General features: G+C 37.2%; 1 protein-coding gene across 2 annotated transcripts; it reads left to right on the top strand.

Annotated features, from left to right (window-relative positions):
- Positions 1-3,074: 3,074 nt before the first annotated feature.
- Positions 3,075-100,748, top strand: PSMD14 (proteasome 26S subunit, non-ATPase 14). Of its 2 annotated transcripts, XM_080667493.1 has the most exons (13): positions 3,307-3,472; positions 4,010-4,089; positions 12,249-12,375; positions 15,578-15,629; positions 56,475-56,546; positions 56,758-56,877; positions 59,564-59,634; positions 60,635-60,785; positions 73,732-73,839; positions 79,392-79,466; positions 85,136-85,261; positions 95,692-95,754; positions 98,415-100,121. In XM_080667493.1, exons 4-13 carry the CDS (start codon positions 15,582-15,584, stop codon positions 98,511-98,513), a joined length of 933 nt encoding a protein of 310 aa, XP_080523619.1. In that variant the 5' UTR covers positions 3,307-3,472; positions 4,010-4,089; positions 12,249-12,375; positions 15,578-15,581; the 3' UTR covers positions 98,514-100,121. The 2 variants fall into 2 exon arrangements, with proteins under 2 accessions (XP_080523618.1, XP_080523619.1); XM_080667492.1 differs by lacking the exon at positions 4,010-4,089 and having other exon boundaries at positions 3,075-3,472; positions 98,415-100,748.
- Positions 100,749-101,117: the final 369 nt, after the last annotated feature.

Here is a 101,117-nt window from a genome sequence, read left to right as displayed (position 1 = left end):
TGAGGGCATGTATGGGAGTGGGGTGGGGGGGCAATGGTAAGATATGTACAGATATAATACCTTAATAAAAAAAAGTAAATCACATAGGAGAAAAAATGAATTACAAACAAAAACATATTTGTACTGTCTTTTATATTTATTTATGTAGTTCCTTATACAAGTATCCTTTATTCCTTCGTGTGGATTTGAGTTACTGTGTAGTGTCTTTTCATTTCAGCTTGAAGGACGCCCTTTAGTATTTTTTGGAGGGCAAATTTCCTAGTGACAAATTCTCTCCAATTTTGTTTATACATACATTTTGGGAATGTGTTAATTTCTTCATTTTTGAAGGATAGTGTTTAGATATAGATTTTTTCATTGAAAGTCTTTTCCTTCAGTATTTGAATGTCATCTCACTGTTTTCTGCTTCCATAGCTTTGGCTGTAAATCTTACTGACAAATATGTGATAAGTGGCTTCTCTCTTGACTCTTTCAAGATTCTCTCCTTGTCTTTGGCTTTCAACAGGCTGATTATAATGGGTCTAAGTGTGGGTTTCTTTGAGTTTATCCCACTTGGAGTTATAAGCTTCTTGGATGTGCAGATTGTTTTTTATTAAATAAGGAAATTTTCTGACCATTATTTTTCAAATATTATTCCTGCTTTATCTCTTTCTCCTCTCCTTCTAAGACTCCCATCACGCATATGTTGGTATGCTTGATTGTGTCCCACAGGCTTCTGAGGCTCTGTTTATATTTCTTTATTATCTTTTCTACAGGCATACTTTGGAGTTTTGTGGGTTCAGTTCCAGATCAGCATAATAAAGTGAATATCATAATAAGTGAGTCACGTGAATTCTTTGGTTGGCACCAAACCAAAACTTATGTTTACACTGCTCTGTTGCTTATTAAAAATAATTTCTATCTCTTTATTAATATTATCTATTTGGTGAAATACAGTTCTCATATTTTCCTCTAGTTTTTTTAGACGTGGTTTCCTTTAGCATTGTGAACATATTTACAATATCTTATTTAAAGTCTTTATCTAGTAAGTCCAATGTACGCGCTTCCTCAAGGACAGTTCCTACTGATTGCTTTTACTCCTGCGTATGGGCATTATATTCTTGTGTTGCTGTTCTGTTTTGTTTTGTAAGTATCATACTTTTTCAATATTTTTATTTTGAAAACTGGACATTTAAAATAATAAAATATGGCAACTCAGGAAGTCAGGAAGTCAAATTCTTCTCTCTCCCCAGGATTTTGTTGTTTTTGTTTTGTTCTAATAGTTGTTGGTTTAGTGACTTTTCTGAATTCATTCCTTCAAGTCTGTGTTCTTTGTTGTGAGCACTGAAGTTTTTGCTTAGTTAGCTTAGTGGTCATCTGATGACTGGCCAGAGATCTCCTTAAATATCTTCAACTAATAAGTCTCCCCGTCTCTGCCAGGAATCTTAGTATGTGTGTTGGGGCTTGCCTCCCACACTCAGCCAAGGACTTTACAACTCGACCTTAGTCTTGTTTTTTTTTAAATAAATATTTCTTTATTGATTTCAGAGAGGAAGGAAGAGGGAGAGAGAGATAGAAACATCAATGATGAGAGAGAATCATTGATTGGCTGCCTCCTGCACACCCCCTACTGGGGATTGAGCCCACAACCCAGGCATGTGCCCTTGGTCAGAATCGAACCTGGGACCCTTCAGTCTTCAGGCCGATGCTCTATCCACTGGGCCAAACTGGCCAGGTCTCGACCTTAGTCTTTACTTCTTACTTATATAGAGCCTAAAGCACAGGCAGAAGTGAAAGCAAAGGCCTTCTCAGGTCTTTCCTGAGCAATCAAATGGCCCTAAGCTGTATAGTTCCTTCTAGATTTCCAGGAATATGCCAGAGTTTTAAAAAGTCCCTACCGATATCTCATCCCCGGCTAAATATCTTAGAATGGGTGGAGCAATGGTGCTCCAAAAAAAGTTGGAAGATTTTTAATCTTTTATTGGATGTTATGAGTTGGGGTTAGGGTTAGGGTTTTAGCAAAGAAGGGGCATGACTGTATTTGCACAGCAGAAAAAAACTTTGCCAACCAAGTGGAGAATGAATTGAAGGGGGACAGACTGGAGACAGGGAGATCAAGGAGATTATTACAGCATTATAGGAAAAGTGATGAAGGCCTGAGTGAAGGATGAAGTAGAGAGAATGAAAAAAGGGGAGTGGTGGATTGGGAAAGCTATTTTACAGATTAAACTCTTAATGACTTCCAGGGTGATAAATTGGAAAGCCAGTGGGAACAGGTAAATAAGAGGGAATTGTCTACTCTCAGATTAGGTTAGGAAAACTGGTTAAGGATGGGCGCATTCACCAAAAATGTAAACAGAGGAGGATTAAGTTTGGGAGAAAACATAAAGATGGGGATCCAAATATAATTAATACTACCTATGCTTAAATAATCTATGTATTTTTTAGATAGAGATGGAGCATCTTTGAGAGGGAAATTCTATGTAATTGTACCACTCAAATAGCTTTGAATTCAGATGCTATAACCCTGTCTTCCCCTCCACCCAGTAAATTCATCACCATTCTTGGTTTAGGAATGTTTTAAAGATGCTTATTATTTGCAATATATTTGACAAAGTGAGTGGGACTTGGTAAACATGCTACCTTAAACAGAGCCTCTAACTAAGTGTGATATAAATTTTCAATAGTCATTTCTTGGGCGTTTTTTGCTTTCTAAAACCTAGCACAGATCAGATAATGGATAAGACATTGTTGTTAATGCAAATTACATGGAGAAACACGAGTCAATGATTCCTTAAGCCCTGCCAATTAAATTTAGCCTAAAATAAGTGGTTTTAACATTTGGTAAACGTTGATTTTCCTTGAAATCCAATCCTTGCGAAGCGGTAAAGACAAGGGGGGTAGATGGCACTACGGAAATAAGCCTCCGGCCGATTCCTCTTCTTTTCACACCCCTCATTTTTCTCTTTTGCTTCTCAGAAGACCAAGTAGTTTTCGAGTAGGACCGTGGTGAACATCAAGCGAAAAGGGTTCTGATCTCTGCAATCCTGCAATTCTATTTCCCTGTCCGTCACCCCCGGGACTGGTAACCCCGCATCCCAGATCAGGGACGCTCGGAGGTCGGGGGAGAAAAGAGCGGCTGCCGGAGCCGCAGGAGTGGACCCCGCACTACCCGCCCCGCCCTCCCAGCCCGGACCAGAGAAGCTCCGCCGCCTAAGCATTCTGTCCGGGGCGGTCCTCCGGGGACGCCGCCGGCTCCCGAGTCGTCTCCCATTGGCCTTCGGGGGAACGGAAGCCGAAGCAGAGCAGTGAACCCGGAAGTACTTCGCGGCGGAGGCCTGGGCGACTCTTTTGAATGGAATCGGGCTGATTCATCGCCGGTTCGCGGAGCCAGATCCGGGCCCAGTGTGACCCCCTGCTGCCGCCCCGCCGCCTCCGCGTCACCGCAGCGGGAAGACCAGGGTCCAGGCCGCGGACCCTCGCTCGCCCTCAGGTAAGACGGGGAAGGCCGGCCCCGGAGGTCGCGGAGACAGCGCGCTAGGCCGCGGCCACCCCGCGCTTTCCTGAGTCACGTTGCCCAGCCGAGTCGCCAGTGGCGGCCCGGGCCCTGTCGAAGGGCTGCTCGGGTCTGGGGCCGAGTTAGGTCTGGGTGTTTCATCCTTCTGGTGCTTCTCCCGAATTCACATCCTAGGAACCTCTCCTTACTAGACAGGGAGAACCGGTGTTTAGGGCCTCAGTTTGCTCCATTGGTAGTTACTCCTGTTTTGAAAAGCAGACAGAGGAAACAAAGGAGAGAGAAGAATATTAATTTTTTAATTGAATGCATGTTGGCTTGATCACTTGTCCTTCCCATAGCTCTGGACTCTTAGTGTTAGGTTTTTAGCTCCCTTCAAAAAACCCCAGAGATTCACTGGTTTTTCATCTTGAAAATCTGCAAAACAATGTGTGGTTATTCCTGCTTTTTAAATTACTTTTAACTTACTTTCAATGAGTAGTTGTTGGGGAATTGATTACATTTTCTGTTTTTCAGTGAAGTAGAAATCAGCTTCTGTGTGTTACCTCTTAATTTTGCTGGGGACGTTGCTTCATTTCAGTCAAAAGAAGAAAAATGTAAGCTTTTTGTAAGAATCAATATGAATCTGGCGACCGGATGTAAAAGTTTTGAAATTAAAATGGTACCAAAAGTTGATAAAGGTTTCTTGGAAGAGGCAGGAAAGAAGCTTTAAAAATTAGCCTAGAAATATAATTCTAGGGTGAGAATAATTTTTTTTTTCGCTGCTCACAAAAGTGTGTTTTTAGGGCTGCTGACTTAAAATGTTTATGGGGAAAGCAACAAGACAATCATTGAAAATGTTGAAATAACAAAAAGGAACTGAATACATTTTTAGTGGAGATGATTAACATAATGGTGACCTTCATGTAAGCCTACCCACCTTCGAAGTTTTAAATTATATGGTTCAAACAAATTGTATGGTGTTTTGTGCTTTTGAAGAGATTAAGACATAGTCGCTCAGAATTAACTAGTTACAATATGTTTAGTGAAGTGCTATTTAATGAAAAGCCTGAATATTGTCTTAAACTTGTCCCAGAACAAAATTACATCTGGCCAATGGAAGAAAGATTTCATGATCTTTCAATGAAGCCTCACCTGTTGAATTTAGGAGACTTTTTTGCTTTGGGTGTTTAGAAAATACTATATTGCTGTTCTAATGGAAAAGCTGGATTTTAACTTCGCTGACATGGGTTCATTCTCTTTTTATTCTTGTCGTGTAAACTGCGTTTAGTTTCCAAGTTCAGAACCCGTGTTTGCAGATCAGTACCAAGAAGCAATGGTGTTTTGTGTTTTTGTTTTCCAATTTCAATAGAAAGCAATGTCCATTTCATAAATCAGTGTCCACCTGTGGAAGCCTTACTTGGATACTCATGTGGTTTCTTACTCATGAACTTGTCAAATACCCTGTTTCTTGCACTTATTTGACATTCATATTCTGTTTTGTGACACTTTCTTGTCCCCACTTGTACAATGAGAATTGGATTCAATAATATTTTCCAGCTCTAAGATAATAATATAGTAAAAACAACAAAAGTTATTGAGTACCTATAATGTTCCAGGTACTCTATTAGGTGCTCTGTATTTATTCTTGCAACAGATTTGCAAGGTAGTTGGTCCCATTTGGTTTATAGTCTAGAACAGGAGTGGGGAACCTTTATTCTGCCAAGGGCTATTTGGATATTTATAACATCATTCTCAGGCCATACAAAATTATCAACTTAAAAATTAGCCTGCTATATTTGGTCAAACATTTAATTAACTCAGCTCTAATGCCTTGGCAGGACCAGACCAAATTATTTCAAGGGCCTTATATGGTCCCCAGGCCCGGACGTTCCCCACCTCTGGTCTAGAAGAAGACACTGTATCTTCTTCCAGATCCTATAAGGAGTAGGTATTGAAACCGGGATTCAAATCTAGGTTTGATTGGCTGCAGAGCCTTTCAAGCTCTCTCTACTATGCTGTCCTTTCACTTTATGTATTTTTCATGGGTTAATATCATACCTTCCCAGGTAGATTGTAAATTTTTTTCAGTGCAAGTCACTAAGGTTCTTAGTGGCTCTATTTTTTGTATTACCTTATAAACATGGTAGTACTTAATAACTGTTTTACTTGAATGCTGTAATTAGGAGACACCACAGGAGATACTTAGGATAATTCTATCCACACTCTGTTCTGAAGGGGGAGAATCTTGCTTTCAAAATCCTGTTTATATAATTAACTTTAATGTTGACTCTTTGTAGTTCTTCCACTGAAGAAAGCCCTTAAGAATGTGAAAGAAGTTCCTAATTACTTTCCACAAATCGGAGTGGAGGAATTAGAAATACAGTGAATTCACAAATGTGGAGTAGTTTTAAAAGCATTTTGCATCAGTGTTCAAAATAATAGTATTTATCTTCATGGGTTGGCGAATAAAAAAGGAAAATGAGAAACTTAATAGTAAACCCAAACAGCTAAGGGCTTCATGATTTTGTTTGAATTTTATGAATTAACTAGAGGCCCAGTGCATGAAATTTGTCCACTCGGGGCAGGGGGGCGGTGGGAATCCCTCAGCCTGGCCTATGCCCTCTCACAGTCTGGGAGCCATCAGTCGGACATCCTTAACACTGCCACGGAGGCGGGAGAGGCTCCCGCCACCACTACTGCGTTCTCCAGCCATGAGCCCGGCTTCTGGCTGAGCAGTGCTTCCCCTATGGGAGTGCACTGACCACCAGGGGGCAGCTACTGCATTGAGCATCTGTCCCTGGTTGTCAGTGCGTGTCATAGCGACCAATCATTCTGCCATTCGGTCGATTTGCATATTAGCCTTTTATTAAGTAGGATTGGGATACTAGAGGCTCTTGTGAAAAGATTGAAAAGTAAACAAACAAAAAAAAAATCACATTCTGCCAGGCTGGCTTGGTTGAGCATCGATCTATGAACCAGGAGGTCACGTTTTGATTCTGATCAAGGTACATGCCTGGGTTGTAGGAATCGATCCCCAGTAGGGGGCATCATTGATGTTTCTCTCTCTCTCTTCCTCTCCTCTGAAATCAATCAAAATATATTTTTAAAAAATTATCACATGCTTAATCAAGATTAAGATAGTTTTGGAGCATCTGTTTTTTTAACTCCATTCATGGTTCCATAAACTTCCTATAAATATTTGGGAATGATGTATTTTTTTTTTTAATATATTTTATTGATATTTTACAGAGAGGAAGGGAGAGGGATAGAGAGCTAGAAACATCGATGAGAGAGAAACACCAATCAGCTGCCTCCTGCACACCCCCCACTGGGGATGTGCCCGCAACCAAGGTACATGCCCCTGACCGGAATCGAACCCTGGACCCTTCAGTCCGCAGGCCGACGCTCTACCCACTGAGCCAAACCGGTTTCGGCTGGGAATGATGTATTTTAATTACATCATGAACATTATCTAACTATATCAGGTTCTAATCAGATAGTAACTCAGGAGATGAAAAATGGAAAATTAATAACCTTTTGAAAATAATGATACTTTGTACTATTTTTACTAATTAAAATACACTACTATGTGTGTGGCATAATACATGTAGCTAAACACTTTATTCATATTATCTGACCATATTTTAAGTAAAGTTAATCATATCATGAATGAGCTTTTGAGTCCTCCACCTTTTGACAGGTGTAAAAACTTGGTTTAGATTAGACCTTTTATGTTGCTTTTATTTCTAAGAACTGGAAGAATTCTCTTTTATAGTGTAACACTTGAATTTTATGTTTTTATTGTGTAGCACTTTAATTTTATGAATCCCTTTGCTAAATTCTTCAAAATGCAGATCCCTTCTCTCCATTTTGATTCATTTAGTACTGTGAAATATATCCAATAATTTTGTTTGTTTCTTTGTTTTTTAAGTATATTTAAGTTATTTCAGAGAGGAAAGGAGAGAGAGACAGAAATACCAACAATGAGAGAGAACCATTGATTGGCTGCCTCTTGCACACCCCTACTGAGGATACAGCTTGCAACCCGGGCATGTGCCATGACCAGGAATCAAAACCGTAACCTCTTGGTTCATAGGTTGATGCTCAAGCACTGAGCCATGATGGCCAGGCTACCCAGTATTTTAAAAATCCCTATGTGGCACACTATGTGGGAAATAGAATCTGTGTTGGATGAATTGTAGCTATGCTCATATATAGTATAATAGTGCTGATGACAGCAGTTAGCATTCATGGTTTACTTACTATGTGCCAAATATTATGTTAAATGTTATGTCCATTGTCTTCTTTAATCTTCAAACAACTCTATGAGATGGATGCTATCATTATCTCCGTTTTGCAGATCAGGAAAACTGAGACTGAGAGAGGTTACTGACCCAAGGACACAGAGCTAATAAGTGTTAGACCTGGCACTTGGACTACAGAGTCATAGCCTTTAACCCTCATAAACCAATTTACCATCTGGGTCCAGTGTACCTTCTAACATTTTTTACACCTTTAAGTCATGAATAATGTACAGAAGTAAAAATAAAGAGATAGTTAAAAAACAACTATTAGAAATGTTAAGTTTAAACATAGAAAATACAAATTTTTATTCCATATTTTCTTGGTTTTGAAGGCACATGTATCTGAAATGGACAACATCGTTTGAATGTAATTAACTGCTCATCATCCACCTGGTCTATATCTTGTAAAGATCAGCTCCACATTTTAAATATCTCTCTAAATGGGCTCTAGCTTATGATTTCTTCAGTTTTTCTTGCACTTGCAGTACTTGGTATGTGTGTCAAATATACATAACCTAAAGTTTACCATTTTAACCGTGTTTAGGTGTACAGTTCAGTGGCATTAAGTACATTCACTTTGTTGTGCAACCCTCACTACCATCTATCTCCAAAAATTTTCATCTTCCTAATTGCAATACTTTTGAAAACAAACATTGAAAGTTCTTAATTTGGTGGAAGAGAGGATTCCTGGTCATCATCTTTGCTTGCAAAACATTTTTATTTTTAGATATATAAACACCAATTAGTGTTAGTCCAATCATTTATTTCCATTGGTACATTATCTATTTCCTTTTAATCACCTTTGTGTTACACTTCAGCATTTGTTCACATATGAACTGTATCAACATCATAAAAGGTAAAAGAGCTCAGGAGGTCACAGTTTGATTCCTGGTCAGGGCACATGCCTGGATTGCAGGCTCAATCCCCAATAAGGGGGGTGCAGGAGGGCTGATGAGTGATTCTCTCCATCATTGATGTTTCTAACTTCTTCCCTTTCTCCCTGAAAATCAATACAGAAATATATTTTTTAAAAAGGTAAAAGAATATACATTTCGTTAGCTAAATAGGTTCTTGTAAAATAGTATGTGATAAAGTTCTTGTTGAATACCTAACTGGATGAAAATGTCATATTTCTGTTTTGTTCTTAGAAATGTTGTTTGTTCACTTATCCTTTTAAGAAATAATTTATTGAGGTGAAATTTACATAACATAAAATTAACCATTTTAAAGTGAACAGTTAATTCAGTGTCATCTAGTACATTTACAATGCTGTGCAACTACAACCTACCTAGTTCCAAAACATTTCCATCATTTTTAAAAAAATATATATTTTATTGATTTTTTACAGAGAGGAAGGAAGAGGGATAGAGAGTTAGAAACATCGATGAGAGAGAAACATCGATCAGCTGCCTCCTGCACACCTCCCACTGGGGATGTGCCCGCAACCAAGTTACATGCCCTTGACCGGAATCGAACCTAGGACCCCCCAGTTCGCAGGCTGATGCTCTATCCACTGAGCCAAACCGGTTTGGGCACATTTCCATCATTTTAAAGTAAAATCTGTTACTTTAAACCTGTGCAGTAAGTAGTTTCTCCATTTTACTCCCTTCACCAAGCTCCTGGCAATCTTTCTATCTCCATATGTCTCTCTGGATTTATACATTTTGAATATTTCATATAAATGGAATCATATAATATGTGACCTTTTGTACATGGCTTCTTTCACATAGCACAGTGGTCGGCAAACTGTGGCTCGTGAGCCACATGCGGCGCGGTTTGCCGCTCTGTTGACTAATGAGTTGCCAACCACTGGCATAGCATAATGTTTTGAGCTTCATCAACATTGTAACATGTATCAGTACTTCATTTCTTTTTATAGCTGAATAATATTCCATACCATTGCTTGTATATACAGTGCTAGAATTTGTTTATTTTTTCTTTGATCGACACGAGTTCTTTCCACTATTTGGCTATTGTGAATAGTAATGTTATAAATATGCATGTACATGTACTTTTGAATACCTGTTTTCACGTCTTTGGATATATATCTAGGAGTGAAATTGCTGGGTCATATGGTAATTCTATGTTGAATTTTTTGAAGAGCTCCCAAACAGTTTTCAGCACTCATTGGTTCTTAGGTTTGAGAAAATGAATCTAGGCCAGTGGTCGGCAAACTCATTAGTCAACAGAGCCAAATATCAACAGTACAACGATTGAAATTTCTTTTGAGAGCCAAATTTTTTAAACTTAAACTATATAGATAGGTACATTGTTATTAACTTAATTAGGGTATGTGGTATTTTGTGGAAGAGCCACACTCAACAGGCCAAAGAGCTGCATGTGGCTCCGCAAGCCACAGTTTGCCGACCACTGATCTAGGGTATTGTCAACTGAAGATGCATGATCTGAGATTTTGTTTATATCAGTGGTTCTTAACTGGAAGTGATTTTGCGCTTTCAGAGTGCATATGGCAATGTCTGGAGACATTTTTTTTTATCACCACCGGATTGGTGCTACTGCATCTAGTCGGGTTGAGGCCAGGGGTACTACTAAACATCCTATAATACACAAGACATCCCCCTACAACAAAATTATTTTGTTCTCATTATCAATATCAATAGTGCGCCCCCCCCCCCCCCCCCCGCAACTCATGGCTTATACCATCAGTTTTATTGTCTTACTAGAGGCCCAGTGCATGAAAATTCATGCACTGGAGAGGGGGCGGGGGGTGGTCCCTCAGCATGGCCTGCCCCCTCTCACAGTCTGGGAGCCCTCAGGGGTGGGAGGCGACCCCCTCACACCTCTGCTGCTGCCACTGCCAAGTGCAAGCCTCCGCCGGCCCTGGTTACCTGAGCCTCAGGTGGCCCTGAGCAGCTGGGCAGCCGCTCTCCGAGGCTTGCCTGCGCCTCCAGCCGCACCGAGGGCCTGCTACCCCCCTCCCCACCCCCCTCTCCCTGGCGGGGCTGAAAGGACTAGGGGACTCCGGTGTGGCTGAGGGGACTGGGTGCCACCATCTTGTGGCTATGGGTGCCACCATCTTGTGGCTATGGGTGCCGCCATCTTTGTGACAGTCAATTTGTATATTCCCTCTTTATTAGATAGGATTAGAAAAGAGTGCTGTTACTTCTCTCTTTACATTTATCTTGTGATTCTCTAATAATAGTGAAGCTTTGTTTCGTAGTCAGTTCTCCTTTTGCCATTATGGGTGGGATATGGAAACTTCTAATTCTCAATTGTGTTCAATGAAAACTAAAAAAAAGACTATAAAGATAATGTCTCTAGACTTTTATATCTTTTTGAAAGGTGAAGCAAAGCTTTGGACAGCACAATAAAAACTAAAGAATGATGTAGTAACTGTAATGTGTTTCATGATTGCTTCATTTTGGATAATGGTTGTCATTCTTACATTTTCATGTTATTTTTGTCTTTTTGGCATAATTGGGAATAATGGATTAAGAAACGATGAACTTAATTTCTAGGGTAATGAACAGCAAATTTCAAGATATAGGACAAATAACATAATGATTCCATAATGGATCATAGATTTGTAATAATGTTGCAGTGGACCTATATGGTAATTACACAATCAAATGAATTTTGTTCTACTTAAAAATATAAGTAAATTTTCTCTTTGTTTGTTGAAATACTTCCCAAAAGACTAAAAGTCATAAAATGACAATTTTTACATATAATTAGAATTGTTAAGAAAAACACAAACAAACCCTAGGAGGTATAAAGGGGGGGGAGGGAGGGATGAGAGATACCTATAATACTATCAACAATTAAAAAATATAGTAAAAATATATTGGGGGGAAAAAGATGCATTGGGCCTGGGGTAAGGCCCTGGAATATGCATTTTGAAAAAAAGAAAGAAGGAACTCTTACCTTTTTCAACACTATGGATGGACTTGGAGATTATAATGCTAAGTGAAATAAGCTAGTCAGAGAAAGACAATTACAATATGATCTCACTTATATGTGGAATCTAATGAAAAAAATAAAACCAGAGGCGTGGATACATGGAATAGACTGACAGCTTTCAGAGGGGAGGGGAATAGGGGAACTGGATAAAAGAAGGTGAAGAGATTAGCCAAAGAACATATATGTATAATCCATGGACACAGACAACAGTGTGGTGATGGCCAGAGGAAAGGGGGAAAGGGGACTGGGTGAAGGTGGGCGGGAGTGGAGGGTGAATGGGGACATCTGTAATAATGTCAACAGTAAAGTTATAAAAAATACATATAATTAAAAAAAAGACACCCTTAGAAACAAAATTTTGATATAGGATTAATCACTATGCTCTCTAGCTCCCCAGGATGATATTTCTATACCTTTTGGAAATGGTAATTAAAAATGTAATTTCTATTTCATTTTTAGTAATTTTGCTTCTTGTAAAGTGCTTGTTATATTTTTCTCTTTCTCAAAATTGTATCATTTCATTTACTTTTTTTTTTTTTTTTTTTTAGGAGAGAGAAAAAAGTACTTCAAAAAAAATCATAACTGCCAGTATTAGCAATAGCTTGACTTAAGAAGAAACTTGTCAAAGTCAACAAATTGAAGCTTAACACCACAGGAGTTGTAGTTACTGACCAGGTGAGAATTAAGAGTGGATTTTACTCTTACATATTCTTTTAGGAAATGACATAAGGTTGTTATGAAAATATATCATTTTTAACACATACCAAATTATAAATCAGATAACCAAATTTAAGGGCTCATGAAAGCATTTTTGTTTTAGTTTGCTTTCTATAAACTTAAAAATAGTGGTGTGATTTAGGACATTTATCAATATTTTTCATTTCCAAATGTTGGTATATTTTTAGATCTGATTATCTTATCTTAAATGTTTTAGTTTGTTAAATATTATTTCCTGTTTGCTGAGACATCTAATTTTGCTCAAAACACAAATTTGACCTGCCAGATTTTCTTTCCCTCTGCTCCCCACATTGCTCATGTATATTCACAGCATCTGGAGTCTGTGTAAAGTCATCAGAAACAACATGGGGAATAGATAAACTGAACACAGCTGGGAATCGACTTTGGCCTGGAATATCTAGAGTATATTCTATGTTGTTAGTTTTTTTTTGTTTTGTTTTTTTTAAATCCTCACTCGAGGATATGTTTGAGAGAGGAAAAAGGGGGCGGGGGAGAGAAAGAAATAAATATCCATGTGCGAGAAACATTGCTTGGTTGCCTCCTGGGGATCAAGCCCAAAACCTAGTATGTGCCCTGACTGGTAATCAAACCCACAACCTTTGGGTGTATGGGATGACACTCCAACCAACTGAGCCACCCAGCCAAGGCGTGTTACTACTTTTTTTCCATTTGCATTTAAGTTTGTAAGCTTGAAATGGTCCAAAAAAAAAGTTTTTCCTTTGATAATATATTCTAGAGAAATGTCTTTTATATTTTAAAATATATAGGTGTTTTTTCCCCCCATCTATAGCCTTTTAAAAAATGCTATATATTGAATGCCAGATTTGAATTGAAGAATTTTAATGAGAATTTGATGGAGATTTTATTTGTAAATGTTGCCATTAGGAGTATGAGTTAAGGTTGTAAAGCAGAAATTTGTCTGGGCTATCAAGTTTTCATATATGCCTTTTCATTTTTTTAAAGGAGTTTATTTGTTGTGAATCTCACAAACTTGTGCAGTGAAATCTGGATACTAAAATACATGATTTAATTTCTATAGAATTCAAAAATAGCAGAACTAGACTATGCTTTTAGAAGTTGGAATTCTACTTTGTGGGGTGGTAGAGACTGGGAAGAGGGCATAAGAGGTGTTCTTAGGTGCTGATAATGATCTGTCCTTCATCTAGGTCAGGCAGGAGTGGGGAACCTTTTTTCTACCAGCAGCCATTTGGATATTTATAACATCATTCGAGGACCATACAAAATTATCAACTTAAAAATTAGCCTGCTTAACGTTTAATTAACTTATCCCTAATGCCTTGGGAGGGCCAGACCCAATGATTTCTCAGGCCTTATATGGCCCTCGGGCCAGATGTTCCCCACCCCTGATTAGGTGGTAGTTATGGGAGTGTGGTCACTTTGTGAAAATTCCATGGTTTACTCATTTGTGTGCTCTTCTATATGTGGACTTGAGTAAAGTTTGCATTGTAAATAAAGTTTGCAGTGCTAACATTATTAAATACTAGAGGCCCAGTGCACGAAATTGGTGCATGGGTAGGTCCCTAGGCCTGGTCGGTGATCAGGGCCAATTGGGGCCTTCCGGCTGCGGCCTCCCTTCCCTGGCTGTGTGCTGCTGGCCAGGGTCTCCCTTCTCCAGCTGTTGGCTGCCTTCATTCCGTGCCATCCCCTGGTGATCAGCGCACATCATAGCGAGTGATAGAACGCCTGGTCTCTCGGTCAAACTCCCGTGGGGACACTTTGCATATTAGCCTTTTATATATAGAGAGTCTTATGATTACATTGTTAGGATTCAACAAACATGATTAAGCAATAAAGTAATGATCATTAAGTACATTATTTTATTTTTAATATGTTTTTATTGATTTTAGAGAGAGAAGAAGGGAGAAGGAGAGAGAGAAACATGGATTGATTGCCTCCTGCAGGCCCCCTACTGGGGATCAAGCCCCAAACCTGGGCATGTGCCCTGACCTAGAATCAACCAACAACCTCTCAGTTCATGGAACCAACTGAGCCACAGGGTCATAAGTACATTACTGCATTTCAATTTGTATAGCACTTTTAACTAGTAAAATGATATGGACAAATGACTAAATGAATCTTTTAGCATTTAACTTATATTTGTAGTTAATTAACACCACATATTAATTCAAGAAGCTGTCTTCCATTTTCTAAAGCATAAGAAGAAGAGAAATTGTAAGGCATATTAGCAAATAGAAAAAAAATGCTTCATTCTCATCTTTAAGTACTTAGTGGTACTGGATATGAATTTGTATAACTTGATTACTCCTTTTTGTGTATTTGAGACCTTGCTTATTTTTTTCCTTTCAGTTTTTGTGTGAAATTTCTAGACTTATCAGAATGTCTTCTATAGTTATTCCAGACATAAAAAAACAAATCAGATTGATATTTCAAAGTTAATCCTCTCTATATTGATTAACTCTAAGATTATAATTGAGAACAGCAGCTGAATGTCCTTAGCAAAAAAGGATATATCTCCACAATATCTGAAATAACACAAAACATCTGTGTAGGTTGTAAAACACTATCTTAATGCATTTAATGTTTACTTTTAATATTCCTTTTAGTATAATGAGTTCATTTTTCAAAAGCCTTTGATGCTAATTCAGAGATCCATAATCTGCTCACAATGTCTTTCACATGTAGTTTTGATGATAACTGACAAGCTGTAAGTTAATTAGCACAGAACTTACTAATGAGGATGTTAAAATTTAATTTTAAAAGTGAGGATTTTTATTTGTACACTCTGGACAAATGGGAGGAAATTCAATCATACATATAAGCATTTCAGGCACTCTTTCCTTATTCAGGTACTTTATTAGATAACAATAAAAAATATAATTAACTTAATGATAGCAAAGTTTTGAAATTATGCTAGGATTGCTTGTCTTTAAAACTGGGGATAACCCAAAACCAAAGCAGTAAAATAAGGTCTGTTAATTAGCATGGAAGACAGCTTCTTGAATTAATATGTGGTGTTAATTAACAGGAAGTCTGATGTTGTGTTGTAATTACCACCAATATTTTTGACATACTGAGTGACTGAAGGTGAATTATATAGATAGCAATTGAGTAAACACTTTTGTGCTTAGAAACGTTTTCCTTTGTTTCTGTTTTCTAGAAATATGGACAGACTTCTTAGACTTGGAGGAGGTATGCCTGGACTTGGCCAGGTTAGTACACAGACTCTCAGTATTTCTTTGTCTGTAAACTGCAAGTTTTTTTCTAGTTATCCAGAGAAAGAAATCACTCCCAAGAAAATCACCTCATAGGTAACATTATGGTAAGAAGCTTACCTTACATGGTTGCTGTATTTCAACACTAAGTAACATGTGCAGAACATTTTCTATTATCTTAATTTAATTTTTGCCTAGTAATAAGAATGTTCTCTGTTTGCTTTGATTTAAAATTTGGGGATATGTGAGATTATCAAACTTGCCTTTTAGTAAAAAAGGAACTCAAAATACCTAGTTTGGGGGTTTACAATGTAAACTTTAGAAGTAACACATGAAAAAGTAAACATGGCATACTCTTGGTAAGATCCAGAAAACTGATCTCTAGAACATTGGTATGTATAATTTTAAGACTGATAAATTCTTGTTAGTAATTACGATACATGGATGAATTGATAAGTAATACCTCTTTTTTCTTTAAATCTGGTACATATTTTTTTTTTTACATTCTTATTAAAATTAAGTGCATTTTCGGTTGTTTTACATTATCATTTGTCTTGTTCCATGCTGTTGGACAAATGACCTCTTCATAGATTTCTATCTCAGGGTATTCTATCTACTTAAAGTTAAAGAAGAAATTTCTGCCTCTTTTGAGTTCTGCACTAATTATCTTTTCAGTCCTCTGTTAGCAAGAGAGATGACTATGTGTTGTTCCTTCCTTTTAAGTAATGGGTTGTTTTATTTTGGGGGAATATTTTTATAATCCACCTTTAGTATCCCTTTACCTCATTCCATATCATCATCGATGACTTTGTCTTCCTTCATACAAAGCAGTCTATTTTGTGTAAGAAATACTTGTGTTGAAATTTCATGAAATTTTCAGTGTTTTAGAGGCAATTTTTCAACAATGATTTTATTAGATCTATCATGGTTTATGACATTTTTTAGACAATTGAAATCATTTTGTGATTCTATATTGCACCCTTGCATAGCCTTCAGTTATTTTTTGTTTAGTTTTGTTAGTTTTAAATATTCTCATGTTTCTCTACTATCAGCCTGGTTCTCCAATTTTGTAAGACGAAATCCATTTTCTTAGCAGGCCTAAGCATCTCTGAAGTTAACCCTTCTAAAGCTGCTTCTGTACTTTTGTAAACATTCTAGATAGCTTCTAGAATTTCCCTAACTTATTCTGCTATTAACAATAACAATGTTGAAACATACAGTTGTCAGAAATGAGTGAGGTGGTGTGTAGGTACTACAGATTCACCTGCAAATTATAGGTAAGAATGTTGCCTTAGTGGAATTATTAAGGGAAGTTGTATCAAATTTAAATATCAAAATAACTTTCCTTGAGCATTAAATGCAATAAATTATGTATCTGTGCTGGGAAATTATTGGATGTGAAATAATGGTTTTACTGACCACAAACTGAGCTACAATCATATCTCAGTGACCACTGCAAACTTTTGCATTAAGTGGAAAACTGTGTTGTTCAATAACCTCTCTTTGCTTTGTGATAATTTAATCAGCCCTTGCGTCCTCAGTTTTTTCTTATTTGAACTTAAAAATACATTACTTAAGAATCTGTCATTTCATGTATGCTTTTCATCTGGCCAATTAGATGACAAACTATCAAGGGAATAATTTGTGGGGGTTCTTACTTTTGTGATATCTCTTTTATCAAATACTAGGTATTAAAGGATGAAAACTTTTCTCTAAAATTTTATTTTACTCTTGTTCTAGACCAAGCATGTCAAACTTGTGGCCCCTGAGCTGCATGCCTCATTTATTTGGCCCATATTAGCCTTTGAGTTTGACATGCTTGTTCTAGACTAACTTGTCGTATACTTACTATGTTACTTCTACAACATGAAATGTTAAGTGCATTGTCTTTTAATAAACAGGAACGAAACATTAAATGTATTTTTTTTTAAATAAGAAGTCAAAGATCTTTAGATTGATAATAGCCACTCTTGCCATTTGCTAATGCATAGCAGCCAATAAAAACAGAAAAGAAGACATAAGTTGTTTTATCCTTCAAAAATCAGTAGAGAATAGAATTTCCTCATAATAGTTTTCCAAAAACTTGCTGATAAGTTTGCAGATGGCTCCTTTAAAACATGGGAATGAGCAGAATAGGGTTCTTCATCTATTGTGGAATTCTTACCTATCTCTGAATAGAAGTATCCTTTCTCTTTTTCTGTGTCTGATCCTTCAGCTTATTCTCTGATCCTACACTTTCTTGAAACCTTGCTCCATTGACCATTCCCCCTTCTCTGCCTACAAAGATACTTAACTCCCCTGTATTCTATGAACAAAACTTTACAACCTCCTGGCAATGGGCAAGAGATACCTGATTGGTGGTCTTGCTCTTACATTAATCAGGGGCAAAGCCAGATGTACAGTCCTTAGTTCATCCTAGCTTGATGCCTGTGTCGGTGGCCAGAGCTGTTTCATGGCTGAGGCACATTAAAAAACAAAAAACAAAACTTCACTGCACCCTGCCATTAAACCTTTTCTTTCATTTATTTCTAGACTTTCTGAGATAATAGCTTATACTCACATATTTTACTTCCTTACCTCCATTGACTCTTCCTGAGATTATATTCTGGCCTCCTCCATTACGTACTGTAATTGTTTAAATTGCCAAGTCTATTTGCCTACTTTTAGTTCTCTTTTAACTAGACTTCAATATTCCACATTGTTCACAATGTCTTCCTTTTTTGTTTTTGTTTTTATTGATTTTTAAAGAGTGAAGAAAGGAGAAGGATAGAAAGATAGAAACATCAACGATGAGAGAGAATCATTGATTGGCTGCCTCCTGCATACCCCCAATCTAGGCATGTGCCCTGACTGGGAATCGAACTGTGACCTCTTGGGTCCTAGGTCGATGCTCAACTGCTGAGCCACACCAGCCAGGCCACAATGTCTTTCTTAAAACTTTCTCTTCGTTTGCTTTATTATGGTACTTTTTTCCTAGTTCTTCATTATGGTGCCCATACCTACAAAAGAAGTTAATTTGAAGTTTTATTTTTTTTAGTATTACATTTTGAATTGTTAATATTTGGACATTAGTAGGCTAAAATGATTAAATATGTCCACAGTCTCCTACTTCAGTATAACTTAGTTTGAAGCAGAAACAAACATGTTTTATTAGAACTACTAGAGGCCCGGTGCACGAAATTTGTGCACGGGGGGGGGTGGGGAGGTGTGTTCCTCAGCCCAGCCTGCACCCTCTCCAATCTGGGACCCCTCGAGGGATGTCTGACTGCCCGTTTAGGCCCGATCCCAGTAGGATCGGGCCTAAACGGACAAACGGACATCCCTCTTACAATCCAGGACTGCTGACTCCCAACTGCTCACCTGCCTGCCTTCCTGGTTGCTCCTAACTGCTTCTGCCTGCCAGCCTGATCACCCCCTAACCACTCCCCTGCCAGCCTGATTGATGCCTAACTGCTCTCCTGCCAGCCTGTTTGCCCCTAACTGCCCTCCCCTGCAGGCCTGGTCCCCCCCAACTGCTCTCCCCTGCAGGCCTGGGTCCCCCCCCCAACTGCCCTTCCCTGCAGGCCCGGTCACCCCCAACTTCCCTCCTCTGCCAGCCTGGTCACCCCTAACTGCCTTCCCCTGCAGGCTTGATCGCCCCCAACTGCCCTCCCTTGCAGGCCTGGTCCCTCCCAACTGCCCTCCCCTGCTGGCCTGATCGCCCACAACTGCCCTCCCTTGCAGGCATGGTCCCTCCCAACTGCCCTGCTGGCCATCTTGTGGTGGCCATCTTGTGTCCACATGGGGGCAGGATCTTTGACCACATGGGGGCAGCCATCTTGTGTGTTGGAGTGATGGTCAATTTGCATATTACTCTTTTATTAGATAGGATTAGAATTTGTAAACTATTCACTTTAAATTTCAAATGTGTTTTTTAAATTTACTTTGCTAAAGTGCTTACAAACTTGAAATTACTAAAATAAGTGAGGATTGTATTAAAAGCAGTTACTGCTCTAATTTGGCTACCTGATTGTTTTTGTAACTATCCCAACTTAGGTCTTGGTAACTAACCTATTTCCAATATCAGTGAAGACAAAACCCAAGAGCTGTGCATAACCAAAGCATAGTCTCCAGTCTCAAAAAGCGATAGTTTAGATCTGGGTCCCTTAGCTTTAGAAACAGTCAAAGTAAGCCTAAAAGTAAATGAAACGTAAGTAAAATGTCAGTAGCATTACATCTTGTCTTATTTGAATTTATTAGGCCAATATTTTGAGAATCTGTGTGTTGGGTGTTATGCTATAGGGAATTACCAGGGCAAGTAAGATCTTTACTTAATCTAAGCACCTTAAATTCTAGTAGATACATGCCAGTATGTTTTAAGTGCCTGGCACATATTAACTACTTTGAATGAGTGAGTCTACTGCTTGTTACAAATAATGTGGTTTATAAATACAGTGGATGTAGGGTTTAATTTTTTCCAGAATAAAGGGAAAAATGAGCCTGTGATGATGTTTGAGCTAAATTTTGGAATATATGCTAAAACGTATTCAGAAAGGCTGGAGAATAGGTAATGTGAGGGGAAATAATGGGAAAAGAAGGTATTTAAAAGACTTTGGAGAAGATTATGAAAGTTGAATTTTACTTTTTATCCCTTAAGCATTGTAGTTTCATGGTTTTTTAAGCAGTGTTGTGAAATAATTCAGTCTGTGCTTCTAGTGGTAGTTTGGAGAATAGGTAGAAGGGAAGAAACTGAAGTCAAAGTCATTAATTATAGGAAATATTTCTGACTTTTTACCTTCCAGGAACATTGTAGGTTTATACTTTTTTAATCATTTCTGAAGTTAGCCTGACCATGATTTTACTTTGACCAATGGAATATGAGTTAGAAATTAACAAGTCACTTTTAGGTGGAAGCTTTAAGAATCAGTGTGAGACTGGTAATCAAGGAAGCATGGAGATGGAACCTCTCATCGCTTGGTCCCTAAGGGAAAATGACATATAACCTGCAAGTCAGAAATCCTGTGATTTTTGTGTGAAATGCCCTAATTTTTTTTGGTCTTCAGTTTTTGTTTTGAGCAACCTTTTTGTTTTAGGTTAAACTAAGCACATATTCAGGCCCATGTTGCCTATAAGTGATTGGTTTGTAGCTCTCTGAAACTGACTTCAGTAATTTCCAGATGTAAAAATAAGGGGGAATACTGTAGGTAAGTGATCAGAGAAGGCTTTCTGAAAGTGGTGAGGTATAAGCTACATTTTGAAGGATTATTTCAGGTGGCTAGGTTTAAAAAAGTAACTTCATCAATTGGATATGATCTATTTTATTATAACTCACAAATCCATACAGTATATGGATTTTGTGTATATAATAACCATATTTATGATTTCCTATTATGGGTCTTGGATGAGAAATAGTCTTTCAGTTATTTGTCTTTTAGGATTTGATCTAGTGTTTTATAGGAAGGATTAATTTAGCATAGCAATGGGAAAATGGCTAGAATAAATAAAGAAATATCATTTTTATGTATTAGGAATCTTAATATCACATTCCAATTCCCTCCAATTAATCATAAATTCAATGGAGTTCCAATAAAAATGCCAAGTAGAATTTTCTTGGAATTATAAAACTGATTCTAAAATTCATATAGGATAAAACAATCCAAGAATAGTAAAGAAATTCTTAGAAATGAAAATGAAACTTGCTTTACCAAGTATCAAAAGATATGTTAATGCATTATGACTCAGGGAGTGTTATATTGATATAGTGATAGCCAAGTAGATCAGTATAATTAAATAGAAAGCCCAGACATAGGTGTATGCATATAGGGGAAATTAATTTGTGTTAGAAATGGTATTAAAAATTAGTGGGAAAGTAGAGGCCTGTTCATTAAATGATGCTGGAGCAAGGGGCTTTCTATGTGGGGGGTAAAGTAATAATTAGTTTCTTACCTTATTCTGTATACAAGAATGTATACCAAATGAATACGTAACTGTGAAAATCAAACTTTATAATTTTGGAAGACATACCCATTAGGATGGTTATTATCCACAAATAATCCAGAAACAATGGTTGGTGAGGATAGAATCTGTGTGTATTTCCTAGTAGGAATGTAAAATTGTGTGACCTCTGTAGAAAACATAGAATTACCATATGATCCAGCAATTCCATTACTGAATCTATGTCCCAGGGAATTGAAAACAGGGACTCTATTAGATGTGTGTACATCAGTGTTCATAGTAGCATTATTCACAGTAGCCAAAAGGTAGAAACAGCTTGTGTCTGATGATGGATGAATGAATAAAACAAAATGTGCTATATACATACTATAAAATATTATTCCTCCTTTAAAAGGCAGGAAATTCTGACATATGGTACAACGTGGATGGACCTTGAAGACATTATACTAAGTGGAATAAGCTCATTACAAAAGGACAAGATATTGTATGATTACACTTACACGAGTTACTAGAGTAGTCATATTTGTAGAGACAGAACGTAGAATGGTGGTTGCCAGGGGATGGAGCTCATAGTGTCGTGAAGAGTCAGTGTTTAATAGGTATAGAGTTTAAATTTGAGAATTGAAAAGTTTCTGGAGCTGGATAGTGGTTCTGGTTGCATGACAATTGTGGATGTACTTAATGCCACTGAACTGTACATAAAAATGGCTAAATGGTAACTCTTACATATATTCTACCACAATAAAAATTAAATTACCATATCCTTAAAATGAGATTAATAACATATACCTTAGCTGTTTTTATGAGGATAACATAAACTCAGAGTGAGTGAACATGTCAAACACACAGAGTAGATAGCCCCCTCCTAAAATTTTTGGAAGAAAATTTTATGTCCTTGTGACCTCAAATTAGGAAAGCATAACTTGAAAGAGAAGATTGGGAATTGACTACCTCAGTACATTACTAACTTTTGTCCCAACAAAGACAATAAAAACAAACTTTAAAGACAAGCCATAGAAGGAGAGAAGTTATTTGTAACACATTTATCTGCAACACATTTAGCAGAACCACAAATCAGGAAGACAATAAAGAAAACCTCATAGAAAAAAGAACATGAAATGGTAATTTGTAGAGCAAGAATTGCCAAGCATATGAAAAGATACTCAACCTCACTGTATATCAGGGAAACGAAAATTAAAACAAGTATTTGATTTTTTAAAAATAAAAGTCTGTTGTATTAAGTGTTAATGAAGACTTAGGGAAGCAAAAATTTTCATGTAAGCTTTTTTCCTGAGGGTGAGTTGGTGTGGGGTGTGAGAGTTGGTTGAAAATGGTATCTCACTTCCTAGAACATTACCTGGCAAATAGAAGATCATAAATATATGTTGTCCTAGCCGGTTGCTCAGTGGTTAGATTGTGGCCTGAGGACTGTAGAGTCACAGGTTCAATTCCAGTCAAGGGCGCATACCTCTGTTTCAGGTTCTATCCCTGGCCCAGGTTCGGGCTCATGTGGGAGGCAACCAGCCAATGTGTTTCTCTCACATCAATGTTTCTCTCTGTCTCTACTCCTACCTTCCTCTCTCTCTCTAAAAAATCAATGGAAAAAATGTCCTCAGGTGAGGATTTATATATATATATATGTGTGTGTGTGTGTGTGTGTGTGTATTTTTTTTAATGAACATAGTATATGTGGAGTATAAATGGTTAAAGTCACTTTGGAAAGCAATTTGTCAGTCTCTAGTAAACTTGAAAATGCCCTAATTTCTGTGGCTCAGTAATTCCATTTATTCACTTAAGAGAAACTTTTACACATGTGTAGAGACATGTTTAAGGATATTCAGTATGACATTGTTAGTATGCAAAAGTGTAAAATACTTAAATAGCTGTCTGTGGCAAAATATGTTATGATGGAATATTATGCAAGAGTTAAAATTAACTAGATTGTATATATCAATAAGTATAATAGATGTTATAAACATACTAGAGGCCTGGTGCATAAATTTTGTGCATGGGTAGGGTCCCTAGGCCTGGCCTGCAATGAGGGCCGATCAGGGCCTTCTGGCTGCTGGCCAGGCCATTCCTTCCCCAGCTGCCAGCTGCCAGCTAGGGTCTTCCTTCGTTCCGTGCCATCCCCTGGTGGTGAGCGCACGTCATAGCAAGTGGTCGAACTCCTGGCCAAACTCCCGAGGGAACAATTTGCATATTGGCCTTTTATTATATAGGATTAAGAGAAAAATTGATGTTTTAGAGCTATATAAACAATATGAAAGCAGTAACAATTAACACGTTACGCGCCAAGCCTGTTTTGTCTTCCTTTCCATTTAGCCCACGATATCTGATTTCACCAATATGCTGGCGGCCAGATACTGACGTGGTCTGGATGGAAACTGGCATGGCACTTAATGTATTAAAAAACATAAAATAACACCTTTTGTAAATGTACATAAGTCTTGAGTGAAAGGATTATAAAATTTATAGCAGCACTGTGCAGTAAAACTTTCTACAAGTATGGAAATATTCTGTATCTGCACTAATATTGTAGGCCAAGCATGTCAAACTCATGGCCCGCAGGCCATATGTCTCATTTATTTGGCCCCTGTTAGCCTTTGAGTTTGACATGCTTGCTATAGTCACTAGCCACATGTGGCTGTTAAGCCCTTGAAATGTGACTGGAGCACCTGGCTGGTTTTGCTCAGTGGTTGAGCATCGACCTATGAACCAGGAAGTCACGGTTCGTTTCCAAGTCAGGGCACATGCCCAGGTTGTGGGCTCCATCCCCAGTAGGGGGCATGCAGGAGGCAGCCAATCAATGATTCTCTCTCATTGATGTTTCTATCTCTCCCTCTCCCTTCCTTTCTGAAATCAATACAGTAAAAATATCTACACTAATAAAAGAAATTGACCATCACTCCGCTACACCCACCAGCCAATCAGGAGCGAGTATGCAAATTAGCCCAACAAAGATGGCAGTGGCCATGGAGCTGGAGCGAGCAGGAGGCTTGGGTTGCCCCCGGTGATGGAGGAAGCCAAGCTTCCTGCCCGCCCTGGCTGGCCCTGGCCTCTGCTCAAGGCTACAAAGTTTCAATTATAGAAGATAAATAAATCCCAGATACCTTCTTCCAGCCGGCCCTGGCCTCCGCTCAAGGAGGGGCTGAAAAAAAAAAAAAAAGAAAAAGAAAAAAAGGAGGGGCTAGGAACTTGGGTCGCCGGGGGTGTGGCCAGCCTGCAAACAACCATCAGCCCCTCACCCAGGCTGGCCAGGCACCCCCATGGGGTGAGGGTTCCCTCTGGGGGGCTTGGCCAGCCTGCAAACAGCCATCAGCCCCTCACCCAGGCTGGCCAGGCTTCCCAGTGGGGTGAGGGTCCCTGCTGGGGGTCTTGGCCAGCCTGCAAACAGCCATCAGCTCCTCACCCAGGCTGGCCAGGCACCCCAGTGGGGACCCCCACCCTGAAGGGGCTGTGGCCAGCCTGCAAGCAGCCATCAGCCCCTCACCCAGGCTGGCCACACCCCCATGGCCCCATCCCTGTAAACGGGCAGTCGAATATCCCTTGAGGGGTCCCAGATTGGAGAGGTTGCAGGCTGAGCTGAGGGACACTTCCCCCCTCTCCCCCCTCCCCCGAGGGGGAGAATTTCTTGCACCGGGCCTCTAGTATTTTAAATAAAAGAAAGAAATGTGACTGGAGCAATTGAAGAACTAACTAAGCTTTAAGTTTTATTCAATTTTAATTAATTTAAGTTTAATAGCCACAAGTAGCTATTGAGTCCATGTGATGTGCTCATTGTGACCAAACAACTGAATTTGTAGTTTTATGTAAATTTGTGTAGTCATATGTAGCTGTGCCTACCATATTGTACAGCACAGGCCTAGACAACCCACACCAAATTTATGAGAAGGGAGGGCGGCTAAAGGAACTTTTACTTCATATGTAACATTCTCTATTTTTAATAAACTAAAGCAAAAACATTACAAGTAACATTAAATGGTCTCAAATAAAATTTTCCTTAGAACTGTTTACAAAAGCCACCAAGTAAAACAAAATCAGAAATTCCTTTTATTGTTCATTACTTTTTCTCATACTTTACTTAGGCATTCCATATTCTCCCTCAGTCTTGGAGTTGAAGAGGATAACACTAAAGAGGTCGGCAGAGACTAGATCATGCAGGGCCTTGTAGAGGTTCTCTTCTGAGTGAGTTGAGGAGTCATTGGAGAGCTTTAAGCCAAGGAGTTATGCTTATCAGACTTGTATTTTTAAAGAACCTGGATACTCTGGATACTATGTAGGAAGGCAAGAATGGAAGCATATACAAGAAGCTACTACAATGCTGTTTTAAAATTACTGATTATGGTATCTGCTTTTATTGTATATTTACTTGATAGAGAGATTCTGGTGTGACTTAATGTGTACAATTAGTCTTTACACCTGTCACATTTGAAATAAAATTATTTACTATTGACACAGTAGCATGAAAATGAGCAGGCTTTTATAAAGGCTTTTTATGAGTTCTCAGCTCTTTAAGCCAATCTGTATTGACAATTTTATATGAATGCTTTGGTTACCATTTTCTCCTTTTGATTCTTTGAGTAGCTATTAAGATGTGATCCTCTGAACATTTACAAACATTGGTAGATTAATTTGGGCATTTTCTTTTTTTAAGGAGTAGAGAAGGGTCAATACATTTTAATTGTTTTATTTCTTTGCTTAACTACAAATAGTGATTTTGCTTCAGAAACAGCAAAAATACAAGACACTTAAGTTTTTTTCATTTGTTACTCTTGTAATGTGATAATTTTAAAAAGTATAGTTCTTAAAGTATAGTTCTTAATCATTCTATTAATGTAATTAAATTGATGTTTCTACTACAGAAAATTAAGAAAGAGGTCAGGTCAAAGCAAGCTAATTAGAGCATACTCTTTCTAGTTGTCATTGCAGCATTACTCTTTTTGATAGATATTAAACCCCATGAAATCAACTCTTGAGAGTTCTCAAATAAGTAAAAGGAGAACAAATTTATGGTGGGTGTATTCTAGTTAATCTTTGTCATTTTGTTTGAACATTCTAGTTGTGACTGGTCTTTCAAGGGGAAAGGTCTTTGACATTGTCAATACTAAATTTCTGTTTTGATATGAAATTATCCTAAATGATTTTGTTTAAGTTCTTTAGCATATAAGGAGAGCAGTGATGTATTTTCAATTACAGTGAAATTGTCTTCCAAAATTAATCCATCTGATGAAATAGAAAATCAAAATTATGAGGAAAAATGAAAAGTTTGAAGAATGTAAACATTTTAAATTTGAAATCAAGGATTTGATGGAGCTATGATATCTGATACCATTTTTTGATAGAAAGGGTATATGGGATGAGAAACGAGAAGATACCTCTAATATAGGATACAAAGATATTGCAATAGAATCTTCATATCCCAAATGAATGGGGATGTTATGATCATAAAAATTCAGTCTATATCTTTTCTTTCCCTGTCCTCAACATTGTTTTACATGTTTGATTTACTGGTTACATTGCTCATTTTGTACATTGATCTTTGGTTTCCTGTCTTAAACTTGTGTAATATAACTTGAATTTTTCAGTTCATATTGTCATTTGGACAGTTCTCTAGATATCATACTCATTTAAAATCTGGGCAGACATGGCCAGTGTTCTCTCCCACATTCAGAGTGGTCCTTTGTGGGATGGTATGTGGGTTGGGTGCCCTGGAAGTATGCCACCAGAGGGAGCAATGGTCTCCACTGGACAGGCTCCCAGTACTGCTTTTCAAATGTTTCCAGTGATTTCACAGGCTTTTCCCTCCAGGACACTAAATGCCACGTGTTGGGCACAGTGGGAAGGCTTAGGGACAATAAAGAGTCAATTAATAATTATGATAGCTATACTTTATCCTTATTCATTTTTTATGCATGTCCCTCTTTTTATTCAGTTACATTCTTAACCTACCTGTGGTAGCCTGTGTTAATTAGTTCTTTATTTCTTAGTGTTGTAAACACCAGAGCCTGAGTAATTGAAAGCAAGATGCTTATCAAAAGTAGATAAACCTAGTTTTAGAAAAGCACCCCTTTCTGTTTTATAAAAAAGGTGCTTTTTTTGTGGTTATTAATCCTCATCTGAGGATATTTTTTCATTGATTTTTAGGGAGAATGGAGGTAGGGAAAGACAGAGAGAAACATCACACATCGATTGGTTGCCTCCTGTACAAGCCCTGACCTAGGGCCCCGGGCCGGGGAGGAGCCCGCAATCAAGGTACGTGCCCTTGACCGAAATCGAACCCGGGACCCTTTGGTCAGCAGGCCAGCACTCTATCCACTGAGCCAAACAGGCTAGGGCGAAAAGGTGCTTTTTTGTTTGTTGGTTTTAATTTCACAGGAAAATACTTCATTACCTAATAGAATACATTTTTTGTTACCTTTATCTAGCTTTGTAACTGTGAGGAAATAATTTTGATTTTACGTTAGTTTGCACCTGGTTGCAGTTTCTGGCTATTATTTCCTTCCCATTTGTAGGTTCTGGCTCCTAATTTCTATTTTGTAACTAAACTAGAGGCCCAGTGCACGAAAGTCATGCACTGGGCAGGGGGGTGGGAGGAGTCCCTCAGCTCAGTCTGCGCCTCTTGCTGTCCGGGAGCCATCAGTCGGACATCCTTAGTGCTCCCGCCACCACTGCTGTGCTCGCCAGCCATGAGCCCAGCTCAGGGCTTTTGGCTGAGTGGCGCTCCCCCTGTGGGAGCGTATTGACCACCAGGGGGCATCTCCTGCATTGAGCACCTGCCCCTGATGGTCAGTGCACGTCATAGCAACCGGTTGTTCCACTGTTCGTTCGATTTGCATGTTAGCCTTTTATTATATAGGATGAGTTCTTCAAATATTTTATAGCTCAGTCTTTCTGTAAGGTTCTTCCTTGGTGGTTTCCTTGGGGGCTGTGGTAATTGTAGCAATATAGGGAGATAACCAGATAATCTGAATAGGGAGTGTAATTGTCAGTGGGATCGGGAGCGAATGTCTGGATCCATAAAGAGAACCCACATATTTTGTATCAGGATTCCCTTCTAGAATTTATAGAAATGGGGTGGGGAAGGGGATGGACTAATGCTGAGTGCCTCCCATGTTTTGATGTGAGGTGTTCTCTGTATTTAACCTTCTCATTTGGTCCTCACAACAATCCTATATGGGTAGGGATAATTATTTCCATACTAGTGGCCTGGTGCACAGATTTGTACACATTGAAAGGAAAATAATTAGAAGAAATGTTTTAATATTGCTATTTGCCCTTTCTCTGTAATGGAAGTGTCAGCGCTGCCCCCTCACCTCCACCATCCTGCCTACGGGGTGATCAATTGGGCCCGGGCCCCCCGCCTGGCTCCCTCAGCACCTGGGAGTTGGGCGGCAGCCCCACCTCCTGTCGCTGCTGTTGGTCGCAGACTGCGGGGCGATTGGGCCCCCACTTGCACCCACCTTGGCCTGGCACTGCCTGCTCACCTGCTCCACCATCCCACTGCGGTTCTGCTCTTGTCAGGGCCCATTGGGGCCGGCAAGGCCTCCACTACTGCCTGCTACTAGCGCTGCGTCACCGACGTCCGACATGTTCCACGCCACCCTCTGGTGGTCAGCACACGTCATAGCGAGGAGTCAAACTACTGGTTGAACTCCTGGTCAAGACAATTTGCATACTAGGCTTTTATTATATAGGATTATAGGGTCGAGTCATAGAACTAACAAGAAGTGGAGCTAGAGTTGGAATACAGTAGGTCCTCGGGTTACGTCGGAGATCCGTTCCTATGGCGCGACTTAACGCAATTTTTGCTGTAAGTCAGAACCCACCTACATAAGTACCTACGTCACTCACATGGAACACATACACAGCAGTAATGAAGTGAAACAGTAAAAAAAAATTTAAAAGAAAGATAACAATTCCTGACTTTTACTTGTGGTAAAGAAATAATAAAAAACATAAAGCATATATGTACATATGTCGAAATGACAACTTTTTTTTAATAAATATTATAAATGGGAGATGGCAACGTAACCACGAGACGACGGACATTGAGTCCGACATAACCCGAGGACTGCCTGTACAAGTCTTTTGGATGCCAAAGCCTATTCTACATCAACAGTATTTCCTTAGGTGGATAAATCTATAGTGTTGTCACTGGCTTCTTGCTTCATAAAGTAAAAAATCTTAAATAGTCCAGAAATTTTTATTGCATGTAGGTGAAGAGTAAGTAAGATACTTGCTTTTTAAATTTTAGGAAACCTATAATATTTGAGAGGGTTTTTCTTTATTCTGACATGTAATACTTGGTCATATTTTAAGAATATTTAAGGAATGAGTGAATATTTTATTCCCTATGATAATGTATATCTTGACATACTGATAAAGGTAGAGGATACAAATAGTACAGCTTTTTAATGAAGTGTTACGTTTCTTACTCTTTTTAATTTTTAAAACATTTTCCTTATTATTCAGAAGCTGATTAGTGCTCTAAACTAATTGTCAAATTATGGTGTTTTTTTTTTTTTATTAAAAATTATTTTGGGAAAGAGGCTTCTCATATTAAGCTAATTTGAATGACCAATCTTGTTCTACCTTGACTTGTTATAATGAAAGTAGAGGTACAGAGAGCTGTTTTATTTGAATAATAGACTTGCCAATTAGCCATCAAGTGCTTCCATCTGTGAAATTGTTGATCAGATGGGTTAGCTGGGATGTTTCCAGACTAGGGCATCATAAATGGCACTTGAAAACTGTCACTTTGATGATGAGGTTTCAAGTATTACACTGCTTGATACTGTGGAACCTTTATTTCCTTTTGCAGTACCATGTTTTTTAGAACATACTGATCCCACTTATGAATTCTGTGGCATCAAGAGAACTTGGGAGACCTGCCACTGATGTAAAGTTCTGCTTAGTCTGCTGCTCTGGCCTGTGTCGAATCAAAGCAGAGTGTTAACAGCTTCTTTCATGGCCTTCATGGTAATGTTGTTTGGTGATCTGACTGGCACAGGCAGGTGATGCTCATTGCTCATGGGTCATAGAGCTGGCACACATTGACAAGTTTCTTTGCACTTGCCCATTAATATCAACTCACTTTCAAATGTCTCACTCCTTTAAATAAATGTAGACTAAGGCCACATAAGTGTTGAGATTTCTGCATGTAACATTTTTATGAAATGAATTTAACATCTGTCCTTTAAATTTTTAAGGATTTAAGTTACTTATTGGTAAATGATTGTATTTTAAAATTTGTTAATAACTTGAAAATAAAAATTTCTGGAAATAATTGTCATCTGTTCTTACTCTCTGTGCAACATCTTCCTTGTTTGGTCTTATATTTTGTAGGGCATTTTCTTTAGTAAGTTGGCTTCTTTGAAGGAATGTGGATATGATTAGATATTGGAGTCCCTGAATGACATTCCTATCTGAAAGGACTATACCATGCTTTTGTTTTCCCATAAACCCAAATTCCTGGAATTTGGGTAGGCTTCCTGGTCACTAGTCTGTGTGGGACAAATTTGTGCCCTTATCACTTTGTGGACACCAGCTTGACCTTCTGGCTGCCTTGGCACAAATCTCTGACCTGCCCAAACTCTCTGTGAAAGGCAGTATGTATTGGGAAACAATGAAAGGCAAAACTCTGGAGCTAGACTAGATGCAAGCAATGGCTGAGATCCATGGTGCAAAAAGAGTGCATGAAAATGTGGTGTTAATGTACAAGAAAGAGAATGGTTTGGGATCCTGTTCCTATTTATTCTTCTTCCAGAATAGATTTCCATATATTCGCCTCATCCCCAGGCTCTTTTACCTCCTTGGGCTGACCATCTGCTAATGAGAGAACACTATCTATTTAAATATTTTGTTGTTTGTTATTTGTAGTACCTGACCACTGTGCCTTTTTTGTTCTCAAAGGTTTGGCTGTTCCCTCTCCTAAGGCAATAATGCCCAGTAGTTAGAAAATATTATTAGTTAAGTAACAAGTTTCTATTTTACAGGTGGGGAAATTGAGGCATATAGCAGTTAAGTAACTTGTTCAATGTATTATGACTTTAGAAGAAATACATTTGAAAAAAATGTGACTTCAGAGCAGAACTGAAAGATTTTTAAGTGCTCTTCTGTGGAGAATTAAATGGAAGTATAAGAAGAGAAATAGTATGACCTGTGCCTTCCTTCCCTAAAGAACATAACTTTCGCCCTAACCGGTTTGGCTCAGTGGATAGAGCGTCGGCCTGTGGACTGAAAGGTCCCAGGTTCGATTCCAGTCAAGGGCATGTACCTTGGTTGCGGGCACATCCCCAGTAGGAGGTGTGCAGGAGGCAGCTGATCGATGTTTCTCTCTCATCGATGTTTCTAGCTCTCTGTCCCTCTCCCTTCCTCTCTGTAAAATATCAATAAAATATATTTTAAAAAAACAAAACAAACATAATTTTCCCTTGTGCCTTTTGACCATATTTATTCTTTCAGTGCTTTATAAGGATTTTTCTTCTGTAATTTTCTGTTCTTGTTCTCTTAATTTCTCAGAAATAGCAATTCTGTAATATTTTGGGTGATGTCCCAAATACTATTGTGCATAGATGAATGCTTAATAAAGTTAGGGCAGTGGTCAGGAGTATTTCTAGGAAGTCGTGAAGAGATGATTTCTATCCTTTATCCTCAGTTATGCCTCAGAACTTCTAAGCCTTTTTTTTTTTTTTTTTGCTTCTAATTAGCACAAATCAAGGAGTTTTTGGAGAACTAAACAAGGTATTTTTAAATAGGTAAATAGTTATTAAAAATGAGTATTATATGACAAGTTACACAGTTCAAAAATTATAGCTGTGTGTGTTGAATAATTGTCCTGCCTGTCCCCTTCCTAGAAACACCATTATAAAATAAATACACTTGTGGAGCACTCAGATGTGCTAGGCACTGTTCTAAGTACTTTAAATATATTAACTCAGATCTGCAACAGCTGTATGAATTTGGGTTGGTGTTATAATCCTCATTTTTCAGATGCACCTGAGGCATGGAGAAATGTAGAAAAAAGTGGGCCACAGATGGGGAAAAATATATCTAATATATAATAGACAAAGCATTAGTGTTTTACATATCTTACATAATAATAGACAAACATGTAAATTGACCGTACCTCCCCTACGCCACCAGCCAATCAGGAGTGATATGCAAATTAACCCAACAAAGATAGTGGTTAATTTGCATACACAGGCGCCAAGTGACGGGCGATGACGTAGGCGTTCTGCCCCACCCCTGGTCTCTCAGGGCCTCTGGGCAGCGTGGGTATGTGGGGCCGGAGTGGAAAGAGGTGGCTCTGGGGCCTAAGTGGAAAGGGACTGGGCCGGAGTGGAAAGGCGGTGCCGGCAGCCAGGGAAAGGAAAGCCCATTCTAGCACGAATCTATGCATATGTATATATGCAGTTTTTAAAGGGGCAGCAGATATGAACATTGGAAGAAACACAAATGGTCTAAATGCATGTAAGCTAATGGTAGTATTACAACCATTTTGGAAAACATTTCAGTGAAATTTAGAAATGATAAAGATTTTCCTACCCTATAACCTACCAATTTTTTTCCCAATTATGTATCCCACATGGATACAAGGGCATTCATAATAGCATTGTTTATAACAAGAGTTGGTATTCTTTTCTTAAAGGGCCAGATAGTAAATCTGTAGTGTTGAAGCAGCCATATGTAATTCAAAAATGAATAGGCCTGGCTGTGTTCCAATAAAACTTTATTTGCAAAAAACAATAACTGGCTTGCCCACAGGTTATAGTTTGCTGATCTCTATATATAATATCAAAAATTAAAAAACTATCTAATTATCCATTAGTGGGAAAATGTGTACATAATAGTCCATTCGTGAGAAAATGTGTACATAATTACACTTAACAATGGACTTTTATAAAGTAAGTGATTTTTACATAGCAACTTGATTAATCCATCCTATCTAATAAAAGAGTAATATGCAAATTGACCATGCCTCTGCTATACTCATAATCCACGCCCACAAGCCAAGCCCACCAGCCAATCAGGAGCGAATATGCAAATAAACCCAACCAAGATGGCTACGGCCACAGAGAGCAGGAGGGAGGCTTGGGTTTCCCTGGCAATGGAGGAAGCCAAGCTTTCCGTCTGCCCTAGCCAGCCTAGGCCTCCATTCAAGGCTACAAAGTTTCAATGATAGAAGATACATAAATCCAAACAGCAATGGCGGCAGCCACAGAGCTAGAAAGAGCAGGAGGCTAGGGTTGCCCGCGGCGATGGAGGAAGCCAAGCTTCTGCAGCCCTGGCCAGCCCAGGCCTCTGCTTAAGGCTACAAAGTTTCAATTATAGAAGATACATAAATCCCAACAGAAATGGCTGCTGCTTTCGAGCAAGCAGAAGGCTTGGCTCCGCTCCAGGCTACAAAGTTTCAATTGTGGAAGATAAATAAACCCCAGATACCAGGGCCTCCGCTTGGGTCGCCAGGGGGCGTGGCCGGCCTGCAAACCACCACAGGCCCCTTGCCCAGGCCGCCCCACGCCCCAAGGGAACCCCCACTCTGATCCGGGACACCCTTCAGGGCAAACCAGCTGGCCCCCACCTGTGCACCAGGCCTCTATCCTATCTAATAAAAGAGTAATATGCAGATCTACCATCACTCCAACACACAAGATGGCTGCCCCCATGTGGACACAAGATGGCCACCACAAGATGGCTAGCAAGGGAGGGCAGTTGGGAGGGACCAGGCCTGCAAGGGAGGGAAGTTGGGGGCAACCAGGCCTGCAAGGAAAGGCAGTTGGGAGAGACCCAAGCCTGCAGGGGAGAGCAGTTGGGGGGGACCAGGCCTGCAGGGGAGGGCAGTTAGGGGTGACCAGGCCTGCAGGGGAGGGCAGTAGGGAGGGGACCAGGCCAGCAGGGAAGGGTAGTTGGGGGTGACCCAGGCCTGCAGGGGAGGGCAGTTAGGGGTGACCAGGCCTGCAGGGGAGGGCAGTTAGGGGAAAACAGGCTGGCAGGGGAGCAGTTAGGCATCAATCAGGCTGGCAGGGGAGTGGTTAGGGGGTGATCAGGGTGGCAGGCAGAAGCGGTTAGGGGCAATCAGGAAGGCAGGCAGGCGAGCATTTGGGATCCAGCAGTCCTGGATTGTGAGAGGGATGTCCGACTGCCCGTTCAGGCCCGATCCTACCGATCCTACCTGGATCGGGCCTCAACGGGCAGTCGGACATTTCTCGAGGGGTCCCAGATTGGAGAGGGTGCAGGCTAGGCTGAGGGACACCCCTCCCCTCGTGCACAAATTTCGTGCACCGGGCCTCTAGTAATAACATAATGAAGGGAAAAAGCAAGTGGAAGAATAATACGTTCTATATGAAGTTTTTATATGCAATTTAAAAACATGCAGTTACTATACAGTATATTACCTACGTGTACTTACTTAGTGAAAGTATAAAGAGATGCATGATAATCTCCAAAATTAGACCAGTGGCTACAACTGGGGGTGGGGAAAGATGCAGTCAATCAAAGAGGATGACAAATGAGCTTCAGCCCAACTGTTTAGTGACTTTTATAGCATAAGCTGGGTGGTATGTTTATTATTTATTAGATCTTTTTGTATCTTAAATATTTTACAAATTTTAAAGAAAAACTAACAGTGGTTAGTTAGAAAACTAACTTTGTGGGTAGTTGCCTCTTGGCTCTCTCTTCCTCTCATCTACTCACATACCTGCCTCAATGGCCTCTTCTCCTAGGAAGGCAACTTTCTACTCTTGGGCCTAAGACAGATTAGCTCCCTGTCTGGTGCCTGATTGATTTACTATCTCAGTTTCTTGTTCTTTTCTAAGTATACTTCTTTTTCCTTTCTAAGTATACTTTCTAAGTATATTAGTTTACTCTCTAACCTCTCATTTATTCTGCCTTTTGAATATTCTTATCCTTCTGAGAGAAGGTATCTAAAGTTCTTAATGAAGTCCACACAAGCAAAGGATTGACTTTGGCATTTTCATGTATGCTTGGCTCACAGAGGCATCAGAATGCCTGCTTGGCATATTTTAGTGTGAGATAGTGATAAAAAATAAAAGCTAAAATTGCATTTATTTATAAAGAGATTGAAAAGTTATTTATTTAGCATCTTTCTTACGTGTGTAATCCTTTCTATTATATCAGTAGCTTTCTCTTAACTTTTTGACTTTTCTATTAAGATAGTCTATCAGGGAGCGATAGTAGTATGCAGAGCACTGAGCCAGATGCCATGTGAAGTTACAAACCAGTAAATGCTGAGTGTTTTACTTAATGGGGACTTCAATGACATCATGAGTAGAAAAATGCATAGCAGAGAAAATCCAGTGCATTTCAAGAGCGCTACTCAAGGAATGCCTGGTGAGTCCACTGTTAGTTATGCTAGGGACAGAGATTGGAGAGACCAGCAGGTCTTATGCACAGTGTATTCTGAGCTGTGAATGGTGTCTTGTATAAAGTAAATGACATTTTTTGATTAATGAATGATTAGTTAAGCATTTGGAGAGAGAAACTATTTCAAAGTAGATTCTGATTTCCAACAAAAATGAAACTGTCTATATGTTATTAAGATGTAACTTTCATTTGTGCTCTTTTTATAAGAGGAAATTGAGAGACCATTTGGCAAGGGTGCTTTATTCTTTAAAATAATGAAAGAATCACTTATTACAAAGAATCACTTGGGGTACTAAAAAATAAAAAAGAGGTTTTTGGGCCTCACCCCAGAGCAGTTTAAAGTAGCATTTCTGAGGTGGGTCCAGAAATCAGAATTTTTTAGGTTCTCCAGGTGATTCTGAGGGATAAACAGGGTTAAGAACCACTGGCTTACATGTTCATTGTTTATTTGCTTTCTGGGGAGGCTTTTTGAAAGTAAAATTGTTTTTATTATGTTCCCAAGACTTATTTAATCTTTTGTTATTTTGGTTCCAAACCCAAGTTACAATTTTGTATTCATTTTTCTATTAACTTGTATTATCTGTCTCCTACATGCATTTTAAGGACTAGCGCCACATCTAATTAATTCATTATATACCTGATGCATGTCCTTGTGTGTGGCACACAGAGCTTTCAAGTATAAAGTAAGGTACACCCAACAGACAAGGTTATTAGTATTTGTTAACACCTCTAGGGCCTGGCTTTATGGCTGTTTAGTGGCTCTAACAGCCAATCACAGTAGCATCCACTTAACCTTCAGTTCCTTTGGTCAGTGATGTAGCTAATCCCAGCCTTGAACTGTCTTCTCTCCCAGTGGTACCCATTACTTGGATGTCAGAGAATCAGGTTTTTATAATATTACTAGAGGCCCGATGCATGAAATTCGTGCACTTGCGGGGGGGGGGGAGGGTAGGGGAGAATCCCTCAGCCTGGCCTGCACCCTCTCACAGTCCGGGATCCCTCTCACAGACCAGGGCCCATCACTCCTTACCGCCTGCCTGCAGCAGAGGTGGGAGAGGCTCCTGCCACCACTGCTGCACTCGCCAGCCATGAGCCCGGCTTTTGGCTGAGTGGCACTCCCCCTGTGGGAGCGCACTGACCATCAGGGGCAGCTTTTGCATTGTCTGCCCCCTGGTGGTCAGTGCATGTCATAGTGACTGGTCGTTCAGCCGGTCATTCTGCTGGTCGTTCCGCCCTTTGGTTGATTTGCATATTGGGGTTTTATTATATAGGATTTTTTAAAAGAATATTTTGTTCTGAGAACTATATGTTAAAGAGAAATAGCCCCTGGTCTCAAGACTGTGAGTCAGATATAATATTTGTACAAATTCTGTAAACCAAAGAGCCACTACATATTACTGTAAGTAATATGGAATAGTTGTGATACCTTATGGGCCTATTATGGAACACTTGTGATACCTGAATGTTCTGTTGTAGGGCATTCAAGGTTCTGCTTCATTTTGGGACCCTATTTCCAATTATAAAAGATAGTGTGTTTTAGCCACTCCAGAACATTTGTTGTTATCTTTTGGTTTCTGAAGTTTGATTGACTGATCCTTGTGAATGATTGTGCTTTATATAGCAAAGGTAACCAAACATTGTGCTTGCTCTTTCCTCATTGCTGTGGGGCAAAATGAAAATCACCCAGTGTGGGAGATAGTCGCTATTCTGGTGAGACAGATTTCAAAGATGTCTAAAGTGATTGGTGCTTAAGGCATATTTCACACACACATTTTTAAGTAGGTGAAAATTGTTTTAAAGTGAGTATCAAGGGTGGTCTTAAAGAGAAAGAAATGTCATAGTTGGTCATTGTGCACTAGGCCATCGGCCCCTATGTTACTTTGATCAGATGTCTTTATAACCAGATGATGGTGCCATATTCCTCTTTCCCCTATTACTATTATATTGCCTCACCCTAGTGCCTGTTTCCCACTGAAATTTTTATATTCTTTTTTTAAATGTGTTTTTATTGCTTTTTAGAGAGAGGAAGGGAGAGGGATAGAGAAATAGAAACATCGATGAGAGAGAAACATTGATTGGCTGCCTCCTGCACACTTTCTTCTGGGGATTGAGCCCACAACCCAGGCATGTGCCCTGACTGGGAATTAAACCAGTTACTTCTAATAAGTATATTATTGGTTATATTTACTCCAGAGCCCAGCTGTTTTATAACAGTGGGTGAAATTATGTCATGTTGGTAATTTTTAATTGATTTATCACAAGCTACATAGTGTTAGGTATTACAAGTTTTTAAATTTTTGGTTCTTAGTCTGATATTTTTATTAAATCCTTCCAGTATTACTCAGAGATGAAAGATGCATCATATATATGTTAATTTTTAATCACACTATTTATAATATTATTTATATAATTGAGTTTTATTTTAAATGCCTATAATGTTTAAAAATATATGGGAATATTAGCATTTATAAATATAGCATTTCAAAGCAATGTATCATTATTTTGACATTTTCCTTCTTATTTTTCTTTCCTTCTTTTTGTCTTTTTTTTTTTTTTTTAAAGAATTAATGTGCCATCTGGAAACCTCTAAGATCATGCCATAAAAGGAATTTTGGCTTTTTTGGCTACCAGTCATCAGGATATGTTGTGACTATGCACCTTACCAGAATAAAGAAACATAATTAGGAAAGTGTTTAACATATATGTTTCAAAACATTTTTATATTGGGAATTCTTTTACGAACATTATAGGAATTAAAAAAAATAGTACTGCTCTATCCCAACGTTAATGTGATTAAGTTTTCATCGTGGGATAGTTGTTGGATCCTGAAAAAGAAATGTAAATCAAAACTCTATGTGACTAAATGGTTTCAAGCTACTTCTAAACACTATATCCTGTATCTTCTTTTCAGTGTTAAAATAAGCAAATACAATTAGTTTATGTTTTTCAGAGGGGAGAGTTGCAATAATACATTGCAATTAACTTGTTCTGTTCTTTTCTGAATAATATAGTCATTGGAACTGTCAGCCAAAGGATTTTTTTTTTAACATTTTTTTTAACTCTAAAAAGTAACAAGTTTTAAAAATTAATTGAGAGGAAACAGCTGAAATCATGAATTGAAAGGGTTAAGTCGACATGAAAGAATCCATTTCCACTTTAATGACCTAGCCTTGCTGGGTTAGGACGATGGGGAACATGCTTCTGACTTGTACTCCTATTGCCAATTAACACCTCCTATAACAGGTTGCCTCAGCTAGTCATTGAAGCTCAGGCAGTAGAAATAGTTTACATGCAGCTTGTTTTTCACACTAGTTGTTTAATACTCACAAAATTAAAGTATTAAAAGGTTGCTTCTTACCTTTCTGGGTAAGAGATAAACAATACAGTAGTAGTTACTTGTATATGTTTGAATTTGCTTGTTTTGTGTGTGCTTTTCTTTTTTTTTCTCTTTTTGAGTTTTTTCATTGAGGAAACAGAAGGTGCTGGTTTCATCAAAATTTTAAATTTTTGACAGAATTTGTTGAGGGTTATATTGGATACCATAGATTAAAATTATTTTCTGCACAGACCACAGTGAGGTGGTACCCAGAGGGAAGGGAGTGGGGATAGGCAAAGGGGGGAAAAGGGGACATCTGTAATAGTGTCAACAATAAAAGTTTAAAAAAAAGGAATTATTTTTTGTTAACTATTCAGTATATTATATGTTTAGGTTTCATTTTGTTTTAAAGTAGTCACCTTTATTTTTTGATATAGTTTATTTTTCCTTTGTTGAAAAATACATATTTTAATAGATCTTTAAACAAAATTCTATAATGCAGGACCAAATATACCCCTTTAAATAGCCAGTATAAAAATAAGTCCTATGTAATATTTACTCCCACAGCAACATTTTTTATAAATTTTGAAATGTCATTTCCCAAGATAACTTTGTAATTTCAGTTATATTTGAAGTGTTGAAGTTCAGTGATACTCTTTATTTTACATTTCTTTCAGCTGACACTTTGGTTCATGTTTAATCAGCAGGTATTTTAATAACATAATAAAATTGGCTAAGTAATTGATACCAGTTCACACTAAGAGAAAGGTGGAGTAATATAACTAATAGTGTTAACAAATTTGTTAAAAGGCCTGAGTAGGTAACACTTTGAGTCGTTAGTTTTTATCCTGTTATAATGGCAAATACCTTTTTTTTTTTTTTTTTAACACTTAGTCAACAAGGGCTACCCAAGTAAAAGTCACACCTTTTAATGCTGGATCAAATTTTAACCTTCTAAATAGAAAAACTAAAAGACATAAAACTCAACTTATGTCTCATTTAATTTAACCACACTTAAAAATTTGTGGACTTGGATAATAATTTGTTTTACTAAATGTGACAGATTAAAACTTAATGTACAGAGGTAGGCTTGATGCCTCTGTGGCGTCCGTCATAGGTATTATATGTCACTGGTTGGGTAGATTTTCACATTTATATAAAGGTCGATCTCACTCCTTGTGCCTATGGCTCACTTATTTACCCCACAGTTCCATTAGATAGCTGACTTATAATTTTAGTCAGTTTAAAGGAATACGGTTCCCCCTGCTTTTAAAACAAACTTATTTTAAAGAGTCAAACTTCAGTAATTTCAAAGTTGCCTATAGGAATTAAGTACCAAGAATGAGATATATATAACAAAAGTAATTATTTCAATTACTTATTTATATGAGGGGGTATGTGCATTTAGTTTCATGTTTTTTACAGCAGTATAGAACTAAATCATATTCCAATTTTCAAATTGAAACATTCAGATGTTTCTTATTTATCTGTTGTCAGTGATGTATGTTTCTCTTTTATAGTGGCATTGTGTGAAATACAGATAAATTCTCTTTAGTTTTTTCTTTTGCTTAATACCGCTTTAGTTATACCAGTGCCTTCAGTTATTCTAACATTTGTTATTAAAGGACCTTGAAGTTTAAGTTATATCATGTTCAGTCTCCAAAAATGTGACTTTTTGTACTTGTTTATTATGATGGTAAAATAGTTGTTATAAGGTCAGCAGAGTTAAGTTGAATAGTTCACACACTCTATAAGCTGATAATTTTAGAGATATGCTATTGTTTAAACACCAGAAAAAAATTTTTTTCTCTATTATTTTTTTTATAATAGTAATCATCTAAGCTAATTTTTAAAATTAAAAAATATTTGGGCCCAGGTTTTCATTTCATTTATATCATACAATTTTCACCTTAGTTTACCCAGCATTTAGCTTAGTTTCTTGAGCATAAATTCTTAGTGAATGAAAGATGATTGAATGGTGGTAGGAGAGGATATAGGGGGCATAAATGGTGATAGAAAAATAATAGAATAAGGAGAAGTAAATAAAAGAAAGATGACTGCAGTAATTAAAATTCTCTACATTTATTCAGATTAAAAATTTTTTTATTGATTTCAAAGAGGAAGGGAGAGGGAGGGAGGGAGGAAGGGGGAGAGATAGAGAAAGAGAGAGAGAGAGAGAGAGAGAGAGAGAGAGAGAGAGAGAGAGAGAGAGAAACATCAATGATGAGAGTCATTAATCGGCTGCCTCCTGCACACCCACACTGGGGATAGAGCTTGCAACCCAGGCATGTGCCCTTGATCAGAATTGAACCTGGGATCCTTCAGTCCGTATTTCAACGCTCTATCCATTGAGCCAAACCGACGAGGGCCAGATTTTTTTTATCTTATGCATGGGATGTGTAGAATTTGTGATTACATGTGATTTTAAAAAACAGCCCCACATTTTGTGTGACTTAAACTTCCTACAGTGTGTTTTAATAAAGAGGCATTTTTTTGTTTTGTTTTCATAGTAGAGTATGAACTGTTTTATAAGTAAATATGGTTGTGTGTTTCACTCTGCAAAGCCCAATGTGCCCATCTAGATTTCAGAAAATATATGGAGGTTCCTTGTTCTCAGTGGGCATACTAACTGCTTTTGGGGAGGAACAGCATCCTATATCTTTAATAGGAAATGGTTCCAGGTAGCAGAGGATTCTAAAATTGTAAACAAAGGAAAGGAACTAAGCCTCCAGAATAAAAGTACATTTGGGCATCTGAAAATAGGATGGCATGCTATAGTGGAAAGAGCACACTGCTGGAAGTCAGAAATTGCATTTTAGTCCTGGTAACCTATGCCAATGTGTCTGCCTTTCTAACTACATCATAAGCTTCTTGAAGCCTTCATTTAACCATACAAGTGCTAGGCACAATGGTAAATACTTTCATATTATTTGGAGCCTGGGATTGATCTCTGCCTTGACATTTGAAAAAAATGGTAATTTTTTTCAGAGCCTGAGAAACAAACTCTGGATTTGTCCTGAGAGGACCCTGTGGCCCATGGAATGATTCAGAAAATGTTAGGTTAAATAAAGATAAACAGATTTTTTTCCACTCCAGAATTTTCCTTAGAGTCTTTAATATTCTAACATACAGCATAACTTTGGGGGGCAGGGTACATATGCAAAATATTCTAAACTTGACTAGGAATGAACTCTTTGGATAGTATTTTCTTAACTCTTTTCTAAAAATGAATATTTTTTGAAATCTCTATCATTCCAGAATAACAAAAGAATTGATAAAACTTTGTGATATATTCCATATGAGGACTGAAGGAGAGTCAACAAAATTTGTATAAATTTCTAGTTTGAGACTACTCAAGATAATTAATTAGAATTATAAGTTGGGAAAGTTAGCTTGTAGAGAAACTTGATAAGTTTAATTTTGAAGATGTTGGACTTGTTTGTCTCCCTTGGGAAACAATGTAATGATTGCTGAGTTGGAAGAGAACCCAAAAACATCATTTGACTTAAGCAGTATCAAATGTTTGAGACCCTTCTATAACATGTTCATAAATTTGAACACTTATGTTTTAATAACTCCTATTACAAGGAACTCATTAACTTCAACTCTTCTTTAGATAGCTTGGACAAATATAAGCTTTTTCCATTAGCCATAGTTCTAGAAACTATGTAGTCTAAAATCAGTGGTTCTCATAATTTAGTGAGCATTAGAATCACCTAGAGGGCTTTTTCAAAATCCATATTTCTGGGCTTTGCCCCCAGAATTTCTGTTTTAGCAAGAATGTGCATTTCTAACAAATTCCCAGATGATGCTGATGCTGGGTCTGCACTTTGAGAACTATTAGTCTGAACTTTGACAACTTTTCTTATATTTGAATATCACTGTTCTGTACTGTGAATCTTTTCCAAGCTAGATCAAGTTCTTTTGAACCTTTACTATATATCATGATTTTAAGCCATTTTCCCACACTGATAGCTCAGATTTTGAGACTGAAGAAATTTCTAAAATGGAATCTTTTGCATACAGTCCAGAACTGGCCAAAAAAGGCTGCATCCTTAAGTGCTATAAAATTTTTTCTCTGGCGAACATTGAAGTCTGTGTCTTATGGGTTAATTGCTAATTTATCTTTCTTGCTATCATAGCCTTCAAGAAGGGAGAGAAATCTGCCTCCATGTAAATGTATTTGGCAGCCATGTTCCACTGTCTTAGTTTTCTTTTTAAATTAGGAGAGAATTCCTTCAAGATTGTAAGTTCAAAATATTCAGTATAGCAGCAGCTGGCATACCTTTAACTTAAGGTAATATTGCTGATTAAGATGGCTACAGACAGCAGAGATTTTAGAGAAAGGAACTTTCAACAGTATTCTTCAGTTATTGGTTGTTATTTTGTTCTTAGGTTTATTTGCAGTATTTTAAGAAGAACTATCATGAATGTTCTGGTTATGCACATATTTCTGCTTATTTACTTAAACTAGAGGCCCAGTGCATGAAATTCATGCACTGGGGGTGGGGGTGGGGATTGGTGTCCTCAGCCCAGCCTGCACCCTCTCCAATCTGGGACCCCTCGGGGGATGTCTGACTGCCAATTTAGGCCCGATACCAGCAGTCGGACATCCCTCTCACAATCCGGGACTGCTGGCTCCCAACTGCTCACCTGCCTTCCAGCCTGATCACCCCCTAACCACTCCTCTGCCAGTCTGATCAGCACCTAACTGCTCCCCTGCTGGCCCGATCGCCCCCAACTGCCCTCCCCTGCCGGCCTGGTTGCCCCCAACTGCCCTCCACTGCAGGCCCAATTGCCCCCAACTGCCCTCCCCTGCAGGCCTGGTCATCCCCAACTGCCCTCCCCTGCCAGCCATCTTGTGGTGGCCATCTTTGACCACATGGGGGCAGCATCTTGTGCGAGGGCATGAGGGTCAATTGGCATATTACCTCTTTATTATATAGGATAATTTCTAGGAGTGCAAAAGTAGGTCAAAAGTGTGTGTAATTGTGAGGCTCTCAATATACATTCCATAATTGCTTTTGTGATAGACTCTATTAGCCCTGTGCACGAATCTTTGCACCAGGAGCTCTCTGCCACCCTCCTGTAGCTCTCCGCCCGCCTCCCACTTGCTTGCTGCCCTGCCCCCTCCTGTAGCTCTCCGCTGCCCACTTGTAGTTTGCTGCCCCACCCTCCTGCAGATCCATGATCCAGTCCTTACATGGTCGGTCATTACGCCTCAGGGTATAATGGGTAATTAGCATATTCCACTCTTATTATATAGGATTATACTAATTCACATTCCCACCACCAGTGCTGAGAGTGTCTCTTTTATTATACCCTCTCCAAAATTAGGCATTGTATGGCTTGTTTGATAGAAAAACAACAACATTGTGTTAATGTGTTACTTGGCATATCTTAAAGAAGGTCATCTAGTGAGGTTGGATATTTATCATATTTCATCATGTGTTTGTTATGTAATAAATTGTTTTATATTATTTGCACATGTTTTTCATTAAGATTTTAGTATTTTGTTAACTTTTATATTGACTTTTGTTGTAAATGGGACAACTCGCTTTTAGGGTTGTTTTTTTCCTTTTTAATTTTTTTAGTATTTTATAATTTTAGATTATGTTGTCAACTTTATATTGTTTTATTTGTTCAGTTAGGTTTATACCTAGAATATGTTTTCTGATCCAGATAATTCATATATATACACACACACACACACACACACACACACACACACACACACACACACACACACACACTAGAGGCCCGGCACACGAAATTTGTGTACAGGTAGGTCCCTAGGCCTGGCCTGCAATCAGGGCCATCTTCCCCGGCTGCCTGCAGCCAGCCCTGCCCCATGCTGCCACCCATCCCCAGTTACCGGTTCGCCATCAGGTGATCGGAGCCTGCTGGCCAGGGAAAGGAACCAAGAGGAGGTCAGTGCACCTCATAGTGACTAGTCGAGCGGTCGTTCTGGTCGTTCTGCCATTAGGGTCAATTTGCTTATTACCCTTTTATTATAAAGGATATATATATATGTCTGAAACTCTGCTTATCATAATTCTGCTTAGCATAATTTCTTCAAGGTTCATCCATGTTGTAGCATATTGCAGAATTTACTTTCTTTTCAAGGCTCAATATTCTTTTGTATGTATATATCACATTCTGCTTACCCATTCATTCATCAGTGGACTTGGATTGCCTCTATGTTTTTAACTGTTGTGAATATTGTTGCTGTAAACATTGCAGTACAAATATCCCTTTAAGATCCTGCTTTCAATACTTCTGGGTATATATTCAGAAGTAGAATTACTCAATGCTATGGTATTCTATTTTTAATTTTTTGAGGAGCCGCCATACTGTTTTCCACAGTGGTTGTACCATTTTATATTCCCCCATGGTGCACAGGGGTTCCATTTTCTTCACATCCTTGTTTTGTGTGTGTGTGTGTGTGTGTGTGTGTGTGTGTGTGTGTGTGTGTGTTTATAGTTGCCATTTTAATGAGTATAATTCATTGTAGTTTTGATTGACATTTCTCTAATGACTCATGATGTTGAGCATCTTTTTGTTTTCTAATTGGCTATTTGTGTATCTTTGGAGAAATGTCTATTCAAGTTCTTAGCCCATTTTTGAATCAAGATGTTTGATTTTGTTTTTTTGAGTATTAAGAGTTCTCTATGGTATATTCTAGATATTAATCCCTTGTCAGATATATAATTTACAGATTTTTCTCCTATTCTATGGGTTGCCTTTTTGCTCTGTTGATAGTGTCTTGATGCACAAAAAAATTTTTTTAATCCTGAACAAGAATCAAACCCACAACCTAGATATGTGCCCTAACTGGGAATCGAACCCATGACTGGTCAGTGCTCTTACCAACTGAGCCACATCGGCCATGGTGATGCACAAAATTTTTTAATTTTTATAAAGTCCAATGTATGTTTTTTCTTGTTACCTGTGCCTTTGATATCATATCCAAGAAATCATTGCTAAATCAATCTTATGAAACTTTTGTCCTGTATTTTCTTTTGTTATTGTTTTAGGTCTTGCTTACATTTTTATGTCCTTGGTCCATTTTGAGTTAATTTTTGTATGGTATTAGGTAAGGTTCTAGCTTTATTCTTTTGCATGTGGATACCCAGTTTTCCCAGCACTATTTGTTGAAAAGATTATCCTTTCTTTATTGAATGGTATTGGCACCCTTGTTAAAAATCACCTGTATATGTGAGGATTTATTTCTGGGTTCTCTATTCTATTCCATTGTTCTGTATGTGTGTTTGTATGCCATTATCACACTGTTTGGATTACTGTAGCTTTGTAGGATGACGTTTTGAAATCAGGAAGTTTGAGTACTCTTGTTTTTGTTTTTCTTTTCAGAATTGTTTTGTCTATTCAGGATCACTTGAGAGTCCATGTGAATTTTAAGATGAGGTGTTTTTTTTCTGCGAGAAATATCATTGGGATTTTGATAAGGATTGCATTGAAACTATAGATCACTTTGGATAAGGCTGACATTTTATTTTTATTTTAAATTTAATAAATCCTTATTGTTCATATTATTACAATTGTTCCTCTTTTTCCCCCACCCCATAGCTCCCCTCCACCCGGTTCCCACCCCACCCTCTGCCCTTACCCCCCCCCCCCCCCCCCACTGTCCTCATCCATAGGTGTACACTTTTTGTCCAGTCTCTTCCCACACCTTCCACACCCCTTTCCCCCGAGAATTGTCAGTCCACTCCCTTTCTATGCCCCTGATTCTATTATATTCACCAGTCCATTCTGTTCTTCAGATTTTTTATTCACTTGATTTTTAGATTCACTTGTTGGTAGACATGTATTTGTTGTTCATAATTTTAATCTTTACCTTTTTCTTCTTCTTCCTCTTCTTAAAGAATACCTTTCAGCATTTCATATAATATTGGTTTGGTGGTGATAAACTCCTTTAGCTTTTTCTTATCTGTGAAGCTCTTTATCTGACCTTCAATTCTGAATGATAGCTTTGCTGGGTAGAGTAATCTTGGTTGTACGTTCTTGCTATTCATCACTTTGAATATTTCTTGCCACTCCCTTCTGGCCTGCATAGTTTCTGTTGAGAAATCCTCTGACCGTTGTGTGGGTGCTCCCTTGTAGGTAATTAACTGTTTTTCTCTTGCTGCTTTTAATATTCTCTCTTTGTCTTTTGCTCTTGGCATTTTAATTATGATGTGTGTTGGTGTGGTCCTCTTTAGATTCCTTTTGTTTGGGGTTCTGTGCGATTCCTGGACTTGTAAGTCTATTTCTTTCACCAGGTGGGGGACGTTTTCTGTCATTATTTCTTCAGATAGGTTTTCAGTATTTTGCTCTCTCTCTTCTTCTGGCACCCCCATAATTTGGATGTTGGTACGCTCAAGGTTGTTGCAGAGGCTCCTTACACTATCTTAATATTTTGAATTCTTTTTGCTTTTTGCTTTTCCAGCTGAGTGTTTTTTGCTTCTTTGTATTTCAACTCTTTGACTTGATTCTTGCAATCCTCTAGTTTGCTGTTAGATCTCTGTATAATATTTTTTATTTCAGACAGTGTATGTTTAATTTCTAGTTGGTCCTTTTTCATATCCTCGAGGGTCTTGTTAAATTTATTGGCCTTTTCTAGGAAATTCTTGAAAAATCTTATAACCGTGGTTTTGAACTCTATATCCAGTCATTTGCTTTCCTCCATTTCTTTCATTTGTGATCTGTTTCTTTGTCTCCGCATTTTCGCTGCTTCCCTGAGTTGGCAGAGAAGCTTTGTGTGGTAGGTGTTCTATAGGGCCTAGTGGCTCAGCCTCCCCAGTTACCTGAGGTGGACACTCTTGGTGCACCCCTTTGTGGGCTGTGTGCACAGCCTTGTTGTAGTTAAGTCTTGATTGTTGTTGGTATCACTGGGAGGAATTGACCTCCAGGCCAATTGGCTATGAGGATCAGCTGTGTCAATGCTGGGAGAACTTCTGTGCTGGAGACACTTTTATGAGACAAGACTTGCAAAATTGCAAAAGCCTCTGTGCTCAGCTTGGATGGGGCAGAGTTTCAGGGCGGAGCTGACAGCCTTGGTTTCCCGTCAGCCCTTCCCTATTAGGCCCCTGGGTCTCAGTGTCCCGTGGCAATCGCTGTAAGCACCTCTGAGAGAAAGCCACCCTCGAGTTCCGCCCGCTGCCAGACAGTCCAGTTTCTCCCCGAATGAGTCTAGGTTCCCAGAGTCTCGCCCGGAACTGGAGTTCAGCGCAGTCGGGAGCTTCCGTCTCCCTCCCGCTTTAGAAAGCCAGCTTGCGCACTCAGCCTCCCGTCCATTCAGCAGTCAGTCCTCTCTGCGCGCATGTGTCTCCGGACCTCTGCCTTCCGCAGCTCCCGAGTCTCAGTGTGCTTTCTCTTTTCCTGACAGACCAGATTCCCCCCGAATGAAAATGGTTTCCCAGAGTCTCGCCTGGAACTGGAGTTCAGAGCAATTGGGAGCTTGTATCTCCCTCCTGATTGAAAAAGACAACAGCGAACTCAGTTGCCAGCCCCTTTCTGCGTGCATGCGTTTCCGTACCTCCGCACTTCACTTGCACCTCCTCTGAGTCTCAGTGTGCTTTTCTCTTTCCTTCTAGTTGTAGAATTTCCACTCAGCCAGCCTTCCTGTGGTTCTGGATGATGTCTGTTTTGTCTTCTAGTTGTAGTTTTGAAGTGGTTGTGCGAGGCAGCAAGTTCAGGTGTTTACCTATGCCGCCATCTTGGTTTCCTATTTATGTTATTTAGATATCTATTTTTAACTGCTTTTAATAGTTTTAATTTTCTAATTTTGATTTGTGGGGTCTCAGCTGGATCACTTATTAAGAAGTTTTCTGAGGGAGGATACATAAAATTGTATTTTCTGACCCCTTATAGTAATATGTTTGTGGGCTTGCAGACTTTTTTTTTTAATTTTTAAAATACATTTTTATTGATTTCAGAGAGGAAGGGAGAGGGACAGGGAGAGAGAGAAACATCAATGATGAGAGAATCATTGATTGGCTGCCTCCTGCACTCCCCCTACTGGGGACCAAGCCCATAACCCGGGCATGTGCCCTTGACTGGAATCAAATCCAGGACCCTTCAGTCTGCAGGCCCACGCTCTATCTACTGAGTCAAACTGGCTAGGGCCAGACATTTTTTTTTAACTTGACTATAAAAATTTCTTGAATATACAAGTTTTAATTTTATTATTTTTTAAAATGTATCTTTATTGTTGAAAGTATTTTTGGTTAAGGGTTCCTCTCTTAAAACTCTGAACATTTAATGTTGCAAAGAAATCCAGAATTGCATTTTTATATTTAGATTATTTAGTCTTCCTCCTTGTATGGTTTTAGAAATTGTGCTTTATCCATGTAATTAATATTTTTTTTAAAGATATAATACTTTTGTCCTAGCCAGTTTGGCTTTGTGGATAGAGTGTCGGCCTACAGACTGAAGCTTCCTGGTCAAGGGCATGTACCTTGATTGCAGGCCCATCACCAGCCCTGGTCGAGTTGTGGCCCTGGTCGGGTTGTGTACGGAATCGATGTGTCTCTCTCACATGGATGTTTCTCTTTCTGTTTCTCTCCCATACCTTCCACTCTTTCTAAAAATAAATGGAAAAATATCCTCGATTGAGGTTTAACAACAACCACAACAAAAGGTATAATACTTTTCTTCATTGATTATTGCATGACATTTAGTGATTCAAAAGTTGACTTTTCATTAAGATCATTGTCTTCAGCTTTGTCTTTACTTATTGATTCTATCCATTTCTTGTTTTATTATATTTCTAATAGTTTTCATTTCTCACTTTTACTCTACATTTTTGATATCTTCTAAAGTTTGTATTCTGCATTATTTTTATTTTTACCCTTGCTCCCTCTGGTGTGTTTTTAATTTTAATTATTTAAATTTTTTTTTCATTTTGATCTGTTCTCTAACTATTTCAACTATAGGAAACCTTTATGTATTCTACTAATGTCAAATAATTTTCTAAAATTTTGTTCGTGATTCCTATTTTTACATGACTTTACTCTCTGAAGCTCTGAATTGAGACAATGTATGTAAATTTTCCATGGCCCCACATTTTTCTCAGCTTAGTAATCTTTGTACAGGTTCTTACATATCTTTCTTAGCTCAGTTTTCAGGGTCTTTAATGGTGTTTCCTTCTCCTTCATTTCCTGGTTGTGTGCTATTTTGAACAGTTGATCATGTAAAAAAGTGATAGCCTTGGATTTAGATGCTCACTTCTAACAGAGATCCTTACCATCTGTCCCATAGACACTGTTTTACATGGGTTAACCTTTTTCTTTCTTTCTTTTTCTTTTCCCTCCCTCCTTTCTTGACTTCCCTCCCTTCCTTCTCTCTCTCCCTCTCCCTCTCCCTCCCCCCTCCTTCCCTCCCTCCTTCCCTCTCCCCCCTCCCTCTCCCTCCTCCCCCCTCCCTCTCTTTCTCTCCTTCCCATCCCTCCATCCTTCCATCCTTCCATCCTTCCCTTCCTTACTTCCTTGATACAGTTCACTGCTACTTCTTTCCAAGCTCTTTGGAAAATTTAGTCTCACTAGATCAAGAAACAAAGTAGTCGCCGTAACCGGTTTGGCTCAGTGGATAGAGCGTCGGCCTGCAGACTGAAAGGTCCCAAGTTCGATTCCGGTCAAGGGCATGTACCTTGGTTGCGGGCACATCCCCAGTAGGAGGTGTGCAGGAGGCAGCTGATTGATATTTCTCTCTCATCGATGTTTCTCACTCTCTATTCCTCTCCCTTCCTCTCTGTAAAAAATCAATAAAATATATTTTAAAAAAAGAAACAAAGTAGTCATGGAGTGATAGGGGCAACAGAAAATATCACTGACTGCTGTCTCTAAAAACAGCACCCATACAGTAGAAACACAGCTGCATGTTTTCTCGTAGTAGGTTTCTGAGTCAGAAGAAAAAGTGAGCCTGGCCGGTGTCGCTCAGTGGTTAACCATCGACCCATGGACCAGGAGGTCACAGTTCGATTCCTGGTCAGGCACATGCCTGGGTTTCGGGCATGATCCCTAGTAGGGGACATGCAGTAGGCAGCTAATCCGTTATTCTTTCTCATCATTGATGTTTGTATATCTCTCTTCCTCTCCCTTTCTCTGAAATGAATAAAAACATATAAAAGTATTTTTTAAAAAAGAAGAAGAAAATAGTGAGAGAGTAGCTAAGGATCTTTATATTTACTTGCGTATGACTTGTTCTCTCTCACAGGGAGTTCTGGTGGGTATTTTTTTTTTTTTTCTGTCCCATTGGCTTGCAATACCTCAATTTTTTTCAACCAATACTCTAGTTCTCTTATTATGTGCCAAGCACTTGCTAGGTACTGTTTACATATAATGTTGAACAGAACAGTGTTTGTTCTTTTATTGATGGCAGAAATAATTTCTGGACTTTGTCAATAATACATTTTAGAAATGGTGTGATGTTTTATTTCTCTGTTTTTCCATTTCTTGAAAGAGAAAGAGGTTCGTTGTTCAGTTTATGCATTCACTGATTGATTCTTACATATGTCCCTACAAGGTTTGAACCTACAGCCTTGGTGTATACGAATAATGTTTTAAGCAACTAAGCTGCCTGGCCAGGGCTATTCTTTGTTTTTCTTCTTAATATTTTCTGAAAAGTTGATCACCTTGTATTAATAACTGTAGTATAGACACCAGTTTAAAATTCTTTCTCCATATGCGTATTTTAAGTTGCTCTGGATCCTGGAAATACTTTTTATGAATATAGTGTTCACTGTCCTGACCTTAAAGTATTATTTTCTTAAACCTCTCATCACAATTTACTACTGTCCTTATCTTCTTAAATTTTCTTAACTTTCTTAGATGAATAAAATTATTTTATTAAAATTATCATGTTTTATATGATGATGATCTCAGCAAATGTTTTGGCATGGTAGCACTTCAACTTACCTTAAGATTTCATTCTGAGATTCATATGTATTTGAAATGCAAGTGATAAGACTGTATTGGGTGAGAATAGATGAAGAACTTAGTCAGTTTTTAAGTTATTATGTGGCATTTATTATTATTATTTTTAATAAATCTTTATTGTTCAGATTATTACAGGTGTTCCACTTTTTTTTCCCCCCATAGCTTCCCTCCACCTGATTCCCCACCCCACCCCATGCCCTTACCCCCGCCACTGTCTTCATCCATAGGTGTAAGATTTTTGTCCAATCTCTTCCCACACCCCTCACTCTCCTTTCCCCCTGAGAATTGTCAGTCCACTCCCTTCCTATGTCCCTGATTCTGTTATATTCACCAGTCCATTCTGTTCTTCAGATTTTTTATTCACTTGATTTTTAGATTCACTTGTTGGTAGGTATGTATTAGATGTCATTTTGTTGTTCATAATTTTTATCTTTACCTTTTTCTTCTTCCTCTTCTTAAAGATTACCCTTCAGCATTTCATGTAATCCTGGTTTGGTGGTGATGACCTCCTTTAGCTTTTTCTTGTCTGTGAAGCTCTTTATCTGACCTTCAACTCTGAATGATAGCTTTGCTGAGTAGAGTAATCTTGGTTGTAGGTTCTTGCTGTTCATCACTTTGAATATTTCTTGCCACTCCCTTCTGGCCTGCATAGTAGAGAAAGCAGCTGACAGTTGTATGGGTATTCCCTTGTAGGTAACTAACCATTTTTCTCTTGCTGCTTTCAAGATTCTCTCTTTGTCTTTTGCCCTTGGCATTTTAATTATGATGTGTCTTGGTGTGGTCCTCTTCGGATTCCTCTTGTATGGGGTTCTGTGCGCTTCCTGAACTTGTAAGTCTATTTCTTTCACCAGGTAGGGAAAGTTTTCTGTCATTATTTCTTCAAATAGGTTTTCAGTATCTTGCTCTCTCTCTTTTTCTGGCACCCCAAAAATTAGGATGTTGGTACGCTTAAAGTGGTCCTAGAGGCTCCTTACACTATCTTCATATTTTTGGATTCTTTTTTCTTTTTGTTTTTCTGGTTGGGTGTTTTTTGTTTCCTCATATTTCAGATCTTTGGTTTGATTCTTGGGGTACGTTGATCTACAGTTGAATTTCTGTATATTCTTTATTTTAGACAGTGTATGCTTAATTTCTGACTGGTCCTTTTCCATTTTTTTGGCATTCTCATTAAGATCCTTAAAGGTCTCACTAAGTTCCTCAGAGGTTTTTAGAAGATTCTTGAGTAACCTTATAAATGTGGTTCTGAACTCTGTGTCGTCCAGTAGTTTGCTTTCCTCCATTTCTTTCGTTCGTGACATGTTTCTTTGTCTCTGCATTTTGGCTGCTTCCCTGTGTTGATGGAGTGGCTTTGTGTGGTAGGTGACCTATAGGGGCCAGTAGCTCAGCCTCCCCCATCACCTGAGGTGGATACCTTTGGTACACCCCTTTGTGGGCTGAGTGCAAAGTCTTGGTGTAGTTAAGCCTTGATTGCTGTTGGTACACTGGGGGGAATTGACCTCCAGGCCAGTTGGCTGTGAGGACCCGCTGTGTCTATAATGGAAGAACTGCTGCGCTGGAGACACGCTTATGGTGCAGGACTTGTTTCAGTGGGGCTTTGGTGCTCACTGAGTCTGCCTCTTGAATGTGTCACTTATGGATGTGAGGAGTTGAAATCTGCTGTCTCACACTGACGACTAGGTACACTGTCTTCTGGATCTCCAATGGGGTGCAGGTCAGCTACTGTCTGAGGCCACCCAGCAGGAGCTACAGTGAGAACTACAGTTTTCTCCTCTTTGCTTGGGGTTTGGAGGTTTTGGAGCTGTCTGACCTGGGCTGCAAGTTTGCTAGGTTAAGCTGCGATAGGGCAGGCCATTCATATGCTAAAGCCGCTGCTTGGAGCTTGGGTGGGTTTGTAGGTTGTGTGGGGCGGGGTCTCAGGGCGTCACTAGGCTAGGGTGTGGCAAACAGCGATGGATGCCAGTTAGCCAGCTCTGTGTCTCCGACCGCGTCCCCACACCCCGCACCCAGAGCAGTAAACAATTATTCCTGCTCTCAGCTCTGCAAGCAAGCCACCCTCACTTTCCAACCCGATGGCAGACAGTCCAGCTTCTCCCCGTAGGAGTTTGGGTCCCCCGCGTCTCCCCAGAAACTGGAGTTCGGAGTAATCAGGAGCTTGTTTCCCTTTGGGATGAAAAAAGCAGTGCTCCCAGTCGCCCGGCGCCAGCCCGATTTACGCGCCTCCGTACCTCAGCTTTTTAGCGCTTGTGTATGTCTCAATGCTCTTTTCTCTTTCCTTCTAGTTGTAGAACTTCCACTCAGCCAGCTTTCCCGTGGTTCTGGGTGATAGACGTTTGGTCTTTTAGTTGTAGTTTTTTGAAATTGTTATGTGAGGCAGCAGTTTAGGTGTTTACCTACGCCGCCATCTTGGATTCTATCTGTGGCATTTATTATTAAAAATTTTAAGGGATTTGATTTTTCCTTCCACATTGTACATACGGAAACAGGTGATTTTTGTATGATTCTTGTATTTAGAGAAAACTTATTTTAGGGCCTTTTATTCTTAACTAGAGGCCCAGTGCACGAGATTCGTGCAATGGGTTGGGGGGGGTTTCCCTCAGCCTGGCATACGCCCTCTCACAGTCTGGGACCCCTCACTCCTTACTTATGTTCCCGTGACCGACTGCCGTTCGGTCAGTTTGCATATTACACTTTTATTATCTAGGATGCTTCCAGTAAATATTAATGAGCTTTTAAACAAAACAAATCACAGAATTTAGCATATAAATAGACAAGAAGAAGCACAAAGTATACATAGACCTATAAGTGTGAAATGTAATGAGTAAAGCAGTTGTTTAATTTTAGTGAGCAAACCTGTTAGAGCAAGATAGAGTGTTGACATAATTTGGAAAGCTAACATGTTTGTTATATAGTTTGTAGCAGTTAGATGTCAAGGAAAGGGAACTTTAAGCAAAACTGCACCTAACAATTATAAGTCACATATCATTTTAATTTCCTAGACTGCCCAGTATTAAGGAGAAAAAAGTTTTCTATTTGCGGAATTGCATTTATAAGATTGTAGTCATCTTGTAGGTACAATTTACAGAATGCAATACTATGCAGCTATAAAAAGGAGGATCTCTTACCCTTTGAGATAGCATGGAAGGACCGAGAGAGAGAGTATTATGCTAAGGGAAATAAGCCAGAGAAAGACAAGAATCACACGATCTCATTCATATGTGGAATCTAATGAACAAAATAAACTGATGAACAAAATAGATCCTAAGAAAGCATGGAACAGACTGAAGAATTTCACAGGGAAGGGGAGGGGGAGGGAAGAGATTAACCAAATAATTTATATGCATATATGGATAACTTGGACACACAATAGTTCTGTGGCGGAGGGGGGGGACAGTAGAGAGGGTCAGTGGGGGAAAAAGGGGAACATCTATAATACTTTCAACATTAAAAATAAATTTAAAAAAATTTCTATGTGCGGAATTACATTTATAAGATTGTAGTCATCTTGAGGGTAAGGACTATATATAAATTACTTTGTGCCACAGAATGTTACAGTAAAAGAGGTTTGTTGCTTTTGAGGAAGATAGAATCCTTAGGGAGAAACATAGTATCTTCCTTAGCCTGTAATAAGGTTAGTATTTGTTTTAAAGATAATGGTTAGGATTTGGAAGTATTTTCATGTTAGCTATACCAGGCTCAACCAGTTTGTTCACACCTGGGGTTTACTGTGTTAAATTTGTTGTTGTATAGGAGGAGGGGAACAACTTCATCAGGTGAAGTGTAGAGTATGTTGTTCACAGCTCTTTCACCTAGGGATTAGAAGTCTTTTGTCCCCCTCCTCCCCCCGCCCCAGTATATCTACTATTTTCAAAGAAATCCCATAGCCCTAATCTACATGCTGAAAATCAAGCTCAGAGAATTTGCTGTTTACATTGATCCTTCAGTTAATCATGCTAGTCTGACAGCATTTTGCCTTCACATTTTGGTGAGAAACATGACTAATTGGTGCATTACAGTTATTTTGGAGTGGAGATAGATTAGCATTGCTGAAAGATTTAAGCTTTATGTCCATTGGACATTTGCCTTAGTACTAAGTTTGATCTGTTTTCTACAGGTTTGATATCCCAAACTTGTTTTGATTACTTGTGTTCTACCTGAATAAAAGGATACTTAACAGATTTTCCCAAAACTCTTAAAACCAATCAAGTTGTAACTTTACTTTTAAACTCATAAACTCTGTGTGTTTATAATTGATATGCTTGTTTCTAGGGGCCACCTACAGATGCTCCTGCAGTGGACACAGCAGAACAAGTCTATATCTCTTCCCTGGCACTGTTAAAAGTAAGTGTTGAATGGAGTAATTTGCTTTAAGAGAGCTCTGTTTCTTTTACTTTGGAATATTTGTCATCTTAATCCTCTCAGACAAACTATTGTTTTAACTACATCAATAAAATAAGAGTATTTTATTTCCACTGAAACTAAATTAGGTTCTTTTTAAATTTAAAAGAATAAAGATCTCAAAGCTTTGTGTCCACATATCTTCCTCTTACAGATGTTAAAACATGGTCGTGCTGGAGTTCCAATGGAAGTTATGGGTCTGATGCTTGGAGAATTTGTTGACGATTACACCGTCAGAGTGATTGATGTGTTTGCTATGCCACAGTCAGGAACAGTGAGTACTTTTATGGTTGCCTGCTGCAAGTAAATGTGTTTCTTTTCTCTTTACTTTTCCTATGCAAAATAATATTCATCATATTTTCTCTTTCTGATAGGGAAAATTCATCATAAGATTTTCCTATGCCAAATAACATTCATCATATTCTATTTTCTCTTCCTGATGGGAAAAATTCATAAGATTAAAATTCATCATAAATTAATAATTTATTGAATTAAATTATTGTATGAATTAAATGATATATATTTTAAGTGCATCATTCCCTGTAGGTCCATAAACTGAATGATGCTAACATTAAATCCCTTTGCTCATACCTTTAGCTTAAACTAGCATAGCATACTGGGTTTATTATAAATTAGTCACCCTCAAATAGTAGGATATCAGTTTGATTAGTTTGAACACTTGGTTCAAAAGATTTCAGACTCTTAATTAGATTTTCATTTACATACATTATCTAGTCCTCATGTTTTGTTTCCATTGTTTTTGAAATATGACCCTTTTTTAAATGTTCCATATATGGTGATAAATGACTTTTAAACTTTTCCTATTAAAAATGTTAAGTTACAAAAAAATTTATGGTAAGCTTTGGTCCTTTTGCCTAGGCATGGTAATTTGTTTATAGAAGAAACAGAATTCATACAGATTTAAAAGCCATCTACTGTTTAGAATTTTTACTCTCTCTGGGACAATTATTTTTTTTTGTTTTATTTTTTTATTTTGTTTAGTGCATTGGACTTGTGTAGATAGGTGTGTATTTTGATATAAACAAATTGGCCAAAAGACAATAACTATTCTACCTATCTTCCAAAAAAACAACACACATATCCTTCTCATCTGTTTGCCTAGAAAAATATAATGTGTATATTTTTTATGATGGATGTTTTTCTTATTGAACCTTATAAAATACCTACGTTAAAGAAATTGTTTTCATAAAACTGTTTGCTCTGTTTGAAGTTCTTTTCTGTAAGTATGTTTTGATAAAATAGATGCTAGAGAAAAACAAATTGCATTTTTAAATATTGCAATATGTGTGTGTGTGTCTGTTTGTGTATAATAAGTATTTTAAATGGAGTAGTTGCTATAGAATGCAGTTTATTTGTAAACAATGCAAAATATAGAAAAACATGAAATGAGGTAAAGTAATTTGGATCTGCCGATTTTCCATTATATTTATTTTGTGCATTGGACATAGAGAAATACACTACATATTAACTAAAGATTTAGATTTGAATATTAGACTATCATTTGTATCTATCTTTTCATGTCAGAATATATAAAACACATAAAATTAACTGGTTTTAAAAAGGAGATATATGTACTACTATATGTAATACTTTAAACAATAAAAAAGGGAAAAATAAAATTAACTGGTTTTATCTGTTACATGTAATTCTTATATGCTTATTCATTATAATAAAGGGATCTTAAGCTTTAATATTCTGTGTAAGTGCTTGTTTGGTTTTGATCCCCATGTTTACTCTGTGCAGAATTTAAAAGTTTTTCTTCTGGCCCAAGAGTTAGCTATCTTCTGTAAAGACATGTGTCTCTCCTCATATTCGTGTGTGTGTGTGTATGTGTGTGTGTGTGTGTGTGTGTGTGTGTGTGTGTGTGTGTGTATTTCTTGTGTTTTGTTTTTTTAACAATCCTTTAAAAATGTAAAAAAACCTTTCTTAGCCTGTAGGTAGTAGCAGATTGCATACCCCTGTTCTTGAGTACGCACTCTCAATTAGATTCAAAATACTGTTTGCTTTGGTTGGAAGGAAGTGCTTATGTTAACTAGTTTGTTTAAGTAGATTAGACTTAAATTCCTTAAGTTAGAAGAAAGCCTTTTGCAAGCTATAATGGCAATGATCTATCACTGAAGAGATGATATGAATGCCTGTGATAGTTCAGGTTGTGAAATTTTCTTTTGGTTGAACTAGCAATATAATGCAGCTTTTAAAAGACTTGGTTATAGATTGTCTCTAGTGGGAAATTTTTGTGTGAATACTCTTATACTTTAGGTAATATTCAAAAGTATATTAATTCCCTCCAACTACCTATTCTACCAAGTTGTCCTAACTGAAGCACTAAGCTTCCTCTTTTTCTAACCCACCCACCCACCCACCCCAAAAACAACCCCGGAACTAATAAATTACTTTCTTTCTTCAAAGTGTTTACATTACTGGGAAAATACTTGAAACTTGATTATTATAATAGCTGAATAATTGTAGAACTTTTAATGTGATGCTTAAAAGTTATCAAAGGATGGCAGCATTAGGAAGTATGCTTTCTAATAGGTCTCACCAAAAAGTAGTTAATTCAATTATTTGGTGTTTTTCTCACACACACACACACACACACACACACACACACACACACACACACACAGAGCCATGGCCATAAACTCTTAAAGGAACCTGAAAAAGATGGTCTCTACTATAATTGAAAATTGTCTTAACTAAGTCTTAACTAAGAAGTTTGGTAGTTGGTGATTTTAGGAGCTTTATTGATGTAAGGTTTACAATTGAATGACAAGAGCAGGTATCAAATATGGGTATCAAACCTATAAAATTATTTTGATATCTCAAAGTAATATACCTAGGTTTTCTTGGGTAGCTTTTTGTTAATTTACATTGTAATATGTGGGGTTTCTCCCCCTGTAGTTATAAAAGCTATTTATTTTTCTTTCTTTTTAAACCAGGGTGTTAGTGTGGAGGCAGTTGATCCAGTATTCCAAGCCAAAATGCTGGATATGCTGAAGCAGACAGGAAGGTAAGTATTTTAAATGATCATATAAAGGAATAACGGCAAATATTTTCAGAAACGTATCTCAAAATTTTGGATGTTTATGAATATCATTCCTAGGGGGGAAAAAGCCATGTAGTTAATGTAAAAGTATCACTGTCAGTGCTAGACACCACCTATCTAGACTCTCATTCATCTAGAATCAAAGAAATTTGCCAATCAGAAAACGGCTTCATGTTAAATTTCTCAACCATCACAGCAAGCTTGTGCTGTAGCTTCCCTCTGGTTAGCATATGGAATTACTCTCTAGTCACTGATAATTTGAAAGAGAGTTTATGTTCCATGTATTTGAGAGTTGCAACCGAATAAGATTCTGAATATTTAATTATATTTGTAGGCATATGAGTTTTAAAGACAGGGCAAATAGAATCCAAATATTCTTCGAGTTATCCCCCACCCCCCCAGATTAAACCTCTCAATAGTTGTCATTCTCTTGCTCAAATTCTTCTACTGTGTGGAAAAAACTTCAAAATTAATGTTAGCAAAAGGCTCAGCAGCTGAGCAGATCAGTGCAAATTGGTTTTTGACTGAGTTCCTAGTTCTACTGCTGGTTTAATTGATATTTAATCCTTTCACAACAGTGGATCCTGGTGTCCATTGTTAAAAATATACTCTGCCTGAAAAATCCAACTCCCAGAGCTAAGGAGTTAAAGAGTAGATATTTACTTGAATGCTGAAAGGGTAAAAACTGGCTCTGAGAATGTGGTAACAAGGTGAAAAACTGAAAGCCTTATCTACCACTGCTAATGTGCATCTCTTAATGATAGCACTCCTTTATCACACTTACTCATTTCCATGTTTTCTGGAAAATGTGGTGTATGATATCAGTGTTTCTAATGGTGCTTTTTCACACCTGTGTGTTTATCATCTCTTCTTAATTTATACCCTGTTAGTGTGCTGTTTCTTTTCATATCATAAATGTATTCCTTGTTCTGTTCTGAACAGCTGAATGCCCTCTTTGTTTCAGACCGGAGATGGTTGTTGGTTGGTATCACAGTCACCCTGGCTTTGGTTGTTGGCTTTCTGGTGTGGATATCAACACGCAGCAGAGCTTTGAAGCCTTGTCGGAGAGAGCTGTGGCAGTGGTTGTGGATCCCATTCAGAGTGTAAAAGGAAAGGTAGAGTAGATTCTGTCTTTATTAGCATCTACTGCCACATTCTGTTTGCAGCCACATTAAATAAAAATCTGTACTTGTAAAGCAGAATTCTTAATTACACAAAACCCCCTGAGTGGTTACTTAAAAAAGAAAAAAAAAAAGCACAAGTTTATATGTGTGTCTTGGTATTATTTAGAGATTGTTTCTACTTTAATCAGCTATTGTCTAATCATAAATGTTTATCTTTAAATTTTTTTCTTTCATAGGTTTAGGAATGTTAAACCATACTAAAAGCCTGCTATACACACTTCATGAATATTTTAATAAACATTACTCTTCCTTTCTTTTTATTTAAAAATGGAGAATTTGGGATTAGCACATTAAAAAAATCTAAAGAGCTCTGTTTTACAGATATTGTAATGTACAGGACATACTCTGGAGTTGTATGTTCCAAATATTTTAGACAATGAAAAGTTGCCCCAAAGACTTGGTAACAATCATTCCCATTTTTGGAGTGAGGACCCAGATGAATGATTCAAAATGCTAAATGATTCTGAAAAGAGATTAGCAAAGCATATTGGGTTATAGTTGTTCTTTGTCGAAATCTTTTGTTCTTGTTTAGTTCTTTCTTTTTTTTCTTTTTTGTTCGTTTGTTCTTTCTTTTTTTTTTCTTTCTTTCTTTCTAGCCCCATATGCCATTTTCCTATTTCCTGCCTCATGACAGCAGGGAGTAGCTCTATTATCACCTTCACAGAGCTGTCTGCAAATGTGAGAGGCAATTCGATTTTGCTCAACCACAGGGAGAGTGGATTAGAAAAACTACAGAACATACAGAAATTGGCTAGGTGGTTACTGCTTTAAAATACTGCTGAGGTGTCTTGTTTGAGCATGTACTTCCATTGTAGTGTAGAATAATTGTTAAAATAAAATCACAATACATTTATGGAATTCTTTTTATGCAGCTTTTAAATTATTTTTAGAGCACTTAAAAGTAAATATTAGCTTGCTATCTATTAGACCTGGAGTTTGATAGTACTGTAGATTACATTAACATCTGCTCACCAGCTCAAACAAACTAAATCTGGCTGTTAAAATGGAGTTTTTATCTGTCATGAATTTGAAGTTAAACACTTGCTGACATCATATTATTTTGATGAATAAAATTGAGGTCTTCTCTAAATCATGATCCTATTGGATGTGATTTAACTTTTCAGAAGCAAAAACTAGCCATAAAACCAATAATGATAGCTAATATATGTACTAGGCAATTCAGAATAGATAACTGTAGATGCTTGCTGTGTACCAGTATTTCATTTTATTTACTTGGTTTTTTTAACTAATATATTGTTATTTAAATAATATATCTATATCTAAAAGGAATTGAAAATACTTGATTTTTGTTTTTAGTTTTTTAAATTAAAGTACAGTATAATACTTCTTAAGTTTAATTTTCTGATAATTAACATACCTTTTTGGCAACTCATTTAAATAATGATTCTTATTTTAGAAATGTAACAACAGAATTATCTGATTAAGTTTCTCTACCAAAATATTTACAAATAATAATTGAAGCTTAATTTTAAATATTATTAGAGTTATATTTTGTATTATTGTGACAGATTTTTTTTATGATACTTGTTTTATGTGATGGTGGCCACTTTGAAAAGGAAAATATAAGCTTAAATACAATAAAAGAAAGCATTCTCAAAATAGAATGTAAATAAATGAATATGTATTTAATTTTGGTTATCTTGCGTATAGTTTTTTAAATGGCAGTTTTAGGTTCTAATCCAGTTTTAAGTATCATACAATGTTGGAATTTGCATTGCTTGTTTATAATTAATCATAATTCATATTAGAAGAATGTGTTGCATTTAAAAATACTTGTATCACATGACTGCTGTCATGTGGTAAAATGTAGTAGTTAAAAATATCTAAAATTATGAAATAACAAGTATTACTAATTTTGTCATAAAATATTTTTGAAAAAATTTTGTATTAGTATAAGTATGTATCATTGATGCTTCACATCACTTGTTATACCTAACATAGATTTTCACAATTTCAGTACCTGAAATAAGAATTTAGTTCTTTGTTTATTAAGTAACTTCATCTATAAGGTTCTGAATATGGTTATAATTTATGATTCTCATTGTCAAGACCTCTTAAAACTATGAACCAAATTAAATGCTAGTACATCCATGGCCAGTGTTCCTAGTTGAAGCATTAAACTTAAGAATATAAACTTGTAAAAACTGAATAACATAGACTCTGCCTTCCTCTTCCTTGCACTTGCTTTCTTAAAGCTTTCAAAATATTTAATAAGGCAATGAGTAGATCAAGAGTTAAAAATGGCAGTCTATATGTAAATGATTTAAATTAGGTTTCTGTTCACTAAATACCTCTTTCCTATATGTTTTTATATTTCCATTTTTATAAATCGCAATATTATCTGTTTTTGAGTGATAAGCATGGATTCTTTCTTTGTAATCACAATTAATTCATAATTATTACTACTTTTGAGAACTCATTTTCTTATCAGGATTCCTGTCAGTGAAATGTTCATATGTTACCTGCTAACTCCTGTCTGTGTCTGTTCTCTATTTTAAAAACATTAAGAAAGGACACAAAACACTAATAACCTTTTAGTCCAAATACATCTCTATTTCCTTGAAAATATTTTATTTAATATAATCAGAAATACTCAATGGACTTTAAAAACGAAATGTTTCTGTTGACTTTCAGAGAGAGAGAGAGAGAGACTGGCTGCCTCCTGCCAGAGATAAAGCCCTCAAACTCAGACATGTGTCCTGACCAGGAATTGAACCAGCAACCTTTTGGTGCACAGGATGACGGTCAACCGACTGAGCCACACCAGCCATGTCTCAATAGACTTTTAAAAATGTAATATTTATCTAGTTGCAGATCAGCTTATCCATAGGTATTTCTTAAGTAAATCCAATATACCTGTATGCTAATGATTCTGGGATACCACATAAAGAAAAAATGGTCTTTGTCTCTTTGAGAAAATTAGTCATATACATTTGGTATTATTTGTGAGCCAGATAATATGCCATTTATATGCTGATAATCCTACATTGCATACTGATAGAATACAAATTACACTGATACTGCTTTGTTTCTGTAAATTAAGTGTTAAATTGGCTACTAGGGACAGATATAATTCAACAAATACTTATTTGGAACCTTGTCTTTGTATAGCAAGCATAGTAAATACAGTTTAAATTAAAAGAAGGAAGAAATGGGTATAGGATGCACAAAGTAGATGAAATTTGGACTGAGCTTTGAGGGATGGATAGGACATTACTCAGAAAAGAAGAGCTTGTACCTGTGGGAAAGAATGTAGGAACAATACCATTCCAGGTGGTACTTACCTTTGTTAATTCTGCTTTCACGGATGCATTAGAATATAAAATAAATAGTTTTTGTTGTACTTTTTTAAATTAACGTTTTACAAAAAAAAAATGGGGCTCTGAAAAGTAAATACAAATATAGGAGAAAAGAATTAGGGGATGATAAGACCTTACCTTTTATTTGCAGATATTTAGAAGTTTATGCCTTTTTCAGGACAAGAGGGCAAATATTTACCAAGACGTTTTGTATTGGAAAGTTTTAAGATGGTGGAGATTTTAAACTACTCAACTAATAGTTTTGTTTTAGCCTGTTGTTATTTTTTTTTAAATGTCATAGAGTCAGGGAGGACGTAGAATAATGAAGAGCACAGGCTCTGGGATCAGACCTACATTAGAATTCCATTTTTATATCTTCTTTACAGCATGACCTTGAGCAAGTTACCTGTTTTCTTGAGCTTCAGATTTTTTCATATATAAAATAGGGATGTTCGTAACTATCATAATATTGTGAATATTATGAAATGATATATGTATGATTAGTGTACACATGCCATACATAATAGGAGGTGTGCAATAAATAGTACTTTATTATTTTGAAGATTGAAGTAATTGTTACCTAAAAGAATTAACAACAAGCATATTTAAAAGTGTGAATATCTCTGAAAGTTTTGTTAAGAACAAGTCTATAAATTAATTACTAACTTGCTCACTTTAGGAAGATGAAGGTAATGAAAACTTTCCATTCTATAAAAGAAATGAAAACTTTTCCTTGTATTTTGTATATCCTGATGAATTTAGGAATGCTTTTCTAATTCAGCTACTTTTTATTAAGCAGTTACTGTTTTCCAGCATATTTCTCTGGGGCATGCTGATGAAGAGGAAAATGAATACATTACATTAAAATTCTGGCCTTTGAAGTAGTTAAATATATTATACGTAAAACCATTTTGTGTTTTGGAGCCTATTTTGGGGTAAAAACGTTTTCATGTCTTGGAATTTATATATTGTCTGGCAAAAGTAGTTTTTTAAATAAATTTTTATAAAATAAAATCAAGGAATGGATGTGTCAGTGGTCACTGTTATCAGTTTGGCTTTCAGCATATAAAAAACTCAGTTTTATGAGTTTTAGTAAGTAATTTTTATACATTAGAGGAGTTATAGAGTCATTTATTAAATGTGTGAATTGATAAGCTCACTGAGGCAACTTGTTCACAAACCTTAGCCTTGATGAATTTCTGTGTAATCAGAGCTGGAGTTCAAGTTTACCATGTCATTTGTCTTCTAAAGGTGTAGTGCAAGATATTTAGAATAGTTGTTACTCATAAGACTTTCTTTTACTCTCTTTTGATTATTATCGCTTAAGGGTCAGTGAGAGCTGGATAATCCTAATTTCAAATTGTACATACACACCTTTTCTTTATCTCATTTTCCAGATTGAAAGAGAAAAATAGAAAATAGAACACATAAAAATTCTATTTCCACTCTTAATATAGCTCTGAGCATATCCATCCAACTCTTGGGACAAGTTTATTATTGTATCTTTTGTTTGCTTTCTGTTTTGCACTTTTGTTATCAAATTGAAGTTTGTTAATAGTATTAGATTTAGTCTGAGACAATAGCTACGAAAATACTATCAGTACTAATGTACTTATACTACACCTGACAGACAAATTTAATGATTTATAACATTTAGCTAATATAATCAGAAATTGTCCGTTGGAATGTTAAAGCAATTTTTTGTTTACAATTCTAAGAAGCATAAATCTTGTATAAATCTAACAGTTCTTAGTGCCCCGTTATCTATAAGAATATTATCTACTCACTCTTTTGCTTCTGTAATGCTTTTTATTCTCCAGTCTAATCCCTGGTCATTAATTCAACAGATACTTACTGACTACTACTGTATGCCAGTTATACACTGGAGACAAGAGTAACATCTATTCCCTGTACCAGCCTGTATTGTACCAGCAAATGGAAACATGACTTTGTTTAAGAGGCCTTTTCATAACCTATATATATTATTTGTTTAAGATATTCAAACAATTTGACATTAACTCTTACTAAGTACGAGAGGCCCGGTGCATGGATTCGTGCACAGGTGGGGTCCAGTCAGCCCGCCAGATCAGGCCAGGCCGGCTGGGGGGGGGGTGTGGCCGCGGGTTGTGGGCTGTTGGCTGGCCGGCCGAGCCCCCTGGTCCAACTCCTGGTGGAGGGGACAATTTACATATTAGTCTTTTATTGTATAGGATGAGGATATTTCTGGACCTAGGACTTAGTTTTGGCAGTTTTTATGTTGTTATTGCAATTTCCTGAAGAGGGTAGAATTGATTGTAGTGGTAAATTTTCTTCTTAGTCATAGTTGATTCTTCAGTGATTATTCTTAGCTATTAGTAAGCTAATTAATAGATGCCTACTGCCACTTTTTTACATTTAAAATACCTTTATTCTCTGCAGTTTTTATTTCAAATTAAACACAGGTCAGTGCTTGAGTGATGTTTGAGTTTTTCAGTTCAGCATGCCATAAAACAGTTTTTATGATTCAAAACTGGTAAAGTGTGTTTTTTGTGAAGCTTGTGATCAGATTTTTTATAGATAATGAATGTTTCTTTTTTTGGAAGGAAAAATAAACCTGAATAGTATAAAATAATATCCAAAAATGCTTTCTTGGAGTGTTTCACATTTCAATAGATATTTATTCTGTACCATATTATGTGCCAGAGAATCGCTAGGAAATAGATATTCAATGGTGATTAAGACTCAAATCTTGCTGTCAAGTAACTGAATCTAATAGTAGTTTTTTTTGTTTTTTGTTTGTTTTGTTTTGCTTTGCTTTTGTGTTAGGATAACTGTTACATCAAATAGCTTGGTGATGAAGAGTACTGGCTTTGGCATGCTGTGTCTGTAACAAATCATAGTGGTATCATCAAGTCCCCTGATTTTTGTTTTTCTCCTCCATAAATTGAGAATATTAATAACTACCTCTTAGTTATTGAGAACATTAGACAAGATAATTTCTGTACAATCAATTAATAAGCCCAATAAAAATATGAAAAGTTATATAAGTCTTTTATTCCCCTCATTCACCCTCCATACCACCTTGCTAACGTAGTCAAGCCCAGCCTTTAGTCTCTAGAGCCTCTTATTCCTTTACTTTATGTGCAACTGTCGATAAGCATACCAGTTGTCTTGTTTTAGTTTGTCTACTAGAAAGAAATGTGAACTCCACTCATTTTATGTAGGCTGACAGAGTAGCCACCTGATAGAATTGGTACTCAGTTGGTATCAGACTAGTGACCAGAGATGATCAGGTCTCTTGTAGCTCATTAATAGTCTCCTGCGGAGTTCAGTTTTTAAGTTCACTGTGCATTTGTCATGTATAAGTCTAGAAATATCTATCTTGCAGGAACATTGAGATTCTAGGCATACTATTATTTTTTTTTAATATATATTTTATTGATATTTCACAGAGAGGAAGGGAGAGGGATAGATAGTCAGAAACATCGATGAGAGAGAAACATCGATCAGCTGCCTCCTGCACACCCCCCACTGGGGATGTGCCCACAACCAAGTTACATGCCCTTGACCGGAATCGAACCTGGGACCCCTCAGTCTGCAGGCCGACGCTCTATCCACTGAGCCAAACCGGTTTTGGCGGCATACTATTATTTTTGAAAAGAGATAATTTCAGTATAACTATGCTATTTTTATTTTAAATAGGAATTTTCGTAAGGAAATTTATGACCTTAAGTGTCTCTCCCTGATTTCCTTTTGATGTTTTCATATTCCAAGTGTTTGTGGATGCCAAATTCATAGTTCTGATTTGTTTGGAGAATAGCTTTTTTCTAACTTTTAACACTGTCCTTTGCTTTGTTTACTGTGTCAGTTTGGGTGCTGCAAGAAGCAGATGCCAAAATGGGATTAGATGTGCAAGAGATCACTAGGGGAAACACCTTCAGACAGCAGTACAGGTTTAATACTGAGGAGGACAAAGGGAAAGTAGGACTGGGTAGGAAGAGCATCAGATCGCAGCATATTTCTAAGAAAGTTTCAGCCAGACTACAGGGAGTCCTTGAGGCAAAGTTTCCCTTTAGAGGAATCCCTTATTTGGCAGGAATGGCTTGGGTCTAGTACCCCTGTTGCTCAGTCATTGGCTGGGAGCAGCCCAAGGGAAGCATGACCCGGGGTGAACCCCCAGAGGACCTAAAGGTGCAGCATCTGGAGGCTATGAGTCAGCCATGTTCTCCACAGCAGGTTCTCTTGAAAGGAAATCGGAGGTGGGCAACTACATGACTGCCACAGTTAGTAACTCTAGTAACTATGGGACAGGTACATATGTATTATTTTATTTAATCTTATCACCAACTCTGTGAGGTGTCATTCATGCACAAACGGAGACACTGAGAGCTTAAATAACTTACACTAGATCACTTACCTAATAAGTGATAGAGCCAGAATTCTAACTTGGGCAGGATGCTGACACCAAAGTATCTCAAGCATTTAAACACCTATACCAGACTGACTACATGTGTACACTCAAAAATCATGCCAAACTTTAAGACTTAGTTATATGTTTTTTAACAAAGTTTCATGACTAAAAATGGCTAATTACCTTTTGCCATGCTAGTTTCTAAAGATCAGTTTTTTTTTTTCATTAAGGCATATATGTTCAAAACTTGTGTTTTTTTCTCTTTAAATTTTGATACATGTCTTCACTTGTCAGAAAAAGTACATTATGCTCGTTACACCCCATCCCGCTTTCCTCCAAATATATTGAAGTTGTACTACAGATCTCTAGCCACAGTACGCAATTCTCCAAGGATGAAGAAAGAAAATGTACATACACATAGGAATTTCTTTTCCAAAGTTAAAATTGACATTTTATAAATAATTTTCATGTTGCAAACTTGAGACTAAGAAATCACAGCAATTCAGTGATATGCATTTGGCATGAGTCAGTTTTAGTTCTTAGTGCTTTTCATTGGAAATGACATAAAAAGTAAGATTTCTTTGAATTTTTTATGCTGTGGGCTTACAAGAGACATAGATGTTTTTCTCTTATACATGTCTGGCAGTGCATGGCAGCAGAAGTAACGAAATGGTCACAAACCCCAGCAGTACTTCCCAGGTCACATGCACCTTTAATTTTTAAAGAATCTGGAAACAGCCTAAGCAGTTGATAACAGGTCATTTCTAGGTGGTAAAGGATATTTGATATGGGGTGTTGCTTTTCTTTCCACACCTAGTGTTTTTATAGTCATTCAGAGACTTACTTTATATGGTGGTAGGCTTATATAAATTTAAATATGTAACTTAACTGTAACTGAATTGTAACTTTTTACTTTTTCTGATGTTTGACATTGATTTTGAAGTTTAAAACTTTTTTTCAAGCTTTAAAAAAATTATTCTAGTTCATTTTCTATATAAACACTTCCCATAGTCATTGACTTCAATGTAAGTACAATTGTAAATGCTAAAGGCAGCAGCTACTGTTAAAAAAGAGAAGGGGTATTATGAGTTATATAACTACTGGCAGAAATGCTGTGCATTTTTCTTTCAAACACCTATTCCTTTGTATTAATTAATTTTAAGAGAGTTACTTAAAAATATAAATTCCTTTGAATGTAAAAATTGGGAACTATAGATTGGTGTTTTAGAAGTTTAATTTAGTCTTTCAGCGACCTAGTAGTTGATATGAAAACACAAATTTAAAAATAATAGCATATTGGGTAAACTGTACGGTACTCATGAAAAAAGCCAAAAATATGAATTAAGCAGAATTAAAAAATAATTAGTTTTGAGTCCTAAACTATATTCGTTATTAAATTGAAATGATAGGTTCTTGACCCTTGAGTATACTTGGAATAAATATGGAACACAGTATTGTTTTTAAAACTATTTTGCTTTTATAAGCTAAGACAGATGTACAAAAAAGATGTAGTTTTTATTTTGTATTGGCAGCTTCCAAATATTTAGTGTCTATTTCCAAGAGTTGCAATTAGTAAAGCAACCATGATACTGAAATCTGCACATCCCACAAGCTAATTATATTTGCAAGGTCAGAATGAATACATATTTTCAGAAAAATAAAGGGTTATATAAATATGTGTCTTCTACTTGGCTGTTATATCACAGTTTGTTGATCTGGAATATAATGTGTACAATTCACAAATTTGTCTGATAACAGAAAGTGGTGTGTGATTGTGTTTATTTTACTAACCAGTATATTCACAGCAATCACTTCCAAATATCTCTCCAGTAAAGATGTGTTAATTACAAAACAGACAAGGTCTTCTATTATATTAAAGCTACTAACAAGAAGACAGCAGGAATCACACATGTAAATAGCATCATCAACCCCTATTTTAGTCCTCTGTTTTGATCTGTGAGTTGCGCATAGACCAAAGGTGCTATTAAAGACTGAGTGTATGAAATAGGCAGCATTATATGAACAAAATTTATTCAACAAGAAAACAGACCTTTAACATGAATTTAACAAGCCTGAGAAATTATAAACTATCATATGCTGCAGATTCATGCAGTGATAATAAACAAAAAAGGAAAGTAAGAGGTTTCCCTAAGCTAGCCAAACTGCTAATGGTTTTGTTATAAGCTGTCTACTGTTGCAGTGACCTCTGAAAAGTCTCAAGGCACTTGTACCAGAAAAAATTAAATGATCAGGCTGGTGAATAGAGATTCAGTATGGTGTGTAGGACTACAGCATGGAAGGGAATTATAAAAGTGTAGCATCATATTCCTGAAAATATTCTTCATACTTTAGCTTACAAGGTTTTATTACTTATTAAGTAGGTAGTTTTCGTGTTGTTGTTTTTTTTTTGTTTGTTTTTTGCTAAATTCCTATTTGGATTTATAAGACATAAACTGAACTGGTTTAATGTATATATACTTTAAAACAAACTCTTTAGAAAATTCATATAGCTCCAAAAAATGAATTATTTGCCCTGTTCCCCCCTCTCATGCCTTAATTAATCATTGGGGGTTCTTTGTTCAGTATGTTGTATCCAAGCTTTTAATTCTTACCCATGGAGTGACCACTTTGCTGTCATTCTAGTGCATCATGCTGTAAATACATAAACATGGAGAAACGCCTTCAGCTTGTACACACCTCCAAGTGCTCACTGGGGCTTTTTCTTGAATCTTACAGTGGCATAATTAACACCTTCTTTACCCGTTGCTCATTAGTGCACTGGACATTAATGAGTCTATTTTGATAGGTTGCTCTAAAGGAGAAACCCACTTATTCTCACAGCGCAAAAAGCAATTATAAAATTGTACAGAAATTAAAATGTAGACTTTATTGCCATATTTATGTTTTTATTTCATACTATGTCTAATTTTGGTTTGCAGGTTGTTGAACATGTTAGTTTCCTTAGGCAGTTGCTATAGTGATAGCAGCAAATTCCTTTAATCTTAGTGTAAAGTATTTATTTTCTATTGGCTATCATATTGCTACTCAGGAATTGTCTACCTAAGCATGGTGTTTCACATAGGCCATCATTTATTAGCTGAACAGTATATTAAATTGTTGAATTTTTCTCTTAATTTGTAATAGATTTTTAAAATTTTATTCACATTTGTTTTTAACTGATCATGATATTTACTTAGCTGGTATTTTAATGTCCTTTTTTATGAAATTTCACCCTGCTTATAATATTCCAGAGAAATATTACAGATATTTTTGCATGTCAAGTAGCTGTATTCTGTTTTCGATTGAAAGAGTTCAATATAAAAAAGTATAGGCATTTTATAAATATGGAATTGTCATGGTTTTGTAGAGTGTTTTTTCCTACAAATCATTTTACTGAAATCTTAAAATGGAAACCAAGTATTCTAAAAACAATTGGATCAAAATGATGCTTTGCTCTTACATATTTACCACTAATAGTAAGAGTGGCAATTCTTAATTCTGTATTTAAGTTGCACAGCTGTCAAAATGGTCACTTTTCTTTGGACTACATTTTAATTTTATCTCATTTTATGTGCTTTTTAGTAGAAAACGTTAGATAACTGTTTTAAAGTATTATAATGTCAGATATTAGTACCTGTTTTTATAATTGCTGTATGGAAAAACATGATTAGAAAAATTTTAAGTATACAGATGAGGGACATATATATTTATATATATATAAATGTGAAAGTTAAGTCTGGATTGTAGTTTTTGTATAAAAAATAGTTTCACAAACTATTAAATCATACATTTTGGGGATACTTGGTTTTATTTTGAGGCAAGAGGAACCTTTGGGGAATTTCAAACTGTTAGAAATAAAAGCAAAATTCGAAGTTGATTTTGTGGGTGTTTTGTGTTTTTTTTTTTGTTTTTTTTTTTTTGTTTTTTTTTTTTGCCTTAGAGTGGATAGAGGTCTTAGATTGACTCACTTTTCCTAATGCTGTGGTTTAAGTTTGTACTCTGATACTGTTGACCTTTTGTGGCAGCCTTTTAGAAAGGGAGATTTTTGTTTTCTCTCTTTCTTTAAACCTTGTTCTTTAGCAGACAACGTGTACAAATGAGAACCCACTAAATAGCAATAACTTTTAAAATGTTGATAAATCCCAGTTGTTTACACTATGTAAGACAAGTTTAGAAATGCTATATTATCCTGCTTTAAGATTGTTTCTATGTGATAAATAAATGTATTGAGTTTATTCTCTCGGTAATTGATTTCAATTCCCTGAAAGAGGCAAAGTCCCAGTGCTTTACTTAAAACTTTACAACATTTAAAAGCTTTAATGAATTCTTTCAAATCCATGGTAATGAACAGAGAAAAGCTGTAAGACAGTATATGATTCTTGTTAAATCTCTTAATATATAAGAGCTAACAAATGACATTGTATCATGTAAGAATTTGAAGTCTTTTTAGACAGAAATATTGAATACACTTAGCACAAAGAGGATTCCTATTGTTATTTCTTTACTGTGAACTGCGTGCCATGCCATTCTATACCATGTTCCTGGCTTAAAGCACAGGTGACCTTGGTTTTCTTGTGTTGTGCTGCCTATTCTTGATAGTGGCTTGGACACTTAAGGCCATCACACAAGATATAGAGTCTTTATAGTCACAAGAAGTAAAAGGTATCTGACTAGAAGAGAATACATGGAGCAAGTGCCTTGCTGGTTGTAATTTTGTTGTCATTTCAAGTACTGTGGTGGTATAATTGATGTGACAGGGCTGGGCTTTAGATGTGGTCCCTTAGCTTGTGCTCACTTTCAGTTTTAGTTTCTCTTTGTCATTCATTTTGATTAGGTAAACATTAGGTGACAAACATATGCACACCAGTGAAGGCTGTTTAGTGTAAGTTTAGTAATGAAGCACTTCAATAATAAAGATGCAAAGTTAATATTTTTCTTTACTGCCTTATGAAAATTGCAATAATTGGTGTCACCTTACATTACAAGATTGAGGGTGGTGTGCTGATGGCACAGTCAGCAGGAGGCTCTTTTTTATTAATATTATAATTAAATGATTTCCTGGAAATAGGCCAGAAACAGATGCAAGTTGATCATGCCTTGTCCACTGTTGCTTGGCATCATCACTTGCTTTTTAAAAGAGAATTGACCTGACACCTTGTTTTTACAGGTTGTTATTGATGCCTTCAGATTGATCAATGCTAATATGATGGTGCTAGGACATGAACCAAGACAAACAACCTCAAATCTGGGTCATTTAAACAAGCCATCTATCCAGGTAATGCCCCTACTTGATAATGTGTTAAAAACTATGTTTTACATTTTAAAAGCTGTTAAAAATGGCCATTCTGAGATCTAACACTTAGCATTTTAACTTGTATATGATTATTTTTTGTGTGCTTTAAAAGATTATAGAAATATTGTTGAAAAGTTAGATTTGCTTATATGTGAGTTCGTTTTTAGTATAGTCTTTAAACTTTCCTAATAGTTTGAGGACACCGTTTTGGGGAGTATAGTATAACTTTTATCTTGAAATAACCTTATGGCTTTGCATGGTTAACATTGGTAGGAAAGGATCAATAGGAGTCCCAGGTGGAGTGCATTAGGTGTCATTCAAAATTGACGTAAATTTTAAGAGGTGTACAGAAACAATTCCCAAATAGTACTTAAAATTTTTTCTACTTTTTCTGTTTAATCCTCACCTTTAAAACAAGTCCTACAAAACATATTTATATATTACCTTTGATTAGCATTTATATCTTGTTTGAAATTATGTCAGCCGTTACAGTTTTGAACACTTAATATCCTCCTGAGTGATTGTTTTCTTTGTATCATTCACATGCCTCATTGTTTTTACACAAGTCTTTATAATCTGCAAAAATTATTTTAAATGTGTTTTTAAATGCACCACAACCTGTGTCTATATAGTTAATTGCTTCTCTGAAGATTAATTAAAAGGACAGAAATACCATGTTTGGTTAAATAGAACACGTAGGACAGAGTCTTTATAGTAGCTATTGCTGTTCCACCTCTGAAACCTTACGCTGTGATACCATTGTCTTTGGGGAGTTGTGGCTTTAGTAGTTATCCATGGTTAAGCCTTTGTTATACTTTGATAACTGTACTTTTAGTAGTTATTCATGATTAAGCCTTTGTTATACTTTGATACTTTGATAACTGTACTTTTAGAAGTTTACTTCTGCAGCAGTCAAAAGTAATCTGAAATCTTCATCAGAGTGAAATGTTTTGTTTCAAAGGATTTGAGGTGTGTCACTTTGGGGGGAAAATTTTTTTATAAGACAGGGAAAACTGTAAAGTATAATGAGTATGAAATAAGCTACCAGTGTTTTTGATTGGGTACAGACAAGCCCATGCTTGCATGTTCCAAGAGAGTATATTATTGGACCTGTTTAGCCTGTGATAATGACCTTTCTTATAAACCCCCATAGCATCATACTACTTCATTATTTTTTTGCAAAAGGTTAAGTAGCATCTCACAATCCAAGATCATTGTGATTACTTCATGGTATGTTTCTGCCAGAAGTTTTCACTAATTGCAAGTCAACAGCCACCTGTTGCAGATTTCATCTTTTAAATTTAAACACCACTTTTTAACCTGAAAAATTGAGTATAATCAATATAAAAAAATCTTTCTATTCTACCCTGTCCACTTTGTATTTTTTGGTCCTAATTTATAGTCTGTAACTTGAAAAGGACTTTATAAAGCATCATTAGTTTTTCTTATTTTAGTTTGTTTTGCCTTCCAATTAAAATCTGTAAGTATATTTATTTCACAGTTTATATAGCGCCCATCAGAATGACATATATCTGGGTGTTTTACAATATTAAGACAGTTTCAGTACTAAAACACTCAAATGGAATCAAGCTAAAAAGTGGCAGAACAAAGCTACACCTTAAAAACAATTAGTTTTCTAAGACAAGCTACAAAGAAAGCAACCCAGAAGAATGTGGTGATATATTAACAGAATTTTTAACTCAGGCATCAGAAACTTCATAAAGGACATGCTTTTTATCTTGAAGGAAAACTAGTTTGTGTTGAGATGGATCTTGCTTCTAAACCAGGGGTGGGCAAACTTTTTGACTCGAGGGCCACAATGGGTTCTTAAACTGGACAGGAGGGCCGGAACAAAAGCATGGATGGAGTGTTTGTGTGAACTAATATAAATTCAAAGTAAAGGAGCGGAGGGGAGAGCAAGAGAACCGGATATAACAGCCGGATCCGGCCCGCGGGCCGTAGTTTGCCCAAGGCTGTTCTAAACCAACTGTCAGGTAGTGGGGAAAGAAACCTGACAGCAACCATCACTCATGCTGGTGGTCACCATGCTTTTCTAATGCTGATTTTTTTTTTCACTATTATTTTTATAGTAATGCTGAAAAATTCTGATTCTTTTGGACAGTGGTATTTAATAATCTGGGAAAGCTTCTAATATATTAAGTAGGAAAAATATTATAAAGTAAGATATACAAGTTGCAAATATATATTATAAACTGTACCTATATATTTATACCAGAATGTTAGTATTACTTACCTTTGGATGGAAGGATTTTTTTTTTCTTATTTTTCCTTCTCCAAATATTTCTTTAACTTTCTACAGTGAAACATACTGCTTTTAGAAAATGTTACTTTTAAAGCACTAACAATGTTTAAGTACCTACCACAAGACAAAGTAATAGACAAAGTTTATATGAACTTTAGTGCTTTAAATAAGGGAAGCCATTAATAATCCTGGTAGAGAAGGGAAAGTATAATGCCTACACTATAGACTTTTTTTGTTAATATATGAGACTGCATTATTTTGTGAATACAGAAATATAAATAATTTAGATGATTGATTTTGAAGTTTATTTCACTGTGATGATTATTTGTGTACTTGTTTTAAATTTGTCATACCAACAAAATTATAAGCTCTACTCTAAAGATTACTAGAGAAGCATAGACATAACCTGAAAGTTAATCAGCAGGAACTCCCCTTTGTCCAGTTTCTCCTCTAAACTATTCTTCCTCTAGAATAGATAGCATCTTAAATTGGTACTGAGTTCCAACCTAGGCAGAACTTTCTTCTTGAAAGGGTGGCAGGCTTCGAGCAAAGAAAAAAAGGGTCAAGATATCCAAGAGCCAAGTAAGTTAAGCTCTGTAAATAAATCAAAATATACTGTCCTACAAGTGGTGCAGTAAAAATTGGTCAGACACCAGACGCTTATTTAGCCACAGTATATATTATAGGATAGAAATGTGCTTTAGAGCGCTCTTCTGTGAGAAACTGTTGCAGATTTCACATAGCCAAGTAATGAATAAGCTTCTGAACATAACCCTGTTTTAATGAAGAACTGCCTAAATTTTCCTAACTCTGCCATATCTTTGTTAATTGTAACTTAAGTGTTGATATTTTAAGAAACTTTCTGGCTACATAACTTGCTCCTTTCTCTGCCTAATATACTATGGCATTTGCTAGTATATTGTCTTTAATTTATAATTTGACCCTTTCAAAAGGTTAGTCTCTTTCTTGATAAAACTAATCATATATTTGGCATATGCAACCACAACTTGTAATTCAATTCAAATAGATTGGTTAATTTGAGAGAACTTATTATCTACTGAGCTGAACAATAAGCTGTCCTTTTTGGGCTCGTGTGGAAGGAGGACTGCACATGGCTAATTCACTTAGGATTTGTGCTAAATTCACTGGGGGTACACAGCAGATGAGGAAAAATTAGAAGACTGCTTGAAGATATCATTTGATTTAAACTTATGTTTGCTTTGTCGTTATACCTGCTAATCTTTCACACTGCCTCTGTTAGTTTTAATACTTTTATCTAAATAATGTAATTGAAAATCAAGTAGGTAGTCCCTTCAAATACCAAACTATATATTTCAGCAGTACAATTAATCTCCAGAATGTGGACCTGTCTGTGGGCACATTGGCTGACTTCTAGAACTATTGACCATAGCTGTTATTAACTGCATGGCCAATATGTAGAATTATGTAGTTAGGATATTGCACAAAGGAACTTGGATGAGGGGGCAGTTGGCATCGGAAATCTAGTCTAAGCTCCACTCTCCAGCCAGGCTGTGTCTGCTTGGAGGACTGGGCCCCTTTTTCTAATTCTTCCACCCAGCAGATACTTTTCCTAATTTGCATAAAGATGAGTACTTAAGAAAGGCCCTCATTAATTCTACTTTTTTATCTCTATAGTACAGCATTTCTATACACTGAAATTTAAATGATGATTATTAAAATGGATAAGGATTTAATAGGTGCTCTTAGTACTTAAATTTTGTATATCAACCATTTTATTATAGCAAATGTTAAGAATATAAGTGGCTTATTACAATATGTATTAAAATATTTTAGTATTTATGGAGTGGTTTTTGCTAGCAAACTAAGCTATGCTTTGTTTTTATCCTGATAACTTAAAATTCAAAGACTTAATCCAAGAATTTCCTAAGACACATTATAGCATTGTAGGCAGAAAAAAAATGGATTTTAGAATCAGAAAGACTTGGATTCAAATCCCAGCTTTATCTTTTACTAGCTATAAACCAGGACAAATTAAGATTATTGTCTTATTTTCCTATCTGGTAAAATACAAATGGAACCATCCTACTGACTAGATTGTTGTGACGATTAGAAGACCTAATGTATAAAGCGGATGCTAGGTGCTTATTAAATAGTTTCTTTCCACCCATTCTACCTCAATACTGTAACACCTACACTCCAAAAATCTAATAATTAGAGAGCATGGCAATTGTTTGGGTTTGCTTTATCTTTCGTTTCCTGAGAGTTAACCCCAAAACCCTCTTTATTTTTACACTTGTTGAAAATATGTCCGAGGTATGTAGTAGGCTGATAATGGTCCCTCAGAATGCCATTCTGACCCTCCTTTGAACTTTTTTGGCTGGAGTTAGATATTTGAGCAGTTGTGAATGGATTCCAGCATATGAATGGATTCCAGCATATTTTATTGATCTTTTACAGAGAGGAAGGAAGAGGGATAGAGAGTTAGAAACATCGATGAGAGAGAAACATCGATCAGCTGCCTCTTGCACACCTCCTACTGGGGATGTGCCCCGCAACCAAGTTACGTGCCCTTGACCGGAATCAAACCTGGGACCTTTCAGTCCGCAGGCCGATGCTCTATCCACTGAGCCAAACCGGTTTTGGCGGGTTATTGTTTCTTAATAAAGCCATTCCATTAATTCAATTTTTATTATGATTTGCCTGTTTGTCTTGGAGATCAAGTGCAGTTAGGGGGTGGGAGGGATATCTGGTTAGTGAGATTGAGCATGAGCTAAATAGACCCAGTAGGACAAACTACTTTGTTCATTGGGAGACATGTGGGGACACAATTATTTGAATCTGTTAGAACTGAATTAAGAAGAAAGGATATCCCACATTAATGTTGTGTGTGAAGAAATAAGTGTCATTACTTTTTAGGCTTTAATTTTGAAATAACAAAGATCCCCAAAGCTATCATGAAGTTAGGCTTAATAAGTTATGAATAATTAATGTCTAATTTGGATTATGATGAGGTCAAATCCTGTCTCTGATTGAGCAAGGCTATTGAAACTGTTGAATTTGTGCTGCTCTAGATCATGCTTTGAAGAATGTGTGACCCACACCTATAAACCTCATTCTAAACTTGTAGCTCAGAGAAAAAATAATTTACTCTTCATTAGGATAAAATGCCTTTTTTAGAAGATAATGAAGGTATTGTCTACAGGATATGTTAACAGTTTCAGGCAGTTGTATTTATTTTAATAAGTGAAAAATATTAATTTGTCCTTTTTCAAATCATTTGTCTATATAGGCATTAATTCATGGACTAAACAGACATTATTACTCTATTACTATTAACTATCGGAAAAATGAACTAGAACAGAAGGTAAGTTTAAATTTTTATGTTATAGAGGAGAAGGAAATGTCTTTTTCATACCATTTAAGCTATGATCTGGTATATTTGAATTTGAATTGTTGACCTATTTCATGGAAGTATTCCAAATATTTTTTTATTCCTGATGAATTGCAGCATACTAGTAAAAGAAAGGAATGTTTTATTGGAAGATATTTTACCTTACTGTTAGGTGCTAAAGTGGGAGAGAAAGTGGGAAATAAAAGTTTCGGTTTGGTTTTATGATAAATTATAAAAACCCCTAGTTCTGTGATTTTTCTGATTAATTTGTCTTCTCCAATAAAATGACCTTTTATAACTAAATACTGAACAGTTTTCCACATTTGAAAGGAATAAATTAGATTGTAATTGTGTACTACTTTTTAAAAAGTACCATGTATACCTAGGGTAAATTAAAGGTGAGTCAAAAGGGAAGTGCTCTTTGAGGTTTTCAGATACTTAGAGCTAGATTTTAATTTAATTTTATATATTTTTTTTAATTTAGAAAGAGAGAAGGAAGAAGGGACGGGGGGTGAGTGGGGAGACATTGATGTATGAGGGAAAAATCGCTCAATTGCATCCAGTACATTACCTGACTGGGGATCGAACCCGCAACCTAGGTATGTGCCCTGATTGAGTAGTACTGGCAACCTTTTGGTGTACAGCACGACTCTAACCAACTGAGCCATACAAGCCAGGGCTGCTGTGGTAGATTTAGTTGATAGCTTGAAGTACATTTTCATCACTTTTTTTTTACATTTAAAAAGTTCATCATTCTTTAGAAAATAGAGAAATACAAAACATTTGCAATTTTAAAAGTTAAAGGGTTCTAAGATTAGTTACATTAGTTACATTAGTTAGATTTAACATTTTCCTTCATATATATTTCTCTAAGATTTAACAGACCAAAATCAGAGCTTATATTAAACTTTCTCAATATTGTAAACACAAAGGATTAATTCCATGAGAAAACAGTTGAACAGATCACATATTCACTGCTCCAAACATACACCCCAGTATGACAAGCCTTGGAGTCAGGCTGCATCCACAGGTTCATCAGTTATTTTTAATTTTACATAGAATAGCTACTGGCTGTGAAAAGGGGCACTAATTAGACACAAACTGGAAAATACATTCAGATATATAAGTAGTTTATCAGTCTGATGTCTTACATCCAACTTTTAGAAATATTCAGCTAATTACACTTAAAATTTATTTATTTATTTATTTATTTATTTATTTATTTATTTATTTATTTATTTATTTATTTTCCCTACCACATACACTTAGCCCCCATCCTTGGCTTAAAAACCATCCATACTTGGGAGTGGGGGGGGGGCAATGGTAAGATATGTACACATATAATACCTTAATAAAAATATATATAAAGGGAAAAAAATAAAAAATAAAAACCATCCATACAAATATATAAATTAATTAATGTTACAGTTACGCTCTAGGAGCTCAGATCAGGTGCTTTCTCATTACCAAAAGCTTTGCCTTTACTCTTATCCTACCAACCTGTATACTTAACCCCAAACCTTACCTGAAGGCCACAATGGAATCCCCGTGACAGGGATATCCTGCTCCTTTGCTTTTGAAGTGGTAGGAAAATCCAGTTCTCAGCACTTAGTTACAGGTAGCTTTATAGCACATGTAGCTGCAGCTGCATTGAAATTTCCCAAGGATATATTTTCTAGAAAATTATCAGTGCCAAAGATAGGAAGAAATCAAAGAAATTGGAGCTCCTTCTGCAGAAATTTTCCAGACACCTCCCCACCCCCACCCCCAAACTACTCTTCTTTGCTCCCTTGGATCCTAGGAGGTACATGGAGGAATTTGGAGATTTTATTTCTTTAAAAGTCTCAAAAGATTTTGACATGTGGTTTCTTCTCCAGCATAAAAAGAACTTTGTGCCGTGGGTAATTGCAAATCTCTAAATGGGTAGAGTAGTTTTTCTAACTATGTCTTCAAATCTTATGGCTCAGGGATCTCACTTAAATATACTGGTTCAACAACAATCATTCTGTAGTCACCATTTTTGTTTTCACATTGGATAATGGTATTAATCATTTAAAAAACTTTTATTCAATGGTAGTCTGCAACTGAAGAACAACTTTAGAGTAAGACTTTAAGAAAAACTATCCTAAGACTGTAAACTTGAAAACTTATGAACTTCCAAGAATATGTACTCAGAACTAGGAGTCCAGTTTGGAAAACAATGAACTATGGTGTTTAATTTCATGATCACTCATAGGGTCTGATCCCAATTTGCTAATGTGATTGCAAAGTGGATGAATTTGTCATTTCCTTCCCAGTGTCATGACTTTCCATTCTGACAATTAAGAACTTTTGTCAGAATTAAAAGTTTAATTTGTTTATTTTTTAAATTATAAATGGAATGTTAGAATTTGAAAGAAATTTAGAGATTATCTAATACAAGCCCTCAATTAATAGATTATATAAATTGAAACTCAGAAAGTTTGACACAAAGTCATTCAGTAAATGGGCATTCACTTGGCATTTGAAAGCTGAGCTATGCTGTTAAAGATCTAGTGTGCGACATAGTTCCCTTCATTCAGTGTCTGTTATGATTAGATACTATTCTAGAATCTAGACCCTGGTGATCTTGAGATAAACAGGGCAAAGTCCTTTCCCTATTGATTTTTCTTCAGTGAGAAGGAAGTGCATTAACAAGAAAAAAATTATATGGTGAACACAATATGGTTTGCACATAATCTATATCTATATATAGAGAGAGCCAGGGTTGTAACATCCAAAACGACTGAAGACTCGACCGAATGCCAGGCTGCGGGCGCAGCAGGCGAGCGGGCTGAACTGCTGACCTGACTTCTCGGGGAGGGAGAGAGAGAGAAAGAGAGAGAGAGGTGGGGCTGATCAGCAGTGGCAGCGGCTGCTCCCTCCGGGCCTTGCCAGCAGCCAAGCTTCTCTCTCTCTCTCTCTCTCTCTCTCTCTCTCTCTCTGTCTCTCTCTCTCTCTCTCTCTCCTAGAGGTCAGCAGTTCAGCCCGCTCGTGAACAGCCTGGGGGGCGGCTGCTGATCAGCCCCACCTCTATGAAGCCCAGAGATAGGCCCACAGATGCTGACTGGCATAGAAACTGACCAATCAGAACCTACTCTAGGTGAACTGTGGGGGCTGAGGAGGGGTTTTAAGGGCAACAGCTGTTTGGTGTAAGGTGTAAGAAAGGGATTCAATTTTTTAATGACCTTTTTGGCAGTATAGTGCATATGGCTGGCTATCAGTCCAGATATAGGGATTATGTCTTTTTATCTACCAAGAGCATCTCCTCCTGGTGAAAAATGCTTTCTCCCCCCCCTCCCCCCCCCCCATTTAAGCAATCCTATCCTATATAATCCATCTATACTAATAAAAGGGTAATATGCTAATTAGACTGGGTCAACTGGCCATCTTCCAGACATCCGACTTCCGGACAAAACCATGGTTGTGGGGGCCAAGGCAGAGGCATTTAGGGGCGATCAGACCAGCAGGGGAAGGCAGTTGGGGACGAGATCAGGCCCACAGGGGAGGGCAGTTGAGGGCGAGATCGGGCCTGCAGGGGAGGGCAGTTGGGGGCGAGATCAGGCCGGCAGGGGAGGGCAGTTGGGAGCGAGATCAGGCTGGCAGGGGAGGGCAGTTAGGGGCGATCAGGCAGGCAGGCAGAGAGGTTAGGGGCGATCGGGCAGGCAAGGGGGCAAAGTAGGAGCAGTCAGGGGGGGCAAGGTTGGGGCGATCAGGCTGGCAGGCAGAGGGGTTAGAGGCGATCAGGCAGGCAGGCAGGCAAGTGGTTAGGAGCCAGCCATCCCAGATTGCAAGAGGGATATCCCAGATTGGAGAGGGTGCAGGCTGGGCTGAGAAACCCCCCCATCCGTGCACGATTTTCATGCACTGGGCCTCTAGTATATATATAAAAGTCTAATATGCTAAGTTTCCGACCAGTCGCTATGAAGCACATTGACCACTGGGGGCAGATGCTCAATGCAGGAGCTGTTGTGACGTGCACTGGCCATTTACAGAGAAACAGCACCTTGGACTTGGGACAAAGCAACACTTGGCTTCCCCCAAGTGGGACAGAGGCCCTGCCAGCACCCCAGAGCAACAGCCCACCAAATCACAGCTCAAGCTGCCGAGACCCCATGGCACAAAATGTGGCCCACAGCCCAGCCCAGAAATGGTGGCTGTGGACGCCGGGTAATGATGTCACGTAGCAGCGCCCATCTTCCTTTCCCTAGCGATGACTAGCCTCCTTGCGGTTTCTTCAGCCCAGGAATACAACTTGCTTTATAGCCAGGTGCAAACATTTCCCACTTTAACCAAATGTCTGTGAAGCATTTTCCTGTGCCTCATCTCATTTGATCCTCACGGAAGTTTTGGAGTAGGTAGATAGACTCGGTGGAATCCTGTTTTCTTTTCATTAGCCAGAAAACGGAGATTTAGAAAGCTTAGAAACTTGACCCAACTGCAAAGAAGTAAGAAATGGTGGATCTTGAAAATGACTTCAGGTTTTCTCACTGCGCAGAATATAGTCAAACACTGCTGTAGTTAAATATTTTACCCTTTGTTTTCCCTGCGTGATCTACAATAATAATCTGCTTTGTGTTGATATTTACTACTGTGTTGCTGACAATTACCTGTAAGAGAAGTTGGGGTGCTTCACTGGGCTGGAAAAAGTTTAGCTAAATCAGAACCAGGTCTAATTAAGCAAGCTTGTTCTATATCTACTAGAGGCCCAGTGCACCAAATTTGTGCAGGGGAGGGGGGTCCCCTCAGCCCAGGCTGCACCCTCTCCAATCCAGGACCTATACCAGTAGTCAGATATCCCTCTCACAATCCAGGACCGCTGGCTCCTAAATGCTCACCTGCCTGCCTGCCTGCCTGATCACCCCTAACTGCCCTCCCCACCCCCCCCACCCCCCGCCACCCTGCTGGCCTGGTCGCCACACAGCCTGCTGTTCAGTCATTTGGTCGTCTCTCACTAACCCCCCTGCTGGCCTTGTTGCCCCATGCTGCATGCTGTTCGGTCATTACTGTGAGGGCGTCTTGGCCAATTTGCATATTACCCTTTTATTAGTGTAGATTAAAGGCTAAATTGGCTTGCGCATGCACAATACATATAAAGCTCACTGATGCCAATCGCACGCATGTGTTTTGATCTGTCATTGTCAATCATGAATTTGGTTTACTCTTCTATTTATAGAGAAAGGGCGAATAGCGATATTAAAATATGCTAATTAATTTCCTTTCAATGTGCATGAATTCGTGCACTGGGCCACCAGTGTATTATAAAATTGTTCTTGGGACCTGTACAATTGACCAATGTAACCCCAATAAATTCAACTAAAATAAATATAGAAAAAAAACGGAAAGAAAAAAATTTCAGATGTTGATGGTGTTATAAAAGTAATAAAGCAGGTTAAGGCAAGAAAGATATTTAAAATAGTGCGGGTGGGCATTTTTTATTGCATGGTTAGTGAAGGCACCTATTGCTAAGAAAGTGAGGCAGGTAAGCCATGTTAAGATAAAAACAGCAAATACAAAGGCAATGGGGCTGGAGTACTCCTTGAGTTATATAAATTTAGGAGAATTCTTGTGAAGGACATATTCTCCATATAAGAAAATTACTACTTTTTCTTTATATTTTTTAGATGTTGCTAAATTTGCACAAGAAGAGTTGGATGGAAGGTTTGACACTTCAGGACTACAGTGAACACTGTAAACACAATGAATCAGTGGTAAAAGAGATGTTGGAATTAGCCAAGAATTACAATAAGGTAAAAGTTACTGCCAACATTTCTTTCTTTTTTTTTTTTTTTAACTTTATTTTTTTTTATTAAGGTATTATATGTGTACATATCTTACCCTTTCCCCCCCCCACCCCACTCCCATACATGCCCTCACCCCCCCAACATTTATTTCTTACTAGAGGCCCAGTGCACGAAATTTGTGCACAGGGGTGTGTGTCCCTCAGCCCAGCCTGCACCCTCTCCAATCTGGGACATCCCTCTCACAATCCAGGACTGCTGACTCCCAATTGCTCGCCTGCCTGCCTTCCTGATTGCCCCTAACCACTTCTGCCTGCCAGCCTGATCACCCCCTAACCACTCCCCTGCCAGCCTGATTGATGTCTAACTGCTCCCCTGCCAGCCTGTTTGCCCCTAACTTCCCTCCCCTGCAGGCCTGGTCCCCCCCAACTGCTCTCCCCTGCAGGTCTGGGTCCCCCCCAACTGCCCTTCCCTGCAGGCCCAGTTGCCCCCAACTTCCCTCCTCTGCCAGCCTGGTCACCCCTAACTGCTCTCCCCTGCAGGCTTGATCGCCTCCAACTGCCCTCCCTTGCAGGTCTGGTCCCTCCCAACATCCCTCCCTTGCTGGCCTGATTGCCCACAACTGCCCTCCCTTGCAGACCTCGTCCCTCCCAACTGCCCTCCCCTGCTGGCCATCTTGTGGTGGCCATCTTGTGTCCACATGGGGGCAGAATCTTTGACCACATGGGGGCAGCCATCTTGTGTGTTGGAGTGATGGTAAATCTGCATATTACTCTTTTATTATTTAGGATAGAGGCCTGGTGCTCATATGGGGGCCAGCTAGTTTGCCCTGAAGGGTGTCCCAGATGGGGGTTCCCTTGGGGCATGGGGCGGCTTGGGTGAGGGGCCTGTGGTGGTTGGCAGGCCGGCCATGCCCCCCAGTGACCCAAGCGGAGGCCCTGGTATCTGGGACTTACTTATCTTCTATAATTGAAACTTTGTAGCCTTGAGCGGAGCCAAGCCTCCTGCTTGCTCTGTGGCCACAACCATTTTTGTTGGGATTATCTTCTATAATTGAAACTTTGTAGCCTTGAGTGGAGACCAAGGCAGGCCAGGGCTGCGGGAGCTTGGCTTCCTCCATCGCCAGGGGCAACTCAAGCCTCCTGCCCTCTCCAGCTCTGTGGCTGCTGCCATTTTTGTTGGGATTTATTTATATTCTATAATTGAAACTTTGTAGCCTTAAGTGGAGGCTTGGGCCGGCCAGGGTGTGCGGAAAGCTTGGCTTCCTCCATTGCCGGGGAAACCCAAGCCTCCTGCTTGCTCCGTGGCCGTAGCCATCTTGGTTGGATTAATTTCCATACTCACTCCTGATTGGCTGGTGGGCGTGGCTTGTGGGTGTAGCAGAGTGATGCTTAATTTGCATATTACTCTTTTATTAGGTAGGATAGTCTTTATGATTACATGTCAAGCATTGTATAAATATAATTAGTTAAAATAGAGTGGCCTCATTTGTAGATCAGATAGTAAATATTTTAAGCTTTGCAGCCATCTGATTTGTCACAACTACTCTACTCTGCTCTTACAGCGTAGGAGTTCATAGAGGAAGGAGTGAGGCTGTGTTCTAGTAAAACTTTACATACCAAACCAGGCAGCCGGCTAGATTTGGCCCGTGGGCTATAGTTTGCCATTGCTTCTGTGGACTTGTTAAAATAATTTTACATTTGAAGTCTCATCATTTTCAGAGGACTTTTTGCTGGAAGGAAAGGGGAACAATGAGATATTATATTTTAATACTTGCCATATAAAATTTATTTTATGAACGTCTCTGTTTTTATATTGTGTGCTAAGTATATGTGGCCATGATAATGATTTTGTTTATTGTTTTATGTTCTGTTATAATTTTGAAATTAAGAAAATACTTGAGCTATGACAAAAATGTATCTTCTGCATTGTATTAGTTTCCTATTGTTGTCCTAATGAACTACCATCTACTGGTGTCTTAAAACAACAAATTTATTCCCTCACAGTTCTGGAGGCTAGAAGTCCAAAATCAATGTCTTGGCTGGGCCATCCTCCCTCTGAAGTCTCCCTCTGCTTTCTTCTTCAGCTTCTGTTAGTCCCAGTCTTTGGTTTGGGGCAGCATAACTTTAATCTCTAGGGTTAGGATTTTCGCCTATCTTTTGGGGGATGTGATTCAATCTGTAACATGTATTTTCAGCTTTTTTACCAAAGCCACATAAAGAACAGGTTTTACATTTTGATCTAGTGCAATGCAAATGTGTGTGTCTGTGTGTGTATAAATTGCATTTATATAATTGCAAAAAAAGTTTTATGAAACAGTATTTACCCTTATTATGTGATATATTCTATTTTCTTTTTCATTTGACTAAATTTTATTCTGTTTCAATTATACACAGAAGTATTACACACAAATACATATAGCTTCAACCCATTAATGGGTTGAAAATCTAGAATTTGTAAAATATATAGTATATACACACACACATTATACAATGTTGTGTTTATAAATATTTATTGCATATCTCCTATATAAGTTGGAATGGAAAACAACTTCCTTCACTAATAGGAAAACAGGGGCAGCAAGAAAAGCTGATAGCCAGAATACCAGGTCAAAATTGGTGTATTCTGTAACACCTTAGTATTCAAATTGTCCACAGACCAGCTGCATCATTATCACCTGGGCTCTTCTTAGAAATGCAGACTCTCAGAGCTACTGAATCACAATCCACATTTTAACAAGATTTCTAGGAGATTTGTAGCCTCTCAAGTTGGAAGTTAGAGAGCACTGCCATAGAGAAGTCCATGTAAAGCACTGCAGAAGTTCAGAGGCTCTTGCTTTTAGCTATGGATGACCCAGGGGGCTGTCTTAGATGATAACCACATTTGAACTAGATGTTAAAGCATGAATAAGATTTAGACATACAGAGAAATGTTACCCCTAGGCAAAATGAACATCACAGGCAAAGTCTAGGAGAGACAGAAAAGGCAAGGACATGTTTTAGGACCTGTTTGGCTATAGTACGTAATGCATGAGGGTGATAATGCGGACTAAAGTGTTTCTAAAGTTATTGAAGTCAATTAGCAGGGTATCAGGATACAGTTTTTTTATATACTAGTATGTATATTTTTATTGATTTCAGAGAGGAAGGGTGAGGGAGAGAGAGATAGAAACATCAATGATGAGAGAGAATCATCGATTGGCTGCCTCCTGCATGCCCCCCACTGGGGATCCAGCCTGCAGACCTGGGCATGTGCCCAGACCGGGAATCAAACCATGACCTCCTGGTTCATAGGTCAATGCCCAACCACTGAGCCACTCCAGCTGGGCAGAATAAAGTTATTTTTTATCATGGGCATGATATATCCAGAACCTGACTTTAGAAACATAAGAACCAGACTTTAGAAGCACAATTTGAAAATGGATTAGAAAAAGGAGTGCTGTAAATGGTGATTCTATTTAGGAGGAGCTTGCTGTTACCCAGACAAAAGGGAATGAGTATCTGAATTATTGCAGTGGCAGTGGGAATGAAGGCATCAGTCGACAAGTAAAACATGGCACCCACTGGGTAGGTGAAAGAAAGGAGGAGGAGGAATCGAAGTTGAATACAAGGCTTCCTGCCTAGATGACTAGAAGTATGATGGTACTATTAACAGTCCCAATTTGGGTAGAAGTGGAAGGATTGTGAAAGGAGATAAAGAGTTGCATTTTAAATAAGCAGAAATGTAGGACTACAAATTAATGGTAGGGGCTAGAGCTTATGATTTGGAGACAGTTAAAATTGATAATTGGTTATCACATCAAAAAGTAGTATTTCTCTTTTTTAAATTAAACACGTCTTATCAAAATAAATATTAACCAGGAGACAGTATATAAAATTTGCCAAGGGTAGCAATGTCTTTTGAGAGATTTGATCTTTGAAAAAAAAGTTGCTGGGCCCATACAAATTAAATTTCAGCAGACTTAGGTTTGGCTTTGAAGAGCATGCCCTGATTTATATGTAGTGTTCAAGCTGGAAATCCCCTATGGTTCTAGATGACAAGGACAATATTTTTTTAAATATATTTTATTGATATTTTACAGAGAGGAAGGGAGAGGGATAGAGAGTTAGAAACATCGATGAGAGAGAAACATCGATCAGCTGCCTCCTGCACACCTCCCACTGGGGATGTGCCTGCAACCAAGGTACATGCCCTTGACCGGAATCGAACCCGGGACCCTTCAGTCCGCAGGCCGACGCTCTATCCACTGAGCCAAACCGGTTTCGGCGACAAGGAAAATATTTTTATCTTTCTAGTATATATTTTTATGCTGTGAAGAGTAAAGAGAAAGAATCATTTATCATATTTGAAACAGTTAACCTGTTATAAATTAAAAAGTTATTGAAAGTTATTCAGCAGACTGTAGGAATGGTTTTCATTTCTCTGTAACGTTACAAGTTTAAGTAAATTCATATTGGTACCACTGCCAGGAAATAACCTATTTATGGTTACTGTTGCCCATCCACAGAAGTTTTTTGCTATTTTACAGTTTTTAAAAATCTCTGTAGTACTCAAAAACTTGTAAGGTTTTAGTTTTAAAATGAAAACAATGTGTAAGCTGTGATATGAAGGAGTCCAAATTTGGAAATGTAATTCCCTCTGTGATTGAAAGAGAATGTGGTGGAGTTTTTAGTAACACTTAAAATATAAAAAGAAAGGCCCGTGCTACCAATTTTTTTTTAGTATTCTTTTTAATTGGTTGGTGTTTTAAATTAAGGTAATTATTGTTAGTGCCAGTTAGCTCCTAAAGTAAAAGGAGGTTAGAAAATAATTAAATTCCTTTGTTCCAACTTTTCAGTTTAAATCTGAATTCCATACTCAGATTCTGCTTGATTATTAGTCATTGATTTCTCTAATTATTGAACTTCAATACCCACCACTCTTAGTCCAAATTTCCTAATTCATGCCAGGTGCATCAGTTTTTAAGATATTGCTATTTTATTGGATATTTATAAATGAATGATAAAAGAGCATTTTAAGAATAGCATAGGCACATAAAAATTTACCATGTTTTCAAACATGTAGTCCTGTAAATTCTGAGTTCTTGACAGTTTGCTTTTCAGGTAGAAATATTGCCTACTTAGAACCTTAAATAAACTTCGGATATATCTTTTATGTATTTACATATAAAATACGTAATTATATAATTATATTTGATTTACTACATTAGCTATGTTAAATATGAAAATGTTTGTGCTAGTGCAATAAGATTAGAAAAACAAAGTAAGATAGAAGTATTGGGAAAATCAGGTCAGATTATCATTATTTAAGTATGATAGGGTATGTTTGCAAACAAACATAGAAATCTAACAGACTAAATTAGAGTTCTGTTAGAATTCACTGGCTGAGTAGCTCAGTTGCTTAGAACATTGTCCCAAGGTTGTGGGTTCAATCTCCAGTCAGGGCACATATAAGAATCAACCAATGAATGCATAAATAAGTGAAGCAACAAATTGATTTTTTTTCTCTCTTCCTTCCTCTTTCAAATCAATCAATAAATTTTTAAAAAATATATAATTATTATAATCTAGAATTATGTAGCTGCTAACCATGCAAATGCTGGTATCCAAAAATGGCATATTATCGAAAGAATTCTTGTAAAATAGTTATTAAAAACAATAATAAATTGGACAAAAGAGCTAGGAAACCCTGAAGACAATGGCATATAAACATGAAAAAAAAAAGTTCAACCTTATTAAGTAATCAAAGAAAATTAAAATTGGCCCTGACCGGTTTGGCTCAGTGGATAGAGCGTCGGCCAGCAGACTGAAGGGTCCCAGGTTCGATTCCAGTCAAGGCCATGTACCTTGGTTGTGGGCACATCCCCAGTAGGGGGTGTGCAGGAGGCGGCTGATTGATGTTTCTAACTCTCTATCCCTCTCCCTTCCTCTCTGTAAAAAATAAATAAAAAGTATTTTTTAAAAAAGAAAATTAAAATTGTACGTAGAAAATTTCCTTTCCTTTCAAATGAAAAAAAATGTTTGGGAAAATGCACCATTAGTGGGGAAAGTAAAGTGATAATAACATTTTTGGAGGCCACCTTCCAATTTTACCTTTTCATTTTAAATATATATAATTAGAAGCCTGGGGTAGAGGACTTGGGAGGTTGGCTGGCTGGCTCCACCCCCTGGTTGAAGTCTGGTAGAGGGGACAATTTGCATATTACCCTTTTATTATATAGGATATATTCCTTTAAACCAACATGTTCTCTTTTGGTTCTTATTTAAGGGTTAATTATGAAGAATAAAAAACTACAAATACCAACTAAAAGAAATATTTGCAAACTGCTGTTATATGTGAAAAATTAACCTGTATAACAATAATAAAAATCCCTACTATGTTACCTTCCCTCCCTTTTTCAAAGACACCTATCTCACATAGATCTCAACAAATTATGATAAGTGTCACCTCTTAGGTGCAAGGAAGGGGAATGATATACTTTATATAAATCCTGATTTTCAGTTTTTGAACTAACCAACTGATATTTATACCTAAGATTGTGTTACCTCAAAGTAACAATAACTTAAACAAAATAGAAATATATGTCTCTTGCAATTCAAGACCAGTATGAAAGTTTGATGTCATCACAGACCCAGAACCCTTCTGTCTTTTGCTCCACTTCCCTTATATTGGCTTCCATCCTTTAAGTCACCTCATGATTTCATGGTGATTGCTGCAGCTTTAGCAATCCCATCTGAGTTCTTGGCAACAGTGAAAAAAAAGGAAGGGCAAAGAGGAATACCTCCCAGCTAAATCAGTTCCCTTTCAGAATCCCTTCCGTAAGTCTCCCCCAGCACTTCTGATTATATCTCAGTGGCAGAAAATTGAACACCCCTTGTTTTGAGGAAGGCTTTATAATGTAGTCTTCACCTGAGAGCATTTCTGCCTTTATAAAATCAGGGTTGCATTACAAAAGAAGAAAGGGAAGATATATATTGAGTAGGCAACTAGTAAGCTCTGCCATAGAAATTTTTTTCAACAAGCTGGACTATAACTTGTCTCTCTCTCTCTCTCTCTCTCTCTCTCTCTCTCACACACACACACACACACACACACACACATCTTCATCTTATATCCCTATTTCACATGATTACATTTTAAAATTGGATTGTCTATAGGATTTTTAGAAAGACTTTTTATGCTGGTCATGGCCACTTAATAAATTATGGATTTGGCTTTGTTACTATTCAGGATGTGTCATTAAAAAGTAGTAATTTCCTTAATTACTATGAATGTTGTTTTGGTCTTTGGAGACTGATAAGACTGTGTTTAAGTCACAATTTCATTGCTTATCGGCTGTATGATTATATGTGTCCCCATATTTCTTTGTGCACACTCCTTTTTTATATATTTCATACTACATTCAAAATTTGAGACTCACCAGGAAAGTAGAGCCCAAATGTGAGCTCCTTAAAGAGCAAGAACTGTCTTACTCAGAATACTTAAGTGATTATTGAATGTATAAAATGATAAAAATTCTGTTGAAGACATGCATAGAATGTACTCGAGCGGTGTAAGCTATTCCAAAACAGAAATTGGAAAAATGTTTTATAGTATGAGTATTACTGGAATTGACATATGATTCTCCCAATAATTAATGCCTAATATCTTCATATATAAAATGTGGACTAACTACTTCACTGGGATATTTTAAGAATTTAGTAAATTAATATTTATAAAGCATATGTATATTAATATTTAATTCCTTATAGTTGTAGGAAACCAGTTTTATTGTTTTCCATACTCATACCTCTTATACTTTCTTGGATCTTTTTTTTGTTGTTTTATGATTGTTACTTTTATTTTCCCACGTATGTTTTATAAAAACCATTTTGAAACTTCTTTTCTACCCCAAACCCATAATGTGACTTTCAGTTAATATCCAATATCTTGACTTGATATAAAAATCTGGGAAGAAGTAAAATCCACTAGCAGTTATGCAGAGATTGTTTAATACTGAAAAATACTATGCAGGTGATTTTAGAAAGCATGTACTTTAAATGGGATTGTGACATGTTAGAGAGTAAACAAACTTAACATGTCAAAGGGAAAAAAAGAAGCCCAGGAAATAGTTACAGAAATATGAATTGGAATAACAGACATGGTGTCATAAAAGCAGAGGTTAAAAGAGTAGAAGAGAAAACAAGTGTTGGAATAGCTCTAAGATGTTCAGAGAATTCAAGAAAACTGAGTCCATGGAACTCACTTGGTGGAGATTCTTAAAAGACTGTTAATGAGGTACCAAAGATATAATCCATATTTGTTAAAGGATAAATAAATGGTAGAATTTGAGGTACAGGTTTTCCACTTGAGAAATGTGACCATTATAAAAAAAAAAAAAAAAGAGGACAAGGTTAATGAGTTTTGTAAAAGCCTCTTTGAGATCAGGGGTATGTCTGAGGGGATTGTGATAACATAACAGACCAAATTCCAGGAATTTCTTAGAACTGTGCAGACCGTGCGTGATGGGATAGCCATCTGGGGGTCTTTGTTGATAAACTGTTAAAAACGTTTCTAGTGTGAATAGCCACAAACATTTTCAGTGCTTTTTTGTTGGTTGAGTAAACCGAAGAGCACAAATGCAAAAGCAAAATTTGATGCCAAATCACAGAAGTTGCCATAAACACAGAAGTTCCCCTAGTGAGGACACTGCCTGTGCCTGAATTTCATTTGTTTCTGCTGCTACCATTTCTTATTTTTTTCTGGTGACTTGCCAGATTAGAATCATAAGTGAAGACAAACTGGCCTTGCCCAAATGGTAGATGAAATGTTAGGTAACTTAGGTAGATGGAGAAAATATTTTAGGGGGTTGATGTGGTGATTTGGTCTATCTTAGAATATAAGAGATGTGCTTATTACTCTTTTGTCATGGAGGTTTGCAACCTTAGTATATGCCTAAATCTACAGCTGCTCCTCATTTTCCAGATGGCATCTATGGCTGGGAGTACTTTTTACCATCTGCACTTCTCAAAGAGTTTGTGAACTCTCTATTTTAATTATTGGAAATGGAAAAAACTAATTGGTAAAGTTGTTACATGATGTAGAAGATTTTTAAAATTGAGTTTTTGCATCCTACTTAAGTTTTCATATAGGGTCAATGCTTTAAATGATGTTTGACTTTCATCATATCATATCTGCCATGTTCAGTATTTGCAATACCCCAAAACACTTCATAATAACTATTTTGTACAGGGATTGGTATTTTGAGCCAAGTTCCAAAACTCTTGCCTCCTTTCAATACTGTAAAGTACTGTTCTTGGCAGAGCATAGAGCAGCTAACACTGAATGGATGTAGAGTACAAACTTATGTGAATTGTTCCATTCATCTAATAAGTTTTCAAGTCAGTCGGTAAGGTATAGTGTCATAATTGTAAAAGTAATTGAGGACAAACTTTATGTGTTGCAGTATATTGATATATGAAAAACATTAAGATAGAAGCAATTTCCCAGTTAGGAAATAGTTTTTTAACTAGCTGAGAATAATATGAATGGCATCTGACTCTGAAAATGAACATATTTTCTATCTAGAGAATTCTGGATTTGGAGTGTTAACTTTATTTCTCCTTTTTGCAGTTTTATCAGTCATAAGTGTATTTCCTAATGATGTGTTGTAAATAAATATACTGTAATAATCAGTGAGTACAATACTTATTTGCTGTCTTTTCTTTTAGGCAGGTTCTACCAGGGAAATTCTCTAGATAGTTTGTCCATTTATAAAATTAGACACTTGCCATCTTTGCTCATTTTCAAGTTCTCTGTTTACAAAACTATTAAGAAGGTGTGAAATGCAGCCAAACTTCCCAGTTTATGGGAAATGTCTGATGATTGCATTTCCTACATGTTCATTGTTCACACATGAAGAAATTTGGCAGCTGCAAGATTATTAAGTTAGAGTATCCAAATCTAAACCTCACTGGGATTTTTTGGTTTCCTGCTTTCTGCCACCACCATCTCATCTCCTTTTGTAACCATATTTGTAGTACGTGCTATGGTGTTCTTTCTAAATGTGGGTAATCCTTAAATTTTCTTTGTTTTCCATTTATCCAATACTATGAATAAATCATAGACCAGGAGTTTATCTGATGTACTTCTTATCCTCCAGTTTAGCCATCCCTCAAAAAATTCCAGAATAGTTTTCAGATAGTTAACTGGTCCAGGTTGGTATTTTCAGTGCCTTGTACATATTTCCTAAAATTTGTTGTCAAAATGATGGTGATAATAGTTTTCATTACCCTGAAGCATATTCTTAAGATTAGTAAAATTGCATTTTTGTTTAGTAAATTCTTTAATAAAAGGTCCTATGAATGTAAATTATGATAGCCATTATCTTTGGTGATTATTCTGCAGTGGGAAAACTAAACTTGGGATTTGAAACTCTGTCCTTTGTGTTTCATTCACAGGCTGTAGAAGAAGAAGATAAGATGACACCTGAACAGCTGGCAATAAAGAATGTTGGCAAGCAGGTGAGGTGTACTGTAATAGGTTATACAGTCGCATAATAACATGCTCTTACAGAGTTAAGACTATTTTAGGGCCTGTTCCCCACCCCCACGCCCCCAGTCTGTTCATTCTACATTTTTCTTCTGTCATGTAAATGTGACACTAATTTTAAAATCATTGAATTATTCAATGTCATATTCTCTCTGCCACCTAAAGAGAAGTAAATCACAAATATACCTGTGAGATCTTTAGTGAAAATACTTAACTAGAAATAAATTAGGAAACTTGTGCCCTGAGTTAATTTTTAAGTATTATTTTTATTTGAAATAATAATAACATTGAAGATAATAGAATGGTAAATTAATTTCATATGTAACAGTTTTTTAATGATAAAGTTTAGCAATATGTAGGTACTATTCCTGAGAAAGCTTAGAGCCCTATTGGATTATACTGAGTGACGAGAAAGGGTTTTAAGTATTTGCTCTTTCACTTTTCTAAGATGAAATATATATTTTAAGTTCCTCTTTCCTAAGGATTGGGGAGAGCACACCAACCAATTAAAAGAATCTACAGATTAATTAGACTGTTTTTTAAAGAATGTTGATTACATTTTTTCATTTCATGGAACATGGTTATCATATTGCTGATGTTGGCAGAATCTTGATATTTCAGATGCAAGACACTAAGCTGTCTTTGCTTGCAGCCATCCTACCATATGCTCTGATCCCATCACATCTCACAAGCTATGTAGGTTTGGGCCAGGACCATTCTTGGATGGGAAATCTCTAAGAATCACCCAGCTGCCACAAGAAGTAATGTAGATAACCGCGAGAAGTGTGTTACCAATTCACTACAAAACCAGTTACTCCAATAGAGCAGTAGGGGCAAAGGTCTGACTTAAAAATATCACAGTGGTGAAATTAAATCCCACTACATTCTGAATATTATAATTTAAAAACAACAAGAACCTTCCAAAACAAAAATGAAATATAGTTCATCTTATTCTTTCATCTTATGGGGTATGGTCATCCCTGTTGTCTTTTCCCATTACTTATTTTCATCTAATATATATTAAATCACCAACTTGGAGACTGCACTGTATAAAATTTAGTAACTGGTTTTTTGTGGGTTTTTTTTTAAATAACTCTGAAGCTGTAGTTTTTTGATGTGTAGGTTTTATATAACAATTAGCAATAAATAAAAGGACTAAATTAAATGTATAATTGGCAAAGTGTAATAATCATCAGAATCATTTTTAAAACAGAGTACTTCACTGGTTTGGCCTATTGCACAGCAAAAGCAAAACTGTCTGAATTGCAATTAGACCAATAATCGGCTTCTCCTGCCAGTCTTTTTTAGTCTCTTTCACCTAAAACACCCTAGGTCTTATTTCTGAAGTAAAGAAAATTTAATATTGTAGTCTAGTTACTTGAAATTACTTGTAGCATGTTGTATCTCTGGGTTGTTTAAAGAAATCAAGAACTTTGAAATTGTAGTTTAGAAGAGAACAGCCAAGAAATAATTCCAGTGATGAACATTTGTTTAAAGTTAGGAGTCTTGGGTATTTTAGCAATACTCATAAGAAAATAATGCTTTAATTAGAATATTTTTATTGTGTGCAATATATAGCCTTTATTTCAAAGCTTTCAGATTTAGCTGAAATACTTCATTCAGCTCAGCATTAAAGAAACATAAATATAAATTAAGATTTTAATTTATCTTCCTTTACTAAAATGCAATTTTTAGGCTTTTTTTTTTTTAAAAAAAATTATTGATTTTTAGAGAGAGAGGGAGAGAGAGGAACATCTATATTAGAGTGAAACATCGATTGGCTGCTTCTGCGTGGCCCCCATCAGGGATAGATCCCACAACCCAGGCATGTGCCCTGATAGGGAATTGATCTGGCATTCCTTCGGTGCATGGGACGATGGAGCCATACTGGTCAGGGCTACTACAATGCAATTTTAAGCTTTTTATAACTCAGACATTTCAAATATAGATTTGATCAAGGTTAAGTTAAAGGATTGTACCTATACACTTTCCTCTAACACTTTTTTTTTCAAAACAGCTGCCTGAAAGATTTATTCTTGACATTTTATAGTTGATCCCAGTTGTCTTTAAAATTTTAAATTACTAACAGTGACTTTTGACCCAAGAATATTTCCTGAATCACTTAAAGCACTGTTCCCCAAATATTAAAATTATACAAGAATTAAATTTAAATTTTAGAGGACGTGATGAGAATTCACTTTGAACTCTTAACTTTGATATGTCTGCTTTGAGTAAGTACCACTCAGACATTCAGTATATGTGCGTGGCAGAAAATATACACACATACTCAGGTTTGATACACACATATAAATGTTTGTACTTTTTAATTGAATATTGCAGGCTGTATAGAATTTTGTTACTCTTTATAATCTTTGGTACAGAGTTATAGTATTGAGTGTGTAAGTCAGTCTTTCATTGTATAATCTATTATTTTATCAGTTAAATTTTTAACAGATGTAGAAATCCTAAAAAGGTAACAGTATATTAGGAAGATTAAATTGTAAAATATATATCAGTTTAGGTTTGGCTTTCTTGACTGAATTTCATTAGCTACTGAAAAAAATCTAAGTAATTTGTCTACCAGTAATATGGTTCTTTTTTCTTTCTCTTTCCTTATTTTTTTTTCTTTCAGGACCCCAAACGTCATTTGGAGGAACATGTGGATGTACTTATGACTTCAAATATTGTCCAGTGTTTAGCAGCTATGTTGGATACTGTCGTATTTAAATAAAGCAGTGCAGAAAGCTTTTAGTGATACTTTCAGTGTACATTACTCTATTGTTCCTAATGCTCCAAATCAAGGGACCTCTGAAGGTGTATTTGGTTAAATGTAAGACATCTGGCATCATTTGCAGCACTGTAACACCTTCAGTCTCAGTTGTGCAATTACTTCTGTTTCTTTAGTCAGGGTCTTTGCAGATTCCAAAGTTATATAAGAATACATCAAAGTGGACAAATTTTGTTAAGATCCCATTTAATATTTGAAGAAATCAGTAACACAAATATATTTTGATTGTTGCTTACAAAATAAAGTACATTTACAATCTATGTCTCCTGAGGTCTTTTTGGCACTGGGTGGAATTGACAGAGTAACATTTGACAGTGCTTTAGAAATTTCATACTAAGATATGCTTCCCTGCGCATTTTAAGATTTTTATAGCACATAAAACATCAATGTGATAACAAAACTTCTGAGTGGCTACCTCATTAGTGGGTAATGCAGAAAAATGCTGACATCTTTCATTTAAAGTATTTGTCACAAGTTAATATTGTATAAACAATATATCTTGTTAACAATCAGGATTTCAGAAGAGTGCATTGAAGAAGGGGCAATTTTGATGTAAACTATCATTTTTTAAAAAGAGTACAATCCACCAATCGTGTTGAGATTGTGTGGGAATTGCCTGCTGCAAATTCCACTAGACATAGAAGGTTTACTGTATAATGTCTTAAGAAATGAGAAAAGTAGCTCGGCCAGTGTGGTGCAGTGGTTAAGCATCGACCTATGAACCAGTAGGTCACATTTCGATTCCCCATCAGAGCACATGCGTGGGTTGCGGCTTCGATCCCCAGTGTAGGGCATGCAGGAGGCAGCTGATCAGTGATTCTTTCTCATCATTGATGTTTCTATCTCTCCCTTTCCCTTCCTCTCTGAAATCAATAAAAATATTAAAATAGAAAAGTAGCCATAATGTGAATTTAATATAATGAGCACATAAGCAATAATTTTGTTACTGTTTTCTCTCCTCTTTCTCTAACTTAGAAGTACTCAGTTTTCTGTTAAAGACAAAAATTTGACTAATGGCAGTTTTTGTAGATGACCCTATCCCACAACCTGCTTCTAACCTGATGATGTTCTTATGTTCAGCCCCAAATACTCATGGTACAGCACCATACTGGGCATCCCAAAGGGGGTTGGCAAAACATATGGAGACAAAGACTTAATTCTTATCTGTACCCTTTATGAAAATGTAGCAAAAATGTCTAAAGGAGGTTTTACTTGGGCACTTAGAATTTAGACTTAGCCTCTACTAAGGGTGGCATGAACGAAGAGGTAGATAGAATTCTTGTCCTATTTGAACAATTCCAGGCTCTTACAGCTTGCCTAACGAGAAGTTAGCAGAAACTAAAAGTGGAAATGTCTTAAATTTCCATTATATTTTGCAGTCTCTTTTTGGTGGAATAAGAGATATTCTGAACATTTCTTGCTTTTCCTGTAGTTTCTTTTAAATATGATGGTAGTATATTTTATGTAGGACATGTAATATGTATTAATTTAATTGTTGGCATACAACTAATCATTTGTAATTAAAATATAAATGTAAGTTCTCCTTTTGCCTAATGTAAATGTGTGTGGGCTATTTTTTTGGATATGTGATTTTCCCCTTTACATAAATAAGGTTCTATTACTTACTTCACAGATACTGTTCATTAGAACTAGTCAGATTATTTATTTATTTATTTTTTGTACAGTATGCCCTCAGAAGAAGGCCTCAGTGATGCAATGGCTATTCTCAACATTCTGTTTGGAAATGCTTTTTTTTTTTGTTCCACTTAAGCCTCCTGAAAATACCTTCTGAGTGAGTGTGGTGACTGAGAAAGCTTACTTGAGTCTCATCTTTTTCCTTTTTATGTGATCACCTCATCTTCCTGGGCTCTCCACAGCCACATACCACTTTCTCTAACTTGGTTCATGTTGGAGACATTCCCAATTTCAAAACGACATCAGAATCCCTTCTCTATCCCAAACCTACATTTTCTTTGTAGATTAGGATGCCCGAAAAAGAAGCTCATTGACTACACCTTTGTCTCCTAATGTATTGCTATTTTAGCAGCAGCCTGATGGCACAGGCCCTTAGGCATTGAAATGACTTATTGAATCACAAGTTCAATGAGCCACTTTTCAGGTGTGCATGTGTTTGTGTGACCATATTTACCCATGTACTAAATATTAAAGTAGCACTAGAACAAAAGTCTTGCTTTACTCTTAGACTAGTATGGGGGGCATTGAAAGTTCCAGCCTCACTATTCAGTGTGATCTGCCTGGAACAGGAACACCTGGGCCCTCTGGGAGCTTATTATATATACAGAATTCAGGCCCCTCTCCAGACCTGAATCTTGGCATGGTTCCTATGCAATTTAAAGTTTGCTCTGCTCTGCATAAGTATGGCTCAAAAGCTGACCCTGGGGCAAGCCTTAGTTTTCCTTCCTGACTATACACTGAGTGGCCAGATTATTATGATCTCTGAACACATAATAATCTGGCCACTCAGTGTATATCCTATATAATAAAAGGCTAATATGCAAGTTGTCCCCTCAACCAGGAGTTCAACCA

This window comes from Plecotus auritus (genome assembly GCF_963455305.1).
Source record: "Plecotus auritus genome assembly, chromosome: 5".
Lineage (NCBI taxonomy): Eukaryota > Metazoa > Chordata > Mammalia > Chiroptera > Vespertilionidae > Plecotus > Plecotus auritus.
Note: the sequence above shows the minus strand (reverse complement) of the source record. Positions and strands in the feature narration are given on the sequence as shown.

Coding starts and splice junctions, on each gene's coding strand:
- PSMD14 (XM_080667492.1), top strand. CDS start 15,582: ATGGACAGACTTCTTAGACTTGGAGGAGGTATGCCTGGACTTGGCCAG. Junction 15,630..56,474: donor GTATGCCTGGACTTGGCCAG/GTTAGTACACAG, acceptor GCTTGTTTCTAG/GGGCCACCTACAGATGCTCC. Junction 59,635..60,634: donor ATGCTGAAGCAGACAGGAAG/GTAAGTATTTTA, acceptor TCTTTGTTTCAG/ACCGGAGATGGTTGTTGGTT.